Below are 143757 nucleotides of genomic sequence, written 5' to 3'. Positions count from 1 at the left end.
ATAGCTTTTTATAGCCCTAACTTCTCAAAGATTGCTTTGTTCATGATACCGTATTTATTTCAGTGTAGTTTGCTCCAAAGAGTAATTAAATAATAATAATAAAAAAAAATGCCTGAAAATTTAAAAAGCAGGAATACCTGCTCAATTCTTTAACCATGTGCTTACAAACTAGATATGAGGCGTCATCTATCACTGAAAATCTTTAGACTTCTGTTCACCTACCCCACATTTCTTAATAATACAGCAATTCTAAATACAGTACATTTTAACAATAAATTTAGCATTTTTTTCTTTATTCAGTATATTCAACGTAGTTTTGCATTACTGCCCTTATGAAATAGAAAAGTCTGCCTGCCATCCAAAGCAAATCAGGAGCAAAGTACATGTATTTAATAGCTCCGTAAGTAAAAAATGTCATTTTTATAAGATTATAAAGTTTTATCAATAAAAATCTGAATGCATACGTTTTAGGTTAGATGAGCATTTGCATCCTTGTATTATATCTTTCTGCATATTGAAAGATAAGTGAAAAGTAAATTTTATACAGAAGTTTTCTTGGTTGTCTTCAGTGGTTATTCACGGATGCAGTTCAATTTTGGTTTATGGAATAAGTACAGAGTGCATATTCAACGCAGAATTAAAGCCTGCTATTTAAATTGAGCTGCTTTGCCTTCCTGACTTAATTCCCAATTAGAATCAGAGTTCTAAATTGCCTTGATTTACATTTTTTCTGCAGTGTTCTCCATTGAGACGGCTAGCCATAATCAGTGCTGGATTTCGTAGCTCAGACAGCAGTGTGGGGACCACCACCTCCTTCCACACCGGTCCACAGCAAGTATCAGACAGCAATTATTTTTGATCATGTCAAAGTTCAGTTGAATTACGAGCCACGAGCTGAAGATAAAACATTTTGTAGTCTGTTTGTGCTGCCTCAGACTCCCACTCCATCGGCTGTCAATCCTTTCTCTCCAGTGCGCTTTAATGGAACACCTGTGGATAAATTTTAAAGGAGAGTAGTGCAGTAGCAGCAATTTATTGCACTGTCAATACTATACAAGGCTTAGCTGTGGTTGCTGTCTCTAAGATGAGGGTTGGGCTCCTGAGGGTTAGGGGAAGAGTTCCTTGGTGTTTTTTCACCCACATCAGCACTGTGCTTACCCGCCTTTGCCAGCCCCAGTGACAGTCATCAGGTCTTGAAGAAGCAATATGTAAGCACCTGTACTGAAGCCCAGCCAATGAATTAAAGCACTGAGGGAGTTGGGTATGCAGCTGGACAAGGTTGTGATGCCGCCTCAGAAGAACTGGGCTTGGGCAAGCCACCTTACAGAAACCAGGCTTGGCTGTACATGTAGTTCAGGTACAGGACTACCTCTTGTGATGTTTGATCTGGGGTGGGGCATGCATTCGTAAACGTAATGAGAAGAGCGCCAGTACTTAAAAAACAAAGTGTATGGATGTTATCCTCTTGCTAGCAGGATCGGTGGGCAAGAGATGGAAAGACTTGCAGAGGGAGTACTGTCCAGAAGGTATATTGCACTGGTTAGTGGACAGACGACGGCTGTGTTAGACAGTACTGGTACCTGACTGCCTGCGAGCCTAATCTGCCCTGTAGTGCATGACAACGAGCCTATCCGAACAGTCAGCAACAGTTTCCCCAAAATATTGGGATCTCTACCGAAAGACAGGCAAGTCTTACACTCATGTAAATCGCAGAGGAGAGACCAAAATAAAGAGGATCCAAAAGCTGGACTTCCTGAGATACGTCAGCCACCTTTGTCAGGAAAACAGGGGGAGGGCTAGCCTGCACTCTGAATTTTGACCCCATTGTGCTACTACTGTGTCTGTCCCTGAGGCACATACCATACCACAGTGTGGTATGGGGCCTGGTGTATTTGGGATATTTTCACTGCCTGCAAACAAAAAAGCTGTAGAGCTTGGCAGGTTCTGTGCCAGGCATCCAGATGTGGCCACAACCAGTGCATGGGAATATTTGGAAAAACTGGATGCTTCCTTGCAGCCTGGCAGACATGAAAGGCACTGTCACAGGTAAGGCGTAACTTTTTGTCCCCTCTTAATCACCACTGATACTCATTCAAAGATCCTTTCAGCACTGTAATGAGGTTTTCCTGATGCATTAAGACATGCCCATTCATTTGGTCCTGGTGAGGAACTGAGCATGGAGCTGGGCAGTGGGATTTTTATACAGCTTCGACTTCGATTGTACTTCAGGTTTATCCAACTGGAAACCTTACAGAATAAGTGAGGAGTTTGGTTTTGAAGAGTTTAGACCAGGAAACATGGTTTGCCTGCTCTTGCTGCCATTCCTGAAACGTAACAGCTTCACTGTTCATACACTGTTCTTATACCACTGAATATACTCCACCTGAGGGAGGAGAGCAGGAGTCAGCTCTAAGTCCCTGGCTCTTAGGAGGCATCACAGCTTCTTTTTGTCTCCGTGTGCCTATCACTCACCACCATTTGGTTGTCACCAAAATATTCTGGAGGGCCTGGGCTCCCAGCACTGTTGTGTGGGGCTGGGCAATGGGACTGCAAAAAGGAGGTGCCTAAAACCACATTTGTCCTCTCTGTAAATGCAAGCTTGCTGTTCACCAGTGACTGGAAAAAATGGTAAATCAGGAGAAAAGGAAGCTAGAATTTGCTAGGGGGAAGAGATATAAAGATGGTTCCTGCTTGCGTCACCCAGACCAAGTGAAATCAAAAAGCAGGGTAAATATTTTTCTCAGTCCTAGAAATTTGCATTATTTTAAATAAGTGACATACGTATTTATAAGTAACTAAAGATGTATTTTGTTTTAACCATACATTGTACTCTGTAAAGTGACCATAGCATCAAGGATTCCTAAGTTTCTTGCCCTCCTGCAGCTCCCAGATCAAGGATACTCCTCTCCTACAGACTTCTACCTATATTCAAAATGCTCACAGAGCTTGCAGTTTGCCAGGTGCTTTCCTCCTGCCCCATCACCACAGCTATCAGTCAGGGTCTTGTGTCCAGCTGTCCCCTTCTGTGGCTGACATGGGCAAGATGTGCTCCAGACCCTTTTTCCTGCAAAGGTCCAGCAGCCACCAGAGGGCTCAGGCGCTGAAGGAAAGCCCCGCCACCTCTTCCTCAGCCGGCTCCAGCTCAGTGCTGAAGGAGGAGGTGGCAGTCACTGAGTCACCTCTGGCTCCTCGTTGACTAATACAATGCCAAGACCCTTTCCTCCAAGCCCTAAGAAACCCAAAGCCATTTGACTGAGTTGATAACATAAGTAGCTGTAGGGTATTTTTTATTTTCCTCTCCTCTCCTCTCCTCTCCTCTCCTCTCCTCTCCTCTCCTCTCCTCTCCTCTCCTCTCCTCTCCTCTCCTCTCCTCTCCTCTCCTCTCCTCTCCTCTCCTCTCCTCTCCTCTCCTCTCCTCTCCTCTCCTCTCCTCTCCTCTCCTCTCCTCTCCTCTCCTCTCCTCTCCTCTCCTCTCCTCTCCTCTCCTCTCCTCTCCTCTCCGATAGTAAATGATACAAAGCTCAGACTGTGCAGAAAGCAAGGCCTCTGGGACCTGTGACAAAAAAATTGTAGATTTGGGTTGGCTGGATCTGTTCAATACCTTCCAGATGTTCTACGTGGAGATGTATGAGATGGAGGAGTGGTGCTGGCATACCTGTATTTCCTCATACTTGTGGTTTTGAGCTGGGTAAAAAAAGAAGCCTCAGCTGTAATTATCTTTTATGAGAGGAGCCCCTAGTTTGGAAGCAAGACTCAGCACAGAGATCCACATTAGGGTCTTTAGGATGTTCATTTATGAGCATAATTTGCCTTGGCACTGGGGGGCAAAAAAAAAAAAAAAAAGGAAAAAAAGAAGGAAAGCTGGAGAATCAACTAAATGAGGAAGTGAGGGGAAAAAAGAAAAAAAAAAGAAGAAGAAGAAGAAGAAAGAAGGAATGACAGCTATAACTTCATGTGCAACAGCACTTTGAATATAATTTTTCTCCAAACAGATATTGCTAATTGGTAAGTCTAATGTTCAGGTGGGTGTCTGTGGAAAAGATGTTTGGGAAAAAAATGTACAAAATGATGCTATATTTCTTCTAAAATCTTCGGGATGTTTTGCTCCTTTTAAAGGAGCAAATAAAAAATAAATTAACAACAAAATTTAAAAAAAAAATAAACAACAACAACAACCACAAAAGCTTCAACACACACAAAACCAACCATGATAGAATTAATATTTAGAGTATTACTAGAAATACAAGTTTATAATAAATTTCACTGCTGGAGAGGCAGAAGTTTGCTGTGTTTTGCAAGAAGAGTCAGCCAGGCCAGAGATTAAATTGATTGTATTTATTTACTAAAGAAAGAAAGAAAAGAAAAAACTATCTTCTCAGAGGGAGGAGGAAGGGTCAGAATGGATGTCCTTTCATCCTGGGGGAAAACGAAGTACATCTGAAAATTACCCGTGTTTCCAAACTGGGAGCTGGCTCTTCTCCCTAGGGAGACTTTCCTCCATCTGCATTGCTACTCTGAATCAGCAGAGCTTCAGAGAAACTGGAAGAGCTTGTGGCTGGGGAGAGATTAGAGTCAAAAACATGACAGGGACTCAGGGAAGATGCACCCTCCAGTGGCAGACACTGGAAGAGAATGAATTTCCCCGTGAAACAATCCTTGTCACTGGTATTACCACTGTGCGACCAGAAATCATTAACAGCAAGAGCACTGTCCAAAACTAGGTAAATCCAAGATGGTGCTATGTTACTTTTCTTGGGAAAGGAGATGTGTCCAGAGTTACTAAATATCCCTTGCCTCCTGAATCGTGCTATTTTGGCCCTAGGCAACGTCAGAATGGAGGTCTGGTAGCCCTGTTCCTGGCCTGTTACCTTGATTTGTGATTACTTGAGTTTACGTCTGGATTGGCAAATTCACTTTGCTGCACTAGTCACATAAAAAGACATTTTTCTTGCAGTCTAGCATGCTTCCCCTGCAGTATGCAAGTCTGAAATTATTGATCCTATTTCAGCTTGTATGCAAATTCAGTGATCATCCTGTTTCTGACTAATAACTGCTCGTGCTAACTGCTGTGGGCATCAGATTCTGCTCTGTCACTTCAGACAGGTAATACCTGTGTTTGTACGAGCACACAGCACAACTGCATTTAACCTCTAGGCTGAATGGAAACATGTTAATACTGTTAGGTCTGTATAAAGAAGTAGTGTGTTTTAATTCATGGGGCTAGGGTTATTTTAGTCAGATTTTTCTTTTCTTTGAGTTGTGAATCCATTTGCTCTTGAACATAGACGCAGAGTCCTCCAAACATCCTTCAGAGTTGATACTGGCTTACTGCCTCCCATTGTTGGTGTCTATTTGCTTGTTATCTTTGTACTACCATAAAACTCAGAGTATGTTGACTAAACTTGTGCAGGATCCTTTTTAAGTGTTGTGGCAATATATAAATTTAAGCAGAATCAGCTTTTATTAACCAGGTTAATGTGGTTTGTTGGAGTGCAAAGTTTACAGTTTGGCTGGAGGGGCTTAGAGACAAATCAAGAAAATGAAAACACATGAAACGTTCAATGCTATTAGAATGTATGGGGTTTCTAAAACAAAAGAAAAAGGGCTGCAAAATGCCATATTGAACTGATATTACTATTGTAGTATCTTCTTTATCCATTGGTTGTGTGTTACTGCTTGCTGTTGGTGCCACTGAGGCAAATCCTCTCTATGGCTTCTTATGTTTGTCAAATGAGCTGATCCAGCTGTCCTAGAGTAGGTAGGGATAAAATAGTGTCAGAGAAACAGTGACTCACTTATCCTTTGAAAAGCCTTTGTCAACATAATTTTGAGATTTATGAAGTGGAAGCTTCTTTTATATGAGCTACTATAAATGTCCTGGCTGGCCTCACACCAGCAAAAGCCTTGAAGAAAGCTGAGTGTGACTGAGCAAGGGCCCAGTGAGCTCTAGCAAGATGAGATTTGCAGGTGGGATTAGGGTTTTGGTGAAGAGAGAAAAACATCTGGCAGAAAAGCTGTTGAGAGCTGGCAGATCTCAGAGAAGAGGGGAGAAAGGGACCTGTAGGAAGGAGAATCAGGGGCTGGGTTTGGAGGAGGAGAGGAAGTGTGTGGGAGGGGAAGTATGAGTGGGATGGTTGGGTAAGAAAATGAAGTACTCAGGAAATGGAAGAAGACAAAGTCATTTTAAGGCAGAAAAACTGAAACTGGAGTGGCTTGCATAAAAGTAGTGGTCAGGCAACAATGAGGAAGTATATATGTCTTGGTCTGTGTTGGAAAAAGGCATATTTGTGGTTATCAAAGGAAGACCTTTATTTAGGGGAAAGTATGAGAATTGTAGTGGGCTTGGGAGTGCTGATGAGAGAGAGTCTTTTAGGCAATTAAGATAATATAGGGAAAGGAGAAAGAGGCTTACATCTCAGAGAGAAGATGGCTTAGAGCAGCGGGCAGAATGTTAGTGTCACAACAGAGACAGGATCAGTCAGGGAGCAGAACTGGAGCACCAAGGCCAGAAGGGGTAATAAAATGAGGGAGAGGAAAGAAGAAGAGTTCAGAGGAAAAGGAGTTTTCAGGGGACACAACAGGATACACTCCCTCTCAGTAGCACACTATTCTTTTCCACCGCCTTCTTGATACTTGCTTTTCCTATTATCTTCCATGCCTATTCCTACTTGCCATTCCATCCATCCATCCTTGCTCATCGGGAACAAGTTCAGAAGGTACCTTCCCAGTGTCATGATGACCTCAGGTTGAATTTAGCAGATATTTTAGGCAGAGGGTTAGTCAACTTCTGCTAAACTATAGAGGAAGCACTCTGCTTTTCCATTGACCATACTGTATTGCCTGTGGTTTAATTCCAGGGAGAAGTCTCTTTTTGTCTCTTTGCTTGAGACAAGTGTTTCTTTTCCAGACAGTGCTGGATTCTTGGAATCTTTTTGTTAGTGGCTCTTTACAACAGTTGCAAACAGCTGGAAATCCTTCTTTGCTGGGGGAGACTTCATAGGCCACTGGGCAATGCGATAGAGAGACCATTTAAGTACAAAGATCAATAAACCTGAACACAACTGTAGCAAGTGAGAGGAAATGGTGTATAATGAAAGTACAGGGGCTAACTTTAGCCACTGAATGAGAACTACTTCCAATGGAAAATACTACTAATAGATTTTGGTAGAAAAGCCCGTGTGCTTCAAAGTATCACAATTGACCAAAACTAAAGGGGACTACAGTGACATCAAATGAGTTAAAGTTAGAAACTAGTATTGCAGAAATAGGAAGGGATTTTGAGGGTGTATAAAGTTAGCATATGAAGATTCAAGAAGGTCAAGAAGCTGATGATCCCAGAGGGATAAGCACAGAGATATTTGCAGCCAGTTTGCAGATTAGACTGTTACCAATCTTGAAAACATGGATTAGAATTGCTGTGAGCAGTGGGTAAGAGATATGGGACACTAGGTATTCTGGGAAGATGCACAGGTAATTATTTAGCAGCACCTGGCATTGAATCCCTCAAAAAGATTATTATACAAACGGATAAGAATGTATTTGAAGCAGGTGCTGGAAATTTCTAAATCTCTCTCTTTTTTTTTTTTTAACAGAATATTGACAAGAATAGAGCACAGCTGCAGTTGCTTAGGGTTTGACATAACTACTGCTATAGCAGAGCAAAATGAGGCCTTGAAAGAGGATGTGAAAATTTTAACATACAGATTAAGAAACAGATGAAGGTGAAAATCAAAAACTTGAGCAGAAGATCACAGAATTGAAAGCTGATGCACACTGCAGCATCTGATGCCCTGACTGAAAAAGCTGAGAAATACTGTGACACATCAAAGAAGCAGGTGGGTAATTTGGTAGCTACTGGAGAGCATGTGGAAGATGGAAAGTTCATAGAGGCTACTACAAGATAGAAGTGGTAGAATATAAAGGCATTCACCTGGGAAATAAATGTTTGTCAAGAGATATCTCCTTAGGTAGTGAGCCAGAGCTCCTGCCATTATTCTCCTGCTTACTCTGGTAAAATCAGAGAGGGAAAAAAGGTTTTATTTAGAGGAGGAACAGTACTGTCACTGACACAAAGCCACAGAGCGTGTCCTTGTCTGTTTAATAAAGTGCAGAGAAAAGCAGAATTTCTCACTTGGTCAGAGAGCTGGATTACAGATAATCCTGATTTTAAAATAATCTATCAATAGCCTCTCTTGCATTCTCTAATGTAAGAATCAGTCTGAAGCACATCAGAATGGACATCCCTTAGATACCCTGAAATAGTACCAGCTCCTGATAAATGATGGGGAAAACTGTAATATATTTCTCCTCAGCAATGCCAGAAAAGGACCTTGGGATGCTGCTGTGCGATGTGGAGAATGATTGTCAGAGGGGAGGCAACATATGCAATTCTGCCTGATCTCTCTCCAGACACAGTGAGAAACACACACTTTTTAAACCTTGTTCTCAGGTTTTTGTCTCAGGATGTCCTAGTGGGATCAAATACAAAATAAAATGTTTAAAGATGTTCAGAGAATGCAAAGGAAATGTAACTTGTCATCAAAGAAATAAATACCCCAGAAGTCACTCTGCATGGAGGGGGAAAAGAAAAAGCAAGTTCCTGTAATACTTTATTATTTATTAAGCAATTTATTACTTTAATTCTTGGTAACTGGATTGGTAATTATTTATTGATTTATTAAGACAGTTTTGGAAAGTACAAAAATGTTTCTTGGGAGTCTAAAAATGGGATTTTAAAAATTAGAAACCAGTCAATATATTTTACCTGATTAAATCTTTTCAATTTCCACAGGGAAAAAACCTTATTCTCCGCATTCTTTCTTAAAGCAAGAAGTTTTTTTTTTTTCAAGGTGAAGTAGTTCCAGTAATTTCTGGGTCCTCTGAGGAAGAAAATCAGGTAACAGATGGAAAAATACTTGCACGCAACTACATTTAAAGTTAAGATCAGAAAGGAAATAAAATGGCCTCCCCACACCTAGCCTTCACTGCCTAATAAAAAATAAGGAGAATCCATCTGCCACAAACTGCAGGCTGAGCCAGGCTTGGCATAGGTGTTCGCAAGTCAAAAGAAATAGGAAATGAAATTAGTGAATGAAATGTCATTGCAGCGACACAGATGTGTATGAAATGTCTGACCGCCAGCCAGACACAGCAGTTCTGTGGGCTTCAAGCAGGAGAGGTAGGGCTGCTAAGTACCTCCTGGAGTTTCAGCATAATGTGATGGATTATGCAGTTTGTGTCTAGGTCTATCAACATACGTACGCTTGATGCTAGTTGACCAAAGTGTGAGTATTAATGCAGAACGTGCTCGGAAACAGATGATGACAGCTGTTGTATCATGTTTTTAAGGCTCAGTAGATGCATGCAGAAGTAATCACGTTCCCTAGCAGCCCATCCTACTGCAGCTCTTAAGTCCATCCACCAGCTGAGCCAGAGAAGTATTAGACTTTGATCTCCTCTAAATCTGCTCCAGGCATGACAGAACAGCACCCTCCCTCCTCAATACCCTGAAGCAATGGTAACTTAATCTGGAAGTCTTCTTCAGGATGACAAATGTTGACTGAATATAGCAGTGGGATCTGGCAATGGAATAATTTGTAAGTAATTGGGAGCATCAGAACATGTCTAATAATGTGCAGTTTTGCAGATTATGTATAATGTGAAAACCTGACAAACTTCAAGTTGCCATGACAGCTTTGTCACAAAAACTGTGTATACTTTCATATGGAAATGGTGACAGAAGTAATGTGTGATTTTTAAGTAATCGGTAGATGAGATGGTACTGGGGGCAGGGAGGGGCTTTGGCATCCCAGAAGGGAAAATGTTACCAAATGGAGAGAAAGAGAGATTTGGGATGCTGGGGAGAAATGTGAACTTAGGGATGTTGGCCTGGGTCCCCTGCGGGCAAGAGGGAGTGATGGGAGGAGAAGCAGAGAGGAGGACCCAGTAGCAGAGGTTATTGATGGACATTAATAGTTCTCAGCAGGAGGACAGAGAAAAAGACTTAAAAGCTGTTCAGAATGCAAGTGGCAAGACATGCAGTTAAGAAGTATAAAAATAGCACTTCGAGCATTGTGTGCCAAGCCAATACATAACAAACAAGTTCCTGCGTATTACACAGCATCCTACTTGGTACTGAGGTTACAAGCAGGATGTAGAGAAACCCAGGGTGCGGATGGGGAGAGGGAACATACTTGGGTTCATAAAACACAAGATGAGGGAACAAGGGTAAATAATAAATGTGAACTGATGGAGGGGAAAAGGAGTCCTAAGGGGTCCACTCTGCCTGGGAGGAGAGTGGGCTCAAGAGAACAGGACTCCTCACCATGCGTGGGGCAGTGACGGGTTGTCTGCATGTTTGCAGAAACCATCAGGGGTGTTTCCAGTGCTAAGGTGGCTGGTGGGGTCAGGATGAATCCTGGGCTGTAAAGGTTGAAAAAAGTAAGTACTGGCAGCCTCTGGGGTAGACAGCATCCAGTGTGTGGCACAAGCCCACTGACATGACTGGTGGGTGTTTTATTTAGCAATCAAATAAGTAGCACAAGCAGGAGAAACTTGCTCACCAGTCCCAAACACTCAGCTGTTGATCTTTTGCTATTGCAGCTCTGGAAGCTGCAGGTCAGCAGAACTGAGTCCTACTTCCTCTCCAATAAGGCGTGACGAGTTAATGAGCAGGTAGCTAAAGGAGCTGATAGCCTAAGGAGTCCACGTGTCCAAAGACAGACAGATCTGCTAGGAAATTCTGCTTGGTTGGAGTTACCCCATGCATGATCAGAGTACCCGCGGTGCACAGGAATTTAGTGAGCTTTCTCTAATAAAATTAATTTGTAATAGTACTGATCATTTTTGTGTGCAAAGCTAAAGACTTAGAAAGAGACCTGAAGAAATATATAGAAAGCACAGATCTCAAGTCACTGGTAAGGATTTATATGTTCCAAAATACTGAGAATTGTTATGACAGTTTCTTGGGTAGTTTATGAAGAAACATAAATGAATGTTAGCCAAGTTTCAGAAGACTGATGGATATATAGTAGACTATAGGGTAAGGTTGCAGAAAAGGTAGAAAATGCAGGACGGAAAGGGACACTTTGAAAGTCAGCTGAAATTGATGTGAACTAGCAAACAATTTTAGTAATAACAACAACAGAGTGCTAATAGGGAAATTAAATATTAGCACACAGATTTAAAGAAAGTAAATATTGCTAATACAAGAAATGGCTGGGGAGTCCAAGAGGTATTGATTTCATAGGGAAGAGAAAGGTATTGTACTGCTGCTGTCGGCTCAGGCTTGCAGGTTACTTTACATAATCAGCTGAAATGTTACCTGTAACTCACTTACGTTGTGAACTTAATTCCAAAAACTGTCCTTTCCTGCTCTTGAAATAGCAACCTACAGCCTTGCCAAGGCATAGTGTACTTTCTAAGGACAATTTCCTCCTAGTATTTCCTTCAGTTGCAGTTGGCTGTTTCAGTTCCAAAGACCAGTGTGCTGGTATCTGCTTATTATCACTCATCATACTCCTGTCCTGTGTCTGTAATGTCTACCCCTAACTATCCAAAATCTTAGTCCATTATGGAAGTTCTACAGAAAACATAGTTGGGAAAATTTTTGGAGATTAAAAGGAACCCTTTCCCAGGTGAGGTTGGAGAGAAATTTCCTTAGAGAAGCATTATGACCGAGCCTTGGGTCTCATCCATGCTGTCTGTCTTGCATGCTGTTAACCATGTTCCAGCGGAGGCCATGCTTCAGGATAACCTCTTTGCTCCTCTGGGACAAGAAGGAACTGCCAGTCATTTCCTTCATCCACTAATCAATAAAAAATCTGACTGGTGCTCAATAAGGTTCATTTATATACTAGCAGCTTCCAGTGCAGGAACTTGGACAAATGTAACAGACCAGGGTGTCTTTCACCCTGGGAGGATGGATTTATCCGTTCTTCTTTATTTGTTCTATATCTGTCCTGAGAAAGAAATGAAGAGCAGCCTAAATTTTATATATAGTGTTATTTGTGTGAAGACTCTCTCTGGAGTCTTGGAGTGGCTTACCAGATGGAGGCAGGGCAGAGATTCATACTGTGATGCTTATTTATTAATCCAGCTTTTTCTGAGACAGAGGGAAAATATGTTGTTGTAGGAAACCTTTCCCCCTTCCCCGGAATGGAAAAAGGATGACATCTGGACATGTCCTATTCAGCTGTGCTTGGGATGCATATTTTCCCCAGACAAGCATTTCTGAATCTCGTGACATTCTGGTTGCTTAGAAGTAGCTCTGGTAGCCAGTTTCTGTTTCCCACAGAAAGCAGTTTGGACAAAGCAGCGGTTTTGTTGCACGTTGGTGCCCTGTTTGTTTCCTGGTCTCAAGAAACTTCTGTTGTTATGTATCTACCCAGAATACATACAAAAACACAAAAGAGCCAAAATTTACCAGGGGCAAGTTTTGCTTGACGGATAATAACAGGATGTTGTTTGACTCTGTTGTTGACTCTCACTTCAAAGACAGGTTTTGAAGTGTTAGGAGGAAGGTTTAGACAGGCCAAAGATTCAGATTATGATGTTTATTTCTTAATGCCTGTTTTCCTGACAGGAATTAAAAGTGAGCCTTGGCGGAAAAGTCACTATCGACTCTCCCTTCCACTCATCAGTCCCCATAAAAGATATAAAAATGTCCTCTTTGGCTCTTTTCCCCAGGCAGACATCTCTCCTTCTGACTGATATTCTGCATCAGTGAGGTTTAAAATAAACCAGAGGGGCAAAGGCCTGGAGTCAGGGGAGAATGGAAGAGTAGGGGATAGGGAACAAAAGACTCAACAGAGAGGCTGCGCTTATGGGAAAGATTAGATTAATGACAGACCTGGAAAAAAAATGGATATTTTGCTCCCCTTGGGGCCTAATTTACCAGCTTGGTACCCCTGTAGAAAGATCCTGGTAAATGATTAATTGGCAGCAGGGTAACCAGCAGTTCCCACAGAGCACAAACCCTGGACTAAGGAGAGCGCCAGTGGCTTGATGTCTCTGAGCAAAGATAAGCCTAGTTTACCAGCTCCCGCAGCTCCTGGCCTGTGGAAGTGTGTCGTCTTGCCATTTGATGCTAAAAGAACTGTCAGGGCTGGGGGAACACAGAAATGCCCTTTAGTCATGATTTCTTCCCGCTTCCTTGTGCTGTGCCTCCTCTGTTGAGACTATGAGACAGCATGGCCCTGGATCTCATCTAAGCTCTGCAAGAATACAGATCCTGATGCATAAACCCGGTAACAAACTGATGTTGTGTTTGGCAGATCACACGTGATGAGTTAGCGTGTAGCAGCAGAAAGGTCCTGCAGTGCAGGAACCCAGCAGGCTCCATCTCTCTGCAACTTGTAGTTGAGATTAATGAAAATCTTTTTGTGAATGCTAAAAGCTCTGGGGCCAGATCTGGCCAGCTAGTTGTTGGGCAATTCTTTAATTTCTACACACAGTGCAGACTATACCTTGGATTCACGCTGACTTCAAAAGCAATGCTTTTGCCCCAGTTTGATTATTCTTTTCCATTTTATTTTCCCAGGGGAAGGGAAGCAGGGATGGAGGCACAGAAACTACACAATGCATGAAAACCAGCAGCTGCTTCTTCCTGACATATGCAAGGTTTTACAGATGCACTTTTTTTCTCTTGAAGTGCTCAGTAGCTGAGTCTCAGAAGTGGGGAGAAAACATTTGTTGAAAAGCCAATTGTGCAAAGAAGTGCTCATGTATTTCCCTGCCATCAGGTATATTAATGCTATATTTTGAAGTGCGGCTAATTGCTTTGAAATCAGCAATGGTCCTTCCCACATCTCTTGCATTGCCTCCCTTGCCCCTTTTTCTCTCTGCTGCATTTTGGCACTTACTGATCCATCATGCTATGGAGAAGAAGCAGTGTGTTTGGAAGAAAAGATGCCTTTGCTTTCCCAGCCTGGCTTGTCATGCCTGCAGGTCAGTGCCTGCTCTCTGGAAGGAAGGAAAACAGGAAGGATAGTGTTACTGAGACATCCCAGCAAAGGCCAAAATCACTCTTTAATCTCATTGGCACATGGCAACATAGGAAATGACTAAGGAGAGAACACGAAGTCTTTTGATTTCCCTTGCGTGTGTAGGCTATGGTAGACTCCTGACTGCGGAATTGAACAATTGAATTTTCACATTACTGATCATTTGTTTTCTAGGGTTTGTTTTTGAGGGTTACTGAATGGGGTTTGCTATGTTTCTGTGTTAAATGACTGAAACAAGCAAGTCTTCTAAATCCCGTCAAGTAGAGCTTCTTGCTTCTGAGGGTAACCTATATACTCCAGAGACAGCAACACCAACGTGGCTTGTGTCTGGTGTATGGATTACCTCGGGTGCTCCTCCAAAGCAGTGAAAAGGGAGTTAGAAGTGACAGAACAGCTGACATGGTTTTGCAGGGTTTGAGGCTGGATTTAACATAAGATGGTAAAATCAGTCTAACAAATCAAGTCCCTGTTTGTCCTAGTCTTGCACACAAATGTAGGCCTGTTCCCCCATGTCCCACCAATTCAAAACATCATGCTGGATGTCAGGAAGACACATACATGGTCCGTAGACGTCTCTGTGCCTCAGGAGGTGCCAGGCAGAATAGGGCTGATCTCAGTGGCTGTTTCTCTGTGTTCTTCTGTGAGAAAAAGGCCAAGCTGTAAACTCTCAGCTGAGTAGAGCATTATTCGGACAATTTCATTCTCTCAGCTCTCACTTGCAGTTATTCAGGGCTGTGCAGACAAACAACATACCTTAGAGGAAGGAAAGACACACGTCTTTCAGGCAAATCAGGAATGATACAGGATGAAAGAACAGATCTGGTGAGTTCATCTCCAAAAAACATGTAAAGAGATCTCTGTTGAGACCAGGGCTGGTTCAAAGGAAAGTGGGATTGTATGGCCTGGCTCTGCATCAGGTCTCCTGAGGACACTGTGCCACAGCCACGAGTGGGCAGGGAGAACTGGTTGATCCACCAGCCAGAAGAACCACCTGATAGTCCAGAGCAGACCATAAATAAAAATGCCACAGCTCAGGGATGCAGTGAGAAAAAGCCAAGGGCATACTGATTGTTCTTCCTCCTTCTGTGCCATGCAGCATATCATTAAAAGCTGCTTATTCTACAGTAGAGTGTTATTATGCTGTGGATGTGCATCATCCTGAAAACTAAGGACGATGACAAACAGCATCCGTATAGAACTAATTGGCTTTCCAAAGGGGAACAATACCTTTCTTGTGCCTATGTAAAGCAAGGCAGATTTTGACTAAAAGCCTGGCATTCTTTCATGCTTAGCAGGCTGCAATTCTCTTGGAATAATTTTCCCTTCCTTTCTCGGGTATGAATATAAATGACATTTCTTGCTTCAGGGCATTTGGACAGGCTCCATATAGATTCAACATGTAAATTCGTTGTAAACGATATGTCCGCCAAAACTCATGCATGGATGTTGCTCTTGATTGCATCTGGCTTTCCTCTCCCTCATGTTAGGAGAGGTGACAGAGGAGCGTGTGCCCCATGGCAAGCCAAGGAGCACGCTGCAGAACAGGCTGGCAATTCACAGGGTAGCAGTCCTACAAACTTCCAGTGACCTCTAACAGCAACCACAAAAGAAGAGGTTGAACTTGGAGCGTTCCTTATTTTTTTGGTCATATTTTTGGAAATAACTAATGCCTTTAGACCTAAAAGTAGGAAAGCTGTTGGAATTAGAACTTGATTTATGGTGTAATCTGTGATCATTCTTGCCAGGAAAAAAATAAAAAAAAATAAAAAAAATACTAACTCATCATGTCAATATTAGCTGTATAAAATAGGGTACTTTTCTCTTTCAGCTGCTTTGGAAGACAATTATCTTCCTCACTTTCACAATTGCTTTCCCTACCTAAGCTGTCATTTGGATTCTTTGATGTGACAGCAAAATAAAAATATTCTAGTACACTAACTTGTTGTAAAGCATGACTGTATGTATAGGACAGCATGTAATTGAACAGCCTCTGAATGCCCCCTGTCTTCATTTAAAACTTTCTGCTAGTTGGAGATGTCATGATTGGCCTGGTAATTGCCCAGAGTCAAATGCAAGTTGTTCTGCAAGCAGCAGAGCTAACGAAGCCTGGTTTGCTATGTTTTTTGTTTTCTGTACTTGTTTGTCCCCTAATTTCCTTTTCTGCATGGGAATCCCATTGTAAAATGCCTCCTGCAGGAGATACTAAATGTGCTGTGATCTGCAGTCTCCCTTGATCTACCTGTCTCTCCACAAAACTTGTCGGAGTCCAGATAGGTTGGAAACTATTTCTTCTCCTTTTCTAATGTGGTTGAAATGGGTCAGTGGCCTACACAACTACTGGGGATGCCAGGAGCCACTAAACTGGGGCTAATCCCCAGATGAGCACATTCCTCATTTGCTTCATCAAATTAACACTACCGTTGGTGAAAATTGCCAGCCTGGCACCAGCTGAGGTGAAATGCGGTTCAGCAAAGAGCTGGCTATGTTCTGACACATTCACTGATGAGCGGGGAGAGAAGCTTCCTCGGCTCTCCTTGTCGTGGTAGAAGGCTGGGAGAACATGTGGGCCTCGTGAGGGAGGTTGCCACTTAGTTTTACTCTGATTCAATGATTTTGCCAGCACGGCACAGCCTGTGCCGTTTCACATGAAAAGCCACACGAGCCAAGATGTTTTGGTGGATTAGGGTCCCAAGATTGGAAGCAACCACCAGAGGGGGAAAAAGGTCCTGGGGTGCTAAAGCCCCAGTATCATGGTCCTTGGACTTGTCCCAGGGTTGTTGTAACTTTCCTGCTCTTTTGAAAATAACAAAATTGGTCATCTGTGGCCCAAATAGCTATTTAGGTTTTCATTCATAACAGCAAAGATGGCATACTAATTAACTCTTCTTTTTTTTTTTTTTTTTTTCTTTTTTAATACAGAATGAAGACTGTGTGCAGTCTTAAAGAGATTAAAGTTACTCACAATTTTTAGCAGATGTGAAATTTCAGTATTAAGATCAGAGTCTTAAATTAATCTGAAAACATGAGCAATATGTTAATTTAGGAAAAAAATACCAACTGGCTGAAAGTAACAAAAATAAGATGGAAAATAAAACCTAAAATAACAAGTTTTTTTTTTTGTTGTTGTTTGTTTGTTTTTTTAAGGTTGTCTTAGGGAAGACACACCAGAATCTGTTATTGTGGAGAAGTGTAGATGGCTGCCCTCTCATTTCCTTTGGTGTAAATTAACAGGTTACTTGGAGACACAGTGCAGCTATCAGTGCAAAGGCCTGTGATGGGTCTGCTGGGTCCTTTTTGTGGCCTCAGGCTTGAGAAATACCTGCAGGTTTTGGAGCAGGAGAAAGTGTGGTAGTATATTTGTAGTACAGTATTTTATTATTTTATTTCTAGCAAAGGCTTCAGTGAGAAAATGCAGAGGACAGGAAAACTGACAGACAAAGAGGCTGTCATTCAATATCACCACAGTGTAGGGAAATAAATGCAGTTAAGGGTAAAAAAAAAAAAAAAAAAAAAGCACAAAACAGTACAGAACAAGTGATCAGCACACCAAGGTAACAGGAAAATGTTTTCTCATGGGAATGGGGAAGTCCTTCTCCCTGGTATGGCAAGTGCAGCAGTGTTCTTCTTATTCTGGTAATGGGTCTTGGGATCTGGCTGTAAACTAGGTGGCTGAGGTTTAAAATCTCAGCCTGGCACCTGGCTGCAGCAAAGGAGAAAGGAATCTGGCCGCTTTGGATATACACCCCCGATACCAAGTGAGCTCGTTTGGGAATAAATCCTGAGCCCTCCTGGCAGCCAGGAGCCAGCCACACAACCCCGCTGTTGGTGGCCGTGCCTGGCTGTGCTGCTGCTCCTGGGGCAAGGAGGCTGTGGAGGAGGAGATGAAAGCACGGCATGGTGCTGGGGGGAATGGGCAATATAAGATGTTCATACAAGGGAAAACATTGGGTTAAGTCTGGCTTCTGTCAGGCATCAAAGCCCTGCAGTAGGAGAGGTCTTTGTTTAACCTTTCCCTTGGGCAAGTGAGCTCTGAGTCACATATATAACAGATAAACCATGGGATTATGTACTGTGTAAGTCTGCCAGCTAAAATCCTTAGTGCTGCCCTGCAACAGAGAGCTCCAAAGACAGCAATGAAAAAAGAAGCGGTAGATGCAGTAATCAGTACCCTGAAGTGTGTATGGAAGATTTACAGAAATCGATAAAGTATTTAGGGTGTATTGTGTTGGTGAGGGGCTATTATGTTTACAAACAAATGGAAACTTTTGTGTTGTGGAAAGTACTTTTCACCAAGACTTTTTTTTTTTTTTTTTTTTTTTTTTTTTTTTTTTTTTTAATGTGGAGGATCTGAGCTTCTGTTAGCTTGAACAACAGGACACCCAAGCCAAGTATCTCATTTATCAGCTCTTCACACACTAGACTGTTCCCTAAAATCTGTAAAGGTAAGTTTAGGAACACATGGCTAAACTCTGAGAATTCAGCCATTTAGTTCAGCATTTCAAAATATTCATGCTGAAATCCACTTGGCCTGTTGGTGTCCTTGAAGGTAGCTGGGGAAGTAACAGGAATGTACTTTCAGACTTCAAGTTCCCCCCCATTATTTTTTTTTTAATGTATTTATGAACAAGAAAGCCTGAGCACTCTCCTCCTGGAAGTCTGAAGTAATCGTTTCAAATTTGAGTTTCCTCTACACAAAGGAAAAACAATCCTAGGAAAATATATCGCATTTCTTTTGGTGAAAGGCAGCATAAAAACTATGTGTCATCTGCAGAGGCTCTGGTGAAGGACTGAAATCTCCAAATCAAGGAACTTCAGTTCTTTTCTCTTGCATTTACATGGCTCTTATAAGCCACCACAGCGAGGCAAACTGCAGTGCCTTGCAATATCATGTTCTCATCCTGTGGGCTTGTCGCCGAGCATTGCTCACATCGACTTCACTGCAGATGACGTGTTCAGGATGCTTATTGTGCCAGGGCCTTATTTTTGGTCTCACACATATACTACCTAGCTATTGCATTCATCACCATCTTCTCAAATATAACCCACTTTAAAGATTTTATTTTGTCCCCTAAAATAAAAGTGGTGGTGTTAGACTTGGGCTAGACCTGTGCCAGCAAAGTGGGCTCTATGTTGCTTTGGCATTGGCAGCCTATTTGACCACGTGCCTCTGTGCAAACACATTAAATGTGGTGAGACTTAGCCTTAGTAAAGACAGGGAAAACCTTGCTAATGGCAAACAGCATGAGGAAAACGATACAGGATATTTGGCTTATGTCTGATAAGTTGGCAATGATAAATAAACAGTGCTCCTTGCTTGTGGTATTGAGACCTTAGCAGAACTCATAATGCTGCTGCTTTACAATGCAACAACTGAACCATGTTCATAAGTTGAACATATATATTCAAGATATACGTATATCTTAAAAGGTATTGACCCTCCATTCTGCTTTCTTCTCTCTTACCCATTTTCTTTGATTTTCACTCTGTTTTTGTCTCTCAATACTTTGCAGCTACTTTCTTTTTTGTGTGTCGTCTACCATAAACAGCAGAACAGATTTAATCAATGTTCTTCTTCTCTTCCTCTATTTTATATATTATAAATTTCAATCATATTTCACTTAGTATTCCCATTACAGACTTACAATAGAAAGCAGTCAGCTTCTCAAACAACGGGGAAAGCACTGTTCAGAGTCCATGACCATCCTACATGACTGTGCTGGAGATGCGTGCTATGTTCTCTGAAGCTGTTTTATATTCTAACAGTCTTGCGTGGTTGCAGCGTGCTATTTTGAAACAATTCCAGGCTCTTCCATGCAGACACAAGTGCTATAAAACAGCAGCAAAAAATATTTTTCTACCATTTAGATACGACCAAAGATTATATATAAATAATGGTGGGTTTATGTCCCAAAGTATAAATCCAGATCTTAGCCATTCAAATGCTTTGGTTCAGCTCCTTGAAAATAGATTCTAATTATAGTAGCCTGGAATTTAACAAAAAAAGATTTCCTTCTGTGTATGCTTTAATTCAAGCTGTGGACTTAGATGCACTTTTTCATTAATTATGAAAGTTCTGTAAGATTCTTCTCTGCCTTATGCTCTGCTTAGTATAGCACACCTAATTAACAGCCAATCGCAGGGCGAAAGCAAGCTCCCTCGTGCACAAGTTCATCTGGAGGCAGAGTCAGATCTGCTACATTTTTATTCTGTTGACAAGAGAATCACCGCCAGCCAGCTCTGCTCTTGCATCACAGACTGCGTTTGTTATGCTGGCAGCCAAAGGAAACATTTTAGGTGTAAATGGAGATGTTTAACTAAGAAACTGCTAACATAATAAATATGGAACTTTGTGTCACCACTTATGCAATTATTTATCGGAAGATGTTTGTTCCTTATGGTTCCCAAGAGACAACAGTACGTTTTGTCTTAAACAGTCTAGCTAGAAACCCTACAAAAAAAGATCTTCCAGGTATTTGGGACTGATTGATTGGCATCGGTTCTGCAGAAGTCAAAGCTGGTACCAGCAGGGTGGGTGAGCAGAGTCAGGCAGCTGCTGAGACCTTTTAAAAGTTTACCTTGCATCACATTATCTCCAACGACATGGTCAATTACAGTTAAAGACTGTTTTGTATCAGGTGAAGCCTAAACCCGGATCTTTCTATCTTTCTCTTTTTTCTTTTTTTTTCCTGCTAAAATTCCTTAAAAAAAAAAAAAAAAAAAAAAAAAAAAAAAAAAAAAAAAAGAATTGCATTTTCCTTCAGGTGTAAACGCCCAGAATATTTTTTTTCCATAATTTTACCAGGCACTGAAGTGAGACTGACAGACCTGTAATTACCAGGGTCTTCTTTATTGCCCTTCTTGAAAGTTGGAACAAGTTTTGCCAGCTTCCAGTCAGCTGATACCTTTCCAGATTCCCAACTCCTTTGAGAAATAGTTGTCTCATGATGACACCAACCAGCTCTGAGTATCCTGGTTTGAATGCCATCATGCCCCATGTCTTATATGCATCCAGGTAGCATAGCAAATCTTGCACAAGTTTAGGGTTGGCTGGGAGTTTATTACTACTGCAGTCATTGTCCTCCAACTGAAGATCCTACAACCACCCATTGTAACACCCCAGCCGCGGGCCTCTTCCCACCAAGTTTGTCTTATGCCAATGATGTTGCAGCTCTGGGACTGAGGCAAGGCTTCTGGCACCTCTTTTTTTGTTCCTCATGCTGTGTGCATTTGTGTAGAAATATTTCAAATGTGCTTCGTGGTACCCAGCACCTCGTGGAGCAGACTGAAGGATCTCACCAGGGCTCAGTCCCTCAGATATTGGGTGCCATCCCATAGCTTATCACCAGTGGGCCTGATTTTATCCCTTTCCCTGAACTCTTGCTTCCACATGTAATGCCATCAGTGTAGAAACGGATGTTTTACTCCACCTGATTTCACTGAGCAAAACGAGACGATTTCTTTTTTTTTTTTAAAAAGGAAAACATTGCCTAAAAGGTTGAAATGCTTATGATTATCCCACTAGGCATAGTGTAATAATAATATTGCTTACCTGAAATACTTCTCATTTTAACGCAAGCAAAACGCCTGTCAAATCCTTTGTGGTGTCTTACACAAACACTTATGAAAATGTCAATAAAAAGACAGTGTGAAGAGGATAAGGAAATTCACGTGTAGTGTCGGTAGGGCTTGTATTACAAGTGGGGAAGCAGGAAGGATGTGAGGTAAGGTGGTAATGCTAGATACCTGGAGTTGCTGGTATCTACTGGTTAAATGTGGTGAGACTGTGGGTGATGGATGAAGTGCTGTGTGAATAGGTCTGGTGTGCAGAGGTAAGAAACCCCTGCTATGGATGACACTGGAGGAGCTGCTAGTCATGCTTGGACTGGAAGAAAAATGTCTTCACAAGCTAAAGGCATCTCTTCCTCAAGAACAGTGAGTTTTTAGGGGATTGATGTACTCTTTTTACATGCCTGCTAAAGATTTTAATGCAGCAGCTGAAGATTAGTGTCACAAGTAACATTAAACAAGAATTAGTCCCGACAAGCTTACAAAACTGCCTGCTGCTAGCCCGGTGATGGTTTTGAAGGACGATAACATTCAGGTTTGGGCAAAAATGATTGGAGTTGGAAAAAGGAGCTCACCAGTAGGAGGTGGGGAGACAGCCCTGGCTGAACCCCTCCACCCGCAGAAAGCTCCAACACTGGAACATCACTGGCTTTATGAAGACCTCTGCAAGAGACTTTAGGGAAAAAAAGAAAAAAAAGTGGTGGAGGGGGCCAATATAGGTCAGGATATTCTGTGGGATCCAAACATGTTGGACAGGGGAACATTTAAAAGAAAAATGCTGAGCTGTATTTAGTACGGTCACATACTGATGAACTCATTTGTGAATTCCTCAAAACCTAGGTCTGTGGTGTGTGTGCTGCAAAAGCCTGGCAAGGAGCACATAGCAGGGTAAATTGTAAAAGCAGAGCATAATTTCACCTGTGGAATTTACAAAAAGGACCACACTGAATGCAGGCACTCCAAGGACTGATGGCAGCATAAGGAGCTGTGGGTGGAATAAAGTCTCCGTAAATCTCAGCTGAAATGAATCAATACCTTGTTCCTAAATTTATTCACTTGCAAAACTTTTAGGTTGTGGAGAGCTTATGAAACTATGCTCACTTTATGTCTTAGTAGTGAGTACTGGAGCTGGAGCTGAATTTATTTCTAAGAATTAATGTATAAGAAGGATAGTTGCAGGGCGAGCAATTATCGTACAGAATAATCATTGCATTTGCCGTGTATCTACGAATAATGAATTAAATGACTTCCAGAACTGAAGTTTGCTGGCTGGTATTTTATGGCATAGGAGTAAAGAGAAGGGAAAAAAAAATAAAAATCTAGTGGGACGTTTATAAACTAAGAAGGAGGCTCTGCATTCTGCTCCACCTCAGAAAAATGTAAAGAGGGTGTAGATAAAAAAAGAAAATAGGGTTTTTGAAGAAACGTGCTGCTGTCACAGGGAAGAATACGAAATCGTACTGAATGGTGGTTATTGGATATTCTCTCTGACCTGAGTGCATACACATTATAAAACAATCTCTCCTGTAAAAGTAGCTGAAGTAATATCAGTTATGAGTTGCCAGAACAGCTGCTTTTGGAAGAAGGTCTGCAGTATACTTCTGAGGTATTAGTGACACCAGTATGGCAGGAGATATTTAAATTGGCCTCAAGAAGGATGACAAAGTCCTTTGTACAGGCTCTGAGAAGGGTATTATGCAGAAGCGGTAGTGAATCCATCAGTCCCAGACTGCTCCAGCGAGGAGATGCTTATACAGTGCTAAAGGGTAAAGGGTTTGATTTACTGCAAGTAGGCTTAGCAAAGAGCTCAAGGTGAAAATGGCAAATGGGAAAAAAAAAAAGAAAAAAAGAAAGAAAAAAGAGCCCCACGGTGCGGAACTCCCTTGGTTTCTCTGCATAGAGCAGATAGTGAAGATACATGACAGAAAGGGAGGAGAGAGGTAGTTAGTATGAATGGTAGCATAGATACTGGGATGGGCGACACATTTAGCAGCGGAGCAAAGCAGAGATAAGAAAAGTGGTTTAATAATTGCCTGCAGATAAAACCAAAAATTAGTTATAGAATATGCACCCTGACATTAATGAGAAATGGTTACGAGGTTTCATAAGCTGCAAGGGGGAACCGGGAGGTGGTATTGAAAAGTAATAACCATGGAGAGATGAGGAGCCACGTCTGCGATGATCACAGGAGGCAGCAAGCAGGCTCATGTTTATCATGCTCCCCGGTGCAGCTCCACAGATTTCTACGCTCGGAGCAGGCATGCTGGGCTAGCAGAGCTCCAGCTGCCAATAAATTCCCTCTGCCCTGCTAGGGAAGGCCTTGTAACATCTGTGGAAGTGCAGGCAGGTTACAGGCAAGGAGTGTGGACAGGGCCATACAGCCAGCCCATCCGCAGGGCAACGCAGTGCAGGAAGGTGTGTGTCTGGGTCCAGACCGAGGGCTGCTGTCATTCTCCGAAAGCTGCAGCTGTGTTCATAAAATGTGGGTGGAAGGAGAGTCTGTACGTATGTATGGAGCCTACCTTTCACTTTTGTGCAGAATTAGATGAAGATAATGATTACTGGGAATAACGGCCTCAATAAAGAAGCAGCAACAAGCGACAGAGAGCAGGTTCTTCTCCTCTGACCGGGTACCCCACGGTTCTTCTGTAAGGCAAGTCCTTGGGGTTTTGCACACAGAAATGTTTTATTTTATTTTATTTTATTTTATTTTATTTTATTTTATTTTATTTTATTTTATTTTATTTTATTTTATTTTATTTTATTTTATTATTTTTTTCTGAGAGAGGACCATCAGCAAATGCTGTGTTAAGCCCAGGATTGCTTGTTCTGCCTTTGCACTTGGGCAGCAGCCTTTCTGCTAGACGAATGACTTGCAGAGCTACTTTGTGGATTGGATTTGTGAGGATGAGCTGGGTTAAAAAAACAGCTGAGAGGAAAAAAGAAAGTTATTTTTAACCTGGATCAGTTCATTATTCATGCTTAACAGGGCAGCTTTACAGAGTCAGAAAGGCACAAGTGGGAGGCAAGCACATTGCAGGGTAGGGCATGGTCTCAGCTACCTCATGTTGGGGCTGCAGGGTGGGGTTTTGAGCTCAGCTGCTGAAAACCCTGCAGGTCTCACTCTGTGTGGTGTTTTTATTTTTGCAATTTTGGAAGTTTAACTGTTAAAGGCTGCTGCTTTGAGGACTGCCGTATGGAGGGGGTAGCAGAGGAGGCCAGGTTAGGATGAGAAAATGGGGGGCACCTTTGGCCTTCTGCACTCTGACCCTGGGCTTGAGGCTTAGAGAGAAAAAAAAAAAGTAAAAGAAAAACCCTGGCATTTAAATAATTAATAACCCCATCCCTTTGTAATTATTGGTGTCACAGCTGTGCTTGATTAACCCAATATTTCTTTGTAGAGAGGTGCAAGCGAGCACGCATCAGACACAGTACCAGTCTCAGAAGGGAAGAGAAACCCACATGAACGCTAGCACGGATGCAGTAAGTAAGGCAAGCGAGGCTCAGTGGGACAAAGGCTGGCCATCCATCCACTGTGGATGCCTAGCGCAGTAGCTGGGGAACAAGCCCAGATTTCTCAAGCCTCAGCACAGTGCCCGAAGTACATAAATTGCTTTCTCTTCTTCTTTTCTTGTTGTCTTTTATCCCAGGAGGTTACTGAACCGAGAGCCTGCCTTTTCATAATGAGGCCGGAGTACACTGGAATTATCTCCGAGCATCAGTTAATAAATAGCAGGATAAAAGGTGAAGAGCTGGCTGGGCGTGATGCGCAGTGGCTCTTGCCGTCGGATCTGCAGAGAGCAGCAGCCTGCTCCTGTGCGGGGTGCTGGCAGGGGGAGATGAGAGCCAGGGCAGGAGGGTGCACCTCGCCCCAGTTCTGGCAGCTTGGCCATGCGCCTTGTGCAATTAAACTAAATTGCCTGATTCTGTTACCTTTTCCCCCCTCGGAAAGCAAGAATCCAGATCGCTGTCAGGCTATGGCTGCTAATGAGTCCGAGCCACGCGGCGGCATGTTTAGTTTACCCTCTGCTGTGGTGCAGGAGAGTGGAATTAGAGCTGGTGGGCCACATCGGTGGGGGAAACAAAATCTCACAACCTGCTCTAAGAGAAAGCCATCGACTTCACATTAATGGCTGTAGTGAGCAGTTACACAGTTAGCACTGACCATCTCAGCAGGACGTAGGAACAATGGAAACAAAAGTGTTATTTACTTTGTGTTCATGTTATCAGAGAATCACAGAATGGTTAAGGTTGGGAGGGAGCTCTGGAGGTCATCTGGTCCTTCCCCCTGCTCAGGCAGGGCCACCTAGAGCAGGCTGCCCAGGGCCATGTCCAGGAGGCTTTTGAAGATCCTCAAGGAAGGAGACTCCACAGCTTCACTGGGCAACCTGTGGCCGTGCTCTGTCACACACAGCACAGAAATGCTGCCTGGTGTTTAGGCAGAACCTCTTGGGTTGCAGTCAGTGCCCTCTGCCTCTTGTCCTGCGTCACTGAGCACCACGGAGAAGCGCCTGACTCTGTCCTCTCTGCACCCTCCCTTCAGGTATTTGTAGACATTGCTGAGATCCCCCCTCAGCCTCCTCTTCTCCAGGCTGAACTGTCCCAGCCCTCAACTTGTTGTGCTGCCTATCAGCAAGGTTGCCCAACACTGGGAAGCTGTTTTCAACTGCTTGTAGCAATTCTTAACCACTTGGACTGTAATTTTCCACACCAGGTATCTGGCTCAGCCTAAGGAGTTGTGGAAAAATTCCAAGCATTCTGGTTTGAAGGCTTTTACTGAGGTGTTACCTAAAGAATAGGCATTATTTTGTCCATGGTGAAGTTCTAGCATGTTTCTAATACTTTGAAGTGGGGAGGTGGCATTTGCTGTCCCCATGGTGATCCACCAAGATCTGTCAGTACTACAAACCTATAGAAAAATATCAAAAAATCTTCACTGAGCACCATCCTCCTCCTCCCAACTCTAGCACAACTGAATGTCATGCTCCAAAAACTGAGCAAATAATTGTGCTGTTTGTTTGCTGAGTCTGTGGTTCTGTTTTCAGAACGAAGCTTGCAGATTTCTGTGTTTCCACGTGTGTTTGTGTGGTGAAAGTGGGGACAGCTTGTTTGTCTCAACACTTAAAGTAGAAGGAGGTAATTTTTCAAATGAGAACTGCAGGATTTGGCCCTTAATGTAAAACAAACATCTGTCCTTAATTCACAGCTGCATTTATTTTTGATGGCCTTGGGACATGAAGCTAAAAATGGGAAGTACCTTTCTCTCCTTCAGGAAAAGACTGCAATTAGTCAAAGGTAATTGTTTCTATAGAACATCACGTGTCCAGGTATTCTTCCAGTTGCAGTCTTGTGACTTAAGCAATACAGATAAAATCTCATGTTTTCAGCTGTTTGGATCAAGGAACCTAGAAACAGTGACAGTCTGTTTATTTTAATGGTTGCTGAACCTCTATTAAAAGGTATTATGCACGGTGTTTGATTTTTCTGCCTTTACATCTTCGCATCCCCATGGTTACTGTTTGATTAAACTTTGATCAAAGAAAAGACAAATTATGTTGTTTGTCATTTAACCCTGTGTGGAAAGGGCTCTGTGGGTAAGAAAATAAATCCTAATTCATACAGGGACAAAATCTGAAATTCTTTATCAAGTAAAATTCCTACTTAATGAAAAAAAAATAGGAAGCTTATTAGAATATGCAGTATACCTTCCTTTTCTTTTTCTTTTTTTTCCTACTACATCTTCTTCCTGATATAAACTTGTCACTCCTTGTTTTTCATCTATTGACTACAACTGCCTGCTTGAAAAAGAAAGAACACTTTAAAGTTAAAAAACACCCTATATTCAATGTTAGTGACATTGGGCAATCGATGCTTGATTAGAAAATCAATGCCTCTTCCTTTCCATTCTTTGAAAATGTTTGGCTATTTGCATCTGTTCAGGCGGAACATCAGAGATAGATGGGACAGATTGGTTACGTCCTTATTATCCTGACCGACTTCACTGTATTGCTAGAAAGAAGGGACCCCAAAAAATGACAGAGGATGTGGGTAGCCCTGAGCTCTTCACGTTTCTGTTTAAGACAATAAGAGGAATCTCTTATTGGACCAATTCATAAATGCTTAGCTGGATTTAAGCATCAGCAACATATTCTTTCCTGATGCATGCTCAGGTTCAGGGGACACTTCTTGTGAGGCGTGTTTGAGCAGCCATGCTTCTGCCTGGTATTGCCAAGCTTGTGGTCAGGAAGAACTGGCTGGAGAACTTGCCTTCTGACGGGATTTGTTTGGGTGTTTGACCATGACTTTAGCATCATGCCTTATGGTGCAGCAAGCTGGCTCTCCTCTGCAGTGAGACAAGGGGGTCAGGATCATCCCAGCCTGATCCTTGGTGCATTGGACCAGGGAGTGAGAGAGGCATTGCAGTGTAGTTTAACGGGCCAACAACTGAAGCAGACTGTAAGGCAAAGCGTGGGAGTTCTGACAGGTCTGTTTTTAGGAACCTGTGATATTCATCACTGTGCTTGCACTGGCAAGAGCAGAGGAAACTCCTGTGAAAGCAAGGAGTGTGGGACCCCACCGCAGTGAGTGCTGTAAGCTTGGGACTGTGCCAGGTTGGGTGGAAATGAGGGATTTTCATCTGTTTCGCAGTGCTTGAAGTGGTTGGGGGAAAAAAAATAATGTATTTTGTTTAAACCAGGAAGCTGTCCATCAGAAAAAGGAGAGAGATGCAATTCTAATACTGTGACGAAATTAGTCACAACCAGGAGGATTGCTTTAAGTATAAAACAGTCTTGGGATAGGCATCACAAGCACTTAGGGAAAAGTCCTGCAATGCGGAAAATGGGACAGAGAGACAGAAAGTAGAGCTTTGCTTAGACTGAGGCAGCTAACAAACTCTATAGCAAGCTGGCTAGCAAATGAGCACTTGGAGCTGTGAAATGTGCAGGAGTTTTGGATACTGGTGCATAGATTAATCTGATAATACTAAGAGACCGAGAAATTAACTACCGAGTCATCTTCAATGGGTAAAAGTGACTGGGGGGTTTGCATCCATTTAAAAAGTAGGGAATTGCACTTGAACTGTAGACCTGTGTCATGTGAACAAGAAGGTATGATAGCCAAGTAGTTATCTGGACTTCATTATAACTGAAAAACGTGAGATAAGAACGTGTTTGGGAGCCACGCAGTTTGGGGTAAGTTATGATAGCTCCCTCCCTACTTACAGAAGTCAGGAAACAAATGCCTTATTCACTTTTACATAACAAGCCGAGGTTCATTAATCACCCGCTCTGACAATAGCAAGAGACAAAAACATCTTGAAGCTGTCTCAGATGAATTATAATTGAAATTTGCCATGAATTCAAACAGAAGTGCCTAAGACTGTTGTGAAGAAATGCTGAACAGATAGGAAGGTGTCATGATATCCATGTGGATAGATGACCCTCCTCCTTCCTCCTTTGCTCCTCTGCCCTGCTTGGCTGTGGAGTGTCACTCATAGCAATGGAGTGTCACTACATGTTGAAAGACAATATTAACTGCCTGAGGACTAACTTGTGGGGTGACTCAAAATGCTAATCGGGCAGGGATTGAACCTTCCAGCACTTTTAAACTGCAATATTTCTACCAGGTGGGAAACAGCATCCAGTTGTCCAGATACTGAATTCCTCTCTTCATGCACCAAGATGCAGGGTGGTAGGGAGAAGAAAAACACAGCAGTCTTTGAAAGGGGGAAAACTCTGCCAAGCAGCAGTTTTAGGCTAATTCCTGAATACAAATTGAAGCAAATGAAACTTCATAATGCTCTGGTAAGGACAGAAATGTGTCAAACCAGCTCTGTCATTTTTGCATCCACAGAAATAAGCAGAGTTGTGAACTGAAAACCATTAAGAAATGGCCACAGTAGACTTCTTACAAGTCCTAAACACAAAGCATACAACGAGGTGCCATGGTTTGCGGGGACAGGACAAGAAGTAACGGTCACAAGGTAGAGCACAGGAAGTTCCGCACCAACACGCGAAAGAATTTCTTCACGGTGAGGGTGACGGAGCACTGGAATAGGCTGCCCAGGGAGGTTGTGGAGTCTCCTTTTCTGGAGATATTCAAGGCCCGTCTGGATGTGTGATTATGGTTGATATGGAGGATTTGCCGAAGCTCCACGTAAGGCCATTCTCCCTAAATGTGTAAAGCACATTATTTACATCATGCAATTCAAATCATTGGTTATTCTCACCCCAAATCAAATCCCTTTGAGGTACGCATCAAAATTCCCCATCCTTCTGCATTACCCACCAAGTGCACCCAGGTCCTTGAGCAAAAGCAATCCTACAGATGGGTTTGCCTTTGCCTGAGGCAGGAATAACTGGAACAGGCTCTCCAGGGAAATGGTCACAGCACCAGGCCTGAGTCCAAGAACTGTTTGGACAACACTCTCAGATGTATGGTCTGATTTTTGGGTGGTCCTGGGAGGCAGAAGCTGGACAGGAGCCTTGTGTGTTCCTTCCAACTCAAGATATTCTATGATTCTACTCCACAGTGACTTTCCTAACAAGCAAACATTGAGTAATGACTTTGCACAGGGTGTTTTAATTACTAATTTTTCTTTGGTTTTCAACAGAATTTGATTACTGGAAATGTGGTTTTGGTAAATTTATGGTGAAATTTATGTCCAGAGACATGCACAGAGCTTGTTAAACTTCTTTTCCAGGCCAAAACAAAAGTATAAATCAAGCCTCTTTATGCAGCAGAAACTTGAGGGGCTGGGAAAATATAGGCATTAGGCTAAAAGTAGAATAACCTGAAGCTGCTTGAGGCTGAGGATGGGTGGCTGCAGGTGAATGTGTTGGAGCATGAAGCACGAGGAAGGCATGACCTTAAGGGAGAGCATACTCAGTGTTGCTGCAGTGATAATCAGTTACTACTCGGATTACTCTACAGGCAGCAATCTCTTCTACTTATGCTCAGGAAACAGTCTTTGTGTACAGCCCTGTAATAAGATGAGACTATATTGAGAATTCATCTGCTTGGTTTCATGCAGAAACTTCATCCTTCAGGGAACATCCCTGTAAGGCCCTGAATGGCTAACCACATTCAGGTGAAAAGAGACATCAGTGTTTTTTCATGTATACCTAGATAGTAAAACCATCTCTCTTTGATGACTTTGTTTCCTTGTTAGAGATGAATATTTAACAAGCACAGTGAATACTGTGTGTGGACACTGGGACAAACAGGAATTTTCCCTGAGGCGCACTCATGGGGTTTCTGCATCTTTTCCCTTGAATAATTTGTGTCCCTTGCAAAGACAGGACTACTGCAGGAAATGAATGAATTTTGAAGGTTCACCAGAGCACCGAGCATCTTTCTAATTACTTCACTGCATACAGAATAATTACAGAAAAATAAGGATGAAAGCCCTAGCGAGGCAGAGAGGCCCCTGAGAAATGCCACCAGGCCAAACACCACTGCCATCTCCTCCTTTTTTCTTATTGACTCTCCTTTCATCTCAGTGTTAAGTGCCCACTTCCTTTAAAGAGCGTTTTATCCTAACCCACTCTCCTAATTCTCAAAGCTGCTTGGACTTGTTTATTTTTTGTTGACTGCCTGTAACAGAAGGCTTTAATGCTTCGTTCCTTGTAACTGAGAGCGCTTCACTGAATCTGCTTGCATTGCTGCAAGCAGGTAGGCAATGGTCATCCGGCCCCAAAATGCTAACCTGGCTTCTTCAGCCAGAAGCAAAATAGACTCCACGAGTTAGGGGAGTAAGAAAAGGTGAAGGAGGAAATGTAAATAAGACAGGGTCTGCAGGGGAGAGCTCTTATCTTGTAGCAGTAAACACAAGTGGGAAGAATTCTGCTTCATTTCTCTGCAGATTGAGGAAACTTTTTGATATTCTTCCTCCCTGGCAGAAAATGACAGCGCACAAAGCAATCATGTTATTAATTCAGATGAATAGCAGAACACATCCCTGTGTTATATAATTATTTCATTAAAGTGAAGGATCAGTTTAAAACTTCATTAAAATCTAACCAGTAGAATATAATATGATTCCACTGACATTTGATTTAATTAAAATCTGTAAGTTAGGAATATTAAAATGTGTATGAGCTCTTGAAGGTCTTTGAAAACAGCATCACACGGTACCTTGCTCCTGCATGCACCCTGCTTCTCGGACAGCTGCAGGTAGCACACGGGCATGAGGCCTTCTTGGGGTCCCGAGGAAAGCTCAGCGACACCAGCAGTAAAGGTGGCATGCACGCAGTCATTCAAAACATACTTGAATTAGTCAAGCAGGGCTCCGCATTATCAGAATAAGTATTATTTGTTCAATTCAGTCTCGAGAGTCTAAGAACCAAATTGATTCTATGAACTGTGAGAAACAATGGCTGTGAGCCAAAGCCCACTGAAACCAAGAAAAAGATCCCCTGCTGGCTTCAATAGCTTGCTGGATCTCACCCAAAGCGAGTAAATGACATTTTTCTAAAGTGAGTTTCTTTTTTCTGTGGCAGCTTCACACAATATTTTCTATTGTGGCTACCTTCTTTTGTACACTGCTGTTCTTGTACATGCAATTTCAGACTCATATTGTTCCCAATACTTTATAATTTTGCGTTGTCAGGATAGTTTTCTCTGCGGTTTCATAGGGTGAATTGACCTAGTTAAAATTAAAGGTTGCCAGCATAAATTAGATTAGGTTGGTCTAGTGATCTGAAAAAGCACTTTAACATGCCGCGTTTGTCTTTATTTCTATGAGTAAGAATGGGTGGATGAAAAGACAGCTATTAGAGCTACTTGGTTTACACCGTTAAAATTACAGGTCTGATAGTATCCTATTAGGATGCAACAAGACAAAGTGATTGGTTATTTCGATTAGAAACACAATAATTTCACTGTTTTATTTTCAGCTATAATATTTCACATTACATTTGAAATGCATGTGAATCAAGTTAGTAATAAAGGAGTACCATTTACTGACAGCAAGCATATCTCTGCGTTCTTAAGACCATCTACATTGTAAACCATCAAGTCTGAGGTAAAGAGTATCTTATTGCAAAGTTGTTTTTTTGTTGTTGTTGTTTTGTTTGTTTGTTTGTTTGTTTGCTTTTTTCTTTCAGAAGGTGGATCTCTTTCTCTCCAAATGTCAGCACGGGTTCTCTCATTCATTAAGTGTGAGTACCGCTGACTGGGACGGACTACGCATGTTACCAGCCTCACCTACCAAACAAATATCTCAAGTTTTACTCTTTGTACCCACAGTGTTAATACGTTGAGGATGAGCTGCAATGATGTCTGGCTCAGTGTTTTTATCCTTCCCCTCAAACCTGTTTTTTTTTTTTTTGTGTTTGTTTGTTTGTTTTTTACAGTAAAAAGTTAGACTACCATCTCCTTTATGAAGGATATTTTCTCCTGTCAGTCCTATTGTTCATGTAAATACCACTCACCACCACTAAAAAGGGACAAGAGGATAATGGATATTCATCCTGAATGGAGTCCAGAAGCACTTCACCTTGGGAAATGCATCACTCTTTGCAAGCAGAATCCCAGCAAGCATCAAAGGGAACTCTATTAATAGTAATAAATAGATAATAATTAGTAAATAATTGATGCTGACATTGCCACTTACTGCTGTGTATAGCTCTGGTGTGTGCAGAGCAAACTGAATGGTAAGCTTCACTGGGAAAAGCTGCAGTGCTTTTTGGCTTCTTGATACCTGGCTGTCTGTCACTCCACTGTCTAATGCGTGGATGTCTGATGGAGCTGTAGGATACCAACACGTCTATATGTAGAAGCAATTCTCTGCAACACTGTCTGTATCAGAGCATAACTCTCCCTTCTCAAGCAGATTTTTAACACAGCTGCATTGCAAAGTGGCTCTCCTTTGGATCTATTGTTCAGTGTCCGCCATCCCCAGAAAACATTCTTGTTTTAAATCTGTTTTTGGTTCTTTTGTATGCCTTGCTGTTTGCTGCTAAGAATTCAGTCTGTCTGCTAAAAAAATACACCTGGGAATGCTTCTTGGATCAACTGCACGATAGTTTTATTATTTTGGAGGGGCTATGGCTGCAACTATATGTTCTTAAAGATATTGGGACACTTCAAATCTGCTGTTTTCTTCCTTCCTTGTGCATAGTCAGTTGCTGTTTTGGAACGAGAGGAGGTAGAAAGAGATGGGATGATTGAGGCTGGAGAGACTTGCGGTGATGAACAGGGAAATATTTTTCTTGTTTCTTTTCTCTTGAAGGATCTGATGTTTATACCATTCCTGAGTGGCTTTCAGTTTCTCCTCCTCCATGGGCTCTGCACCTTCTTAGGTTTCTACCTCAAATGCTCCACCACTTTATGCTTCTGGGAGGTCTGAGTGCCATGCAGCCCCTGCTATCAGACAGAAGCACTGATGAGATACCTGCCCATGGTAGCACAGACCATTGGTTAACAGTGGTTGCTACAGAGGGCCATGATAGCTTACCAACTCTTTGGTGGGACTGGTTTATTTCCATCCTGGTGTCCCAGCAGCGTTATCCTCCTCTGCCACATCCTGGCCCCTGTGTCCAAAAACCAGCTTTATGTCTGAAGCTGGGCACACATTGCCTGTTCTGCATCAGCAACTCTAGAAAATCCATGTCTTCTTTCCTATAATTCAAGGATGCCCTGGAGCGTGTTCATAGCTGGTTTCTCAAGGCTGGGCCAGCTGGAGCAGAGAGCATTACAAGAAATGGGCATGGGAATACAAACACAGATTTTAATGATAGGACTTGAAACTGACTGAGGGCAAGGCAAATACACGCTAACATAAGACAAGTTGCACTGATAAAATCTATTCTAGCTGAAAACAGAGCTGCCTGAAAGGTATTTAACAACTGCACACTGCAGTAGTTTTAGGAGGGCTGGCAAGGAGCATCTTGGATAATAATACCTGTAGTGCAGTTTAGGTAGGTGTGAGATGTTGGCCATGCTGAACAGTATTAGCGCTTCTTAAGGCCAAGTGAATAATAAATCACTGACTTCAACAGACTTTACTGTTTACCAAGTCCTCACATTTATATTTACACAATGAACTGTACTGACAGAATGCATCTTGAGTTAGTAGAGCAAACTCCTCTGCTGAAGGAGTTATCTTGATTTTCATGACAAGCAGTATGCACACTTAAAGAAAATCAAGATAGTTTGCTCATGCAGGGCCCTACATGCTTCGGTGCTTGCATATATACTTGCCTGAGTGCTAGTGCCAGGGAGAAATTCTTAGCTCTGGTCTTCAGATTTCCTGAAGAAGGTAGGCCTGACGGTTACAGATATTCCTTTTAAGGGAAAACAAAGCAAACCAAAACAAAGCAAATAAAAACAAACAAACAAACCACTATTTGAGCAAACCTAAAATTTTCTTGTCCACAGCCTCTCAGGATTCACTTAGGTAGCAAAAGTGCCGTGTTACATTGTCCTCGAGTGTTGTTTTCATGCTATAAAACTCTGAGACAAGTGTTTGGAAACCCTGCCCAATGGACAAAACCCACATCCTACATGCTGTATTCTCCATTGACCTTCCTTGACTCATCATCTCTCTTGAAAACTTCCTTACCTATATGACTATACCTCACACAAGCATATGGTAGACCCAACTGTCCAGGGTTTAAACACCAAATCATGACTCTGTTACACTTTGTGCTGTCCATGCCAACCAGCTTTGCAGATATACCTGCCCTGTATTTTTACCAAAGCTGTGTATCCGGACAACCTTGGCTGGTAGGTAGATATTTTATTACTTGTAGAGCGTCACACATGTGAGAAGGAATGGTTAATCATCTATCGCCATTAACCTTCTGCTCCCTGTTGTAGCCCCCACTGGATTTTCAGGAAGCCAGGAGAGATGCTTGACCCCTTCTTTTGGCTTTGCATGCAACACAGGAGTAGTAGTGGGAAAACATAGGAGGACAGGTGGATAGAGATGCTACTGGGGGTACCACTGAGGCAAATATTCCCTGACTAACAGGGTTGTGTGTGTGAACATATGCAGAGACAGCACATCTCAAAGAAGGTTGATTAAAGGTTAAATAATTTTCCTTTTCATAACGGACCCCATGAGACGCTCAACAGGCCAAGTGAAGAGCATCATTGCTGTTCTTTTTGCAGCCCTACATATTTTCCATTATTAAAACTGTTTTGTTTTACAGATCAGATGCCCCATTAGTATTGTGATGATTTCTTGTCATTCTGACAGCAGTTGCATTTTATCCCTTGTGATTTCTAGAATACATCTAGTGCTGATTTCATTTTTTCAGTCCAGCAACATCATAATTTTCTTTCTATCTGATAGTAATATGAGAAAATTGAGATTGCTGGGGGGATATTAGTTAATAAACACATTGTCTGTAGTTCCCAGACAATTTATACAGTTTTCCATCTGTATGTAATGGGATGTTATTTCTCACATTGAAATAACCAGGCTATCAGGGTAAAGGAGTTCTCAGTGTGCTACAGATAGATTCGCACTGGGGATAAAAACAAAAACAAAACAAAACAAAAACAAACAAACAAAAAAACACAGGAAATTACTACTATTTTAAATGGAGAAGGAAACCCCCTATTAGTCAACTTGATCTTTTTCTTTGACTTAAAGCTGAGATCTAAAACCTGATTCTCCACTTGCACGGGTTTTATATTTATCCCATAGACTTCAGTGGAATTAATCCTAATTTACATTGGTATGAGAGGAATCAAACAAGCAGAGCCTCGTTATTCCCAGCTGTAACCAATGACCTGATAGAGCTTTTTATTCTTTGTCTATGAGGATGCTGTAAGAGTTTAAAGGCTGTGGCACGGACAAAAAGACAAGATAAAGCAAAAATTACATGCTCCAGACTTCTTCACTCCAAGGGGCTTGTCCTCCCCAGCCACAGGGGATAGCTTTGCATTTCCACCCTGCCACTGGGTGCTTGGAATTATTTCCCCCAGGCATCTTCTCTAGTGTGTAGAGAGCTCCCTGAGCGTGTCTGGATATCCAACATGCTCCACACAATGATCAGTTCTAGTTTTCAGTCTTTGTCATCATCCCTTTCTTTGTCCCTGTTTTTTTAACACAGAGGGTGAATAATTATGTTTTTAAATCATGAAGTTGCTCTGCAGAAGAACTTAGTGGTGGGCAAAACAGAGAGCAAGTAGGCACTGACAGTGTCCTTTCTCCATTTGCAGTTTACTGTACTGCTTAATAAAGACTCTGGAACAAAACGTGGTTTGTAATATTACATATTTATATTTAAATTACAGCTGGGTTACTAAACAAAAAAGTGATGGCAGGCAGCAGCAGTTGGTTCAATACTTGGCTGTAAGGGGAAAAGGGCTCCACCTCTCCTCCTACCTTGCCTCCGTATCACGGGCTTTCACTGTCCCATGGGATAACAAAAAATGCGTTTATCTGCCCCATGTCACTACCACTCCACAGCTTGCAGGCCACTAGCAGTATGTGGGTAGACCTCTAAGTACCCATGGAAATTAACAGCAGGAACATGGAGCCTAAATGTTTCACTGGCTGAGTTTTGTTCCTGTAACAATGCTCTGAGTGAACTTATCCTTCCTTACTCCTTCCACAGAGCAAACATTTGACCTTTTACCATGGACCATAAACAAAGAGTTTGCATTTATAAATGATCCATCTTTCAAGAAAAATATATTCCCCTTGAGATCCTGAGTTCCCTAACACAGAGCATTAGTATTTTTGCTGAGAGGATAAACTTCATTCTTGATTGAGAAAACTGAAGAAAAAAGCATTTGATTTGATTGATACCACTCTTCTGGTTGCATTTTATAGTATATTTAATCAATAAACCTCATCCTCCTGAATATTAATGCTTATCTTATACTTGGTGCTCCTCAAGATACTGCTTGTTATAGAACTATTTGCTTAATACGATGGACAAATACCCGACTCCACCAAGAGTCTGAAAATCACAGAACGTGAGCGGTAGGACTGCTTTTCTGGAGCCTAGGCATCAAGTTTGTACACCATCAGTCCACTCTTCATTTCTTAGCAAGTCAGTTAAATATGTTATGTTTTATTGGAAATGGTGTCTGAAGTGGCCACAGACTTCTGGTGCAGGGGTATTCAGTAAACAGGACTGCTATGGACTCTCATTTGACAGTCTCAGAACACAGAATCACAGAATCATCTAGGTTGGAAGAGGCCTCCAAGATCACCCAGTCCAACCTCTGACCTAACACTAACAAGTCCTCCACTAAACCATATTGCTAAATTCAACATCTAAACGTCTTTTAAAGACCTCCAGGGATGGTGACTCCACCACTTCCCTGGGCAGCCTGTTCCAATGCCTAACAGCCCTTTCAGTAAATAAGTTCTTCCTAATACCCAACCCAAAACACCCCTGGTGCAACTTTAGCCTATTCCCCCTCGTCCTGTCACCAGGCACGTGGGAGAATAGACCAACCCCCACCTCACTACAGCCTCCTTTAAGGTACCTGTAGAGAGCAATAAGCTCGCCCCGAGCCTCCTCTTCTCCAGGCTGAACAAGCCCAGCTCCCTCAGCCGCTCCTCGCAGGACTTGTTCTCCAGGCCCCTCACCAGCTTCATCGCCCTTCTCTGGACCCGCTCAAGCACCTCGATGTCCTTCTTGTAGCGAGGGGCCCAAAACTGAACACAGTACTCGAGGTGCGGCCTCACCAGAGCCGAGTACAGGGGGACGATCACCTCCCTAGCCCTGCTGGTCACACTGTTTCTGATACAAGCCAGGATGCCGTTGGCCTTCTTGGCCACCTGAGCACACTGCTGGCTCATATTCAGCTGACTATCAACCATCACTCCCAGGTCCTTCTCTGCCTGGCAGCTCTCCAACCACTCATCTCCCAGCCTGTAGCTCTGCTTGGGGTTATTGTGCCCCAGGTGCAGGACCCGGCACTTGGCCTTGTTGAACTTCATGCAGTTGACCTCAGCCCATCGGTGCAGCCTATCCAGATCCTCCTGCAGAGCCTTCCTACCCTCGAGCAGATCGACACACGCACCTAACTTGGTGTCATCTGCAAACTTACTGAAGGTGCACTTGATCCCCTCATCCAGATCATCGAAGAAGATATTAAAGAGGACTGGCTCCAGTACTGAACCCTGGTGAATGCCACTAGTGACCGGCCTCCAACTGGACTTGACTCCATTTACCATGACTCTTTGGGCCTGGCTATCCAGCCAGTTTCTAACCTAACGAAGCGTGCGCCAGTCCAAGCCAAGAGCAGCCAGTTTCATGAGGAGAATGCTGTGGGAGACGGTGTCAAAAGCCTTACTGAAATCAAGGTAGACCACATCCACAGCCTTTCCCTCATCCACCCAGCGTGTCACATTGTCACAGGAGATCAGGTTCGTCAAGCAGGATCTGCTTGATGAATGCAGTCCAGTAGGAAGTCATTTTCTTTCAGTTTATCATTTTTATTTAATTTCACTAGTTATGGAAAATTGTAGGAATTCTGACCTTTCATGTGTTTTGCAGATGTGAATGACATTGCTGACTTTGAATTAAAAAATATACATATTATCTGTGTGTATTGGAACAATAAGATACAAATCAGGTATCTTTTTGTCTGGTGCTGATCAGCTCAGTAATATCTCTCCATATTAAAACTAAGTTGTAGGACGTATAAATATTTGCATTTCCATTTCAAGAAAGGCAAGAATGTCTCCAAAACTCCATGGACTCTTCCTAAAGATGTAAGTATTGAAGATGCAGGCACTGAGGATAACATGTTACCGAATTTGGAGCAGGTTGTTAAAACTTAAACAAGTCCCTGAGTCAGATTTCCTTTTGAGTTTCATTTAAAGTCAATCATGATGGGCACTCACTGGTGAAAGTAATTTAAAAAAAAAAAAGTCTTTATTCTGGGAAGTTGGATTATAATTTAACTAATATTTTGCCAAGAGACTACACCTTTGTGTGAGCTTCTCCCTCTGCTAGACAGTTAGAAAGGCACTTCTTTTTTTCTTTTTTTTTCAGAAAATGTCTCACGTCTTATAAGATGCATAGGATATTAAAAAAAATACATAGGTAAACAAAGTGCTTTGAACAAGATATAGAAGCTGCAGAAATATGACATGTTTGTCTTGGCGAGTTATTGCTGTATTCATGAATACAATATTTTTTTTCTATCTGTTTTCAAATGAATAACACTAATGCAGTTTCTCAAAAGGAATAAGCGACAATTTAGGAAGGCTGAGACATTTACTGAATATTTTATGTAATTTAAAAGGGCTTTCTTTTACTGAAAAGATAAAGGCTATTTCCATTTAGATAATTATAAAAGAGAATCTCAAAATATATATGAGGTTTTTCTACACTTAAGTCACAGAGTTTGGAAAACAGACAATAATTTGACTAATTTTAATAGCACATGTGGAGCAGATAATATCAATAATGGTAATGGTAATAATTTCAAAATCATAGATGTAAATAATTATTTACAGTTCATGGAAAGAATGAGAATACTGAATTTCTTTATAATAAAATTGTTACCTGCTTCACACACAGCCCTCGTGGAATCAAATATTTCTCAATAGTATTAGGAACAACTGTCCCAACATGAATGAGAAAATGCTCAATAAAGAACAGTTTATAAGCACCATGTGCTTTAATAATATTCAGTAGTGTTGTTTCAGAAGAAATAAGGTCTAGAAAATACACTCATGCATATGTATTGCAAGTCCACCCTAGTAATTTCTGTACCTGCTATTTTATTTGAAAAAAAAAATGGGAGAGGAGTGGCAATCTTAAATATATCATATTCTTTCAAGTTTCAGGAAATACAGACGGCTGAGTAAAAAAAATATGTTAATATCGGTACCTCCACTGAAAGAAGGATAGCAATATTATTAAGGAACACCTAGGAATCCATTCCTAGGAAGAAAAGGATGTTGTGAATATTCCAGCTGCAGCACAAGCCTCGATCAGATAAAATAAAGCCTCATTAAAGCATCTGCTCATGGAACTAGATTTTATTTTTATTTTTAAATATTTGTTTCTATGCATAGTTCCTGGGCGCTCAGGAATATTAAGCTGTTTGAACACTGTACCTGAAAAAAGACTGGAAGCAGAATGGGAAATAAGGGGCTGTTTTTCACCCAGGGACCTTGCCTCCAACAAAAGACTTATCTCATTTTCCTGTTCTGTCAAACTGGCACAGCGCACACACCCTGCCTGCCTTGCTGACGAGCTGTAGCGTGGTGGATAGAAAGTGTTCATTAGAGCCCAGACAAGCTCTAAGGGGCTCTGCTGCAACTTGCACTTTTGCTGAGAAAATGCCACATGCTGGGCTAAGTTCATTTGTACTCTAACTCCATTAAAGCTAATGGGCTTTCCCCAGGGATGAAGATGGTTCCTTGAATCTAGGCGGAAATGAAAGAAGACATCACTTAAGGGAGCCAAGATATGACCGAAATGAAATCTGAAACCATTTATGCCTGGGTCAGGAGCTGCTCTTCTTTTTTTTTGGTTTATCTCTTGGCCTGGAAAGAATTTTATAGCTTATGATATTCATACCCTTATCTAGGATGGATAATATATGCACAGGGAAGCATATGCTTCCAGACTATGAGGCTTCTTCTTCCTCCAGCCTGCTGCCTCTATCTTACTCTTGCTAATCTTCTCATTGGAAAAAAAAAAAAAAAAAGAAGAAAGAAAAAAAAAAAAACAACTACAGTGTTAATCTTTTTATTTTCTTTCTTGCCCCAGCTGAAACCTTGTTTTTTCTAGAAAAAAAAAAAAAAAAAAAAGAATCTCAAGGTTTCTTGGTTATATGTGTTCATAATTAACTGACATGTACCTGATAGCTGGCTCTTCCCTAGGCATACTTGGTACAGGGCCATCAGCTGAAAGTGCAGGCAGAGCTGGCCTCTTAAGGCCATGGTGTCTTAGGGGGCAAAATTCCAGATTCCTCTCCTACCTTTTCTTCATGCCTTTGTGTTTCCAGGGTCTTGCTAGAATTTTTGCCAGCAGCAGCAGCATAGGCTCTGTGCACAGCCCCATGTTCAGATTCATTTGGTGCCCCTAACTGGGGCAGACTGGTTTCCACATGAAGAGTTGTCCCAAATTGGTGGGTCTCTAGAAGACTTGCCTTACGGGTCATGCAACACAGAATTTAGGGCTGGGAAGGGAGTTTAGCATTAAAGTCTATGCCAGGATAGGGCTCTGAAAACAAGCAATGAACTGTTAGATCTCAGACAGCTGTGTATGTCCTTTTCAAACTTCATACACTGAAACCTTTCTGAAGTGATTCCGGACTTTGTATTTTTATGTTGAGGCAACACGAGCTGACTTACCCTAGATGATACCTAAAACACATTTTTTCTTTTTCTATACCCCAGGTTAAATAAAGTGGGACTTTTAAACTCAGACTTTTATAGTGATTTGTGTGTATAGCTCAGAAGTTACCTCATCCAGCCTTTATTGTTGGACAAAGTGACGGCTGTCACATCTCCTTAGGCGTCTTCTAGCAAATTCAGTTAGAGATGTGTGTGTTCATCTGAAAAATACCTTGCAGCTTTGGACTGGTTGGCATCAAATAGAGACAAATAAACATCTCAACGGAGATGTGAAAATCAGTGGTCATTCAGGTAAAACTTGTACAGGCTACCTCTGAGTACATAATGTCATACAGTGTGTGGGAATCCCTTACTGTATATCAGATACCTGTCATACAGACCGTATGACCTGGGCCATGAGAGGACGTATGATTAACAGTGCCAGCTGGAAGCCTCGGTGAAGAAGCCTTCCCCCAGAGTTCACTGTATGGAAATAATAACCACCTGATGACATTTCACTGAGCAACTCGGCATCGGGAGGCAGCAAGTTTCCTCCTTGAAGGCTGTGACAATGGGGAAGCGCAGAAGGAGATGTGCGTTGCAAGGATGTGCTAATCATTTTTAATGCGCTAGCCCACAACAGGATCGTGGGAGTGTACACCTCCTTCAGAAATGCTGCTGAGAAAGGTCTGCTATTCAGATGGCAGCAGGAGAAGGTGAAGAGTTCCTCCTTCATACCCAGTTTGATATTCTCCCCAGGGATTGAGCTAGCTCTCATGTAATGAAGAACACCTCGGTAAACTCCAGTCCCACCTAAATCTGAAGGACAGCTGTCTCTCCCTGAAGCAGCACCAGGTCTAGCTGTGTAAGGGTGCAGAAGGGCTAGGAAAAGGAGGCTCCGAGCACCATGACAAGGTGGCGGTGAAGGAAACATCCAGGACATAATCACCCCGGCCATCTGTCACAGGGTCTGCTGGGGGTGTCAGGGTGCGCCTCAGCTCAAGGCAAGTCCTGAGACCTTTCAGACAAGGTGGCCGGGGGCTGTTGATAATTAATACAGCGTGTGAATGACCACGACGGGTGCACAGCCCCAAGGCACACCCGCAGGGGCGAAGCCCACCCTCGCAGCTCCGGCTCCCCACCCGCAGGGCAGCGCTGCCCCTTCCTCCTCCCCTTCCTCAGGGACTCTGCCTCAGGGGCTCGGGCTGCTCGCCGGGGGCTGCCCCGCGGGGCGGGGGGCGCCGCCATTTCGCGCTCCGGTCGCCGCCACCCTTCACCGGGGAGGCAGGGGCGAGGGCGGCCACCGCCTCCTCCCGGCCGGGCAGCGGAGCGGAGCGGGGCGGTCCCGGGGCGGGCACCGCCTCTCCCCGCCTCTCTCAGCCCTCAGCCGCCGTGGTGGTGGCGGTGGTGGCGGTGCGGGGCTCCTTTGTGCCGCCCGCCCCTTCCCCGGGCGCCGGGCATGGCGCTGCCCGGGCGTTTGTGAGGCGGCGGGGGCGCGGCGGGGACGGGGCGCCATGAGGCGCCTGCAGCCGGGGGTCGCGCTGCTGCTGTCGCTGCTGTGGGAGGTGAGGCCGGGCAGGGGGCGGCCGCGATGGGCTCCGCGACCCCCGTGGTCCGGGGGGGGAGGCGAGGAGCTTCGCCGGGTGTCGCCGCCGGCAGCGACCTGCCTCCTTCCCGCTGTCGTCTGTGTTTTTTTGGGGTCACCGCGGGGTGGTTCGCCGAGAGCTGGGCTCGGGCAGGGAGCTGCAGGCAGGGGGACGGGGCGGGTGGGTGCTGGCAGTGGTGATCGGGGGCTGGCCCTGCGAGCTGGTGTGTTTCAGGAGGGGTGAGAGTGGAAGGTGGCTTTTTCTTTCTTTCCCTTTTTTATTTCATTTTTTATTTTTTGGAGTGTCATTTTGTGGGCAGAATGTAGGTGGGAAGGCAGGCACGCAGCGGCGTCGCCTCGGCGTGAGGAGCAGCGTGCGAAACTTCTGGGAGAGCCTTGGCAGCGCGGCTTCGGCGCTTACGGCGGGGAAAACAGCAGCTCACGTTGATCCGAGAGGGGATTTGTGCCACCTAGTTATGTCACAGGGCTGGAAAACTCTTCCCTTTTTTAGCAGGGAGATCCACGGCTGCCCGCTGGCCGGGCGGGGAGCTGGCTCTCCTCCTGCCTTCGAAGCTCAGGCACGCTGCCGAGGGCACCGCTGCCCACCCTCGGTCCCCACGGTGGGTTTGCCATCCTGCTCCTGCTGCTGGTCCCTGGCTCCTCCACTTGTTGAGATGGCTGTGGTGATGCCCGTGGGCTCATCCGAGACATGCTCGCAGCTTTATAAAGCCCTCAGTGCTCGCAGGCTGGCCGGCTGCAGGTCTGGGAGGTGTGACGAGCCGTGTTGCCTCTATGGGGTTTAGGCACAAAATGAATTAATACTTAAAAAAAAAATCTGAACAAACCCATACATAGAAGCTGGAGTGCTGGCTTGTATAATTACTGTTTTCGGTAATGAATATAATTCTTGAATACGGTGTTTACTATATGTTTATGCCACCTACACAGATGAACGATTCCTGGTATGTTGCCCACTATGTCATCCATTATCATCGCATTAAAACGCTCTGATCAGAATTGCCATTTAATGTAAACACACGCAACTCTTTTGAAGTTAATTGGGCTGCATCTCATTACCCCGGCTGTAAACCTGGCCCAGGGCCTGGCCTGCGATCGCTCCTTGACTCTGCCAGAGCTCTTCAGAAAGTACAAATGGCAAAATGTCGATTAATGAAATGGGCGATGGAGTCCCCCAGGGGGGATTATTCATCTCTGCGTGGCCAGGATCAGCGTGATCAGGTGTCTCCGCTCGGTGATGTGTGTTCTGTTGAAAAAGATCCTGCCTGCCTGAAAAAGTAATTTGCATAAATCTTCTTTGGATGTAGCTCATGGTGCTGTTATTTAAGCTTTTATACTGATTTTAATGGTGGATTGTTGGTGTTGTGTTTTGTTTTTTCCCTTTTGATCTAGAATGTTTGTTTTGCCATCTGGCTCTGTGGATTATTTTTTTTTTGGAAGTACTTAAGATACCTTTTTAAATGAGATGTAAATAAGAAGTAATACAAATTGTTTTAAGTTGTGCTCTACGGGGGGGGGGAAAAAGCCCAGAAACAGAACACTGAGAGTTTAAATAACTAATCAGAGACATCTGGCTCTTTAGAAGGATTCTGGTATTTGAAACTTTTGCTGTGCTCTGTGCTAACTTCTGTACGGGCGATTATCTGAGATTGCACTGTTACTTTTTTTTTTTTTTAAATCTGTTTGCACCTTCCACATGATCTTAATTAATATTTTAGTGTGAGTATATTTTCTGTTCGGCATTTTACAAATGGCTTTCACTATTATCTGAATAATGGGGGGAAAAAGCCACTGAGCCCTTCAGAGCCGCTTGCAGTAGTTTGCTGATGTTAAAAGTTCGCCTTGCTTAAAATACGCAAAATACTCATAAGATGTGCATGTATTTTCTGTCCAAATGGGTGCTAAAGGCTGCTGTTTTTGCTGTTGAGAGGATTGAGCTCCTTCAGCAGAAGGTGTGCATCCAATTCAGGGCGTGTGGAGCGCTTCTTTGTGACTCGCAGGTTGGACTCCAGCCACGGCGCCGCGCTCCCCTGGGAGGTCACGTTTTGTTTGCTGCTCCTAATTTAAGGGAGAAGACGAGAAAGGGGGGTTGAGGGGAAGGTGCTGGCACACGCTGGTGGCTGATCGCACCAAGGCAACTGAAGGCATCGTTATCAGAGCAGGATTTACGTGTAAGGAACTGCTGGCGCTTGATGCTAGGACACTCGTCCTTCCTCTAGACGAGCTTGAAATACAGTAATTGCAGAAACACCCGGACTGCTGTGTCGGCAGGAAAGAGGAATTAATCCAGAGTTTTCTTGTTTTACAACTGTTTTCTGCTATAACTACAAAGCCTTTTACAATGCTATTCCTATTTCTCCCACACCCTCTACAATGGGAGAAACATCCCCAACTCCAGGACCCAGATAACTATGCTCTGAGAAGACGATGCTGTGAGGAGGGAAACCAAAGATGCCATAAGTTCTGCTCACAACTTTGTCATCGTTGTCTGGTTGAATGTGTAAGCTAAAACGAGGAACTCTTGAGATGGATGACTAGATAGGTAATTTCGGTTCTTGCAGGAAGAAATGAATGCTGTTAAATATTCATCCATCTTTCTTCTTCAAATTAATTCAGCTACCTGGAGGTAGCGGTGCGTTATTAACCACAGTTGCCTGAAACTCCGTGTTTCACCAAGAGGCTGGATTTCTGGCAGACCCATAGTGCGTTCAGCATCTGGTAGGACTCTTGCTCAGCCAGCAGTCCTGCTAACTAGTGCAGCATGTAGTTCTTCCTCAGTCAGGACTGTATTTTGTCTCAACTTTGTGTGGGTAGATGGCTCTCAATTTAATGGAGTGACTTGAGGAGTGCTTTTATGACGTCTGTTTGGTAGGCTGGGGGGTATATCAAGATTTTCTGATTTTATTTCTTCAGACATCCCAAGGCTTGCTCGCATTTGGCTTTAATGAGTGGCTTTGTCTTTGGGATGAGAAAAAAATAAAACTAAACCAGCCTCTTCCCTCCCTGTATGATTAAACGAGCTTGCTTTCAGCCTGAATGTGGGCACCACGCTATTTCCTGGTGGGTTGCTTCTCAGAACGAGTGCTTTTTGTTCCCCTCCTGCAGCTGCAGGTGTGCCAGGCTGAGCTGGGAGGCTGACACTGAGCTCGTGGATGGGAAGCTGAACTGAGCCTTTGAAGCCCAGCGGACGATGCTGCTGGTGGTAGTCCAGGAGGAGTTGTTGAGTGACTTGTGCTGAGGGCAGCTTGGTTTGTAGCTTGCTGGGTAGCCTTGCTCTTGAGAACTGTCAAATAATTTTAGCCGCCTAAGCTTCTGGTTGGCCTCTGTGGTGTGTCCAAAGCAACCCTGGAACTAGTTTCTGCACGCTCAGCTTCTCATTACTAGAAATTATAACGTGTATGCTGATAGAAATATTGATAATTGGATGGTTGGAAAAAAATGGCGAGCGTAATTATTATCTTGTTAATTTGTCAGATGGGAGATACTACAAATGAGTCAAGCGCCTTTTTTCCTTAAAGAGCAGAAGAACAGACATGTAATGTGAACAGCAAAATGTTTTAACTTTAAATAACATTCAAGCGCTTGTGACAGTCTGTCGTGTAAGATTTATCCAAGTAAAAAGCAAAGTTGGCCAGCTTCTTCCCAGTTGGGTAACTGCTGTGTGAAGCTTTTTATTATTTTTGTAAGTGGATTTCAACAGGAGAGGTTCTACTGTGTAAGATAAGCCTAAAGTCTTTGGCTCTTCTGAAGCTTTTTGCCCACCAAGTTTGGATGATGGTAGGCACAGCCAGAGCTCTGGAAGTTGTGGGCATCTTCCCAATAATCCTAGCAGGTTCTGATATATACATATAGGTGTTATTTTTTTTTTAACATTAACTGTCAGGGCTTCCTTTATGTATGTGCTCCAGGAATGTGTGCACCCCTGCACACCGAGGTTCTCTCTCTGGTGTCCCTCTCCGTGAAAGCCCACTGACGCCATCCTGCTGATGGAGTGCAGAAGGTTTTAACTTCTATGGGCTTTGCATAAGCAGAAGTGGTGAGAAGCACGATCCTTTCCTCAACCTGTGATGGGAAGAGGCTGCACTAGAGTTTCTGGGAGGGAGTTGTTAGCGTGGATGTGCCCACGTACTCTCTGCTGCTTGCTTGTTTTATTACACAGGGGCTTAGCAGCTTAGGCAATCTTTTAGTTTTCCGACTGTCTTGCTGCTGGATGGGAAGTAGCTATTGCTTTGCTGAGTGAAGGCAGGAAAGAATTTAGGATTAATCGTTTCGTGATCCAACTGGTGCTGGCAAGTCTCCCCTGCCTCCTGACAGCAGCGAGATGGGCTGTGGCTTCCAGGCAGGAGGACTGAGCTCTTGGCCCTTTCTCACTTTGCTCCTGCTGCTGAGGAGAAGGATTCGTGTTAGCTGCGGGAAGGGAAGTGAAGAGCAAGGTGTCCCACTGCTATCTGCAAGGGAAGGCGTGAATAGTTGTGCAGGGGGTTTTTTGGTGTTTTCCTCTCCCCATCAGAAGAAGCATCTATAAAACCTATTTACTTTTTTTTTTTTTTTTTTAAAAAAGCAGTCAGAAATGCTTAGCACCTTCTGTCGTGCTTTCTCTATAAAAAGAAAGTCCTCTGACGCTCTTGACCGTGGTACTTCCCGCCCAGCTAACGCAGGTGTCTGGACGGATGTGTTAAACTTGACCCAAGTATGCCTTCAGGCTTCAGTTGCTCTTTTAAAACAGTCTTAGCTAAAATCAGTGGAGGGGAGAAAAAAAAAAAAAAAAAGCTTCAAGGAAAAACTCTTGGTTTAATGCAAATTTATTTTGGTTTACTGCAATAGGACTGGGTTAGGAAGAACTGGAGTAAGTGTGCCCAAATGCAAGTTTGCCCTTCTCATCTGTGTAGGCTGAATGTACAGACAGGAGCAGAGTGATGCTTGAGCTGATGGTACTGAATTAAAAAAATAAATAAATCTGATTTCTGGGTCAGCCAAGGTAGCTGCCTGTGTACTCCTAATCTGTTGTGATATCAAGTAAAATCCATCTAAGTCAGACACACTTCAGAAAGCAGTGGCCAGCCTCGTTTTTGAAGGTGCCCCATGGGTTTGTGTCCTCAGCAGCGTACCTGTATCCACAGCGTGTGCCTTTTGCTGACGGCTTTGTTGAAATCCCATTAGTATTTGTTATGGCAAATAAAAACTCTGTTCTGACTAGCAAGTGGTAAGAATAAAAAACCTATCTAAAAGGATCATTTTTTTCTTTCCTTGAGTAGTGTCTTTTGGGCAACAAATCTCTGTCTGGAGACTGGGGTCACAACCTGGAGATGTAGGTGTGAAAGAGCACATGCAAGACAAGAGAAAGATAAGGTCTTAAACAGTGGATATTGTCGCTTCCCTGCCATTTGTGAAGGACTACAAAAGGCGTAGAAGTGTGTATTTTAATGAGAATGATGTGCCTTGACAGGCTTCTTGCATATTAAGTGGAAAAGTTTGCACTGGGAAGTTAAAAATGTCTTTCTTCTCAAGTGTGCCTTCAGCTTTGTGCTAAATAGGCGCTAACTAAACCCGCCTTTTAAATAACTCCGAAAAAATCTCTTCCTCTTTCTCTCTGACTCAGCTTTCAGTCTGGCAGAGCTGTCGGGGAGGAATTAGCAAGAAGTGGTTTCTGATCTGTACCTGATGCAGGCTGCGTGTGGCGAGGGCGCTTCCCAACCCCGCCGCCAGCTGCCTGCTCCTGCAGGGCTGCTTATCAGGCGGGGGAATCGGATCAGGAGCTGCAGTCACCAAAAAGAGGATGAGGAAAAATGGAGGTAGTTTTCCTTTGGGCCGGCAGAGCTTTGTGCGGTGGTAGCCATCGCTTGCCAAGTGTTCATTGGAGCTGAAGTGCTCGACCTGGAGCTGACGACCTCCCTGCCCTTTCTGTTCAGCTAAGGGGTTGTGGCTCTAGAGCGTGGCCACGGAAGGTCCCTTGGTCCCTTCTGCTGCAGCAGAAGCTGTGGTTCGGGAGCCCAGCTGGTGAGCGATGGCCAACCTGCTGTTCCTATGGGTCTCTCTCATTTGGAGGATCAATTAAAAGCAGGTCTGAAGGAGAAAACCTCGGCTGCGTCCGTTTTACTGATGATGGAGTGATCTGGCCTTAGGATCAAAGTTTAATGACCGTGGAGAAGAGCTGTCCTCTGAGCGTGGTGAAGCATGGCACCAGGCATGTACCCTGCCCAGGGCCAGGCTGGCTCCAGCCCTGGTTGCTCTCTTGCCCTCTGTAAGCAGTTTTGTTGTTTGTTTTTCCTGCTCATGTAGGAAAGCAGCTCTGTTTACGAATTTTTGCACACCGCCACTTGTCTGATTTGACAGCCTGTGTGTCCTTGGGAACAATCCCATTTGTTACCTTTCCTGATTGAATCTTTTCCTACTCCCGTGCTGTGGGTAAGAACGAGACAAAAACAAACAAACAACCCCCAGAGGTCTCCTGCCTCTGATGTTGATGGTGTCGCGCAACTTAATAGCTGGCAAGAGTTTTGAGGGTGAATCCGTCCTTCTCAGGTCTCGTGCTGGTGGCATTAGAGGTTAGGACCATACACATCCATACGTGCAGCCCATGCCTGCGCGAGTCTGGCCTTGAGGTACGTCAGGTTAAGGCGAGCACATTTAGCATCATTCGATGCCTCTCTAGTTAGGCGTATTCCTGAAGGAGATGCAAACAGACAGAGAAGGAAGAACTAGATGGTCTTTAAGGTCCCTTCCAACCCAAGCCATTGTGTGAACCCTGAAAAGAAAATACTGAGAGGAACATAAGTGTGTGGAAGGGTGGCAGGGGTCTCAGGGTGCTGGCTTTGTCTGAGTGTGTGTATTGGGTGGGAAGACAATGAGACAAAGGCGTGTTTAAGTTGCTTCTAACTTGTGTATTATTTTTTTTCCTGGCATTATTGTTTTAGGCAGGCCAACAAAATTTTCTTGTGTATCCTGACCTGAGCCTGTATTTCTCCCTTCCTTGATAGGAGAGACTTCTCACCTGAACAGAGGAGTGTAGCAGTTCGTGCCACGCTGCGTGGCATGCAGTCCGCTCAGTGTGAGCACAGCAGCTTGCAGTTACGGTGCTTGTACTGCACGGCGACTCCTCGCGGGGAATGACAGTGCAATAGAGCACGCGGTATAATGGTCTCCACCAGAGGAATTGTCCAGGTGGAACTGTTTTTTATTTAATTTGCGATATTTCAGTAAATGAGGAAAGTCAGCGCAGGCGCTCCTCGCGGGTGGCTCTAAGCACGCTGCTCTCTGTCGATGTGAGAACCGGGTAAGGATGAGTCAGGCAAGTGTTTTCTTTCCTTTGTGCTCCTCGAGGGGGAAAATGTATTGCTCATCGCTAAAGATAATTATCTCAGGGCTGGTGCAAGTGAGATCCAGAAATTCACTGTTGGCTGCCTTACAATCCGAGCTCCCAGCTCGGGGCTGCGCTTCCCCGCTATGTTTGGAGCCGTAGGTTCAAACCAGCACAGGGAAGGTCTAAAATTCCACCTTAATCTGTTCAGTGCCACTTAAGTTTGGGGAGATTTCAGTCCAAGGCAGGGGAAGAAACATTCCACTCTGAAAATCATGCTTTCAAGTGGTCAGACAGCTGTCTAGCCTGAAGAGGGGGAGGAAAAGTGGGAGAACAGAGGTGTGAGGAGTCTTAAATCTGCTTCTGTAGGGCTTGCTTTTCTTTTTGAAGCTGACGTGAGCTGTTCCCGTCTTGAGTGCTGTCTTGTCTATCCCAGGCAAATGTCATATCCCTAACAAGAGCCATGATTTTCAGAGGTTTGAGAAGTGAAGCAGCAGTGCCGAGGACAGCGGCTTGTCCGGAGGTAGCAGCAGCACTGACACGGCAGGCAAGCACATGTCAGCACCGCCTTGTGTGAGGGACCCGGAGTTTCCCCTGCTCTGCTTTTTGACTACAACAATTCACATCTCCCATCTGTAACACAGAAGGAATAATAGCATCTGGGATTGAGTTAACCCTCAGAACTGGGTCACCCCTGATTTCGAGGTGGTGTAGGATGACATGAAGCTGCTCCGTTCATTGTCGTAACTCAAACAATGGCGCTCTCTATTCCCAAGCTCGTGCCCGTGACCCTGCCTAAACCAGCAGCGTGTGCCAGGCTGGGGCCAGGGGGTTGCCTACGTGTTGTTTGGGATGGTCTGCGTTTTTGCTAGGGAAACCAGAGAGCAGAGGAGGCAGTTAAGTGCTAAATAATGGCCAAATACCGCTACTTTCCTAACCCTGAGAAAATGCCAAGGCAGAGACCTTTGGATTTGAGCGTCACTCGAAGGAGGTTAGCTGAGATCAAAGCCTTGATTCTGTTCTGTCTTCTGTTTTCTGTCCCTTTGGTGCTTAGAGAAAGAGGACTTTGTTTTTAGCAGTGTATATACCCTGTTGTCCTGGGGGTTCACAGTTCTGTTTCTGCCCCCAGTGGCAGCAGTCCACAGCTGTAACTAAACTCTGACCAATGCTCAGCGCTATGTGCAGTAATGGAAAAATATCCTAGGACTTGTAGATGTGAGATTTGGAGATTGCAACTCGTATTCCATGAAACACCCCATGTTTTCAGCGTGCAGGGCTTAAATGGGCGTCTCACTGAAGGTAATGCTTCTGGTGCTGGTTCCTTGAAGCACTGGGCAAACATTAGTGTATTGGGTCGTGTTGTACCCTACACATGACGGTCTGTGTGGATGTCCAGTGTTAGCTAGAAGGCACTGGAGTACTGAAAATGCACTGGGAGATGCACTGGAGCATGCCCCAAAGCTTTGGGGAGGTGAAGCTGCCCCCAGTGCCCGCCGTGACGCGCGCTGTGAGCTCTGTGTGGCAGCAGCCAGCCCGGGTTTTCCTGCCGGCACGGCCGTGGTATAAATCCAAGGGCATTTGGATTAAGTTTATTTTAATTCTGTGGTAATCTTGACCTCCTATTTTTACTAAAGGCCTAATCCTGGGCCCCATCCAAAGCCCATTAAAAGTCAGCGGAGCCGCCCTGCCTGATGGCAGCGAGCACTCAGCGCCGTGCCACGTCCCCTTGGCCCCGGCATCCTGACGGGCCTGGGATGCAGGTGGGCCCTGCTTCAAGTGTTTTTGCAATCAGTGCGAGCTTGGTGGGTGATACTTGTGCCTTCCCCAGGCTGAGGGCAGGCGTTTGTCTCTGAGAAGCTGTGTCGACTCGAGTCGGCCCCCACCGTCGGGGCTCTGCCAGCCAGCTGCCTGCTCCTGCTCCCCGCGCCCGGCTCGCGTTGCGTAAGTGCAGTGCCTGGTACCGATTATATAAAAGAGATTATGTAACCCGGTGGCTCCACAATCGCTTCTCCGGTGAGCCTAAGAATAGCTGGCGAAGGAGCCTGCCTTCCCTTGCTACCCAGCCGCTGGCCAGAGGAGCCCCAGGTGGGCTCCTTGTCGGTGGGAGCAGGCACAGCGAGGCCGCCTTGGCGTGCAGGCTCCCCAGCTTAGCACTGTCCCGTGCTTCCCAGGCTGTATTTTTTTTTTCGTGTTGGTGTCCCCCATGAGGTATCTGGCATGCCGAGGCCTGGCCCGTGCCCAGCTCCCGGTGAGGAGCGAGAAGCCTCCTGGGCTGCTTTGAGGCGACTGAGAGAGCTGCGTGCGCTCCTGCCTGCCTCCCCTGTGCAGGGGGAGGTGACTCACGAAAAAATGAGATGCAGCCAAGGCTTGGAGAGAGCTCACGTACAGCTAACTGAAATCTTAAGGGGGGGGACACACAGCTCTTGGGGAGGGAAAGGATGCCGCTCCTTAAAAATCTCTCAGCCCTGAGAAAAGCGCGCGGGGGTAAGCCAAGGATAGCTCAGGAGAAGGCGGCAGGGGGGCGAGAGACTCTGGTGGGGAGAGGAAACGAGCAAAAGGAGTTTTCTTAGCACCAGTGATTCATCTCAGAGCACGGATCCCAGCCCTTAAGATGTTGCCGCAGCTCTTAGCTCGACTGCTGGAGTCTGGGTGGCTGCCCATTTTATTTCTGGCTTCCCCTACTCTTGGTTTTCTGTGTGTGATTTATTTTTTTTCCCCTGTTCCTCCAGTACACTCTCCTGGTGGCATCGTTGTCACCTTTCCTTGTTGCTCCAGCCACATCATCTCTACCTTGAGTTGCTTTATGGGTGCTGTGTCTCCAGCTTGAGCTTCAGGCAGCAGTTTGTCTTCACACTGCCACGTAAACCTATCTCCACCTGCAGTTCTGACCCCATTTCTTCCTCCTTCCAGGCTTGCTCTGGATATCTGTTCCACTCCTCTTGGCTTTGGGTGGCTTCCTTCTCTCCTTCTGCATTACTGATTTCATGATTCTGATGCTGTCAGCAAGCGCTTCTACTTTCTTGGCTGCTGAGTCCCTGTTTCCTTTTTAAAATTTATCCCTTAGATGTTTTCTCTGCTTTCCCCCTCTTTCTTTTCTAGGATTTCTTCTGTCCCAGCTATGATTCAGCCCTGGCACAACCATGTCCCGCGTGGACTTTGCTTCTCCCACCATTTCTTCACATTCCTCTGCCTGCAGAGGCCTTCTCCCAAGGATGTCCATCTGCACTTAAGTGCCCCATAAATCCATTTTCAGTGTGCTGCAATTAGGCATTGGATACAGATAGGAGAAAATACTCCTTTTTGCTTGAAAGGAATGTGTATTTCCATCCAGCCTGCTTTGCCTGAATATCTGTTTCTGTGCTTTTTTTTTATATGTTAGTGTCAAGATTTCAGGGTTCAGCGTGATTTCTATCCCTATAATTTTCCTCACAGCACTGGTGACCTCATTACAGAGGGTTGCCCCGTGTGCAGACCCTTTTTTCTTCCTATTTATGCCTCCTCTCTTCAGGAGGGTGTCAGCCTTGCAATATACTGCTGTTGCTGCCATGGCAAAAGAGCATTAGGGGAACGTTGTTAATAAGCATCTGGCTGTTGCATAACGAAGATGGTAACGAGGATGAGGAGATGGCACGTGCTGCTTGTAAGCTTTCTGTGAACCCCTGCAAAGAACATGACAGACCTGCAGGATTTTTTTGCCATGGGTAATAGAAAATTACATGTGTCAATTCCCAGAATATTTATCTTCTCTTATCTCAAACTACACCTCTAGGAAAAGATGGGAGTTGGAGAGGTTTTGTGCAAGCGCACGTGAAGGTGTGGGAGAGCTGTTGGAGGAGCTCCTTAAGATGAGAGCTGGTTAACGTGCAGCTGTGCCAACACAGTAAGAACAATCCTAATGGGCTGATAGGCAAATGAGGGGTGGTGAAAAGAGGAGGAAGACCAAATTTGCCCACTGGATTAATTCTTTAACACCAGTGAAGCTCTGAAGTTGATGGAAATTGCACAATATTTATGAGGTACGTCTGTAAAACTCCTGCCTAGGATCAAAGAAAAATGTTATATCCTAGTTACAGTTGAATACAAGGGCTAAAAATACATAAATGCAGCGCGTGCAGGTAGGAAGTGCAGCATTTGGATCTGGAGTGATAGCCGTGCACAAGCTTTTCTTGCCAAACTGTCTGCGCTGCCCATGTCAGATCCAGCGTGTATAATGTGATTAATTTTAGTCTGAGCATATGTTCCCCTGTATTCTGGGATTCCAGATGCAGCTCTGATAACGCAGGTCGCTGGTCCTCAGCGGAAAACCTGGAAATGAGCTGGAATGTACCAACCTCAGTGAATCTGGTGGCAGCGCTCTGTGGTGGGGGGAGGATTATTAGTTACTTGGTTTTGGGGATTTCAGCTCTGGACCTAAACTGCAATGTGTAAACTTCCAAGAAAATCAGCTGGAAAGACATTAAACATCTGAAGGAGGGTCGGTTAAATAGATTGAGTTAACGTTCAGTTAAATAGATTTCCAAAAGCAGGTCCTGCGAAGATGAAAATTAGTAGTGTCTGCAAATATCCCGCTGTCTGGAAGTGCCTGATGGAGCCAAATTAATAACTTGTAAAGAGCTTCCTTTTGAAATGCTCCTGCAGCAAGCTTTTAATAGAATCTAGAGAGGCAGGGAAACAGGGATCCTTTGTAAAAAAAAAAAAAAAAAAAAAAGGCTTTCCTTCAAGCAGGAACACTTACAACCTTGCTTCTCCATCCTTAAAGGGACAATTAATGCTGGGTTTTCTGATGCTGCTTAGGGAGAGCTCCGCAGCCTTGTTCACAGCAGTAGGAAGGGCACTTGTCATTTCATTGTCAGCGTGTGCAAATGTTATTCTAGCAGCAGTAATGAGTCCCTGGACATCTCCACGAAGGTGACTGCCTGCCTCATAAGGACTGAAAACATGTGGGTCTTGAGGAAGGATTGAGACCTCACTGTGAGGCCATCCATATGAACAGCCGTGTTTGGGACTGCGTTTGGATCAGCTTGGCACAAAGTGCCTGTGGATCTGTCATGATGCTCGCAGCTGGTGAGGTGAGGCTGGTGTCCTGCTGGTGTGCAGCTGTGGGGACAGAGGTGGTGCTCCAGCCCCAATGCCTGTTCCTAGGACACAAACTGAAGGTAGCAAAACTGAACCTGTAGCAATCTATCTGATTTTAATAACTGGTTATTTAACTGCAAAAAAAACCACCACGCTCACACACAAACACCAAACCAACATTCCTGTCTCTCTCAGCGCTGTACATTGTTCTGCAGGAGTTATTCTTCATGATTTGGTAGGCTTTTCTATCAGCTGTATTCATGGTAACTGCTTCTCCAAATACCCATCTTGCAAATGAGATTAAACCTATTTGTAATTTAGGGTATTTCTTCATGCTCTATTCAAATACAAATAATCAAATTAAGAATAAATCGGGCTGTTACGCTTCAGAGGTCTCTGACAGCTAGCATTTAGATTCTGGTTTCCCATAAAAACCTCGCAACTACTTGTAATGACAATAAGTGTGCTTCTTAGGCACCTCTCAGAGGAGGACCCTGTGGCACTCCAGAAATGTGAAATGTGCCGTGTCCTGCCCCAGTCACATCCAGCCAGGTGCGTAGCTGTTGAGCAGGTGGGTGAGTGGGCTGCAAGCAGTGAAAGTGTCACGTGCAGTGTTAGTGACACAATTAGTAACTTCATATTTTTGACTGCTGGTTTCTGAGCCCAGTGCAGCGTGCAGGAACTTCTTTCACTTAACAGTAAACGCTTGATTTGGGCTGGGTATAAGCACAGGCTTTGCAGTGCAGAAGGACAGTTTAGCACTTCCTTTTCATGGTCACTTAAACACGGGCAGTTCTGCAAGTCCCCTGCTAGACAGCCTATAGATGGGATGAATCCTTCCAGGCACTTGAATGGTCTGGAGGAAAACTTCTTGGAATGGGGCTCCTCGCTTTGTGCGAATGCTGGATTGTCACCGTGATGCTTGTTCAGTGCGTCCTGCTGGTACTGAATCTAAGATCAGTAAATGCATCCAAGTTCTTATCCCATGCATTTTAACCTAGTGTTTTGATTCCAGGATGCCCCATCCCTGGGCATTAGATGGAATTAGATGATCTCTGAGGTTCCTCCCAACCCAAACCACTCTATAACCCTCTGATTTATGTGTCTGGATATTTACCACTGAACTGTACTTGTCTTGTGGTTGTACCTGCACATGACTTAATGATTTTCTGTTGATACAATCTAGTCTAGACTAGACTATTTGGGTAGAATAAGAACTGGCAAAAAGTCTTCACCTGCATTCCACTTCTTTGGATCTGTGACTAAATGTAGTGAACTTGTCTTTGTAGTGCTGCGTTCATACACGCTGAAATACTGCAAGAGCTGATGCTTGGGTTTGAGGATTTTTGTTCTTGTGGATTTTTGCTTTTTGTTTTTCATTGCTCTCTGAAAAATGCAGTCCCAGGACAAGGCTTTGCAAAATGGGTCAGTGCAGCTGAGAAGTTTCAGTCAAAGTGGAAACAACAGCTCATTGAAACAGTTTCAGCTCTTAAAAGGTCAGAATTTGTTTATGTACTTCCGAAAGCTAAGGAATTGAAAGTGTAGGTTTACAGAATGTGGCCAGAGGAGAGTGGAACCCTTTTTCTGAGAAACCTGGCATTTACCCAGCCTGTGGGAGGCCACTTGTATTTCCTTTATGTCCTCAGGATGATCTGAATGTTTTTCACTCATCTCCTGGAAGAGCTCCTGGCCTGCAGGAGATGGGGTATACTGGAATTAAACTCCTGCTGTTATCCCTCTTCTCCATGGTATAAAATACAAAGGAAGTGCACGTTAAGGCAGGTGGAAAGGTGCTCAGAGGTTTGGATGTCCCCTCAAAGAGGGAGAGCTGTGTTTGCAGTGCTTGCTCCAATTGCACCATTTCAGAAGTGGGGGCACGTGCAAGTTAAAGGCGGCCACCCAGGGACAGATGTTCATGGTCATTGTTAGGTCTTTTGGTTGTTGTTAAACAGCTCTGACTTGAGAAGTGCCTCAGTGGGAGACTTGCAGCTACTGTTTGGGTCCGTCAGGGCAGGAGGTAATTCTGTCCTTGCTCGTTTTTCTGTGGGACATCCCACATTTTTTGCTGCTCTGTACTGGTGGAGATTGGATGCTGGTGCAGATGGGCACGTGGTGCTGTATTTAGGGATTTCATGCAAGCATAAATACTGCCAGCAGAAAAATCAGAGATTTCTCCGCAGTTTTCCTGTAACCCGATGGCTCATTCACTTCAAGGAAAGAGAAAGAAGCTCAGGTCTCTCTGGGTGCACGTGTGACCTGAGCACAGATTTGTCTCATCCTGGCAGAGCGTGCTGACCTCCTCAGGCACTACCTCCTCCTTTCTCTTACCTTTGTGTTCTGCAGATGCATCCTTTGGGATACTTAACAGATGCCAAAACCCCAAAGTTTTCTTTAGAGTAAATAACTAAATTAGGAATGCAAGAAATAATTAGTTTGAGAACCAAAAAATGCAATCATGTGCCCAGCTCCCTAGTACGGGTGGGTTCCTCAGAAGATTCTGTGAAGGTTTCAGATCAAGCTGGCACCATCTGGAGTTTACCTGTCACTACATAATAACTAATTCATATGCTGATATGAAATATTTATATTTAATTAATAGCTCATAAAAAAAATCTCTCTCCCCTCCTCTTTTTAAGCCAAGAGTGTCTCGCGGTAGAGTTATGGATGTTGCTGTGCATTCAGGCAGTACTGGAGAGACGGGGAACGTGGTTCAGCAGAGAAGCACGTGGACAGCAGAGAAGGCAGCACCCAGGTTGCCTTACCCATCCCTAAAGACCACTCTGAAATGGATCCGTGTAACACCGGGGCGTAGTGTGCTGGTTGGTGGCTTTTCAGCGTGCCAGGTTGCTGCTGGGCTGTTGCGTTGCTGACCTTGCTGTGCTCAGTTCCTTCCTGAGGCAGGGACTTTGTGCTGAGAATGGGTTTTGGGCTGTCCTTTCCAAATCAGGATTGATTTAGCACTGACAGCCCGTTGTCAACAGAGGATTAAAGGATTCTCTGTGATGAAATTAATAGCGCCAAAAAAAAAAAAGAAATAATTTTCAGATGAAACCATGTGCATTAGCAGCATCAAACCAAGCTGAGAAGTTCCTTGTACCAACGCGTAGAATTGGCTTTGCGGGCTTCTTGTTGCACACTGCATTTAGGCTCAGAGGAGCCCCTGCATTTTTATTATCCGTAGCCTCCCAGCTTCATGCACATAAATAGCGCTGGGTTGTACAGCATCCGTAAAGGCTCCTCTGCTCCACCATCAAGCAGGCGCAGCACAGGGAGTGTTGAAGCAAGCTTCCTACACATTTGCCTTATGTGTGTGCCTCAAACCTGACCTGGATTGAACAAATCCCGAGTGCAAATGCAGCCCATGCTTCTCACCTCCCCAGCGTCCTGTCCCTCGCTTGAAGCTGTTGGCAAAGCCCATAATGAGTCCTGGTGGTGGTGGTCGCTTCTTCTGTTGCATGCAGAAGAGCCCAGTACAGAGATATTTTCCTCTTTTGTTGTATTACAGAACTTCAATGCATCGTTTTGCAAGAAAAGAAGTGAGATTCTCCCATTTAAATCCATGCAGTTCTGATTTGTGATTTTTTTTCAAGGAATTTCACTGATATTTTTTTCAAATGAACTCTTACTCAAAGCAAAGTTGAGTGTGATCTCAAAGTCATGAGTTCCCTGTGGTTTTCCAGGTGCTTTCCAAGCTTGTCAGAAAATATTTTAAGTGGAAAAGGCCTCCCAGAGGTTTTGATCTATTTTAAAGCCTGAAATCCTTTTTGTGACTTTATCATGATGCTTTCATGAAAAGCACCCTCAAACTTCCACTTGGGCTCATCCGTGTGCTCCTCGGGGTGTGCTGCTGTTTGGGACGTGTTGGTTAAAATTAGGGACCTCTGTGAAACTTCATCTAGCCAGATGAAGTTCACATTAAGTTCTGTGGAGCTCTTGCATGGGAGGGAAGAGCTGCTCCTCCTCGAAGAGCTGTTGTGCTGAATCCTGTGGTCCACATCTTGCAGGCACGAGCTCAGCCTGGACTGTTCATGGATTTTAAATCCTCACGATCACGCGTTATGGGTTCTTCCACCGCAACCATGTAGGGAAAATATAAATGTTTAATGGGGCCGTGTATGAACCTGCCAAAGATGTTTTTGATAGATGAGTTGGTTTGTGCCTCAAACTCTCCATAGGGTCGGACAGCGTGCATCTGAAATGCTTTGCCTTGTGTGGGTTTTGGGTAATTAATGCTTTATGCTTGCCCCTGAGATATGTGGTTAAAGCTCAATAAAACGGTGATTACGCAGTGATTATACTGAATAGTGAATGTTGCATTTATTTTGTTTGAAATAGGAAATAAAAGGTTACTGCCACGCTGGTTTTATTTTAAAAGACTTTGTCAAGACTGGCACATTCAAAATCTTTCCTGTCTTTTAGACTTAATCTATTGGAAGAATCCCAGTATTTCTTTGAGCCTTTTTTTTGAGGTGGGCGAGATGTGTGCCTGGCCGTGGTGCTTTGACTTCCTCAAGTGTTGGAGGTGCAGGAAGAGCTGCCGGGGGGAGATTTCTCACAAGCGTCTGCTGAAAAGTTGGGATTGCCCTGCGGCTCAAAGCGATGGTTAAAATAAAGCTAATTTTAACCTCCAAGCTTGTGAGGAACTGTAACCAAATAATTGGCCTGAGTCGGGTTCCAGTAGCGCTTCTGAGTGTTGGTTGTGACTTTCTCTGCATGTGGTTATTAGCGGCGTAAAGGGCTTTTCAGCACAGAGCTGAAGACCATGAAACCTTCCTTGCAAAGGCTGTGTTGACTCATGCCTCATAAAGCTTCACTGCTTTTGATAGGCCCGGACAGGAGGTAAAACAGTTCGTGTTCACCGCAGAGACTGTGAAGGAGAGGAGCCAGCCTAGCGTCGCTTCCCAAACTCAATGCTCAGCAACCTGCTCGGGTGTGCCTGCAGGGAGAGACAGCCAGGTTTTAGCCTGAAGGACTGGGGATGAGCTCAGCTGCCAGGAGGCATCCACACACGCTTCTCCAGCAGATGCTCGGCTCGCTTCTGTGGGGTGAGCACCAGAGGGAAGGCTGCTCGTCAGCAGCTGACTCAGAAGAACTGCACCATGTAAATGTGTGCTTCATGGCAAAGCCACCCGTACCAAGGCGTTGTCTACCTCGTTGTACAGCACCTCTAAACTGTGCTCTGCTTGCATGAAGGCATCTGAAGATGTCCTTGAAGTCACAGGCGAATTTGACTCCTTGGTGCTTTTGAGCCTTAATTTGGTGAGCCGAATACAAGCTGCTAGAGAGAGAACCGAGTTAAGTAGCTGGAATATGTTTTCATCTGTGTTACACCAAACAGTCAGACTCCATAGCTTTGCTGTTCTTAACAACCAATGCTTCTGTTACTGTATCTTACATTGAATATTATGAAATCAAAATTTCTCTGCTGAGGAGCCCACATGATGAGTTTTTTTTCTAGATGAGCTCTAGGTGTGGGCCTGTAGTAAGTTAGTTCATCAGTATAGAGTTTTTCATAAAAATGCCCAAGATTTAATGTTCCTTGTGGAAAAGCACATGAAGTTGTGTGTTGCTTGCTCAGAGGGATGCTGCTTCCCCTGTTTGCCCCTTCTTGTTAACACCAGATATAGGCAGTCTGTTTCGCAAAGCCTTTTGAGATTTGATTTCCGTGATTTCTGTCACATAAATTAAAAGGTGATTTATTACTGTAGTTTAGACCTGAGATGGTTGATTGGAAGACGGGAAATGCAAGCATAGAAATCGTGGTTTGAATTTTAGGTCAAATTCTTCTGAGGGTTTGGGTCACAGATATACTTTACTACTTTTCTTTGCATTGAATTGAGAAATTCTACTATAGCAGCAATCCTCTACTTAGTTTCAACTTCTTTTAAAAATTTGTTCAGTAAATTCAAGAACATCATTTCTTAAGGGTTTTAAAAAAATGAAAGAGAGAAGAGATTAATTGACAGCCTAGTGCCAAAATAAAGCCTTGTCTGATGACATTGGGCCAGAAAATCAGGTAGCAAACTTGTCGGCACAGATGGGATTGCAAAATCACTCTTTCTGGAAGAACACTGTTGGTGAGGACGTGGTGAGATCTACATCCCAAATAAAAATATTTGTGGGCTTGGTAGGCTGATGTGCTCGCTGTGGGCACTTGGTGTTTGACGCTGTGCTTCGAGGCAGACTTGCAGAAGCAGAGGGGTGTGAACGGTAGCGTTAAGCCTGGATTTAGTGCCAGAAAATAACGTGGTGGCTCATTCCATATTGCTCCCTGATGTTTGCTCCTTGACATTGTTACAAGACCTTCCTACTTTGCTGCTGCTTGGGTGAAAACATAAACAGGGGCATTGGAGTGAGACTTTTTGGGTATAGGCCCTGTGCTGCTGTTCTGGTCCTTGATCTTCCTAGTCCAATCTAATCTTCAAATAAACGTGTGAAGTCCTCAGTAAGCCTCCTTCGTGTTGCCTTTTACCCTTACCATTGGGAAAGGCTCTCAGGAAGCACTCACAATCTCCTCCTTGTGCAGGTCCTGCCGTGGGCTCTGTGACATGAACGCAGAACTCGACAGCTGTTGAGCGGATGTCTGGAGACCATTCACTGCCACGACAAAGGCATATTGCTTCAGTGGCTGCTTTTACGCTTTCTTTCATCTTGCTTTCTGGTCCTTTTTTTGTTTGTGTTATACTCGGGTAGTCCCTGCTCCAGTTTTGTGTAGCGATTGTGCAACAGAGTCCTGGTTCCTGGTTAGGGCTTCTAGATGCAACAGACGATAAATATGGAATAGTAATTATCCTGCCATACTTCTGGTGAATTTATTTCCACTTTATTTCCTTCTGCAGTGCTAAGCACAGTGAGCAGCTGCCTCTACCAGCAGAAACTCCGGAGAACTGACTTCCCCCTGTTCATTTTCCCTTCAGCCCATATGGATTTCTCCTTAGACCTAGGGACAGATGTACTGTACCTGTATAGTTGTGTAACGAGCTGTTGCTTGCTTTTCTACCCTGAATGAATAATGAAATATCCTAAATGATTATAAAAGCTTTAGCACCAGCTTCATTTCATTTTAATAGAGCAATAAAAGCAACCGGTGTGCGTGCTGCTGGCTCCAGTACTCCTGCATAAACCATTAGCAAAACAACATTACTGGCTCTGGACAAAGAAAAACAGCGGTGACAAAAACAAGAATTGGCTCCAAAAAGAAGTCAGCTTAGTGCCAGCGAATCCAGGGACCCACTCTTATGCGTGCTGGCTGCTGTGAACTCTTTGTTTGAGGTTGAGAAGTCAGTGCTTTCTCATAATTTGCTTTAGATTCTGGCTTTTTCCTTTGTCTTCTGTAAATATCCTTTGCAATGTTTCCAGCAATGCTGGCAGCTTCCCAGGAGCCCGAGGAGCTTTTCCAGTTAACTTGCGTGCATGGAGACCTGACAGGTTTCGCATTTTATGCATGAGACCAGCCGATCTGGCCTCTTCTGCTCTGTCCCGCAGTGCTAGCAGCACATCAGGCACAGCGGGCTGGCTTTGGAGGTCGTGAGTCTCCCCACAAGGCCCAAAGGAGACCCAGGCTTTCCCAAAGCCTGTGGTTACCTGTGCCCGTGTTGTGACACCCAGCACTTGAAGCCTTCCGTACTGGGGAACGACAAACACAATCCTGGGAGAACGCTGTTTACCTAAGGTCTGGTAAGTGTGACGATACAATTGCTATATTGTGTATTCCAAAGCGTACAGAAACTGTAAAGCTACCAATTAACCCTCATCAGGTACAAACTAATGCCATCTGCTTACGTATTACCCTCTGCTGTTTTGCTGTGTTTAAGAAACAAAAGCAGGGCTCAGGCTTTGGTACCCGCATAGTCAGATGCAGGCTGCCTGCCGGCGTGGCTGCACCCCAGGTACTCTCCTGTGAAGAGTTATATCCTCTTGAATTCAGCAAGTATAATTAAAAGATGTGATCGCTCTTCCCAGGAAAAGCTTTCGGCGTTTCAAGCTGCCCTAAGACATGCACAGAGTATGAGCATTCCCAGAAATGGCTGGTCAGCTGGAGCACTTCAAAAATGCAGCATCAGCTCGGACAGGACAGATGCTGGAAGAGAGATGCAGATGACCTCAGGGAGACCGTGGGGTAGGAGAGAGGATGAAATTATCTCCAAAGAGAGACTTAATAATAATAATAATAAATTTGCCTCTATCATGTGGTATGTTTTAATTTAGTTGGTTGTGTGTTAGGCGTACATGAGGGAATTCAGATTTCTACCTGTCTGTATAACCTGGAAAAGCATTCAGTGCATTAGTGTAGGGTCTTCTCTTTTGTCTCTTCACTTTCACAGAACTGTGTGAGTAGCACGTGTATCATCACCTTGCCTTCTGGTCCAGGTCTTGTTTCTCTGTTGTTTTGCTGTCCATATGGAACATCTGCTAATCATCTAGTTGGCCGTGGTTGCACATATTCTTAAATTCACATTATTCTCTGTTTTACGTATCTTCAGCAGTAGCTCTTGTTTGGCAGCAGTCTAAGAGTTCAGGATCTGACATCCTGGTTCTTTGTGCTTCCTTTCCTTACATCTTTTGGCTTACCTTTGTAGTTGTGATCCTTTGAAGAATGCTCGTTCTTTTGTTTCCTATCTCCTGATGTGTGCTGGCTTTAAAGGAGATGTTTCTAGCATATTAAGAATGCCATTACTGCGTTAGCGTGATTTTTGAAGTGGCAGAGTTGTGTGTTTGTTGTTTTTTTTGTAGCACTGTTCGGAAATAAGACAGGAATTTCCAAATGATCATCCTTAGACTTCTGGTGCATTGTGGAATTATTATTTTCAGTAATCTTTGCCATTTAGCTGTCAGTCTCATGCCAGCTGATCTCCCTGCCAAGATGAGCTGCTGGAGTCAAGGGCTTCTGATCACTTCCATGAACGAGCAGGGACCTTTGTAGCCTTAGCTTACAAGCAAAATATTCCTTGAAGAGAATTATTAAAAAGTCAACACAAAAACACACCGTGTAAAGCATTCCAGCAGTGTCCTGCTGCAAAATCCTACTAATGTCAGTAAGTATTTGGGTTCAGAACTGGAGAATTTCTCCTAATGATGTTTCCTTTCTTTTAATTTAAATGAATGTATGCATCGTGTGTTACTGTGGTGATTTTTTTTTTTCCAAAATACTCTGAGCATGGAGCCATGGTAAAATAGCTGTATGGTGTGGTAGTTTGTGTCTTCTTTTTTGTCTTCCCACTCAGAAAAGGAAAATGTAGTTAGCCCTTTAGTTGCAATAGCTGGTGTAATGCTATAGTTGCAAGCCCTGCTGGGCTGGGATTGAGGTGTGAAGGAAGTATTCCTGAATCAGGGCTGCCCAAGTGTGCTGAGTCCCACTGATGGCACGTGGGCTGGTTCAGACGGGTGCAGAGGCTGCCTGCTCGTGCTTGTGCAGGATCTGTTCACATCTGTGTAATGCCGGGTAAGTTCTCATGCTGAAAGCTGTAGCAAGTGGGTCATTGGAGCCTGGTGATGGCCAGGTGTACATCTGGTGTGAGATTCTCTATTCGTGGAGTTGTTTTCTATTTTCCCTGTCTTGTTTTACCTATTTATGCAGCTGATTGGAGGTGCAGGAGGGTGCATACATTAATCACATCTCTAGTATGAAACACAAAAGCTGAAAAAAAATTTATTTTTGTGGTGTAGTCTCCTTCTTTGGCGAAATGTGGAGGTATCTCATATCTTCTCAGGCAGGGATGCACCAAGTGGATCCTGTCTGAGTGCAGAGCAGCAGCCCTGGATGGTCAAACCATGGATGCCCGGCCTCTTATCATGGGGGGCTGCAGCCCCAGTGGGTGTGTTACTTGTTATACGTATTGCCCATGATGGGACCAAACGTGCACCAGCCGTGCCTGGAGCCATTCTTTATGACTTTTTCAGTCCAAACTGCATCTCCTTTGCCACCGTAATTATGCCTTGTGCAGTGATGTGTTTGGCGTTGCAGAGAGCTCCAAAGCAGCCTCTCCGCTGCGTGCAGTGAGTGGCAGAGCCCTCGCTCACAGAGCGACAGCACCGCTTGCCTCGGCTGGTCGGGGGGAGTCTCATCAGAGGGATGCTTGTGGAGTTGGGTTGCTTTTCTTTCCCATCAAAGATCAGAGCTGTCTGAGTGCTGTGGAGAGCCTTGACAATGCTGTCAACTTTGACTTTTATTGTATTTTTTTCTCCCTGCTTTAAAGCTGTTCCTTAGTTGTCATGCTCTAAGTGTTGCTGTAGCAGTGGGCCCTTAACAAGAGGAGATTTTTCCACTAAATGTTACCTGCTGAATGCTGTGGCTGTATGATCTCTCACTGCGCCTCTGTGCATCTGAACGAGGCCAATGAAGCCCAACAGAAGTATGTCTATATTTCCAATCAAGTATCCCAATTTCCTTGTTGTTTCTGAGCCTTTAAATTTTACTCCTGTACCTAAGTTCAGTTTTTCTTCTGTATTTCATTGCTATTGTTGGGTGTCGTGTGTGAATTTATAAGCATTGTCTGCCTGTGAACTCCGTGGGGTCTCATTTGTAAGTGGGTAAGTGTGAGAAAATGCTTAGCAACTGCAGATAGAAGTGCAAGAGATGCAACTAAACAAGCATTTCTTCAGTGTTTCAAAAGTGGTTTTAGTATTTAGATGTGGTTTTAGTTTTTACATGACCTTTGCAAAGCTTAAGAGGCGTGGTTTCTTTCATTTTGGCTCCCTAGAAATACCCAGCACTTTATTACTTTGTTCTGTACTAAACTAGGAAATCCATTATTCCTAACTCTAGGCAAGTTGGTTAAAGACTCTGAGGGAGAAAAGCGAGCAAAGCCTCCCTGTGTAATGCATTTCACATTAGAAACACTCGGTACTTAAAATAGAAAGAAAAAATTAGCTCTTCAGCTGTAAAAATGTTTTCCACATTGTGAATTTTTATTGAGCACATTTTTTTTCCAGCTATACATATTAGTGAGCCTGTGAACCTGATCTTATCAACTGCTGAGTTGACGAATGGCTTGAAATGAAAAAGAGAAGGCAGGAAGAAGCATTTTCTGTGCACGTCCAGTGGTCCTCCTGCCCTTTCTCTGGGTGCTGTAAGAGTTTACTTGCCTTTGGCGTTCACACTAACTAAAATATCTGCCTCCTGTTCGTACAGCGTTGTGCCAGGACTGAAACTGGAGCATATTGTTTCATCATTAAATGGGCAATGTTGAATACTTTGGAAATTAACAACAGCTGCAAGTTCTTCAGCTATTTTTATTTGTACTGTGGCTATAATTTTTCTAGTGTGTTTGTGCTGAAGTTAGAAGAGGAAAGGAAAATAGATCCCCCAAGAGGCTGACTTTTTGTTTTTAATTAAAAAAAGGGCCTGCCTAACAAAAGCATCCATAAAACAAACAGCACAGAGGGCAGCATAGCAATTTATCCAGCATTGCATGGGCCCTGTAGTTTGCTCGGTGGCATGAATGACTTTGGAGAGGTTGCAGAGCAGCCTGGCATCTTGGCATGTGGTTTGGTACCCAGCATCGTCTGCAGCCAGCCTGCTTCTGGAAAAGGTCTGCTGCTAGGAGCATCTGCCCTAGCCCTTCATGATGATTTACAGCAGCAAGCAATTTTTTATTTCTTTTATACTCCTAGCCATAAAGATAAGCCCAAATCCGCGGCAGCCACACCACTCAACGATCTTTGCGTGAGGCCCTAAAATCAAGCAAAGAAAGCTTAAGAGCATGATGGTAAAACAGGATTTCTCAAATATCCCTTTTGCAGTCCAGCTACTCGGACCTTTTCCCAGAAGTTGTGTGCTCATGCATCAGGAATGACGATGTGGAGACCGTGCTCTCAAAGGAAAGGTCAGCGTGAATCCATGAAATACTTGCTTCTTCTTGCCCCGGGGGGTTCACATCCCTCCTCTGCTCCTTCCCCTCCGGCACCAGGCAGCTCTCAGAGGGGTATCGGGGAGATGATGTGGGGAGAATGAAGTATCGGAGTTCACTGTTGGTGCTTTTTGGAGCACCTGAGGTGAATGTTTTTTGCAAGGAGCGAAGATGTTGTCTGGAAGTTTGGGATGTAGCAAGAAACACAGCTGTAAGGTTCACCAAAGAGAAAAGCGAGGTTTTTGCTCAATCTGTGGGCTTTTTAATATTCTGACTGAAGACTTAACAAATGCTGGCTGAACGGGAGGAAGCCCATGCTGAAACATTTACCTTTTCTGCAGATACAAACAGATGCTTCTTAGAAGCCTTGCTGCTGATCACCAACAGGAACGAGCCATAGGTGCGCTGCTGGTTTATGTACAAAGCAAATTAGCAAGAAGCAATCTCCTTTAGCTGAGGAGAGTGGGTAGTCCAGTTCTTCTGCCTTTCTCTGTGACCTAACTTACGTTAACGCATCCATTTCTCAAGCTGGACATAGTTTTCAGGAGAATGCACGACTCTGGGAATTTGTAGCTATTATCTTAGACATATTGAAAATGCATTGTTACAGTGGAAATGGATGAAGGAGGCAGTTTGTTCTTCCTCACTTTCTTAACAGTGTAGCTGAAACTGCTGCTCAGCACAGAGAGCTGTGGCTGATGGGCAGCACCAGGCGTCTGCTGTGGGACAAAGACCAAGTCGGTGGGATCTGCTGCTTCTCACCAATCCCTTGCCCAAGTTGGCATCGCTTCTGTGTATTGGCCCCGCTGCTGCTACATCTCATTTGGAGACTGCCCTTGTGATGTCTCTGGCTGCCGTCCTGCTGGGTTCTGGCCTCTGGTGGGAGTAGCCTCTTTGGAGAAGTGAAGCCCCAAATTTTATAGGTAGTTCTTTCCTTACCATTTCTTCCTGTTCCCCTAATGGAGGAAAGGAATGAAAGGCTATCTGTTTCACTGGGAGACTGCCATCATTGAAAATACCTGCTAGAAATGAGAACTTGCTCCTTTCTCAAATGCCGTTCCAGCCTTTGGTTGTCCTTTCCCTTTCCTTCCCCTATCTGCCTTTTCTTCTGCTTATTCACAGGCCTTATTTCCACTTCTCATCTTGCCTGCTGTTGCTGACACTTCTCTTGTTCACTTCTCTGCCCTGCCGCTCCTGTTCCACTTCTTCCTCCCATCTGTGAGTTTACATTTATGGCTATGGTGTAAAGGGTTATTTGCCTGCACAAAGCTGTCCTGAAAAAATGCTTAAGAGCTGTGATGCTGCTTCATTTTGTGATGCTGTTTCTCGTCTGAAATAACGCTGTAGCGCTTGGAGGAGCAAAGTGCTCTGTGTCAGCTGGCAGACCTGAAGAGAGGAGCAGCAAGCCAAGATGCATCCCGTGGAAACAGAAGCAATGCCCTTAATACCTCTGGAGTTGCCCAGTGCTTTCTTAGGGGTTGAACTTGCTCCAAAAGTTGAGTTTACACATTGTTGTGACTGCTGGCTAAAGGTGTGAGTGCATCTATTTTGTTCTGACCATTTCCATCTGCTGATGTGGGCAGGCACTACTAAAGTCCTCAACACTTTCAGTCTGGCTGAATAATTTTTGAGCTGCTAGGTTTATAAATTAAACATTTGTGACCATATCTCATGCTATTATCCATCCGTAGTGATACCTCCAGGCAGGAGTGCTGGACTTTTTTGGAGTGTAGACTCCATGTTGATGGAGAGCTGATGTTTCATTTATACATCATCTCAGTCTTGCCGTGATCATTTGCAGAATGTCCCTAAGGAAACTTCAAAGACTCTTTGTGAGGAAAATAATCTTAGGGAAGAGATTTGTGCTATCTGTGTAGTCTGTGTGAAAGAGGAGGGAGCTGACTGCAGCATCCCGACGTTTCTGTATGTCTCGTCAAGCATCTTCCCCACACACGGATGTGTGCCATCAAATGCAAGCAGGAGAGCTTAACATCAGGTGAAACACAGACCACCAGAGTGGTAGCTAGAGGTTTGCTGATGATGGGTAGGGAACTTGCCTCGTAACTGTTGGTAGAGAAAGCTGAAAGCTTGAAGAGGTCCCAAGGAAAATCCCAAGGTGTATGGGGGACAGATGCGTGGGCAAGGAGCACACAGTGATTGAATGAGAGAAGAGGCATGCCAAAAGTTATCACCATCCAGCATGTGCTTCGTCGAGTTGTGGCGTGGGTGGAGTGTGAGTTACAAAGCAGGATGAGCCAAGGCACGGTTGCTATACAAAGAGTATTTGCAATTTTCTGCTTGCGTGTATCCAGTACCTATGTGAAGCCAGTCGTTTTTGGAACCTGCAGTAAATCCCCCCGACACACACACACACTCCTGTTTCTCCCCCATCTCTTTCTTCCAGGGAGTGGAATGTGGAAAACTTCGGGTGATCACTAACACTGACAAAACAATGCTTTTTTTTTTAAAAAAAAAAAAAAAAAAACACTGGTGTGCTTTTGATTTAAATGAAGAAATTTGTCAATGCTTCTAGTGGATTGTGTTGAAATTTGACAAGCTGGGACATTGGGGATCATTTTTTAATGTAAATCCAGGTTCCTAATAGAAGAAAAATAAATATTATGGTCTTATGTAGGAAGTTACTTCATTTTGAAAAATGTCTTGCCATCAGTAGGCATTGTTACTTGCCAGAAAGAGCTGAGTAGTCTTTCCATGGGAAGCACTCCAAGGACGAACACACTGCATTTCTTCTGCTCAAATAAGGAGCGAGGTAGAGCTGCTGGGCTGTGTTTGCCCTGGAATCTAATCATCATATACCATCACTATGACAGTATATTGGTCTGTCTAAGTAGCAGTCAGTCTAGAGTCTTAGTTTAATTTAAAAGGCATCGATGTCTCAGTCCACTTGGTGAGTGTGTACCCAAAAGCTGTAATAAAGCATCTCCCTGAAAGCTTGAATTGACTTGTTAAACAAACACAAATTATACCAGGTCAAGCTCTTCTGCTGGTTTTGTTTGAGGAAAGTTTTGCCCAGAGAAAGAGACGTTTGCTGCCAGTCAGTAGGAAATTTAATGGACTGTGTATGAGCAAAGGGAGACTTGATTATTGGTCTTGATGAACCCAAACCCATAAATTCCTTCCAGTGCTCTGGAAGCTGAGTGCCAAAGCAAAAAGCTTTCTGGACTGCAACACGGAGATGACTATTTCAGCATTTTAATAATCAGGCTGACGTAGCCCTGCTCTCTGAGATAGCCTTGCGGACCACACCAACTGCACCTTTGTGTTACGATGTGAGGTGTGTTTTTTTTTTTTTTGGGTTGTTTTTTTGGTTTGTTTGTTTACCTCGAGGTAGCTAGTTTAATGGAGCTGACCCTAAATGAACTAGAGTTTCCTTTAGACTTATGTCTCCCATTCCATTTTGGTTGTTGTGGTCTTCACATGGCTTTAGTGTAGACTGGAGCTGCTCCATAAATCACAGATCTGTGCTTTCACCTCGAGAGATCAGGACACCTTGTGAGGATGTGAACGATGCCATCACGATGGCTAATGGAGCCGTCTGTAGCACCTGGCTGCAGGGCTTACAATTCACCATTAAGCAGATGAGATTTGTCTAGGAACGAAGCTCCCAAGCAGAGCATTGAAGTAGGTTATTTCTGCTCAAAGAAGAAATGAAAAAAGAAGAAACCTGGGTTCTCACATGCCGAGGTTCCTCAAAAACTGCTTTTCAGATACCAGAATGTTTCCAAGGTAACCTCTTTCATCTCCACTGTATTCAGATGCTCACTTGTTTAATACACACATGGCATATGTAATCTGATTTAAAATGAACAGATGCTCTTAACAATAATATGGCATTAAGCATGATGAGTTTCTGGAATAAGCTCTCAAAAGTGAGAACTCGCCTTGGCCTTGTGTACCTTACAGGGGAACAGCACTCACACATTATTTCATTGCGGCCAATTTCTTCTGTTCCCTGCACTGGGTGTACAATTGGTCATGGACTCTGTATCTTGTTTCTTGAGTCTGAGGTGTTGCCTTCAGTGGTACATATGTTTTTTTAGGATTTTAAAGCACAAAGGATTTTGATCCGGTGTCTGCAGTTTTGAAATAAATATCTCAGAATTGCAAAGGAAAGTCTTAGCTGAATAAACAAATGCTTTTTTTGTTTCCAGTGGCTGCGCATAAGAAGGATCTGAGGAAGGTGTGCATTGCTGGATTAAATGTCAGGAATGAAAAATAGGGGTACAAGGAAGGGGAGCAAGACTGGCTGTCATTATGCAGCTGTGCTCCGTCCTGTCACTCGCTCCCTGCGGGACAAATGAGTGCGTGGGGGATGCATAACACGAGCAGAACAAAGCCTGGGAACTCCCAAATCAACTGCCCTGAGTCGTGGCGTTGCAACCACCAAAGAAATGTACTCTCCTGTAGCCTTTGATGGGCTTTGATGGGCTGTCATAGTGTAACTAACCAGCGTCTGCAGCTCCGTGCTGTTACTGCCTCAACCTTGTCCGCTCCGCAACTGACGGAGAAAATTGAGTTCTGAATCCATCTTGCCTGACTCGGTCTTTCTTTCCTTTGGTTTTACTATTATGGGAGATGAAAGGTGCCCCCTGAGGATTGAAGTATGAGGTAATTTAAAGGCTGTTTTCATTCTTGGGACGGTAAATTGTAAGAATGAAATGTGCATGGGAAACAGGCCACTGTGCTGGTTCGGCATGAACCAAAGGGGCTGAATGGTGGCACGGCTTTAGATTTATTTTATTTTTATTTTTAAAAAGGAGAAGGGGTGAGGGGCAGAAGCTGAATCTAAACTTTGTTCTGATTGAGCTAAATATTCTAAACCGTAGCAGTTCTTGAGAGCAGTGAGTGCCTGCGGTTAGGGCTGGAGATGAATCAAGTGTCCAGTTCTTCATTGAAGGAAACCAAGTTAGATACAGGTGTCTCGACAGTGACTCTTGAAGCGTTACCTACATTCATCAGAGGCTTTGAAGCAAAATCATTGTATGATTAAATCTTTTTGACTGTAAAAACCAGTATCTGGTTTGTTCTGGTTTTAAAGAGATTGAGGGTGGAAATTGTAAATACCCTCACTCTTGGCATGGTTTTATTCCAATTCCTGACAAACGATCCCTCTCCCCACATCCTCCTTTATGGGTTGTTTTATAAGGTGACTTATGACTTATTCTGTAGCTCAAGAATGCAAATAATAACCTTGCCTTTACTTCTCCTGCACATATAAAAGGAAACATAATAACTGCAGAAGCTAAATTCAATTTTGGAGCTGTGGAACCTGCCCAGTACCATTTGGAATAGATCAACTGCTTCTAGCCGAGCTGGGAAAATGTTACGTCCTTTTCCTTCCAGTTGGAACAGAGAAGGTTACCACTACCCCCTTGAAGCTGCGAGACTCTGCTGGAATGTTGATTCTTTTTTTTTTTTTTTTGCTTTTTTTTTTGCTTTTCTTAGGTGAAAATGCTTTCAATATGTGGCACGCCTCATGCTTTTTTACACATCCGCCCTTAGACCTCCCTTTGTGCCGCCGGTCCCACCAGTGGGGTTTAGCCCCCAGCCCATTTTTCACGCGTGTGTGAGCCCTGCTGCGTCCACGCAGGTAGAAATAGGAACACAAGTCCTAATCTTCTCTGGTGCTGAGGGTCTCCTGGCACTTTTCCTTGGCATCCCAATGTAGACCAGGTGGGATATTTCCCACTGAGCGTCCCAACGATGACGGCAAGGGCAGAGGAGTGCTGGGCGCTGTCCGAGGTACTGAGGCCTCTTGGCAGGCTCTAAGACATGAGGTTTGCTTTCCCCTTTGCTTTCTCTCTATTTATTTATTTATTTATTTCTATTTCCCCCTAGGAGACTGATGAAAGGATTATATTCAATTGAAATTGTAGCATTCTAGGACTGGAGTGCATTTGCAATTTGCTGCATAACGGTGGGAGGGAGGAGAGGGGGGAAAAAAAAAGAAGTCAGGCTCCTGAAATGAAATTACATGCGAGGGATATTTGTATTTCTTTTATGGGAAAGGTTAATAGATCTAAATGTAAAGTAAAGCTTTTTGATGAGAGGCTATCTAATGCGGAACCCACATTAATCTTTTTTTTTTTTTTTTAACTCAAAATTAATGCATGTGCTCAGAGCACCAGAAGAACTAACAAGAGTTCAATGCTTGTGCTGAAATTTTACTGTAAAGAGCAGAGTGTTTAATTCAAGAAGCAGAGAAGTTGCTTCTATTAAGAACCCTGCGTGAGAACTATTCCCTTCTTTCTAAGGGAACAGAAACAAATCCCTCTGAAAAATACAAAAGTTAATTCTTTGTACTGTGTGTTACATGACTTTGTAAACTTGAGGTTTTGTTGCAACAACTGGGTGTCTGGAATAATATCTGTTCTGTTTAGCATTACGCAGGAGGGAAAGCTTGGTGTGAGATAGAGCCAGCATCCTATTATAACAAGCTTTTCTGCTGTTTCCTCATTAGCTTAGTAAATAATACCTTAATGCAATCCTGGTTTTTAGTAAGAGTTGCTTTTGCAATACAAAATACAGAAGTATTTGCTGCAGTCAGTGGTGGACTGCCTTGCGAGCTCAGTCTCTTAGAGTAGTTTGGAGATGGGCTACTTTTACCCTCATCTGTTAGCGTCACCAGAGAAAGAAGTAGGGATGAATTTTGATGGATTCAGGCAAGGCTAAAGCAAAATGTATTTTCTATAGTAAATTGTTTTCACCCTTAGGCTGCACTTTCCCGTTTCAGTATATACCGTCTCTTACTCTAATGGATGATGTTTTGCCCTTTTCTTGGCTATGGAGGAGCAGCATGCTCATCTTGTCTCTGCAAATCCAATCTTTCAAACTCAGCATGCAGAAGTCCCTCTGATTTCAGTGCACCATATCTAATGAGCAGCTTGTACCTCATAATGCTTTCAGCTCTTGTCTAGGCACCGAAATGGATAGCGTTCTGAAAACTGAGACAATTTTAAAGGTCAAATCCCATAAAGCATTGTGATTCCTAGCCAATAATGTCCCTTCTGCAACCGATTATTCAGTCTAGGGTTGTGCTGTAGACTGCCCCATCTTTTTGTCTGGGCTCCATCAAGAAGCTGCCAGGTACAGGGACTAGGAAGACTGCAGATCATTAGTGCAGGTGGCTGTTGTGACAGAGCCTGGGTGACAGAGGTAAAGCCAGTTGGCTATCAGATGGTGTGGAGGCAAAGGTCTCGCCCTTCCCACTTCCTCGTGGACTGGTTTTGGTCTGGCTGTGTGGAAGGCAGTTCTGGTTGTACGCCAGCGTGGGAAATCCTTTTCCAACGTCGCACATTGTGTGATGCTCAGAAATAATGAGGTCTTATGCCACGTCTTACAGGCTTTTAATTCTTTTTCCCTGTTCCTCTGTGGATGAATTAATTATAACAGAGCTTCAGAGGCTGTAGCCACAAGAAAGAGGTTTGGATCAACTGACTCTCTACTAGTAGCACTAGTCGGCACTCTGCTGCCGAGCACTAGTAGGACAGAAGGTCGCAGCCACTAGTGGGGCCATCCCAGAAAACCAGGAGCCATTTCTGTCCTGTCAGGATGGCAGGGTCACTCCGTTAAATTCCTGCTTTTTGTCATCTGAATTCACCTATTTGGGCTCTTGTAATTGTAATCCGTAAGGGCAGTTGTGTGTAGCATCTAGCTTTTTGTCTGGTTAAAAAGAAAGAGCTGCACCCTCAGTTACTGATGGCCGGTACGGTTTCATTGGCTTTGTGATTGATAGCAGACCCGTGCCTCTTGCAGAATCTGGCTTTGAGCAGATGTCACAAACTCAGCCTGACTGCTCCTTCCGAATACAGATAGCAATCTTCCTACCCCCGCCCTCCCCAGCCATGTCCATCAGCAGCAGGCTGGTTTTTTCATTGCTACCCATAACAACAATTGATTCTACCTATATTGGAAAGTATTTACCATCTGCAGAGGGTGCTGGAATTGTGTTTTTTTTATATATAATTATTTTTTAAATCTCCAGTAAAAGCACTGGGTGTAAATCCACTGCTCCCTTGATTGCAAAGAGTAATTAATTGATCAGATCTGTTCTCTTTTTATTGTCCTGCGAATGGAAAGATAATGATGTGCAGTGTGGAGGATATTCCTGCTAGATATTTCTGCAAACCCTGCAAAGCATAACTAATGATCTGTATCATACCTTCCGACATTCACTGAGCAGCCTGCCTGCTCTGTCTTCCCCCACACCGTGTGCATCCGTATGTACTCCATTTTATGGTGTGATCAGAACCAGTCTTTGGTTAATGTTTCAGTAACTTCTCTTTCTCATTGTTCATACCATTTGCAATTTCAATCTGTGGCAGGAAACATGTTTCCTTTCTTAGAGGAAATCTGAATGAATTTAGAGGCCACAGAAAAGCATGGCTTGCCGTTCACGTTGCTGTAGTCTGTCAGAGAAAACAGGCTACAATAGAGATCCTGATTTATTTAAAAAGAAAGAAGTTATGTGGTTTTTCTCTCCAAATATTCAATCTCAAGGAACGTATTCAAGCATCTGGCTAATTCACATACCATTAATTCTCTAAAGATTACATATGCACACCCAATTAGACCTGCATCATTTATTTAAAAAACGAACATGCTCTTGTATTTATATTTTATAGCTGCGCCAAATTGTTAAAGGACATAGAAGGAGGAATTTTATAAGCGAAATGTGCAGAGCTGTTCTCCTAGAAAAGTTGAAAGCCTCCACAGGGTCATAAGTAAGTTTAGTTTAACAACCATAAGCGCACTCTCTTGTTGTTAGTGAATAGGTTCGTGGCTTTTTAAGGCATGAACAAACACTTCTAGAAACTCTGAGATGGTCTGGCTTCATACAGGAGCTCTCAAAGTGGGCACCAGCTTTGATGTCTGAGGTCCTATCTCACTAATGTGAGCAATCTCCCCTTTGTTTCTGTTTGCGGACTGGAATTAGTTGCTGCCAGCTGAGGTTTCTTAGCTACCTCGGGGGTTTGTCTCAAACAACTGCAAGGATATAATCCTCAAAAGACGGTGAGCATCAGACCCAGTGCTGGTGGCAGACATCCCCTTGTGAGCTCTCCACTGGCTCATGTCCCACCAGAGCATCTCAATGCCTTGTGCCCCACCAGAAGGACCTGAATGCCTCACCTGCAACTCGAAGCACTTCACCATGTCTTTTGCCACAGGAAAGACCTTGATGTCTCCTGTTCCACAGGAAGGACCTCAACATTGTGCCTTCTACTAGCAACACCACCTCTGATGTTTCAGCAGTAGGACCTCGAGCTCTCGAGTGCCACCAACCAGCCTCGATGCAGGCTGGATTTTCAGGGCACTTATGGCCAGCTGCCTCTTGTGAGGCTGTAGGGTGACAGTGACTCTGTGGTGACATCAGAAGGCTCTTGGGGGGCCCCTGATGGCATCTCTTGGGGAATTAACATGGCTGTTGTGAGAAAATGCTGACATGAAATGGCTGCTCATCTAGTCCAATACCCCTGCCTAGCAGGATCACTTAGAGCACATTAAGCAGGATGGCATCTGGGCGGGTTTTGACTCCAGAGAATGAGACTCCACAGCTTCTCTGGGCAGCCTGTGCCAATGCTCTGCCACCTTCACAGTAAAGAAGTTGCCCTCTCATATTCAGCCAGAGCCTCCTGTGCTTCAGTTTATGCCCATTGCCTGTCATCCTGTTGCTGGGCACAACTGAAATGAGACCGGCTCCGTCCTCTTGACACCCTCCCCTCAGATACTTATTTACATTTTGGGGACAAGACACTGGAGAGCAGCCCTGTAGAGAGGGATCTGGGGGTTGTGGTTGTCAGCAAGCTGAATATGAGCCGGCAGTGTGCCCTGGCAGCCAGGAGGGCCAACCGTGTCCTGGGGTGCATCAAGCACGGCATCGCTAGTCTGTTGAGGGAGGTGATTGTCTCGCTCTGCTCTGCCGTGGTGCGGCCTCACCTCAAATACTGTGTGCAGCTCTGGGCACCACAGTACAAAAAGGACATTAAACTGTTGGGGAGTGTCCAGAGGAGGGCTACAATGATGGTGAAGGGCCTTGAGGGGAAGATGTATGAGAAGTGGCTGAGGGCACTGGGCCTGTTCAGCCTGGAGAAGAGGAGGCCGAGGGGAGGCCTCATCGTGGCCCTCAGCGCTCCCTCATGAGGGGCAGTGAAGGGGCGGGCGCCAATCTGTTCTCTCTGGTGACAGCGATAGGGCCTGAGGGAATGCAGTCAAGCTGCAATAGGGGAGGTTCAGGCTGGATATTTAAAAAAAATCAGAATTAGGATCGTTCTAGGACCCAGAACAAAAATAAAGTCCGTGCACCAAAGAATTTTTAGTGTATGTGTCTAAGCCCTGTAAGCTGGAGGGAATAGTTATGTACAAAACTTTCCTAGGCTAGAGCCTTTTTTGGATAGCAGTAAGCATATTGGCTGTCTGAAGCAGAAAAGTCAAAATAAATCGAGGCAGAAACAGGATTTTTACAGCTTGGAAGATGTGGGAAGGGAGGAATCTTCCCAGTTCATTTCAGAACTTGCAAAGTGGATTGAAGTGTGGGGAGGAGGGTGGCAGAACGAGCACTGAATATAAATGCCTCCTTTACGCTTGTAAAGGGTTTGCAGGCTCCACGGGCTCAGAAATGTTGCTGGGAAAACATCAATTAAAATGCTTGAGACTGATGAAGGCTTTAAGGATGTTGAGGTAAACAGTGAATCATATTGGTTCAGGAAGAAAAACATGTAGGAGCGTACGCTGCAAGCTGGACTCTGAAATGAGACTTCCTAAGGGAAGATGACCTGCAGGTACTGGGGTTTTAGCCAGGGCTTGCTGATTTGCAGAGGAAAAGAGCCAAAGTATTTTGCCCTGTATCTGATACCAAGAGAAACTTGCCATACTTCACATTTTAGAGTACGAGGAAACAGCAGGCTGATGACAGGATTCAGAAGAAAGGTTTCAGAAGTTGGAAGGTTTTGGGGAGGAAGGGGAATAGGGCAAAAGTGGAGATAGCTCTCTGAACACCACTTGTTCCAGCAGCTGCTGTGGAGCCCTCCTGCATGCATTGCTGTAGTAGCAGCATGGATTTGAGAAGGGAATGAATGAGGAATCTGTTTGTCTTGTTTTGTTTTTCCCCAAAGGAAGAAGCTCCAGTCCGTTCAACAGAACCTAAAGCTTGTGTATCTTGAGGGCTGGTGTGAGCCCATCTTACGATTAGTGGACAGGCCTGATCACATGTTTCAAAAATCTCCTTCTTCCCCCATCCCCATATTGGTCTCAGCAATTTAATCCATAGCAGTTTGTCTTCATGGGCTGTAATTGATCTGTCTGTGATTTAGCTCATCAGATGCTCGTTAAAGAGCTTGCAGCCTTTCTTATTCATGAGGAGTGAGAGTCAGAGATGTAAAAACGCTTTGTCTTTGTCTTAGCTGGATTCATTTAGTATTCTGGGATTCAGGGAGGCTAATAAACTTATACGAGCTATTATTTAAAGGTGAGCTGCCAAGTGAACATGAAGGATGATCCAAGTACTGCTGATGTGCGAGTGCTCCCTGACCTTGGGTGTCAGGTGTGAGCAGCAGAGAGCTGCTGTTCAGATCCCCCGAGGTAACGCATGCTGCTCTGTGGAGGGTGTCCCGGAACACCCAGTCCGTGTGCAACCAGATCATACAGCCTGTGGTGGAGCTTCTGCAGCCACATCTGCAAGGGAGACGGCATTTTATGCTAGCGGTGTCAGCAGGATACGCAGGAATGTTCTGTGCCTTGGCTATGTAGTTTGGGCTTGACATCTGGTTTTGTTTTTTAAGCGCCGCTATTGTTCTTCGCTGCTGTCTGTACTTGAGCCGTGCCCGTAATGATGTGCGTTTCCCACACACGCCACGAGAATGCCTGTCACCATCCTTTAACAAGGATACGCTGACAGTCTGCAAGAGAGAACAATGCCCCCGGACTGCAGAAAGCAGTTTCCTTTCCCAGATGCCGTAATGAACGCTTGAAACATTTCCAAGGTGTAGGAAGACGAGCTGGGATCCTAGCATGGGCTCTCTGTTCTGTGCCTTTCCAAGCCTGGCTCCACACGCAGAGAATTCCACGAAGATGAGTAATTCCCTGCAATTAATGAATCCGCTCTGCACTCATACGCCTCGTGTCGTCAAACCCGGCATGCCTTGGAGGTCTCTTAAGTGACTACAGCCCTGATGGGCTCTTAAGTTCTCCAGATCCTGTTAAGACATGAGTTTTGCCGTGCAATTGGATCCCATATCAGAATCTATTAACTACGGTCATGAACTGTGGTAACCTTTGGGGCCCTGAAGACAAAGCCTGGTGTGAAGGCTCTGAATCCTAACAGGGCACATTGCAGTTCCAATTAACTGAGTTCCCAGTTCTTGTGTGTGTTAGGATTGTGAAGTCTTTGAGAAAAGACACCTTTTCTAATTGCTCAAAGTTAGGGTATTTATAAGCACTCAGTGGTTGCGTTTAGAATTGCACGTTGTCCGATGGAAATATTAATAATATTTCTTTCTTTCTTTGCAGTGTACAGAGGCCAAAAAGCATTGCTGGTATTTTGAAGGATTATATCCTACATATTATATGTAAGTAGTCATTACTTTGCTGTTTGTGTTCTCTAGTGAGCAAGAGATAAGTTTTCAGCTCTTAAAATGTTATTCTTTCATTAATGATATTTCTTCCATAATTTCTTTGAGACCTTTTTTGTGTCTAATTTAAAAAGCGATGATGTAAGAAACTTTCTTTCCTCACATTCCCTATGTATTGTCATGTGTTTTCCCTTCCCCCTGTTAAAATAAAAGTAGAGACTTGTTTCCCCAGCCGACCTTTCCAGTTGAAAACAAAGTATTGGATCTTAAACAGGTCTTATTTCAGGATGCTGAAAGGAAATGTAAGTAGAGCTGTGCGAGGACAGTTCTCCCTTTGTTTTGAACAAGGGCAGGTAAGCAGGCAGAATACCAAGAATGCTTTGAAAATAACTTTGTCCCTGTGGTAATACTGTTGTTTAATTTAGGGACTTGAGAAGATTTGTTATCCGTGGCATAACTGTCCTTTTGATGAGTGGCATCTACATTCACATCAGGCTTGGATGTGAACCAAATGTCAATGAACTGTAGGTGCATGATTGAAGATCTTTCTGAATCGCAGTTTTCTGTTTTAAATTGCCCACAGCGACAATAAAAAGGTGGAGGAAATGTGTGGGTGGGAGGTATTGTTCCTGTGGATTTGGGGGTAGGAAGGAGATAAATGCACCAGGCTTTGCCTCTGGGCTATATAACTTTACAAATGCAAACACCTTTTAAACCTAAGTTGAAAAAAAAAAGGGGGGGGGGGGGAGGTGGTGGTGGAGGATTAGGTAGCAGCAACAGGTCATTGCTCCCTGAGCAAACTTTTCCTTGCTTCAGGGTAGGAAATTACTGTAATCCTGATGCTCTGCAGGAACCTTCCTCACTTTTCCTCTCCTCTTTGTCTGCCAGAAGCAGGAGAGAAATGCTAGAGACAAAAAGCAGCCAGGAAGTCAGGCAAGAAACAAAGCTCACTGAAAGAATGAAACGCCGTGAGGTTTAATCATCTGTGATCTCAAATATTAACTGGTTAGGAAGTGTTTGGGCCGAGAATTTATTGTCTTCTTTTTTCAGGTGACTGAAATGTTGAGAATTACTCATAAATGGTTGGCCAGAACAGATGGGTGAATTTTAATGAGTTAATTTTCTTTGCTGTACTAATAACAGCAGGACGTTGGTTCCACCTACATTTTATTTTGTTGCAACGTGGGAAAGAAGCTGGGGTGTTATGAACCCCCCCCGCCCATACCTTGACATTCAGGAGTGTGTTATTCATCATCACCTTGGCGTTCTGTTTACGTTTCTGCCCGCGTTTTTGCAGGCAGTGTTTGTCTTCCTTGTTAATGCAAAGGGGTAGCTGCTTGGGTGCTGGGTGTCAGCTCAGACTCTTCATGCCACAGGTGCACACAGACCGAGCCCTGAGAAGAAGGGAGTACAAAGGGGATAATCGCTATCTGCAATAGATCTAATGCACACAAGGCTGCTTTTTAATTGGTTTTCATTTGGTAACTCGTTTACTGTTTTCTTTGTGTGCTGAAATGGATTCTCTTGCAGAAAAGCGGCATGTTTATTTTCCAGTTCATCAAAGAGGTTAATTGGAATCGCACACGGCTTTGCACATTGGAAGGAAGAAAGTTGTGAATAAAACTGAGAACTGGGAGAGGGGCTGTGGTGTTGGAGGGGGGTGGTTGTTACAAAGAATTGCTTCCTTTAGAGATTTTTATTTGGTTTGATTTATAATGTGGAGGGAAATCTGTCGGCTGTGTCAGGTCAATCAGAACACGGCTCCTCATAATTGTGTTTGTTGTGGTAGTTGCTACAGCACCCTATTATCTGAGACATTGCATAAATGCGTGGTAATTGCCAGTCTGCTGGACAATGCAAATAAATGGAAGAAGGAAGAGGAAAGGGGTGGGATGCGTAAGCTCAGAGATTATTGTGATGGTGATGAGCATCATATTGATGCCTTTGTTACTATTGTGATTATGGTTTAAGTGGGGAAGAAGAAACACTAAAGAAAAGCAATAACGATTTGGAGATGATAAAGCTCAGAGGGAAGATGAGGTTGACAAGTGAAGAAGTATGAAAGGGAGGGGAGAGTCTGTGTGACTGTAGAGGAGCTCTGAAGTTTTAAAAGGGGGAAGAGGCATGCTCCAAAACTGTAAGAAAGTCATTAATCTCTGCAATGCCTGGAGTTTCCTGCTTTGTTACGTTTGCAATTTCACATCCTACTGGATAGGATCGCTCACTGCTTCCTAGCTGTGCTGCTTTTCAACACCTGCATGGCAAAGGAGATGCACTACAGCAGTCTTGGTATTTTAGGGCGAAATCCCATTGCTTTGGCATTTCTTTGACTGTTCATAGAGTTAATTCAATTCGTTAGTGCCCCAGAAAGTACTTTGTTTTAGCAGATTAAAGTCAGTGTTGAATCAGCTTGGTACAGTTTCTGGCGAATGCTGGTGAAATGGGAGGGAAGGTGGGAGCATTATGCATTTTGTGGGGGAGGACGCATGAAAAGGATCTCCTCCATTAGCATATGGTGGTTAGATGTTAAATCATCTGAAGCTGGTGCATCTAATGTGTAACTGCATCTTGAGTGTTTCCTCTGTGCAAATCTAGATCTGCAATGTGCTGTAGGGAAGTGGGTTTTATTTTATCTTACGGGCTGCTGCTCCAGAAAATGATAAGAAGCAGATCTATTTAGTCACCCAGGTTCATAATAGATTCCATTCCATTTTATCTCTAGTTTTGTAACAGAAGTTTTTTCCACCCAGTTAACATATGTAGTCTGTCCTTTGGTCTCGGGACTATCTTGGGAGACTTATGACACCCAGCAGTGCAGTCCTTAATGATTTCCCTGTGGTTTCAGGCCCGTGCTGACAGTATGTCATGTCTCTCTTGGAGACACTTTGTATTCAGACGAATAGATTAGCTTGTCAGCTCAGAAATAGGAAGTCCTGTGTGGGTTCAGAGATCTCCTGTGGTAGACTTGGAGCAAGGCCTCCCCGGACTGGCATGTCAGTGTGCCGTATCTCTTCTGGGGAGGCATTTCTTCCTAGAAGGCGCCTCTTTTCTTAAAATTGCGCAAAGTAACAGAAATCCGAGGTGGCCTCTCATACGAAATGGTTGTGAACTTTTGATAAAAGTTAAGTGGCAGAATAGCTGAGATAATCTTCCCTGTAAAGCCTCCACTTCAGCTATCCAAAGCGAGAGATAAGGTTGTGTCTGCTAAGCAAAAGGAGCGTGATAAGAAATCAGAGTGCTAAAATAAGTGTCCTGGACAGACAGCTAGATTGGGGACAAAATTTGCAGTGACACAACTGTCTTTTCTGTAACTGGAGTGTTTGGTTTCTATTTTTTGTGTGTGTGTGTTTTTTTAATTTAGCATGTCTTCTACTGTAATTATTTTGAAAAGAAAACGCTGTTGCAAGTGTTGCTCAAAACCTTGAAATGTGTTGATTATATTTTCTGTACTAAAAGCTGAGGCAGAGGTGGAAGTCTCTATTATAGAAGTGATCATACATCTCTCTGTCTAAGTAGCTAATGATATTGATACTCTTTTAATATTTTTCCAGTGGCCATAATTGTTGGAGCCTTCATAAATGAGTGATAAGCTATAGTTTAATGTGTTTGTTTTTTATTTTTCCAGATAGATTTTTATTTCTTCAGGCAATTATGGGGAATTATGAGGATAATTTTCCCAAGTTTTCTAATGCTGTTGTGTGAATCTGTTAACTTAAGGTATAGCTTATTTCAGGCTGGAAGACTTCATGAAAGCGTGCAAGGATTTTTAGAGACACACTGCAGCTTGGCTGTTGATACAGAGAATTTCCAAGAGAACTCTTAATTTACTTCTTTAACCTAACCAACTAGTTGCCTGAGTCATGAGATACTGTCAGTTGGTTACTTCTCTCTTGCTTCAGCAAAATATTTATTTCTGTGGTCAGGGAAAATAAGTAAACACATATTAAACTGGGCAAGGAATTAGTCACTGAATTCTAATTTTTGTCCGTTGGAAAAGAAGACAGTCAAATTATCCATGACTGTGCTGAAAGAATGAGATCCTACTTCTTGTTCGGATGCACAAGAAGCAGTTCAGAATTGAAGCTGCCGGAACAGGCTTGTCTCTGATTCTCGACAAAGATCATCGTCCTACCCGCACTTAAACTAGCTCAGTCTTGTTCTAGATGTAGTTGAAGTGCTGGCAGTTGGCAGAGGAGACAGTCGAGATACTTCTCCAACTTGACACAGCAAATAATGACACAGAACGCAGCACAGCGAGTGCATGACATTGCCAGACCTCCTCCTCTGGATACAGATGCCAGCAGCATTGGAGATACATTCACTGATGAGGAGTAGTTTGATTAGAATAATTACGAATGTGTATCTTACTGCAGGGTGAAGTGTGCTCCAGGTATGACTGACCAATCCCTCAGGGCTTTTCTGTTTATTTTTCCTCCTGTTGTTAGCTACCATCACATCTAATGAAGTGATAAAATCCAGATGCTGGAACCTGCATGTTTCTAATCCTTTCCTTTCCAGACGCTGTGGCATATTTATAAAGCAGCACAAATGTTTCTGAGTGTGAGTGGTAAGCACATGTTCAGGGGAATGGAAATACAGCGGGTTAGTGAAGTAGTCCCCACAGTCAGGGGGATTGGCTGACTTAAAGGGAGAACAGGATTGTGATGTTATCCAGCACTGAGTTAGCATTATTTCAGATCATCCCGGTGAATTATTGTGTGCTGACGTTTTTAACGAGGTGATACTGTAAGAGAAGTAGTGAGGAAAGGAGAATAACTCTGCCCAAGAGATTTGGAGAGTAATTCAGATGGGAAGGGCTCTCAGGGGATCTCCAGTCCCACCTCAGAAACAGTGTCAGCCATGGGGCCAGACTAGGTTGCCCTGGGCTTCACCCAGTTGGGGCTTGGGAAAACCTCCAAGGAAAGCGAGAGCACAGCCTCTCTGGGCAGTACACTCTGTTGCCTGCCTGTCCTCATGGTGAATAAGTGTGTTTTTTTTGTGTGTGTTTCCCACATATTAAGTCAGACCCTCCTTTGTGTACATTCATCCTCTGCTGTTGTCCCACCCTTCACCGCCAGGACGGGCCTGACGCCATCTTCTCTTATGGCTGCTGTGGCACACTGCTGGCTTGTGTTTAGCTTGCTAGGTGCCATGATCCCCTCGGGCCTTTCCAGTAGATCTGCCCCACAACCTTCAGGATGTCCATCCTTCCCACGGGCAAGGCTTTTGTGTTTGTCTTTGCTCATTTTCATGAGGTTCCTGTCAAGTCGTTCCTCCAGTCAGTCCAAGTCTTGGAGTGGCAGCCCTGCCCTTGAGCTCACTGACTGATCCTCCCCAAGTTTGGTGTCATCTTGTGGGCTTGGTGAGAGCACCAAATCGCCAATTACAGCGACACACTTGTCAACAGAACAAGTCCGGCCCTCTGTGGTTACAGCCATCAGGGGTTACTGCATCTTCTCCAGGGGGAGTGGGGCCCATAGGCCACTGTTCTCTGAAGTGTGGGAGGCCTTTCTAAGGTCAAAGTAAGAGACATCTGCTCTCTGGCTTGTCTACAGATACCATTGTTTTACCCTAGAAGGCCTTTAGGCTTGTCAGGTGTGATTTACCCTTGGTAAATTTACCTATGATGACTGTTTTCAGTCACTTTATTCTCCTTCCTATGCCCAAAAACATGTATCAGGAGGACTCAGTTCTTTTTTTTTTTTTTTTTTTTTTTTTTTTTAATGTGTTTTTTGCCAGCAGATGGAATGAGTCTGGCTGCTTTATGGTCCTCCAGATCATACTTTTGACCTGTTTTTTTCCTTCCACTGCTAGTGTAGGAATAGGAGTTCTTCTTGCTGTTCTTGGTGTCCCTTGCAAGTATCAGTTTTAGGTGAGGCTTGGCTTTCCAAATATTATCTCAGCTTGTGTATGTGATGTTTCCTAAACTCCTTTGGAGCCTGCACCTGGTTCCACCTCTTGAATACTGACTTTTTGCGTTGGATGAGCTCCGCCATGTGCTTGCTGTGTAAGTATGTTTTGGCTGGTTGTTGGTGTGCTGTTACATGAAAGACCTCCAGAAAAGAACATGGAAATTTTCTTTGGATGAAAACACTACCACTGCTGCTGACAAAAGAAAAAAAAAAAAAAAAAAGTGAAGAACAGAAGGGGAGTGTCATCTTGTAACCTAATTCCTGTTATCCGATGCAGGACCTGAATTCATGTTAAAAGCCTGTGCAGACAGAAATACAGTATTTTTAGACTAGTATGTTGCTGCCATGGCAGGTAGTTCACTGCATATAGCTTACAGCTTCACATGTACACAATTATGTTAACTATCTATTTAATTTTTCATTTGGAATTATTTAAGAATTTATAAATCTAAAAAATGAATGCATTGAACATAAATAATCCTTGCAAGCGTATGTTCTGCAGTGTATAGGAACAGTCCATTCTTTTTTGTATTTTAGAGAAGAAAGCTGATTGTATTTTTTTCCCTGTGGCTTTTGAAATAAATTTCTTGTGTATTTCCACGTAATTCTCTTCCTCTGCTGATTAAATTTTGTTGTATTTATCACACAGTTGTATTCATCTGTGTTTTGAATGTAAGCCCTTAGTCACTTGGTAGCCAGTCTGTAACAATAGTTCTGTATTACTGAGAGCCTGGAAAATGTTCCAGGTGGAAACAATAGACAAGTTCTCTCTCACCCTTACTCGGAGAGCTCAGGAAGCAATTCCTCTGTCAAAGTGTGTACAGGAGGATGGGGAAAAAAACACCATCCAGACAGGGGCTGTGTTGCTTTATGGGCGTTACTTTCTGTGCTCCGCATCCTGTTGTGTTTACTGCTTTTAATTAAGTTGGCTTTCCTGATGATATGCTTAGCTTTCCAATTGCAATTACAGCTGCACGAAATGTCAGCAGGTGTGTGCTTAGGGCAGTAATCTAGCTGTTGATTTATTCTTCCATTTGATTGGGAAGCAGCATGGGAGGGAGAGGGGACGCAGCGTAGCAGTTTTTTGCACGATTCCAGGCATCTCGAATGGCTGGCACAGTACAGAAACAGAGACCTGGATTTGGGCCAGGGCTACCAATTTAGCAGCTACAGGAAGGGCCTGTTTGTATACGTAGTTCAACTCAGGAATGAAAGTGTGTGGATTGTCTGAAGCAGGGCAGCAGGAACTATCAGGCCATCTACTTGTATATAAAGGCAACAGACCCCCACCACCATTGCTCAGCCCTGTGTGGTCCTAAACAGTAATGATACAAAACATCACTGCTAGCTTCAGTTGTCCATGTCCTTACACTTCTCACTTCAAATAAGGCGCTGGATTCCCTTGATGTTGACAAATCTGTGGATGTTACAATCCTGAGCACCGTAATCACCCACCTACTGGATAGAAGCCTTGGATTTTCTTTGATGGATCAGTTGTCCTGTGCACAACCTGGGGTGAGTCAGGCTACCAGATTTCCCAAAAGGTTAGCTTGTAAGAGTGGCTCCTGCTGAGGGGTGAGGAATTTAATATCGCTGCCTTCACAGGCAGTCAAGCAGGTGACTGACCAAATTTGAGATGTGAAGGTCTCGTCTCATCTCACTCAGAGCTGGAGGTTTACCAGGTGTAGGCAGCTTATTTTGAGGGGAAAGAAAAAAAAAAAAAAAAGAGAGGAAGGAGGGAAAGGAGGCAGTCTGTCTCTTTGTGAATACTCCTCTGGGAGAGGTGAGGCCTGAAATCCGTCTGCCTTAGGTGGAGCAGGAAATGCAGTCCTACTCCCTTGTACTTCCACAGTTGTGACGTATCCTGGGCGAGCCTCTGTTTCCAGCTGGAGCTGTTTGGCTTGAAATGTTCCTCAGAGCACTCACTCTTCTGTGTCCCAGGAGGAACCCTAATGCATGGTGGAGAGGCAATTTCTCCTGGCTTCCCTGTGCCAAGGAGCACTGGGCCCTAAAGTCATCGCGATGTTTCTAACCCTTTCTGGACAGGGAGAGCTTGGATGAAAAGTTTGAAAGACTGGATAGCACCTAACTGCTGGCCATTAGTACCTACGTCCTTCCCAGTGTTAGATCCTGTGGTGGCATGTCAAAGCAGAAAGGCTGGCTCTGCCCTTCATGGAGTTTAACACCAATACAAATTCCTGGACACCCGTCACCCCCCGCCAGGAGATTGCTTGTAATCTCCTGAAGCAGATAAGGGATTAGGTGCAATAAGGACTGCTGGCCTACTGGGAGAAGTTGGAGATTTGAAGAACTAATGGTGTGCTTAATATGGGGCCTGATGATTAACTGTGAGCCCTTCTGGTTCCTGCTGGTATGAGAAATTTACACGTCCAGATTCAGAAAATTAAAACCTGTCATGGTACAGTTTATCTGTGTCTTCCTTTGGCTAGAACCTTAAATTAGGCTGTTTCTCTGCATTGTTCTGCTGCAGAAGGGCCTGCAGCCTTGTTAAAACTCGGGTGCTTGAGGTGCTGCATGCTGCCACTGATGGATAAAGCCCAGAGCCACAGTAGGAGCAGAGAAAATGGCTAGATGTGTGTGTGCGGGCCAGAAAGCCAGGAGACTTGCAACCTTTACAGACAACAAAGAGTCCCTCTGCAGGGTGGCTTTCCTCTTGGGGTCTAAGAGGAGAGAGCTGAGGATATGCCAAGCCATTGGGTAGCAGAAGGTTGGTGGCGTGGCTGGTTTGGTAGGAGCAGCTGAGCAAATACTTCTCAGCTCATAGGAAGTAGGGAAGGTTTTACTGTATTCTGCTTGAGTTCTTGCACAGAGATAGCATTTTATAAGCTCTTCACCTAAAGAAGTGAGAAATAATTCATTTTTCATCTGCTGCCTGCTCTTGTTTTTCATGTTTGTGTGAAAGACAGGGGTCAAGTATCTTGTCTTATTGTGGGAGATTTTAATTGTGCCAAAGCAGACAGAAATCTAATCTGAGCAAATATCAGTTCTGTCTCTGTTATTTCTACCCAGTAGAAAAAGATTACCTGAAAGCCCATTTCCTTCTTTTTGCCTTAACATTTTAACTAGTTAAGAGCTGGGTGATTTCAGTTACCTGGTTACTCTATCTCGAGTGCCCCCTGGTTACCAGCAGCAGTTTTTTACTTCAAGTGCAGATGTTCCCCTGAGGCCCCCACTGCATTTCATCTATGAAGCAGTTACATTCCTTATAATGATATTAGCCAAAATCAGACTGACATATTAAAATATGCTGTTCTTACATGCACTGAGAGATCACCTTTGCTATGTGTAAGAATCACAGAATCACAGAATCTCTAGGTTGGAAGAGACCTCAAGATCATCGAGTCCAACCTCTGACCTAACACTAACAGTCCCCACTAAACCATATCCCTAAGTTCTACATCTAAACGTCTTTTGAAGACTTCCAGGGATGGTGACTCCACCACCTCCCTGGGCAGCCCGTTCCAGTGCCTAACAACCCTTTCAGTAAAGAAATTCTTCCTAACATCTAACCTAAAACTCCCCTGGCGTAAGTTTAGCCCATTCCCCCTCGTCCTGTCACCAGGCACATGGGAGAACAGGCCAACCCCCACCTCACTACAGCCTCCTTTAATGTACTTATACAGAGCAATAAGGTCACCCCTGAGCCTCCTCTTCTCTAGGCTGAACAAGCCCAGCTCCTTCAGCCGCTCCTCGTAGGACTTGCTCTCCAGGCCCCTCACCAGCTTCGTCGCCCTTCTTTGGACCCGCTCAAGCACCTCGATGTCCTTCTTGTAGCGAGGGGCCCAAAACTGAACACAGTACTCGAGGTGCGGCCTCACCAGAGCCGAGTACAGGGGGACGATCACCTCCCTAGCCCTGCTGGTCACACTGTTTCTGATACAAGCCAGGATGCCGTTGGCCTTCTTGGCCACCTGAGCACACTGCTGGCTCATATTCAGCCGACTGTCCACCATCACTCCCAGGTCCTTCTCTGCCTGGCAGCTCTCCAACCATTCCTCTCCCAGCCTGTAGCTCTGCTTGGGGTTATTGCGCCCCAGGTGCAGGACCCGGCACTTGGCCTTGTTGAACTTCATACAGTTGACCTCAGCCCATCGGTGCAGCCTATCCAGATCAAAAGATCTGGATAGAAGAGAAACAGAAGAGTGATTTACCCAAGCAAAGCCAATGGCTGACAGAAAGGTAACCAGATTGTTGCACTTAGCTACTGAACCAGTGATTTTCAATCTGTTTCAATTTCTTAGGCCCTAAATCTTATCAGGAGGGGTGCATGCCTTTGCATAGCAAATGTAGGTGTGGTTGCGGTAGGCTTGCTTCTGCGGTTTACTGTGATCCCTCTGAAAGTTTTGGTTCTCCTCAACATTAGGTGGTAAGATAAAGACCTTTTTAATAGATCACTCCTAGTCAAAGGTATCTTATTTGCAGCGTGAGTGTAAGCACGCTCAACATGGATGGTTTTGGGTGCTGAGAGCCTGTGACTACAGGTAACTATGACGAGGTTGTCTCCTTCCTCAAAATTAGCCAAATTAAAATTATGCCAGGGAGACAACCAGCTCTAAGACTGAGGCTGGAAAGCAGATGTTGTCCATCACTTCGCTCTACCAGCCAAAGACTTTGCACTTGCTGCTGTTCCTCAAGCATTTTGGTGGATGACAATGGAGGGATATGGCATTCACATTGTGGCATCTTTCTGGAAAGAGATTAAACCACTTTGGGACTTGCTTCGAAAAGTTACTTGGGTGAGACACCTGAATTGGACTGTGTATTTTCAGGAGCGTACGCAACAGTTTACATGCTCAGTGGGGGCTGCTATAGCAAAAATGGATTCCTTGAGATAACCTCTCCACCATATGTGTAATGCTAAGCTCCTTCACTTGTCTGTTCTTTAGTCAATAACCTGGGTTTTCATTTCCGTAGTTGTACAGGCAGTGGCTTTGTATTGAAAACAAAAAAACAAAAAAACAACAAAAAAAAACACTTCTTTTCCTGTTGTTGAACAAATAAATACGTATGCATACTTCAGCTGTCTGCCTTCATCTATTTAACAGTAGCAGACCTGGTTTGAAGGCCCAGCATTGGGTCTGCATGGAGGTGACCCAGTCTCAGTAGTTTATCCCTTCCAGTTCTTATGAACACTTGTGGATCTCCTTCTGGTGTTTTGCCTATGCCAGTATTAGGACCACAGCTGGGACTTTCTTAGTTTCATCTGATGCTACTAGACATGTCCCACAAATCTTTCTCTTATGTTCTTAATTTCAGTCTCTTGCTATGCCCTCTGTTACTTATATTTAACTCTTGGTTCTAGCAAGGAGTCATAAATGATGCAGCAATCATTTAACTTATCACTGGCATGCAGCCTTTTTTGGAATCACAGTCAGGCTTGTCTACAGGATGCAAGTTAGAAATCATGCAGTTTACTGTATTTAAAGGACTTAATGGTTGTGGGTTTTTCGTGGTTTTCTTTCACCCTTCCTTCCTCTCTCCCTGTGTCTAGAGCAGGCTTTCTGCCACCACATGTGGATTAACAATTTATATTTTGTTATATGCTTCCAAAAGATATTGCTAGTCAAACATCTTTAATGTTAAATCAGATTTTGGCACAATATGATGCAAATAGTTTAGAGAGGAAAACTAGGAACGTTACAGCTTGCATTTTAAAGGGATAGTGTTGATGGGGAATAAGTTAGACCACTATGACCATACGGTGTATTAAAGACTGTAATCCGTGTTTACCTCTTTAATTTATCCAGTTTTCATCAAGTGCTGTTCAGGGAATTGCTTTTAGATGTAGTTCTTTCCTTCAGCAGCTCTGCTAAGAAGGGACTTGTTTGGTTATGTAGATGCACGTATAAATGAAAAAATAGCTTCTGGATTGTTAAATCAAGCAGTTGTTATCTGCAGAACACGTGCAAGTACAGGATTTAGTTTTGGGGCTTGGGTCATACCCTATGCCCTTCACGTGAAATTTCATGCTTTGCTTGTCCGTTAAGGAATGAAGTTTGGCTTCATGATTTAAGTGAAAACACATGTAAAAAGGTTGTTGCTGTGATCTTACAGAGTGTAACTTTGATCCCTGACACAGCAGTTCCTCAGTGTGCTAGTAATGCACGTAGTTAGACATGGAGATGCATTCATTTCACTCCACTGAATTATGAATGAAAAGATGTACCTTCTAAATCATAAATCACGGTGCGGGCAGTTTCTAAAAAAGAGAACATATGCTTGGTGAAGTTGCAGATTAGCAAAGCAACTAGTGGATCATGTCTTATCCTACATAATGGATTAAATTTTGATCTACGATGCAGGCATCGCCCTGGGGAAATGCAGATCTTGGATCATTGTTTATGTGTGAAAGAGGGAAATTGACTTTAAAGTAGTCTTCTGTAGGGGATGAACTCAGTCCAGTTTAGATTGATTGTATAGCTCATTCCTCAAGAATGCAATTCTGTCATAACCGATGTGTCCAATTTAAGGAAGACAGAGCCAAACGTGACAAATATTCTTTTAATTCCAAGCAACTCTTCTGTTTGTTTTTTTTTGTTTTCGAGTAAAATTTCCCCAAAGCAAAATTTTAATCCAGCATGAAAGGTAGACAGACGTTCCAGGGGGCTGTAACTGTTGGGATTGCTGTGTGGAAGGTATACCAGCACTAGGCACAACCAGTCCTTCACTGCTAAGCAGAGCCAAAGCACAAGGGTAATTTAAAGGACATGCATATCAATTCAATAAATATACGTGTGTGTGCTTCATTGTTTTTTTCCGAGCCAAAGTCTTAATTCAGCTGGGATTTGCTGTCAGGCAGTAAGAGATAGTACATCAAAGATTGATTATGCTTAAGCTTGTTTGTTGCTCCATTAATAAGCTGATTTTGTTGTCTTCTTTTGTCTGCAAATAATAATGGCTTTTATAAGTAAGTTAATTTTGTTGTAATTAGGATCAATGTTGGCAGAAGTTGTGTTGTTTTTTCGTAGCGCATTGAACGAAGAACAAAAGGCGAGCAGAGCTTTCGAACGGTGCCCGAGCAGTGGTAGCAGCAAATGGCCGCTTGTTCTGCCAGTCTGTTTGAGCAGCTGCTACCAACTGGTGGAAAATACAGCCAGCCAGCACATTGTGATCGTGGTACCATCGATTGCAGACTCCTACATACCCATGTTCATACTCACAGACACAAAACATCAAGCACTTGCTTGCCGTTATAGGTAAAAAGTGAGTGTTACTTCTGTCAGATCTCAAAGAGATTTCCCTTGAGTCATGACACTGATTTAGCTTCACAGATCAACCCAGGAAACACAATGCTTAGCCTTGGATGAGTTGCCTTGGAAAGTGTATTGGCTATTACAAAATGGGCTTACTCTAAACACAGCCATAGGGAGAGACTCCTCTATCTTTTGCATCTCATTTTCAACCATTTGAAAATGCAGTCATCTGTGTAGGAGACAAAATTCCTTTTTGATGGCCTGTTTGTTTGCCATTCAGTGGTCTCCAGAGCTTCATAAACATTCAGCAGTTGAGCCTTTCTGTCTTCCAGCTGGTACCTCCCTCTTCTTTTGCAGGAAGAAAATTGAAGACATTGACACTTTAAAAATGGTGCTGACTTATAGCCTAGATAATTTAGAGATTAAGAGTGAAAAGTCAGTTCAGGTACTACACTCATCATTCTATTTTTAATATTCATTGTTGGAACAACCATAATTACAGATTTTTAAAATAGCCTTTTCCCATCCCTTCTTGCTCTAGAGAAAACAGATGCAAAATAAGCAAAATAGGGGGAGGGAAGGAGTATGTATCGTCTCCCAGACTCTGGATTTTAGTTGAAGTCTAATAAAAGCAAAGCTCTTGGGGCTTGGCTTGATCTGGAAAATTATTTTTGGGGCTTTCAAGTTAGACAGAAGAGCATCTGCTCCCTGTCCCTTGAGGTGCTGTGGTGAGGTGCGTGTGTGGAGGCTGAGGTGCAGAGAGCCCACATGCCCTAAACCCTTCAATTTTGGGGCCTCAGTTGCCTGAAGAAGGGCTACAAGAGGGCAGTCACCTGGTGATTCTGGGAGCTCATTCCCTGTCTTTCACAGATCAGAAGAGCATGGCTCACTCTTCTGAAATGCGGAGCGGCAGGAATCGGTGAGAAGTGTTTTTAGATACCAGCTCAGCTGCCCCACACAGTAGACCTCCAGCTCCATCCTTCTGGCAGGATTTACAGGCCGTTTCCCCTGCTATTCTGGCCCAAAGCGCCTTGAAAGTCCTTGCTCTGCAGCATCAGCAAAAGGGCAAGTGCTCAGCGGTGTGGATTAACAGCTGTGTTAAGATGTGTTGATGTGGTTAAGAGTGTCAGAGTTACTGTCACTGCTGTTTTAGCAGGAGGCAGGGGCTGCCCCGCCATTTTGTAAGGCCCGATCCTGTCAGCGCACTGAGGGCTTGGCTTCACAGCTCCCGCTGGGTCGATCCATGTGGGGAGCATGGGGGAAGGCTTCATTTCTGGGCTCAATTCAGGCTCAAAGTCAATGTTGCCTTGCAAAGTCTTGTTGGTAGTTTTCTGATATCTGGTAGTTTTCATATGAGCAGTTGTTAGGGTCCTGGCGAGCTTTAAAGAAGAAATGTCAGCGATTGGGACGCTTTTGGTTCAGGGACAGCAAAGTGGGTGTTTTCTCCTCTGGTGTTAGCAGCTTACTGTGCTCAAATGCCAAACTGGGTGTCTGAGCGGAAGAGTGGACCTCGCCGTGCTGACCAAAGTATCAGATCCTCAGGCTTACTGGAAGAAATCCTGCCTGCCTGGCATCGGAAGGGTGGATGCGGTTTTCGCTCGCAGATTATGTGGCCATAGATCCTCCTCCTCTGCCCCAATTACAGGCTGAAGCCTGTGAGAATTGATGAATTTTCTGAGTGGAGGTGTGTTAATTGAGCATGTAACTGTGTAAATGTCTGTACGATTACCCAACTGTTTTTTTAGCTTTGCGTATGAGTATGGGAGCACAGTTATCTAGTTGGGCAAATTTTCCCAAGCCTGGATGCTTAATGAAATGTGTTCATTGAACATACAGACGTAAGCACCCTTAAAAAGATCGATCCAGTTGTGATACCCATCTCTTTTCCTTTGGTGTGTGGATAATCTGAATATTTTCATCCAAGTCTGTTGCATCCCATGGTTTCTGTGTTATCTCTGTCCCTTATCCTGCTAAACATGTAGCACGTTTCCTTGGTTTGGAAATGGCAATTACCATAGAAATGGTTCAGAGGTGGCTGCTGTTAACCTATGTGCTGGTTCTGGTGTGAGTGAAGCTGTGCCTTGTGCTTGCAGTGGCTGGTGCTATAGTATTTTTTAAAGCTGTTCCATTCCATATGAAATATTAATTTGCAATGCCTTGTTGGAGGAAAGCCTACTGAAATAATGGGAGTTGTTGGCAGCTGCAGTCTGCTGCAACTTCTGGAAAGCAAAAAATGCCTTTAAAATGGCTAATAATGGTACACTTGAAGTTTTTTGTTTTTTTTTCTGCACTTGGTGTTTTCTGTGTTTGAACGCTGCCAATGTGCGAAGAATGAGTGATCTGGCACTTTTTGACTTTGTAATTCTCGTCTGTTACAGTGAATAAAACCCCAAATGGTTCATGTTTGATGTATGCAGCATTCATTTACTGTGAAACAAAACACAGTAATAACACTTCTCTTTGTAGCATGCCCTGTTATATAGAATTAAATGCTAAAATCAGGCTTTTGGAGGCAGCTTTGAAAGAAATGTATAGGAAGGCAGTTTCAATAACACGTACAAAGCCTCTGGGTTGTGGTAGCACTGTGCCATGGATATGTACACATGAGTGGCAACCTTATCCAGCCGTGTGTAGTTTGCTGTTAGCAGTTCAGCTGGACTTCTCTCCTGGTGGTAGCCCTGGGATCCTACACGGGGTGGTAGTCCCAGCGAGCATGTCTACGTGGCAGTTGAGAAGTGAGGACCGTGGTACAAGTTTAGTGCACAGTGATGGTTCAATCTGATTCTTTCTTATTCCTACAACCTCCTGGACCAGGAGCAACTCCAGGAAAATGGACGGGGTGCAAGAGCAGATCAGGCAGGAGTTACTGGCTGAGATGTTAGCTCCTTCACAGCCCTAAATAAGCAGTGGTGCCTGTCCTTAGCAAGAGCCCCAGCTGTGCTTTATGCCAGCAGGGCAGCAGTTGCAGGTTTTGCCTCCCAGGCTCGCGGTGATGTAAATAAAGCTTCTGGCAGGGGGGCTAGCAGCATCTGAGTCAGGGACTCCTCTCTGCTTGTGTTTAAGCTCCGTAGAGTTAATTTAAAACAACTGAATTTGCTGGAAGTTTTATGTTGAGTTTATATTCCCTTCCCCTGTCTGATCTGGTGCTGTTTGTTTTGCTCTGAGTGACAGCCACTCCCCTAACATCCTTTTCTCTTTTTTCCTGTGCAGATGTCGCTCCTATGAGGATTGCTGTGGTTCAAGATGCTGTGTAAGAGCTCTCTCTATCCAGCGACTATGGTATTTTTGGTAGGTCACAGCTAAATTTTGATTTTAATGTTCTGGTTCTTCTCCTGTTGTGTTTGTAGGACATGAATCAGGGTATTGCCAGCCCTAGTATTTTAAAATAGTTACAAGTGCGTGGTAATGTATATGTGTGTGCATAAATGCAAGGACTTTATTTTTTTGCTTATACAGTCCTCTTGATGCCCCCAATAATAATAAAGAAGTGTTTAGCTGATAAGCAGTGATCAAATACTGGAAAAGGAAGCTACTTGCTTCAGGTTGGCCTTTCCTGTTTCTGCATCCTCTTGGGCTGTCCAGGCAGGGGTCTCACATTTGTCCTTATACCCATCCCAGCTCCTTCCAAATGGCAGCATTTGTCCAGTTTTGTTGGGCACTGAATTTTAAAAGGGAATTGCATAAGGAGAGTTGTGTGCTTATGCAGGGTTTAAGAAAGTCTTGCCTGATGAATTGAGGCTTCAATTAAAAGGAAAGAGTAGTACATTTATGGCTGTGAGGATTTTACTGGAGATGACAGCAAGGGAGAAGAAGGCAGAAAGATTTGAGCTTGTGAAATCAGCAGCTCAGTAATCTGGATAAAGCTTAAACTAATCACTTTTATATGCATAACGAAAAAATAAGGTAAATTCTTTGTAGAGAGGAATTTAAGAAAACACCTGAATAAAACCTTCTCATTACAGTAGAGAGAAAGCACAAGCTCTCTGAGAAAACCTGGCTTTAGGAATTTTTATGTAGAATTTGAAGACTGCCTAAAAAAAAGCCTTCAAAATTGAAATGAATAACCACTGAAAAACAGAAGCCTGATATAATACAGAGATTTCCCAAAGCAGACTGTGGGATTTCAGTGTGCAATCCTTAGTGATATAACTGAGGAGTTCTGCATCTGAATCCCTAGAGTGACGTCGTAAATCTCTGCTTTTCTGTTCAGAGCAAATCCTTTGCAGGAACACAGCCAAAAAGGAATGCATTAATTTTGGCTCAGGGAAACAGGACCTCATTCTGCTCTTGTGTCCACTGTAGAAACAAGAACAGAATTTGACCCTCTGTATAAAATATCTCCCACTGTCACGCAGTGTCACAGTTCCTCTCAGGCCTCTGGGAGTGCTCCAGATGAGATAAGTGTGGCGTGTAGGCTTGCCTCTGGCCAACTTAGGCAGAAAAAATAAATACAAAAATGCTCTTCTTGCCTCCAACCTTTCCAAAAGAGCGCAGCTTTATTGTCTTCCAGAAAAGGGCCCTGAGAATAAAGGAAATGCAGTGGCAATTAAAGTCGAAGACCCATTTAGGTTTACTGGAACTTGCCTCAGTCACTACCGCATCTGATAACTAATCAAAGAAAGACAGGGAAAGTCACTGTTTGAATTAAAGTACTCTTAAGAACAAAATCTCCTGATGTGCCCTTGCTACATACGCCTGTTTTCACAGCATCAGGGCAGGAGAATGATGAGGAAGCCATGGTCAGGTTGGAAAAGGAGCTGAGGAGAAGAGAAGCAAAATAATGTCCTTTTCTTTAGCAATGTATACGTTGTATAGGAAGCACAAAAGAAAACCTGTGGTTTTCACTGCTTGATGCTTTGGTCTTCTTGCTTGAATGTAAATGTCAGTTACCCTCTTTCCCATGGGAGACAAAATTACAGCGTTACTCGTTTAAGAATCTTCTTCTTAAGAACCTACTGGCCAGCCTGGGTGCTGTGAGAGTTCAGAGGTGGGTCCAAGATGCGCAGTTTGTGTCTGTACAGACGTGGAATTTCACTTCAACCATCCAGTAACAAAGGCCAGATATGAACCTGAACATCCCAAAAGGTCAAGGGCGTTTCAGGTTCAGATTTGTGTTTTTTATGCCAGCAAATGTTAAACAGTAATATAAAGTGCAAGAAATATCCGCGGTATGTCCACAAGTACCCCAAGATGTGGCGATCTCAAATGCCATAGGTCTGCTCCTTAGAGCCAAGCTGTGCAACCTAAATGATTCTGTGATTAAAGAAACCCCGATATAAGCCAGAGGTTGATGGCTGACAGGCGGCACGCTGCTTTGTTCGGTGAACAAACTCTGTTTGAATGCAGGTGGGTTTTGACCTCCTTCCTCTCTTTGCCTAGGTTCCTTTTGATGATGGGAGTTTTGTTCTGTTGTGGAGCTGGTTTCTTTATCCGAAGGCGGATGTACCCTCCTCCACTAGTAGAAGAACCTACTTTTAATGTGTCTTACACCAGACAACCAGTCAACACTGCATCAGGTCAGAGACTGCTTGCTTAACAAATTCCATTAATATCTCACATTTGCCAAGGCATTAGAAATAGCGTGGATTGGTTTTTGTTCATTTGTTTGTTTGTTTTCCTCTGGGAGTGGGTGGGTGGGTTTGCTTTTTGAAAACTGGGGGATTTGGGCAAGGAATTGCCCTGCACTAAACCACTCGGCCACCTCCTCTGATGATTGAAGTCCTGCCTTCCAAATGGCATCGTGCAGCAGCAGTGTGCAACAGTATTTTGAAGCCCGGGATAACGGGACTTTCAGTTCCCTCCCGTTATGGTTCCTAGCATCTTTACAGCAGCATACCCATGAATGGGGTGGTAAGTGCTCGCTTTGCAGCGTAGACAAGATGACAGGTAGCCAAAATCAGCAGTGACATTTTCTTCATGCGAGGAATATGAAAAAAGAGTTTTAAATATAGTTAGTAACATTTGGCAGGGGTGAAGGAAAGCCCAATGTTATTCTTCTGTGGTCTGGCAGTATTGCAAGCCTTCTCTTTTTGATTTGCCTTCCATGTTCAGTGCGAGGTTTTTTGTGGCAATGTTCTGCCTTTGCCAGTGTGATTGCTCGCTGGTCAGTCGTGGCTGTGAGCAGCAGGAGGACCTGCACAGTGCTGGCTTCTCTGGCAGGACTTTTTCTAAGCTTCTTAGGTCTTACCCTCTGGCTGTTAGGGAGCCCTGCTTGGCAGAATCCGGCAGAGTTAAGACCCAGCTGTAAGCAGAAGATGTCTGTACCTGGTGGGAGCATTTTAATCCAGCTGCCTCCAGCTGGAAGATGCACAGTGCTGAGGTTACGCCTGAATGCACCTTCAGGTGCTTGCCTTTTCCTAGTCTCAGCAAGGCCAAGCCAAGACATCTTTAACCACTCTCCTGATGGCAAAAGACAGTGCTCACACTTGCCTGTGAAAGCACACATATGCAGGCTTGCTCCATACAATGGCACTTTTCCTCCCGGGCTGTCATTTTGTCACAAGAGATATTAGAGCGAGCTGAAGCCAGAGGATAACAACCTTTTCTGACAAGTTTTTGGGAACTGGCAGTTTGTTTTTGTTTCACACTGCCTTGGAAGTGGAAATACAAGTGAGTATTTTGCATTGAGGAGAGGGTATCTCTGAAAATTTGCTGCCTCAAACTTCTTTGTTAAAAATCATTTTCTGATCCATTCCATCTCTGTGCCACACTAGACAACCTCCTTAGAAAAGTGTCATAAAAAACATTTTAGCGAGCTGTGACTATGACCATTGTACAGAGGTGGAGCATTCAGGCTCTCCCCTCCATCGTGCGTGCTGTTGGACACCCGCACACATTGTACAGATTTTTGAAATGCTCTTCCTTGCATTCCTAAGTGTGTGCGCATAGACATGCACCTTTCCCTCTCTGTCACAGGTCTAAATGGGTAAAGAGATGTTACAGACACAAACTATCACTCTCTTCATTTTTTACTTTTTTTTAATCCTAAGTCTTTGTTTTGTTTTGTTTTTGGAAAGCATCCATTCAGCATCTGTTTTTCTGCTTTCCACGCGTTTCCCCAGAGAGTATTTATTTTTCAGCAGTGGAGGTTTGGAGGCGGGGAACGAAACTAACTAAGGGATATTTTTAAGCCTGAAAAATAACTCCAAGATTATGTAAACAAGGAGCGTCTTTGGCTGGATTGGTGAATGCCAGATTTAATTTTAGAACATGTTTTTGGTTTTTCATGACACCTCATGGAATACAAATTGTGGGCAAACATAAAATAAGCACCAGACCTTTGGTAGCTTGCTTGTGCCACCTACTTCCAGATTGCTGATGCCATTTCTAAAAGCTTTGGGATCTGAGCTAAGCCCACCAAAACTTTTTTTTGTACTTGTTTTGCTGAACTTGGAGTCAGCCTCTCAGCAATCCCAAGTGCTTTCCCTGCTCCTCGCTTTCTGTCCTGCCTTTCCTGAATTCCTGCACCACCTTGCTGTCTCTGCTGTGATCCGGTGCTGCGTGTGCCCTAGTTCATGGCTTCCTCTTTGGGTTTGTGTGCTCTGAGGGACAGCTGGTGGTACAGAAATGCAATGAAAATGCTGGGTTTGAAAACACCATTTTTTCTAAAAAAAAAAAAACAAAAACACACACACAAAAAAAAAAAAAACCACAGAAAAAACAAACCAGAGTGCAGCGAGCTAGCTACCTTACCTCTTTTCTCCCTGTGCACCTGGAAACTGCAGCACTGAGCAGGATTTCAGTTTTAAACAAAAAAGCTTAAGAAAAAGTGCTCTGTGCTAAGAGGGTGCGCAGACTCTGGAGAAGGAGGACGTGGGTCCTTTTCCCAGCCTGGCTCTCCTGCAGCTGCGTGCCAACGCCGGGTGGAAGCAGGACAGGGGTTTTTCATCTCCACGGCAAAGGAAGAGAGGCTGTGGAGCAGCCTTTTTCGCTCACATAGGCAAAATGAAAAAAATCCTGCTTGTTAAGAAGGAAATAACTGCATTCATGATCTGCTTTCTGTCCTCTTTGCTGATAAGCATCCAAAAAAAAACACTCCTGAGCCAGACTCCAGGCTCTGGGATTAGCTGCATCCGTGGGCATTATGGCTGGGCCAATCTGATCTTAACATTGTACGGGTGCATTTTTGGATGCAGTACGTAAGTCCTTCCTGAATGCTTAAAGTACTGAAGGATGCCTAAAGCTTCGAGATGCTGTGCTCCTTCTGTGGCAATACCAAGTCCTAGAGTCAGCAAGTCATGAAGATGAAGGATTGAGTTGAAAATCCCTTAGAGGCTGTTTCATTATAGGAAAGACAGACTACTACCAAAAGAAGAAAGTGCATTGCTCAGTCATAATATATAGATACACACTTCCAGTCCAGCCTTATTTAAAGAGACAGAGAGGAAGAAAGGGAAACCAATTAGCATATTGAGATAGAGGTGCTCTGTGACTTTAATTGCCAAAATTACATTCGGTAGTCGTCCGCTGGACAGCGTGATGTCTGACGAGGGTTACGTGCCATTTCCATCACTCCTCACGGCAGCGCCCTCTGTTACTCCTCATGTGTCACGATGAAGGAATTTAGTGTTTGATTGTAAGTTTCCGCTCCTTGTCCCTGCAGGCTCCACTGTCGTTTCCTAAATTTAATCTGTGCTGAACAACATTGTCCCATTTTGTTAGCCAGCCATAATTGGCTTCAGCTCAGACTGCTGCTTTGTACGTGTCTGCTCCTTAGCCACATCCTGCCTTAGGGGGAAATGGGCCAGTTTGAGATGTGCTCTGACGTACAGGAGAACCCAGGATGTTAGAAAATTATCTCTGAAGACCTCTTTGTCTCAGAAAACTTTCCACCTGAGTCAGGAGGTGCAACGGGAGCCCCCTTTTGGTCCATCTGAGAGTCCTTTCTGTAGGCATGAACCTACAGAACCTACAGTTTCTCTCTGGAGAACCAAGCCGGGGTCCCTTTCAAATGGTGTTTCGCTGGGGCAGCGGTGCCCTTCGCTTCACTGAGTTCTTTCCAGGGCTTGCAAAATTGAACCTTTTTGGTGAAATCTCGAGAAGTGAATGTAGTCCTGCCAGTCTGGGTCCTCCCTGGAATGGGTGAAGCATGGCCCCGTGTCCTTGGTCTGGTGAACACTTGGAGAAGGCTTCTCTGAGCGTGCAGAGCACAGCTGCATGGTCTCTCCTGTGTCTCTCCTGCCCCTAGAGGACCATGACTGCTGCCTGATGTTGCTGCTGCTGCTGACACCTTTTCTCTCCCTTTCTTTCTTCCAGGGTCACAACAGCCTGGAGTGCCGTACTACACAGATCCAGGTGGACCTGTGATGAATCCCATGGCTATGGCTTTCCACGTCCAGCCCAACTCCCCACAGGGAAACCCGGTTTACCCACCTCCACCTTCCTACTGCAACACGCCGCCTCCCCCCTACGAGCAGGTGGTGAAATCCTCCACGTGAGGACTCTGTGGCGCTCTGACCTGACTGTGTGAGAAGAAGGTGCCACTGCAGAATGACCGAGATGGTGGGCATCTGCCCTTTTGAACACTTGCTAGTTCTCCGCATCCTCTCTCCCTCCCTCCCCTGCACCTTCCCTCATTAAAGTTACTTGCAAAGGGGTGATTTTTAATTATTTTTTTTTTCAGTAGAAGTGAATTTTTTCTTTGTCTTCAAAATGAGAGAAGTTGTCTTTGTAATGCTTTTAATGGAAACCTATATTTAAAACCTGTATGTCTTTCTCTTTTATTTATTGTTTGTTTCAACCACGTGTATAAGTGCATCGTGGCGGGCTACCGGTCGCAGCTCTTTATGCAACCTCAGAGCGATGTGCACTCTCCCAACACAGCAGAAATGCCCTCACCGAAGGGAAACTACAGAGAAAGCAGGTAGACAGAGAAAAATCAGGGCAATGCTTTTACCAGAAATGTGACCACCGTCTTTTTGGTTCGTGGTTTTCTTGTCAAACTTGGTTCTGATGCACAGCAGAGAGGCGCTGGGGCACCACGGTTGGCCGAGTCACGGCAGCAGCTTTGCCAAGTGCCCTAGGGAAGCGACCTTCACTACTTGAAATGGGGCATCCGAAAACAAAGGACCAGGAGCCGCCTGGTTCTTGGCCGCCACCTGGACTCTGCCTGCGTGAGCTGCGTCCTGGCTGCCCTTGTTTTGCTAAAGGTGAGACTGTGTGAGACGGCTGGTGGCCTAAACGGGGGTGGTGAGGGGAGTGTGAGAACCTCTGAACTGCTGCTGCCTCTAGACTAAATGGTTAGAAGTAATGAAATGCATACAAAGATTTTCATCCATAATTTGGAGAACAATTACAGTAAGAGGGAACGGAAGCACATTTCCCTTTGAAATTGATGGGAATTTTGTCACTGAGAAGTAATACTTTTTATCATGGTCTGGCTGCTGCCACAAAGAGTACAAAGAAGAGCTGTCACGTCCGGGTGACGGATTTGTAAAATGCTCTCCTCTCTAGGATAAATAAATAACTTTTTGGGACTAAGAGCAGTTCCTTAACCTGATGCACAAATGGTTTGATTTTGCGTTAGCTCTTTGTGTGCTTTGCTTTGTTTCCCAATTTGTCATCTTGTGCTTGTGGCCGACTATCTGAGTGACCACAAGTCGACACTTTCAAAGAAACAGATTCCCTTTTCCTCTGAGGGCTTTGAGACCCATCTCCAGCCAGGGCACAGAGGTCACCGAGGTAATTTGGAGTCATTCAAAGACCTGTGTTGCTCAGGGAGCAAGGGTTTTACTGCGCTGCTAGGGCTTGCCGGTGGCTTGTATTTGTTCGTAGGCAGAAAGGTAGGTTTGTGGAACTGACTTTCGTTATAAACGTGAATATCTAACAGAAAAACACTATGGGACACTGTGCTTCTGGGTGTTGGTGGTGCTGGTAGCGGCCCTCTGGAGCAGAGCGAACCTCTGAGAAGCTCGTTCCAGCAGGACTTGGGTGAAATTGTCACTGAAGTCAGTGTGTGACAGGGGAGGGAAAGCAAGTAGTTTGCAACCTGCTCTACTAAATGCATAAGGATGGGTGATTCTCGGGTGGCCTCAGGGATCTTCAAAGCTTTGCTGAGCTGATTCCTCACCACGAGGGACTCCAGGGAAATCAGAGCCAATGCGAGGGGTAGATCCGTGCTCTGAGCTTGCCCTTCTTGTGTTACAGTTCATGCAAGGTTCACCTGGACCATATCCTACTAGGTTTGCTTAAGTTCAGCATATGTTTAAAAAAATCTGAATAATTTTACCCTAGGCTGCAAAATACCCCTGTGTGTGGTGAGACAGTGCGCTTTCTGTTGTGCTAGCGGGATTCCTGTGCTCTGTTCCAGAAAGAAGTTTGCCCGGTCTCTTGCTTATTGTTACAGAGAGTGCTTTATGGATTACAGTTCAGCCATCCACTTTCTAAGACTATTTCATTGTTCTCTTTCACTGCACTTCCAAATGAAGAAATGCAGGCAAGCTGGGTGAGCCTTCTGACTGGAAAGTTATTAACAGGGAACCTGGGAAGGACAAAAATCTGAGTTTCCCAGAGCTGATGGGAGCAAATGGTGCACCTAGAGCCAAATATTGGATAACCTTTCTGTCATTGCAGGTGTTTCGATAGGCAGAGCTGTTTTCAAGTCACTTGGCTCTCTCATTTGAAGTTGTGAAACAGGGAAATGGTTTCTCGGGTCAAATGCCAGTTTTTCATGTAAACACCTGGAGACAGCTGCCTGATAAGTGAACGCTTTGATTTTCCTAGCTAATATCAGGGATTTCTGCACAAACTTCATCGTGCATGGGAGGACGAGAAGGAACAGGCAGAGCTGTGAATTCCCCTCTCCTATTGCAGTGCTGTTGAGAGAGCTCTTGGGCTCACCTCGCCTCATCCCTGCTATATTGCAGGCTGCAGAACCTCCTCTGCTCACCCTTGCGTTGAACCCGAGGCAGTGCAGAAACACTTTTCAGATATGTTTTGATAGTAAAATGCTTTCCCTTTCTGCATCATAAGGGATGAAGCTTTTGCTTCTGCATCTGCAGTGTAGGCTCAGTGGACACTTAAGGTAGGAAAAGGTACATTTTGTACATAAGGTCCATCACATGGTTGTGCATGCCATAATTATATACATAGTTATAAATTTTTCTTCAAAATGTAAAGCTCTGTATGTCACTAGGGTTGTATAGACTCTCTATATTTTAAATCCAACATTTCATTTTCTGTCAGTAGAATGACAACAGACTTGTGATGTTAGCAGATACTGAGTTGTTTTATATTATTAAATGTACCTCTGAGAATAGATGTCTTCTTGGTAACGTGGAGTAGAAACCTTTTATAGCGATTTCTGATGCTGTACATTGAAGTTCCACTCCTGGTGAAGTTTTCCTGAAGCCTGGTTGCTCTATTTGTGAGCGCTGGTGGATGACACTACCTGTTAGAAGATACACACTCCTCTTCCAGCAGAACTGCTTGGTCTTCTCTTGAAAGCCAGGACCAGTGTGGGCATCCCTGTGAATTACTTGCAGGCTGTTCACATGCCTTTCCTCTCGCTGCTTTGCCTTTGGAAGTGTTTAGGTTTCCTCTTATCCTCCTTTCCCTTACCTTTTATTTATGTTAGATGGAAAAAATGGTGAAAGAGAAAGAAGGGAGAAGCCCTGTAACTTTTTGCAGGCTCATATCAACAATGTGAAGTGGCTCAGGGACGTGTATTGCATGCTTAGCAAAAAAAGCTGGGTTGGCGGGCTGCAGCAGAGCTTGGCCTTTCGACAGTCCAGGCTTCTACTGCTCTGAAAACTTGTGCAGGTTTTCTTTTGAAATGGTTTTGTTTGTTTGTTTGCTTTTTCCAAGTAAGTTTAGATGTTGCAATACCTCTAACCATTTTCGCTGCTCTTTGCTGAGGTGTACTTTTAAGGCTCTTTATATTAATGAGCAGATTAAAAGCATCGTCTCTCATGTAGCAAGCAGGAGAGGAGGCAGGGCTAATTCTTCACGAATGCGACCTCGATGCTGTGATCACTGAGTGCAGCTCGTGCCCCCAGGTACAGTCACCACGTTTCTCTTGGCACCATTTCTTAGGCTCCGAGCAGGGAGGAGCCGTCTCCTCACCCACCCAGCAAAGCTCCCTGACCTTGGGAGTTTCAAAACAAAAAACCCGTGTCCCTCATCAGTTGGCTTGGTTGGAAAAATGGGCTTTGAGGTGCATGTGTGTGTACAGGGGGTCTGCTCCCCTGGGATGAGCTCCTTTCTTGAGCATCTTTCAGGTCATTGCTTTGGGCCAGGTTTGGCTACAGACACCTGGGGTTTTGTTTTGGATTAAGTTTAATGGATGAGCTGCCTGATGACTGCTAAGGGTAGCACTTGGGGCAGCCTCCTCCCCGCTCTAGAAATGTGCTCTTTGGCAGAAGAGACCTTCTTAGGCTGTGGTTTAGGGGGCGAGCTGGAGGGCGAGGAGGGTCTGTAGGCACCCTGTGCCTCCCCTCCCCTCTGTCGTGATGGATGCAGGCAGCACCAGGGAGCTGGCAGTGCGCTGCCTGCCCATGCACTGCAGGCCCAGCGCTCACTGCTCAGTTTGGGCAGAAAAACAACCCCAATTCTGTCCTCTAGAGGACAGGGTTTTCTTCAGGATATTTTCCCCTTTTGTTTGTGCTGCACATCTCCACAGCAGGAGGCTGATGCCTCGCTCATTCCTCCCATCAGAAGAAAACCAGCCCCGAGTGCTGCTTTCAGCAGACAGGCTGAAGCTCCCCCTTCAGCCTCTGTCGACACTGGACAAACTTCTTCAGGCACACGCCGAAGGTAAGAGCTGGCTGTGGCCAGAGCACCTCAGGGCTGATGAGGAGCAAGGCAAGGCTTAACATTTATGCTGCTGCTCTCAGGCAGCACTTCCCTTTCCACTCAGCTCACATCCTCCTCCCACATCCCCCAAAAAGCTTAGTAACAATTAAGCTGCTGGATAATAACCTCCACCCTTCAGGCACAATGTCTGCTATTCTTCTGATTTATACCAGCACAAGCAAGTGGCAAAAAAACACAGCCACTCATATATGAGAGCAGTTGTTATGCTTTCTGGTCACTGTCTGGAGACAAAATAAGGAATCGCTGGTGAAGTGCAGCAGGTGAAATGCAGTGAGTGCTGTGCAGACCTGGCTCACTGCTTTAGGGAGTCACTCACTCCTCATCACCAGCAGTCAGCGCAGCAGCTGAGTGGCCACTGAAGCTCCTTGACCTGTGGGATTATTTGTGCGTGCATTCGTGCCTCTCCTCTCAGCCTCCTCCTTTCTGGTGTGACCGAGCACCTCGTCGCTGGCAGAAGGGCAAACTTCACCTACAGCACAATGCAGCCGCTTCCTTCTGGCCCAATAATTAGCAAGCTGACTAATCAGTTGTGCTGCAAATAGGACCCGGTTTGACAAGGATGGCACCAACCCTGCCCTTTCTGTTTGGGCTCCCACCAGCCCCTGCCTTGCAGCTGTTCCTGCCTCATTATCACATCAGGAAAACGATAACGTGACAAGGTTTTTTGTTTTGGGGGTGGTGTTTTGCTCTTTTCTTTCTTTTAAGCCCTATGACAGTTTACGCTGCTGTGAAAACAAACAGCTGGGACTACATCTTTTTCCAACAAAGTCTCCAGCCTGTGTGGTACACAAAGGAGCAAAGAATGTATTGCTCTTTCTTCCCTGCGTACAGCAAGTAAACAGATGGCTCAGCTTTACATGCATACACACAAGAAGCCACATTTTGGCAGACACCTTGCCAGATAGTGGATTATCTAACAGTTCTGTTTTATCTATCTGAAACACATCGCTGCTAATCCGATGGGTAAGAGAACTGGCCAGGATCTTCGCCAGCCCTGTGGCTGTGGGAGCCCTCCCCCTGATGCCCTGTAGGGGATCCTACAATCTGTATGTGATGAGAGGGAAGCTACTAGAGACAGCATGCAAGGGAAGAGCCAGCACAAGGCAATTACTCTAAAGCAATTAGTAAATAATAATGCTATTATTTACTAATAAAACTAGGAGATGTGCAACTGGCAGCCACTGTCCCAAGCTGCTGGGTGCAGCAAGGGAAAAGGGATGTGTCTGGAGACAGCAGAGGCACAGGCACAAGCAGCCCTCAGCCCCTTGGCTGCACCTGTGTGTTGTTTTGGCTCTGTGCAGCGCAGAAAGTCACAGGGATAAGGGTGTTTTTCTACCTCCTGCTGCCTAGCCCTCGCTCATCTCATGGCTTACAGGTGGGCTTACAGCTGTGGAGGAGCAGCAGCGGCTGAGCTCCGGTCACTGACGCTCCCTGCGTGCAAACTGTGGTCGCTCTGCTGTGCGGGCTGGGCTCCTGCGTCTGTAGATCAGTGAAACAAATGAAAGCAAATGGGCAGAAAGTGAACGATTTGGCCAGGAAAAGCAGACTGCTGTGTCAAACCACCCTGACACAACGTGGCTCAGGCAGCACACCGCTGCTTAGCTAGTACTTGAGGCACGGCAGAAAGGTTTCCTCCCAACTCTCCTACCTTACACTTCACTGTCTGAAAACAGCACTTTGGTGGTTAAAAACTACTACATGCATGCATGGAGGGCTTCTCTAATATTTCAAGGTACAGCTTCCTCAAGAGGAAGGAAAATAAATTTGTACAGATCAGGCCTCTACCTACTGATCAGAAATAATGCTATTAAATAGAAAACAAAAGAAAAAGCAGTCGCTCTCAGTGGGAAGGAGGGCTATAAAGTGGCTTTCTGAAACAGAAATACTGTTGTACATATACTGCAGTGCACTTCAAGTTTAATTCTGTTAAATCCTACCTAGAGGAAAACCTCAACCTGTCTTAAAGCTGGAAAGCAGATGTTAGTCAGCTGAACAGAGAGATTTCATGTATGTGCTCTTAAAATCAGTCCCAAGTAAAGCTGCAGCTGCAAACTGTTCAACAGGACCTGTCTGACCAGGGGGGAAAGCAAACGTTGCACGCAGGTACTACGCAATCCAGACTAAAATCACCCACGAGAAATGACAGCAAAGAGGCCTTCAGCAGTAATAAAAAGTGAAGGTTGAAAAAGATTTGCCCATATTCTGGCGTCTCCATTCCATCCTGCAGGACTATGAAACCAGGAGGCAACTCAGCAATCCCAGCAGGGGAACAACTCTCAAACACCACAGCGCGGGAGGGAAGGAAGGTGCACAGCACCAAAAAAATAACTGCACACAGATTACCACCACACAACTTGATCTTTACTAATAAAGCCAAAGAACGAAACATCAGCATTTTTCTTCTTTTTCTGCCTAAAGAGCATCTCCGTTTTTAACATTACTGCTTTTTTGCACCAGATGGACTACTACACACGGACAAAGCAAACCAGGGAATATTAAGACAGTTTCCACATTTTAGTTTGATGTGATTTCTGAAAACAGTGTCTTGGTGAAATGCATTTTTTCACTCATTCACACAATATTTTAATGGGCCACCTGTGTATCACAAAGCTGTAACAAACAGAGAGGAGGAGCCACGGGGAAAGTCCTGTCAGGAAGACAAGGCAGACGCAGTCGTAAGCTTCCTGATGTGAGACATTTCCAGGCTTACTCAATTCCAGGGTGATTCTGCGGAGAAGGACGGTGCTGGGCCTCACCCCTGCCGAAGGCTGGCTATGGTACAGAAAGAGCTAGCGCTGGATTTGCTCATTACATCCACTGGTGCACTCAAGCACCTCCAGGATCTGCTCAGCATTAAGCAGTTTTAAGGGTGCATGTACCTATACATATATTTTTTTAAAAGACAGACTAAAATTTAATTCTCCTTGGGTTCCAGCTAGCCAAAATTACCTCCTGCAAGTGTCAGTCCAAGCTCTACCAGGATGGCTGGTGGCTTCTGTGTTTGCAGGAGGGTCTTGCAGACCTGCCAAAGGGATGCACCCTTCCTTCTTAACCCACCTTGCATGTTCTGCATTTGCAGAGAGGAAGGAAAAAGGAGTGGGGATGCAGAACAGAAATTCAGGGCTGCCTTCTACCTCCATGCCTGCTTTTCTTAGGATTTATGAGATGTTACCCTGGGCCAGGTTCCTCCATGGACACGAGGAAACAGCTACCAGGAGGAGCAGTAAGCCACAGGATGAAGAAAGAAATACAGCGTTAGACCTCAGCACGCTTGCCAGGGCAGAATACCTCATTTGAGCTGGCCTCTGCTGGCATGCTCTGTGCATTACCTCCCGTAACCAATCCCTCCTGTTCCGCTCTGATCCCACCACTTTCTGCCTCTCTGCTCAGGTGCATTTCACCACAGCTGCTCGCCGTGCAGCTCCCTTCCTTTCCACTGCCTTTCAGCAATTTCCCTCCTGCTTGGCTGCACAGATGCAGCTGGGTTCAGTGCCCCCCACCAACTCCTACCCTTTGCCAGAGGGGTGGAAAAATCCCGCCCCTGCTCCATTTTTTGTTTGACAAATCAGCAGAGGAGCTACACTGTGACTTTTACGCTCTCCCAGCACTGGAACTGTTGCTACTGCAACAGCAGAACCAAATCCTGAAAATATTATTAGCATCCCAATGGCTTTGGCAACAGATACGACGAAGCTCAAGGATGTCAGCTGCTACCTGCCAGAGTTTTATGCAGGTGCAACAAAGCATGTCCAAGCCTGACCACAAGCACTGGCACTCAGCATGTGTCCCTCAGGTCACGTACGTGCACCTGAAAGGTCGAAGTCTCAGTCACCTGTCACATCTGCACCTGATGTAAGTCCCAATTAAAATAAGCAGCTGGACTGACACAACACAGGAGGGTCTGGGGGGGAAGGCAAGAGGGTGCAGAGGGAGAGCGACAACAGAGCTTGAGCGAGTGAGAGAGTGCTCTGCTTACTTACCTTTCTCAAACAGCACATGTACTTACTACCTGGAAAGCATGAAGATGCTGTAAGTGCACTTACAGCATGCTCCATTCCTCCTCCTGGACTGATACAAGCAGGTGGAAGCAGAACTGAGCACCGCCTTGCTGGCAGAGAGAGGGGACCCACTGCTTCACAACGCCAGCACAAGGCGGGGGGAAGCAAAGCACTATCAGCACAGTCAAAAACGAAGGGCAAAGGGCATTTTCTGTCTTGCTTTTAAGTTGAAATAACTTCAATTACAGCTTCTAGCAATGGCTTACATATTGCTCATTAATCTTCTGCAGCCTCCACAAGCAGCTGGTATTTATTGCTCCTGTCATATTACATGGGCTAAATGCAATGGGGCCGGGAAACAAACGGGAGGGACCAGAACAAATCGCCTCCTTGGTTCAGGAACAAGTTACCGTCCTGAGCTATCCGCATGAGAAACAGCCCTGACTTCCCACTCTCCTTCTACACTGTGTGCTGCTGGAGAGAGGTATATTACAAACCCATGCACATGAGTGGGGAAGCACAGATAACTCTGCCTGCAGTTTGTTCAGCTCACACCATGCAGAGCATCTCCTTGTACTATGGGCCCACCACACTAATCAGGTGCAGGCAGCTGCTCTTTCAGGTTTTCAACAACAACAAAAAAAAGCAACAAAAATCCCTCCCAAATCAGTGGCAGAAGAAAATTCAGGCCCTCTCCAACCTGATGCGCTCCTGAAAATCATCACACCACTTCACCAGGTAAAGCTGATCTCCATCGCCTCAGCTTCTAGGGACCATGGAGAAAAACACAGAAAACTATGAACACAAAATTTCTTCATCGTTTTGAAGCTGCCAGCTCACCAGTGAAGCTGGGCTCTGTCTTACAGTGAACTCTCTGGCGTGAAGTGGAGCTCGCTGGCTAGCCACACTGCAGAAAGCAACACTGCTGTTAGGGGTCAGAGACGGTGCTGTTGTGTTGCATGCACGAAGGTACAGGACAGAGCTTCACACAAAGAACAGCTCTCTGCTAACAACAAAAGACTCGAATCAACAGACAACACCAATAAACATGCAGAGCATGTCGGAGACCCGGAGAAGACAAATACAACGAAAGAGAGAAAGTTCAAAATTTGACTTCTCTTGTCCTACGTGTGAAGGTGTCACTAACAGAACTTAGAGGTGGCTTCTCTCATTCATGCGCTAATGACTTCGCGGTCCCTTGGGGCAGGGGAAGTGAGAAACGGGGTTTTTATCCATCCGTCAGCTAGGGTCGAGTTGGTTCAGTATCAGAGGCACTAAACAGTCTTGTCTCTTTTGGCATCAAGTTTACTTGTAAAAGAATCTTTTAGCTGTCCTGCTCCACTTTGTTTTCTCTCCTTTGAGGACCAAGTTCGAACGCTGGAAACCTGGAAGTCTCCGGTACTGCAATATCTGAGAGGAAGTGAATAGCTCCAGCCATTCCTAAAATATAATGAGAAAGAGATTTTTGTGCATTCTGGACATGAAAATAGTGTAGTTGACAACAAAGGCAATCACATCTGTTTGAACTTAGCACCTTGCGAGGTCTTTTTTGTACTGGTGAACTTAGGGCCTCTAGAAAGGGATGCTCACCTGTACTTTGCCTAGGAAATCAAGTTTCATTTTAAAAAGATGGAAGCAATAGCAGAGTTCTCTCTGCTACTGTCATTTCAGAGGCACAACTTCAAGACTACTTCAATTAGGAAAAGTAAATGCCAATTTGGACTGTCTTATAATTTCAGCAGCTCTCACTGGTCATTTCACTGGTTAAAAAAAAACAAAGGCACAATTTATGACTGCTGTGATGTACTGATTCATTTGTTCATTATTCATAAAGAGGGCATCCAGGCTCTGCAGCATGAACATCAGCCACATCTCATAAAACTCAGAGGGTGACAAACTACTAGGGTGAGCTACCTTACAGAAAGACAGCATGCAAATGGAAGCTCACTTTTATGATCACACTAAGATCCTCCTGCATCAGCAGCTGAGCATGTACAAAGAAAGGAGCTTTCCTTAAATACAGGCATCTGATAGAAACGAAGTGATTATGACAGTTCCATAAGAACCATGTGCAACTTCCCATGGAAATGTGCACGTATGCACACGTGCTGAAATGGACAACTTCACACACACTTTTGGCAAACAAAATTCAGATTTTTTTTGTTTTAGATTTGAGGCTTCTAGATCTTTCGAAAAAAATCACTGACATGAAAAACTAAAATAAAATCTGTGTCAGCATTAATGCACATATCACCCTGCCTATTGTTGGCATTAGTACACCTCAACAAGTTTCAAAGCTCTTGTACTACAGACTGTGTGTCTGTTTTTTTTCTTCTATAAATGCATAGAAGGGATATCTTACAAAGAATAAGAATATTTGTACTTTTTCATTCTCATAAACATTAGCACAGTAACTCGGTATTTGGATTTTTTTCTTTGCATATAACTACTTATAACTACTGCTGTCTCGCATTTATGCCTCGGGTTGGTTTACTTGTAAAATAATCCTACTTAGTCTGCTGTAAATTCACGTATTTGTGATAGATGGCGCACTAGGCTCCTGCTCTCAGAGTAGCAGCACTATTTGAAATCCTGCTTGTTCTATGTACCATTCCTTGCTACTGTGTTTCTAAAACATCAGGATGAGACAGGACATAGAAAATAAACTACAAATGAAAATATACAAAGCTCAAGGAAAGGATTTAGGAACACCGTTAAACTTACAGAAAGGCCTGTAAGAACTCTGCGTTTCTCTTTTTGTTCTGGTGATCTTGGCTCACATTATAAAATAGCTTTTTCTTGCGTTACTATTGCAGCAGCAAAGGTCCAGTTCCTTCAGGCCAGCAATTGCTCTGAGACCCCCTGCCTATGGCTGCTCCTCTATCCTGTCCCTCTTGGACAACACCCCCAACACAGAAGTGTTGCCTGGACTTTCATTTGGTTTAAACTGAAAGGCCATCAGCACAGCAGAATTTTATTTAAGAATGACAATGCTACTGGCTTTACACTGAAAAGTGGTGAAATGCAACCAGAAGGGAAAGTTTTGACATGAGATAGAGGGATGCTTTTTTTTTTTTTTTTTATCCTTTGGAGGAGGGAGGTGCTGGCATTTTTTTGGTTTTCTTTTTGTAATAGTAAAGGAACTACCCAAGATTTTTGAACTCCCAAGCATGTACCAAAACTGCAAGGTATCCTTTCTATCCTATACAACACAACACCATCTGCAATACCATCACCTTACCTTCAAAGAGAGAATAAGGTCTGTCAGGAATACGACATCCGTGTGCACCATATTCCAAACACCATTCGGCAAACTGTGGAAGACATAAAATACTTGCTCATTTATTTTAAACTTAAGACTGCTAAACACAAGCTTAAATATCTGCATGGGGAGGCACTTTTAATAGCTACTAAATGTAAAATAGTGTAAGCAGAGAAACAATGCAGGAATCACCATCCAAGATTAATTTGTCTCACTTCAACCGTGACATGGCTGCAATTATTTTTTAGGATATGTATTTCCACAGCAGGAGTTTCAGCTCCACAACAACATAATTAGTTGGGTTGTACTTAATTCTGATTTTTAAAAAAAACAAAAAACAAAAAAAAAACAATCCCACTACACATCAATGAAGAGCTCTGCAAGAACAGTTTCAAGGGCAGAAATTTTCTAATACCGTAACATTAGTTCCTATCTGTGTTGGCACTTAATTTATCCACCTCCTAAGGACTTGAGAGTTGTTAACTGCATTTGTTTTCTTCCACTTCCATGCACTGATTTAGAGTATTAAATCTCCAGCTGCCATTACTTAGCTTTATCTATTTTCTCTCCCTAAGCCTCACAAAAAATCGTTATAAATACAGTTAGACAATTATGGTGGTCAATATTTTGTTGCAGAGGATGGAATACCTTTTAAAAACAAGTTAACAGTGTCTTTCTCGTGTTTGATCAGCGCTGCTGCAGTAGCCACTAGACATACCTTACTTACAAACCCCGTCTGGATCAATTTAAGAGCAACAATCCATTTCTCCTTTATGGCTCCCCAGAGCAGACACAGGGCCCACACGTTCCCCTGGCATTTCTGTGCCTGGAAGCAAACCGCTGCTTATGCAAAACACGGTGCTAAAAGCACAAGAGTCCTGCAGAGCAAAGAACCAAGAGAACTCTCCCTGCTTCCCCTGTGATTTTGGGAGCCTGCTACAGAACACAGCTCATCGTACTCACTAGAGGGTGCTCAGGCTCCACGGTTGGAGCTATGTGATATATGAATAGGCTCCCAGAACCATCAGCTGTTGAACAGGAGGATAAAGAGTGGTATCTTGCCCCACTCCCTCTGTTCTCTTTAAGTATTTACTAGGGAATGGATTTCATCACTTGGGACGTGAGTGTGTGTGTGTCCATGTGAGAATGTCTTGAGGAAACCCAGCAATGAACTCACAAACACAAACATTGTGGTCCACGGTTATTGAGCAATGATGAAGTATTTTGGGCCCCCCTACAGATCTTCAAACCAAACTTGTAGCCTTCTCTTTTACGTGAGGACAGAATGTGTCTATGGCACGTTTCTGAACTACAATCAATTCTTGCAACATCCACATCTGATTGCATAATAGCCTTTATAATTATTATTGCCAGTCTGGGAACTTCAACAGAAATTTACAAAAATGCATCCCCAGGCTACTAAACGAATCATTGCTTATAAATCCTTAGCTTTGGTAAACCTTGTAGATCCAATAAACCATATTAATGTCTTTGTTAAACCAAGGAAAAAGAAATCTCTTCTAGTACAAAGACATCTGCCATTATTTGTCACACAGGCTGAACAAGCTTGCCATCAAGAAACAGCCTTTCAGACCTCTGAACATTTGTCTTGAAATAAGGGAAAAAAAAATTAAAAAAATAAAAATGAGGGGCTTGGATGCTCTCTGGAGCCCAGGATGCCAGCAGCACATTTATTTCCCTGGATGCTCTGTCTCAAGCATGGTTGTTTCCCTGCATGCTCTGTCTCAGAAAGAAAAGATTTCAAGAATGCCAAAGATTAACAAACTCCTTTGCCCATTTCAAGATTTTCCCTGCAAGAGCTTCGGGGGCCTGACTGAACACTGCAGGTGCTAAAATGCAGAATGGCAACAAGTGTGCTGCCAGACCCGACTGTGCTCAGCACTTCCAGCAAACAGCCTTTGGCTCACTGCCACATGTTCCTCCTCAAAGGAATTTCAGGTATCTAACTGAGTGTCCTCCTTCTTTGGCTCTGATCTGGGTATGCTTGCTTTCCTCTAGCTTTGGACAGAGCTACAGGGTTCCCCCGGGCAAGAAATGCAGTGTGAGCAGGAGTTGCTAATGCTGCACAGAGCCCCAGGAAATGTATGGAAGTGGAGGATGACAGGGAGAGCCCAACTGTTGTGCTGAAAGCAATGCGTGCTTGGTAGCGTGGCTCACACATCAGCAGAGGATCAGTTCACACACAACAAGGTCACACATTTGCCGTGGCAGTACTAGGGGCTTATCGCATTCTCTAGGACGCGTGTATGCATACATGTGTCCCCACAGATTGACGCACATGTAAACATAAGGTGACAGGAACAGCCACTTTGTAAAGCTCTGCTGATGGTGGACAGGCTAACAGTAGAGGTGAATGCAATAGCTTTACATGTGACTCATCTGAAAACACCTTGAAAGCAACTCATCAAATTTCCCACTGCTCTACCTTTAGATAGACCTCAGTTGAGTAGCTATGTATGCAGCATGAAACCCACTATCAATGAATTAAGTAGAAAACAAAACAAAAACCAGGAAACAGAGGCAGAAAAAGCCTTCTCTTTTGTCAATTGCTAGCACAGTGAGAGCTGATAGCAGAACCTGGATGCTCCCAATGGAAAAATTTTGACTGCGTCTTTCTCTGCAATTTGTATTAATGAAAAAAACCTAAGTGAGCAATTTAATAACTGCAATTCAGAGCTCTGAAAGCCCCAAACAGACACTAGTCTGAAAACAAATAATTACAAAGGACTACTAACAGTATCGCTGGAGGAGCTGAGGATGACAGTGGATCTCTCAATGGAATAATTAGCACCATGTAACATTCATCTCTTGTTGTTCAGGCTGGCTGATTCTCCGACTCTATTTACAGCACAGCGAAGTGCGTTTGTGTGGTTTTTCAACCACTCTTTGTACTAAGATGCAAGTGCCCACATACACAGCTGAAGTCGTCTACCCAAAGGTGTGAGTTGGAAGTGCATGAAACACATGAAAGGGACGAGTGACTTTGCTGGGATGCTGCAGAGCTCACCTTGCAAGCTCGGTAGAGGTACTTTTTGTCCTGAGTTAGGTTATAGAGAGACAAGAAGGAGTAGCCATTGCCAGCAGTACCATGGCAGATCCCGTAGCCTTTTCTCAGTAAACCTCTCTGCCAGATGACGTCGCTACACTCCATGGCATCTTTCAAGTACTTATCCTCTTTAAAAGTCTGCGGAACAAAAACAGAAAATAAACATATAAATTGAAGTATTAATGATTACAAAGTGATCCTGGACCTGGAAGCTGTTTTGCTATGGAGGTGGAGTTTTTCATATATAGTTTATTTTGGATTTTAAGACTCCAACCATCATAGACTTGCTTTTCTTCCAAGTTGTTTCTCATTTCTCTGTGTGGAAAAAGAAAGAACTCAAGTTTTTCTTTCTGAAATTAGTAAAAACAAAAAAACCCTTAAGTTCGAGGTCCTTGGTTCCACAGCCTGTAATCTATTTGCAGGGTACATGATCCTTTTTCGCTTCTCCCCTCTATTTCCCAACCACTACATAATTTGATTTGAAATACAGAAAAGTAATTCTTGCCTCCAAGAAATGTAACAGAATAGTGGCCATCAAATCTGGTCCTGAAGGGCCAGTTCCTGATCTTTCTGATTAATTCCTGCTGGTTACTCACTATCTGCCTTCAATTCCATGTCGAAAAATGCACGAGAATCCTTCTTTCAGGGCTCTTTCCTCTATCCCAAGTACAAGTAGGAACAATCCATTACCTCGACTAGTATTTATATTGGAAATACTCATGAGGTACTGGCCAGCTGGACAAAGGACCAATTTTACAAAATACATTGCAACTGAAGTGCATTTTAGATGCACAGAGAGTCCATTGAGGCAGCAGAAAAAAAACAAAAACACCAAAGTGAACAGCACCACTGACTTGTAAGACTGCTCTGTGCTCCCCTTTGCCTAGGTCACACCACAGATCAACAAGACAAAGAAAGTAACTGATGCACTGCTATAGACACAGTCCTTTGGAGATGGTCTCCTCTTCACAGATGCGACTTAATGAAGTAACAGAAGCAATTAACGTGCAGGACTCTTAAATCCACAAGCTTGATAAAGAAAGTCCCTCTCTATGAATAGGGTTTGCCAGCTACTCAGTTGTAAAGCTTCAAATGAAGGCCTGGCAACAGCATTTGATTTCCAGGACAAACGCTGCTGTCTGCTATCACAAGTCCCTGTGCTTGGTGTGAAAGCACAGCCAGAAAAACCTGCTCCAATTTTTCTTGTAACTTTCTCAAAAAGCAGATTAAGGAGAAAAAGAAAAGCGTCATACGTCCCATCACCTTAAACATAAAAAGAGGACAGAAAGGAGGCTGCCAAGCAGAACTTGGTCCTCTCCCTCTTATCTCTTGGAAAAGATTTTCTGCTGGGGAAAGCACTGCACTGGGAAAGAAGTGAAAAAAAGGACTGCAGTATTAAGTCAGCCTCCTACCACAGTACCAAGGAAAAGCAATTGCGATTGTTGCTGCATTCAGCAGCACTCTAAGAGATTTATAGTTCACTTTTCAGGTAGCTGCACAAGTAATTATTCCATAAACCAAACCTGTTTTTCATCAGCCCACCCTGAGGCCGACCAGGGAATCTGCCAAGGAGGGCTGTCAAGAGAAGGAATTAATTTGCATAAATGTAATTAAATGGCACGCTTTCAAATGTTATGCAAATCAAAAGTGCACAACTCCAGAGAGATAGCAAACCTATTTAAGGATGGAGAGGAGCAAACAGTAGCTCACGGTAGCTCGGAGGTTATATTTATGCCCTGTAAGGGGCCTGTAGTCTTTGTTCTGACAAAGTTCTCCAGTACTTTATCTTAATAATGGAGTAATTTATGGAAGACATTCTTTAGCAAGACACATGAACCTTCATTTTTTAAAACCAACATAATTCTTAGAGCACCTAGGATAAAGTTTCAAAGAATTTAGGTCAATGTTCTCAGAACCAGGACTCTGATATCAAGTCGTTTAAATGCATGGCCCTTTTCCAAGAAAACCTGAAGTCTAGTAACTACTTACACCCTGAGAAGCAATTTTACCCACTAATTTTACAAACTTCCTTATGCAAGTATTTTGAGATGTTTAGGTGCCTAGCCTAGGGTTCTTGTTTGAAAGCACGGATCTAGAAAGACTTAAAATGCAAGCCTTACAATCTAACAGGCCTGCATAGAGGTGTCTGTAAAAATACAGGTCTGTATAAACACGGAATGATTCACCTTATAAGCTTGCATGAGCATGTGGATGACTCCGGGGGCACCGTGGCACCAGTGAACCAATCTGTCGGTCTCATTGCTCAATGAGGATGGGTAGTTCCCAGATCGGAATTTTTTATGACGAACATAGTCAATGCTCGGCTTCACCAGCTCTGTCAGGGTCTCCTGATCCACGTTTGCAATCGGCTGAAGACGACACAGAAAGAAGAAACAAAACCACAGGAGTAGTAACAAATCACGTACCAACACTTCATTACGTGTCCTATTTTCAAGTACCCTACATGTGTGCTCTATATCCCAAATACTTTCTGTCACTTCACACAGATTTAATTAATGTCTGCTCGCAATACCCTTATGAAGAGTGTGTTACAGCAGCTGTAGAGACAAAGAAACTGGGGCACCAAGTTGCTGCCCGCCTTACTTGAGGTGACACAGAAAGACTTGGGAAGAACTGAGAACAGAACGCAGACCCCAAGGCTCCCAGGCCTCCACCTTCATATAGAGAAAGCACTTCAGGAGAAAGGCAGCTTTATAAATTAGCTGCTTATAATACATTCTTAAAACACACCTGGTTAAATGTTTTAAAAATAGCTAATGTAGACAAACCTGTCCTATTTCCCAATAAATGAAGAAGAGTGTAGGTAGTGGCATACCTAGCGAAGTTTGATAATGTTTTCCATCGTAAACAAAACTCCCTGAAGCTACGGACTATAAATCAGCATTTCTAATGTCAAAAGCAACAGCTTCTTCGCAAAGTAACTAAATGTCTTTGCTCTACACACTTATGCTTAGATTGCTCTTCTCAGTTTTTCTCTTCCATTTCTTCTATTTAGCTTATGTCCTTTCCAAGAGGCAAATACATCCATCAAACTGTGCACTCCCTGCAATTAAAAGTTCAGAATCTGTGTATCTGTTGGGTTCTTAGTTGATATTCCTTCCTCTACCAGCCTATTTCACAGTATTTTCATAACAAAGCTCTCTATTTTTACACAGCCTACAGGATTTATGGAATTCCAGCACGCCGTGGGAACAACTGCAGAAACTGGAGACTACAGAAACTAATAACTGAGCTTTTTAGCATTTTTTTTTTTTATAACTTTGCTAATTATGTCTTACAATTTTACTGTTTCCTACCAGCTCCAGCACATTTGCATTCAATGGGTGAGCATGCTGCTACCATTCACAGTCCTACAGCTAAATGAAGGAATATTTTCAATAGCTGCGTTTTTTGTAACCTGAAACAGCCAAAAGCCTCTACTTTACCTCAGCTTGGAAATCTCTGCTGAGCTCCTACCCACCGGCTCCCTAGAGCAAACTCCACCTCTGCACTCTTCTGAGCGGAACAGTCACCTTCATGCTGCTAACTGCAAGTAGATCTGAATATAGATCAGCTTTTCATGAAGAACATCTTGATCAGCCCTCACACAGACACTGACCTTCGCATTATGAAAAGGTCCCTGTTTCAGGAGTCTCATTTCACAGGGGAAACCTGCAGCAGAAAGCAAAGGCAGGCACCAGCAATAACTGCTATTCAGTCTTGAGCTGTGCAAGGCAAGCGTAGCCCAGGGCTTCACTGAGCTTGTGCTCGTCCTTGGGAGGTAAATCCAAGAAGAGCAGAGATCTTTACACACCTTCCTTCTCTACTTGTGCTTCCACGAAGACCTCAGCACAAGTGTATCCCTTCTCCTAAACTGCTGAGGTTTTCAGCACTGAACTGTCAACAGCAATCAGATAACCTCGTGGTATGCGTCCTGACTATCTGGCCAAGAGCAATGATAGACAGACATCTTTGTCTCGGTGTTAGTGAAAGAGGCTAGGACTAGAGACTCCCTTTCTAGAGTATCAGAATATCCCCCTCTGCATCCTGGAGGAATAATTTAACACTGTTGAGCTCTTATTCTTCCAGCAGTCTTCTGCAAGCAGATTCTGCAATACGTGTCCCCTCATAAAGGTGTTAAATAGAAATGATCGGTGGCTTTCACATCTCTGCTGCTATGCTGGACGCCTTCTTTGTTATCAAACAACCACCCAACAAACCATCTCATGAATTCTTTGCTGAAAATACAGAGTAATGGTGTAGGAGGGGTGGGGGGAAGGATGGACTCCAGTGTGCCATCTTCTGCAGCAGATGACTCAACCCTGTATGACTCACAATGTTTAATGTACAGTGAAAAGACAGTAATCTAATGCTGCATAAACAATGGCTTTGTGGTAATTCGGAAAAGCAGCAATTATATGTAAAGGAAAAGATATTTACGATTTTCCCATGTAGACAGAGTAGCTTCTGCTTAAACCAAAAAGCACTGCACAACTATTTCTGGTTTCAACCTCGAATAGCAAATGAAGGATGGAGCATTTAGAGACTTCTTTAAAGGAACAGAAGTTCCTCAGAAAAATCTAGTGAGGAAAAAAGGAAGGCAGAGAAGATGAGGTAACTGGAAGGGTGTGGACCACCCTGTCAAAGGCATCAGAAAGTGAAGATAAGGACATAGTAAATTAGAGCATCCTGAGACCCCAGACAGATGGCCACTGCAGAAAACAGCTGTAGTGATGTTAAGACATGGACCCCAGGCAGCAGAGCAGTAGCTACTTCCACAGCAAAGTCAGCTGCTTTAGCCTGAGCTACTGGTGGAAGTGGTGTGAGCTAATCTGAAACAGATGGGGAAAAGTCACCACATCTTTTGCAAATGAGGAATGGCTGACAGAAGTGACAACAGCTAATACCATCTCAGTCACTTCTGCAATGAACATTTGTACACACCTCTAGGCTGTGAGGAGAGGATGTACTTTCTTTCCATTTGCCTGAAGGAAAGTAATTTCTGCATGAGCTGGTAAGAAAATTACCGTTTACAAAGGTACACAGACTGGCGGCACCTTTCAAAACCAAAGAAAGGTATGATACAGATTTTGCAGCTCTGTGGCCATCTTCTGTAATGAAACATAAGGCTCTGTTTTCAGATTGTACAGCATTAGAAAACATACAGCTCTGTTTTGAAAAACATCATAATCTGATTTGAGAATCTCAGAGCAGGGAGGGAATGGATATAAATGTTGGAAATAGGAGGCATACAAAAGAGAAGAGTCTCAGAACAGGAAGAGGAGAGCAGGTGTCATAAACACAATCAGGATCATTAGATTTTTTGAGCAGAGAAGGGGAAAAGAAGGAATACGAGAGTATAAAAGTAAGAAAAGCATATTGAAGATGAATGCGTGATTAAGGACAGTTTTTCCAGGAACTTCAAAATAATGAGGGGGAAAAAAAATCACAGGGGAAAAGATGAAGAACATGGAAGGCAGAAGGATAAAAGGCATCAGTGATGCACTCATTGAAAAACAGAAAATAAATGAAAATAGGACTAATGGGTGGTGAGTAAATTAATATTTAGCTAGCCCGACTGTAGGCATCAGATTACTTCTGATGGGTATGAAGATGAGGATGAGGGAAGACACCTGACTTTCTTGAGGACAGGAAACTTCAGCTTCTAGACCTCTGGGGCTCTGAAATGCAACTCACTCATATTCACAAGCAGATGGTATAAAATACTGTGGGACAAGGATGTACATCTTCATCGTGCAAACAGAACGCCCTGCTGACAGACTGGAGTAACCTGCAGATAGCTGAGCCCTCAGCTGGAGGCCTGGCAGCAACGTTAGAGGAGTCACAGTGCTGAACACTAGGATATGTGAGTTGTCCTCTGCTCCTGGGGCCTTGGCTAGCATCTCTGCACAGTTCTGGGCTGCAGTCTGACCCCCAGCTGCAAGCCTCTGACCTACCACAACCTTGCACTGCTTGTGCATGAAAGCTGAAGAGATCTTCTGATGCAAAACAAGGCGTGACTGGAGTTTTGTCCCAGCCCGCAGAAGACACTCTTACCTGCATAAGCATGTAGTAGATCCCAGCCACCCCATGGGCCGCTCCAACGTATTGCTTCCTGTGCCACTGATACAAGAGAGGGCAACGTTCTGTTTTACGCTCCTCCTTCGAGAAGTTCTTCCCCGACTCAATAATGGCATCTATTACCTAAGAAGGAAAACACACTTCTTCCATCTCACTTGCTTTGATTCAGAGAGTTTTGTTTTGTCATGGCTAAAATCACACAGCAAATAACAATTGGACTGTGATATTCAATTCCTTTGAATATGAGTATTGAGGTAGAAAGGGAGTTTCTCCTGAATGACAGAATCACCTGTATTTTTAGGAAAAGAAATTGAATATTAGATTCTACTTATCACTCTTTTCCAGGCCTATTTTCTCTGGTTCTGGATCTGCAGAACAGTCATGCACCTTCCCCACACTAAGTTCTCCTCTTTTCACTTAAAACACTTCCACACTTCTGTGTTAAGGTTTTCCATAACAATTTCTCACCCTCAAGTGCTCCACCACTTTCATGTTAGATGTATTTAAATGGCCAGCTGTGGACCCACCTGCATTGGCCTCTGTTTCAGTCCAACTGGGCAAGAGGAAAGGGGTAACAGAGTGGAAGGAAGGATGAGACTGAGCCTGCAGTTGTAGGTTCCTCTCCTCTGCAGCCTCCCCCTCTTAATCCCTTGAATTACATGAAGGTGTGATTCCAGTTCAACTGCACTGATGCTGTGGCACTGGAGAGAGAAGTGTCCTACCTCTTTGATAACAGACTGTGGGACAGTGTCCGGACCAATTTCAGTATTCAGGTACAGCAAGGCATACAGGTATCCTGCTCTGCCATAAAGCAGCTCATCTGGAAGCTCAGCATCTGTGCTTGTGACTGTCCTTTGGAGCTGCAACAACCTGCATCAGACAAAAATGGTAGAAGAGATAAATAGAGCATGTTCTCTAGAGACTGTACCGGACTATGCACTGCATAAGCCATCAAACCAGAAGCAGTAGGAGTGCCGAAGCCCCGTAACTTCCCTTCTGTCATCCCCAGCCAAACTGGCTGCCAGCTTTACATATAGAAGGATCTGAATTAATCAAAAGTGCCGCTTAAACTATAAAAGTAGCTACACGTTAATGGGAAGAATGATGAAAGCTTCCTGCAGCCTGGTATTTCACCTCAACAAGGACCCTTAATTTGAGCTGTTTGAGAGAGAAAAACACTCAGCATTCCCCTCTTTAGATACACATAGTTCCACATGCTTAAAAGATAGATTTAGAAAGGGCATTGCTATTATGCAGAAGTGTTTTGCTTGCATTTAGTAGTGGTGGTGGGGGGAAAACACACTTGAGCTGGCCACTGCAACTCTCGTTTGTTCCAAAGAGACTCCCTGCTATTACTCTACCAGTCTACATTAGAATTGAGGAGGAGCAGAGAAATTATTTTCCTGCCCATTCCCTGGACCTGTCTCTTCCTATCTTTTCTGATGAAACTGGAAATTAGATGAAACCACAGAGATGGCCAGAATTTAAATTTGGGGAGGGAGGAAGACAATCTGGATTAAGAGAAAATTCAATTCCCATATTCCCCCCAGGAGCTATTACTTGACAGAAATGTTAGCATCATGATGGAACAAAACCACTGACGCCATTGTCCTGTTTAGACCATCACTACTTAACATCAGGGAAAAGGCATTCACAAAAAGAGAGCTTTGTATTATCACTCCTTTTTTGGAACTACTCTTTGGACTCAGAATTAAATTACTTTCCTTTAAAATGTCCTCTGTTAAGTTTTATTATTCAAATTTTATTATTCAAATCATCCTACAACCAGACAGCTACAAAGTAAAAAGTTAGAAATGCAACCATATACTATACTGATATCCATAATGTACCCCTCAGATCATGTTCTGAATGCATTCGTAAACAACAACAAAAAAAGGGAAGAATAAAAAGGAGCAAATAATCAAACTAACCTCCTTTTTCAGTCCTCCTCCTGGAAATGACTTTCCAAGCAGAGGTGATTCTAGAAGATTTATTGCTAATCTTATTCTGCTGTACTCATGCTTCATGCCTTACAGCAACACTGCTTCCCTAGCTGCATCCAAAGGGTCATGCCCAAGATAATGCCAGTTCTAAAAGCAAAAAACAAACCTTCTACCCCTTTCAAGACTGAAATACTTGCTCAGGAGCAGCAACTGATATTAATCAGACTAGGACTCTAGACCAGAAAGAGATCAATTATCTACCCAAATGGAGATATTGACATGAAGCTAGCCTGCAAATTCTGGCTGTGCAAGGTATGCTGGTAGACTGTTACCAGGTGCATTGCTGGTGTTGAATGCAAACCCCAGAGGGCTTCAGTGATACCAGTCCTCGACTGGAATCTCTGTCATCTCCACATCAGCAAAAGGACATCCAGTTCTCTAAGGAAGCTCTACCTCCAAATGGGATTTCTCAAGACATTTGTTACATTTAGACTACTTTGAGAAGGAGATGGAGTTTTTTCAGGCTACCCTTCATATGATCTGACCTCATTAGAGTCCTTGCCTATGACAGTTTAGCAAATACCTCTTTTTTTTTTTTTGATTAAATCTTTGGTACATATCAAATATCCTATGTTTCTGCCTGGGTGTTTCCCTGCAGTGTACATGTTTTGTTGTGTGTCTGTAATTAAGTCCTGTGCTGTCCAGGAAGCATCACATATTGTACAAGCTGCTGCTGACAAGTGTATGACTTTTGTTAAATGTCACTTTACTATGACAAAGTCAGAATGTGCATGCACTACAGATATGCCCATGCCATCCTGTTCTTATAGCAACAGAAGACTCGCTAACCTGCTAATCACCAATCAAGTGTAAGTCAGCTTTCATAGTAATAGAGCCTATTCTGTATTCTGCTGAAGATACATCAGGGGAAAAAGTGCCTCCACTTTTTAAACCTGTCTTCCACAACTTCACTGGCTAATTTTACTGAATTAATGCACTCTATAAAAGAAGGGCATGGCTTTTTCCACGACCACCCACTCACCTGGTAACACATTCTTTAGATTCACTGTCATTTTTCAGCTTGTGATAAACCACTGCACCCACTGCCAGTGGCCCTGCATCACCACAGAGAAAAGTAACTCTTCTGCCATTCAGATTGCGAAGGATTCTCTTCACGTAATCAAGAGATCGCTGCAAATGGCTCTGGTTTTTTGTGACACGGTACAGTTGGAGATATAAGAGGGCAATGCCTGGGAAAAAAAATTAAAAAAAACAAAAACAAAAACACATGAATAAGAGAGACTCATTTACTTTTCCTTCTGAGTACGCCACGCCCCCATCTTTAGTGCCTCTGAACTAGTAATTCAAATATGAAGAGGTATTTGGTCAATTAAAGGATGTCAGCTTAGATCCTAACTTACGCAAAAGGAAGGCATCAGTCTATCTTAATTACATTTCTGTTTCAATTGTGACAACCATATAAATGTATTAGACTGAAGCCCAATGGTAGACTCTCACTTTGCAGAGAATGAAGAACACTCATGAGACGAGCACTAAAGTTTGGTGAAGAAATCACCATGGATGAAGAATTTTAGGCTAACAAGCATGCATACAACCAAGTACACTTGGTTTAAAATACTCATCTATCACACACTAGAAATGACTTATTTCCCATTTGATTTTTAAAAGGGTCTTTTGATGAGTTCTTGGCTTCAACTTGCCAAGTTCTTTATAACCATTCTAAGTGTTTTGCAATAAGATTATGAGCTTCTACAATTTAAGCTAGCCTGTAAAAACCATAAGGCAAACACATGCTAGGAGAATGCTGAAGGTTAAATCAAGCTTCACTCCATTATGCTCATTATACAGTTTTCCTTGAAAACAAAACAAAACCCAACCCTACAAATAGCAATGATGTAGATTTAAGAAAGTGAAACAAATGCATCTAAGAAGCTGTTTGTTGGCCAACTGCACATACACGAGCAAAAAAAAAAATTACTTCTTGACCACAAATTCCTCTTTCTTCTGAGCAGGCAGAGCATTCTTCTGTGCCATAGCTAAAGTGGGGAGCAAGCCAGAACCACTTAGCTCCACAGAAAGACTTTCTGAGGAATATGAGAAGAATGGCACCACAAGAGTGGTGGAGCACCCTAAAATGTTCTCCAGATCAGCCTTGAACAGGCTTTTACAGATGGCTCCAAGAGGTCTGCTGCTGAGCTTGGTTAGGTTGATTCAGTGGCACAGAAGCTTGTGGTCTACTTATCATTCCTGCCAAAGCAGCAACAAGAAAATGTTGCCTCTGAGGCTGCTGGCCTGTCTGGGATTTCCACAACTCTTTTTTATCTTGCAACAGCTGTGCGGATACTTGGGTTTGATCGAGGGGTGGTCAGAAGGTAGCCCTAAGGCCCAGCTCATCCAACCCTTTCTGGTGCAAAACCCTCAAACCAGCTCCTCCAAGACTTCTGGCATGTACAAACAGTACTTGCATAAGCAAGATGGACTCTAACATGGGCTTTAACAACACACACTTCAAGATTTTAAAGATGCTTCATAAGATACAAGCCAATGCTCAGGACTGTCCACTGCCAGCCAGGTTCGTCTAGACTTGGTACGTAACAAGCAGGACTGTTCCTTTCAGCACTGCTTTTACTTTCTGATTTGCACACTAAAGTAAAACGCTGCAAGAAGTTTGAGAGACAGTATTTAAAAATCTAGATCATTTAAGTATTTTTATTCAGTTAACTCCAGAGAAGCCTTGAAAGGAGTTTACAGCTTGGAGTAGATGTTGGTTATCCTTCTGCAGGATGGAAAAACACCACTCTCATTAGGCTGCGTTGCTTGTTCATCTATCTTCTCGTTTCAGCTAATGATGGCTGTGTTACTTTTAGCTTATGACTCATTTTCAGCACGCTCTGCTTCATCGGCTGCGACTTGTGTTGTCAGTCACGGTGTCAGAGCGCTGCTCCCCGGGAGCCGATTTGCAGTGTTGCTGCCAGGATGCCCACCCCTTCAGCTCCTCTGCACCCGCTCGCTTTTAGACCTTGAAACGCATCTATCGCTTCAATCTGAGTTGTCCAAAACTTCCCCACCCACCCGCCCACCGCACCATCTGCGCTGAAATATCAAGAAGAAAGAAAGCGAAGACATTTTACACTTCCACTGCCAGAATTGAGGCTAAGCACGGGCAAAGCCTGGGGATTTTTTTTGAGGCTGCTCCCCCCCTCCCTGACACAAGGATAACAGACCAGATCTGCTCGTGGCACTTTTCAAATACGCTGTGCTAAAAGCAGGAGTATGTCTGAAGCGTGAGCTAGACAGAGCAGGAATAGAATATGCCATTGTAAGGAGCAGAGTGGCACTTAGGAGGCCAAGATGGAAAAGCGTTTTGGCAGCTTGAAGAGCAGTGTCTGTGTCAGGCTTGACAACTGCATGCTCTGCCTAAAGGATCAGAGGGCTCATTCACACTTGGACAGCATCTGTAATGCTGATGCAAAGCTCCAGGAATCACGGTGCCTTGTGATAACCAGCACATGCCTGTTTATCTTCATATACATCACAAATCTTGCAACTCTACCTCCATACTCCTCCTCCTTGCACACTCATTTTACCTTTTTTGTACAGACAGAACAAGCAGAACTACCCATACTGCAGGTTTTAAGGCATCTGGGCACAGAGCACCCTCTCCTCAATGATTAGAGGATTATCATTAGAGAACTGCTAACTAAGTCAGTTGAACAAAAAAAATAATAAATTTTAAGAAATCCTTAAAAAAAAAAAAAAAAGAGGTAACCCAAAAGAAATAGCCTTAAAAATCCACTCCTTTTGCAGGACACAGATCTCAATATACAAAAGCATATTATCTCTCTGTAATGAGATCTGTTATCCACTGCAGTCAGTGAAAGTCATTCCCAGACAACAGTGACCAAGGTTCCAGAGTTAAAACAACTCATATAAATGACTGTATCATAGTACTTCTGCTGCTCCCTTATCTGAAGTTCCTTGAATGAAAACACAACATTTATGAAACATTCATGTTCCAGCTTTCTCACCAGTCCAGCCAGTGTAGGCAGAGCAGTCATGTGGATCTGCTGTCTTCAGCCCTTCTTCCATTTGCTGCAGCAGGTCCTTGATTTTGGTCTGGATCCGTTTTGTGAACTGAGCGCTGACCTGAAAGAAGGAAAGGAGAAAAGGGAGTGAGCCAGGAAAGGAATGAATCCAAGAAGCCAGCTGCTCCACTTCTTTGTTTGGGAAAAAAAAAAATACTATCTGCAGCAATCAGCAGTGTCAAGGAAACAGATAAAGAAAAATAGATGCTCATATTTCAGACAGCCAAGGCAAGATCAAACCATCATCTTAAATGATGTGCTTAATCACATCATCCATGATGTATTCACATTTTCTTTTTAAATCCAAGGCTCTGCTTGATTTCCCAGTCTGCGACCACCAGGCAAGTCATCTAAGAGCCATAAAATGCCCTTCCTCTCGCTCCTTGATCTCTCCTCTCACCAAAACGCTATTAGGATTGGCATACTTTATCATGAGAGGAGGTTGTTAAAAGCAGCAAACTATTTAAGAATGACTACCTAAAAGAATAAGCTAGACACAAAGAAGATGGATAAAAGCAGCTTGGCAGCTTCAGCTCATCTATTTTGCCTTCGGCATGAAGCTGAGGAAACAAACCTTTGATCTTATTCATTGCTTGCTTTTACTTTTGAGCAAGAAAAGTTTACAGATACTATGTATGAAATATTACACAGGAGACTATATCACTGCCACCATTTCCTCTCTTATTAAACCTAAGATGCTTTACTGACTATTCCCTTAAGACTGCGGGACATGGAAATAGTCAATTAACTAGAATTTATTGCCCTAATAACTACTACAGGAAAGCGTGTTCAAGAAGTTCCTTCAGAGGACGAGGTTACATTTGCAGTGGGAACATCTAGGAAAACACTCAAGAATGTATTATCATGAACATATGTTATAAATTGTATGACCTACTGATAAACTTTTCCTATTAACTCAAATATAGAGTTTTTAATAAGTAGAGCCTGAAAAAAAAAGGAAAAATAAAAACACTCCTTCCCTTCATGGGCTGTAAGAAAAGCTTTATCATTATTGGTTATTTGCATCATTCTGATGATGTACAAAAACTTCATGACACCAAGAAATATTTCCTCAATTTGCTTTCTCTACCCTCTACAGAAACACCTAAGCATACAACAGTTGGCATTCATGTCTTAGTTATGCAGGCAGAAACAGGTAGAAGGAAACTTGCTAGCAACATGAGAGCCCACAGAACTGTCCCACCTCCCAAATTGAGTCCCAACACAATGGTCTCAGCATCCAGAAAAACGGCACGATGCAGTTTGGCTGCTTGTCAGCTCGCGTTGAGCACCCACTACTGCTTTCTGAACAGCGCTCCACCTCCATCCACCACTTGCTGCCTTGGTCTGTTCCCAACCATCAGCTAGAACGAGTCGGATTTGCGAAGGCTTGGTTTAGCATTCAGCCCATCTTCAGCAGGAGAAGCTAGCTCGTTAGCAAGGCAAGCTCTTGTTTGATTACAGCATGTTCCAACAGGGAAGGGTTCAGTCAAAAGGCAGATCCCAAATGCTGCTCTGCAACCAATTACTCAAAGCACTCTTGTTCGGAGTGCAACTTCAAATAGCAAGCAGTGAATTCAAACATCCACTTGATAGATTTGGAAATAGGAAAGATAGCAGGGATCGTACAGGTCCTCTGAAACACTCAGAAATCTCTAGGGCCCAAATCTATGTTATGATGGCAAGATAGGGAGGGAGAGGGAAGTTGTGCCATTATAACTCATGTCACACACTTACCCTTCTCACCTGCCTTAGGGATGAGCAAGAGCTCCCTTGACCTTCCTGGTAACTCCAAAAGCAGGAAACAAACACGGTGAGCACCTGGCATGTGCTCTTTGGCCTTACTGTGGCATTAAGCACCTTTTTGCTAGGAAACCATACTGCGCACACACAGCGTCATCCCCTCAAGCCTCTTAGCCAGTTCAGCGAAGTCTCAGCACAGAGCAAAACCTCTCCCGAGCACAGGGCATCTCTCCTCCCCCAGACAGCCGTGCCACGGCATATGGCAAAGCAGCGTGAGGAAATCAGCACAAATGCACCCAGGCTCACTACTCAGTGTATCCGACAAGAGTGAACAAAGACGGGGTTTGTGTATCTACTGCACATCTCGTGCAGGCTTTTTGTTCTGACAAGACACCTGCTGCTACTCAATCAGGTTATTTTTTTTTTTTAATCCAACTACTTAGAGGCAGAAGGAGAGGACTAGGATATAGGGACACCTGGGTCCTGCTTTGTTTGAAACCTCAGTCCCACAGAAGTTGTACAGCTCAGGCTGGCACCTCCCTCTCTAAAAAGGGATCTGCGACTTACCTATCTTGATTCAGCACTTGGAAAGGGAAAGATGAAAGGATTTTTTTTTATTACAATTATAATCGTTTATCAGCCCAAACAAAGCTACTCCCAAGCTCGTGCCAGTGTGAATAGATCACACGTGGCAGCAAAGTTTTCCCCAGCTACCTACGCCTCCACCACTGCTTGCATTTTTTATCTTTTCTTTTTGCTCTGAAGCTCTAACAACAGAGCGCTGTCGCTGTTCATCTGGTAGGATCCCACTGTAAGCTTTTAACAGATGCTTACGTGTCACAGAACAAATTAATTACACAAAGAACTGAACGTTGAAAGGTGGGTTTTTAAGATTTATAAACCTCCTTCAAGGAATCTTATGGCAGCATTACAGCTGAGCACGAAGCGCGCTAGCTCGTGTTGAGCACAGATTGATTTTCACGAGGAGCATATTCGTTTCAGGAGGATGATTCCAGCTGGCATTCAGCCTTTTCTGCCGGTGACTCTTGTTTGGAAAAACAAAAACCAGGATAGCTGGCCTCTGATATCCTGTACGACACTTACTCCTGGTTCACAACAGACTGGGTGATAACAGGGGCAGAAGAGTTGCTTTAACAAGTAGAAAAATCTCCCTCCAGGAATTCAACGTTATTCCCCTGCTGCTGAAGGAAGAACAAGCACTACCACCCCAACCACTGCTCAATTTTTAGATCAACAAAAACACAAAACATGAGCACTAATCCCCAGTAATACCCATCACAACCCTGAGCCACATTGCTTATGGTAACAAGAAAGGCTCGTTATCAGCATGAAACAAAAGCACTGCAGAAAAATACAAACATGTTGTTGTCGCAAATTAATTGTTTTGTGATTTATTTGAACCACATCATTGTTTCCATTGCAACAAGGCAGCATGCCAACCTACATCCCAATGCAAAGCCTTCTGAAGCCAACAAAGAACGTAAGGAATGTAGGTATATAAAACCCCACTCAGCTTTGGCACTAATGACAGTGTCCAAATTTTGCTGTCCTTGTCAGCATGATTACCTCCATCCCCTGTTTGCTTTCTTCCATTTGCAAAGTTCCTAAAAAGAACTTAAGTGATCTTTTTTTTAAACCCATCTCAAAAATTACACACACACACCAGAATGTGCATAAAAATCCCCTAAAAAATGTCACTTGCAGTTGACATCAGAATAATGTACTGATTCTTACTGAACCACCTCCCCATTACGATCACATCCAGCTTTGCAGCTGCGATTTTCCAAGCAAGCAGCACCAAGAGCAGATGAGGCAACACGCGGCTGCAATGTATGCAGCTTGTACTACAATTTCAGGAAGGGAAGAGGAGCCTGGAACTTAAAAGTCTTGCAAGTTTTGAAAGCATGCACATTTGGACTAGATATCACACTGCTTACGTTAAGTCTGACACTGCAACTGTGAGAGCTCATGGCACTCCTTTTGTGCACAGAAATAAGTAATACTCTGACAGATGCAGGGTGAGTTATTTCGTTTGCTTTTTTCAAAGACACTTTTAGATGCTGATGTATTTTTCAAAAACACCTCTCAGTATTTATTTGCATCGTGCCACATCTATGCCAAGTAACTTGTGCAGACGCGTAGCAAGACACAGAACTGAGCTCAGCTTCCTAACGAGTTGCCAATACATGTTTTTCTTGCCATCAGTGGCTCCCAAAACCATTGCCTTTCTACTAACATATATATATATTTTTATCATTAGCTGTTTCATTTTGCTCAGTTACCTTTTGTAGGACCGATGCTACGTGCGAGAGTAGACTGAAGAAGGAGGTGACTTGATAACACAGGAGACGCGAGATGGTCTCAGGAGAAGAAGAGATGGTCTACGGGCAGGGTGCTACCTCCTGAACAAGCAAAACACTCCTGGCTAACCTGATCCGAATGGAGATGAAACAGAAGAGGCATTTCAGAGAGAAGTGACGTTAATGGTGATGTGTAGAACAGGAGACAAAATGGTGCTGGGCTGCCTTTCAGGCAAGGAGCATTTCACAAGGAAGAAAATAGAGCTCCAGCAAGGATTCACTCAAAAACCAAACTGATACAGAAGACTACACAAGGGGCACAACAGTCACTGATAAGGGAGAGTGGGGAAAAAAAAAAAAAAAGTCAGAGCAGTACTGAAATGTGAAATCCTGGCATTGCTGAAATCAACGGGAACTTTGCCACTGCCTGTAAGGGAGCCAGGTTTTGCACGCTGTGTGCACAGGTTTCTTGACGTGGGATGAAATCTCACACTCACCTCCACAGGGCTCCTGCAAGAGCAGCCCCGAAGGAATGCCAGCAGGATCCCATGTTCCGCTGGGGAGTGGCCTGCCTTTCTGCACAGAAAACCAAGTTTCGCTTTCTTTTTAACCTTAAACAAGCAACTCCTACAGCTCCGAGAGCAACTCTCCTGCTCTGAAAATACCAGATACCAAGAATTCTCCTCATCCAATCCCTGAAACAGTTCAGCACAGGTCCCTGCTGTTTCTCAATTAGGTTCTTCCAGAAATAAATGCCAGTTCTGCAAAACCACATGCTGAAAAATCACTTGAAATGCTGCTGTCTGTAGAACACATTGCTCTGTTTTTTCAGTGATCTGGCATCTAGTTCCATAAATATGATAGTAAGGAAAAAAAAAAGGAAAAATAGGGGATGGAGAAAAAGAAAAACAATAGCTGTAGGCAAACAACAGCCTTGCCTTCTTGATAGACATGCCTTCTTGAAAGGCACAGAGATCAAAAACTGTTGTGTGTAATAAATCCTGCAAGTAGGATTTATATTTACTCACTACACAGATGTCTTCACCCTCACTGGGACATTTTTAGGTGGTCCACAAGCTGGAAAAAAGCTAAAACCTCTCCCAATACTGCCTAAATTATTTTGATACATAGACAGCAGGTATATTCCACATAATGAACCTGACAGTACATTGATGTTGTGTGGTCAGACCCAAATACTGTATATATTAAAGTTTCATTTATCTTCACACACACACACAAAAGGGTGTATTACACTTGCTTGTGCAATTAGCCAGAGTAACAACTCGTTAACAAACAGGTCTGCGAGATAAAACTAGAAACTGGTGAAGACTGGATATATGTGAGACAACTTAATCAGATGTTTTTGAGGTAGTAATGCACAATGAAGTGCAATAAAAGGGATTCTCACGCTGAATTTTGACCAAGAGTCCCAAGAAGAAAAGCAAACTTTCCTTAAACAGGAATGTGATTATTACATGATTAATGTATATATTAATATATATATTTGTAGTCTCTATTAAAATAGCACACACTTGACATGGGATGCCAGAAAATGGTGAAAAGAGTGGCAATCTCAGAAAATGCAGATCCCGCAACAAGAAGGTGGGAAGAAACATTTATTGGCTCTAGAGGTTTGATTTTGCCTGTGTTGCAACAAATGTTATGATTCCCATTAGTGTAAGTGGTTGCAGAGTCAGTCCCACAACAGAGAGAGCTTGGTGCTCTCAGCGTGACAACTGAAAGGCCCAGCGAGGCCTTCCAACAAATGCCGCGTGCTGTGGTGTAGGATTTTGTTTTTATTGGAAATTTTACAAGAGGATGGAGACTGAAAAGCCAGAGAAATGAATTATCAGAACAGGTTATTGAGAAAACACCAGGAAACTGAGCACCACTCAGTCACCCAAAAGATAACCTAAGGAAATATTCCCTATCCCCATTAAGCAATAGCTTTTCCCAGAAAGCAACGTGAGCTTTAAAACAGGCTCCCTGCAAAACCTCATTGTATAGGTTTGTCAAAACACACAACCTTTTACTAATATTCTTAAACCTTACGACAAGTGAGAAAAAAAAGGTTATTAAGAAGGAATTGGCCTAAAAAGGAATTACTGTTTGGGCTTCCTAGTGACCTAGCATGAAGTCTGAATGAAATTTAAATGCTGTCCAAGACCACCCCTGTGATTCCAGAACAAATCCAGGCAATTCTCAATTGAGGACAAGGGTGTGATAAAGTCTTGATGTCAGGGGTGCTCTTCTTGCACTTACATGGCACCTGTACCAGGTTGCCTGGGCACTGGTTTGCTTCCACCTTCCCCTGGGTGACCAGGTAAGACAGCCTGCAGGCAGACTGGAGGTGGCTCCTAAATTCCCTCTGACCAGGCTAGGGATGTAGGCAGAGAGCTGTGCTGGCTCAGAGGACGGTGCCTAATCTGAGGCTGCTGCTGGTGGGCCACCCAACGAGCCAGGACAGACCTGTCCTCAAACAAACCCCTCACCAGTGAGCCTTCCCCACCGTTCCCCTTCCCAGGAAACCCACAACAGCTTTGAAGCCCTCTGCTACAAAAAAAAGTTTTGATAAATGGCTTCTGAGTCAGGACAACTGGCCACCAACCCTGCTTTGCACAAACCTGTGCAGCCTTACCCACCCGCAGTCCCCAGCCCGCAGCTAAAGGGCGACACAACACCCACAAGGCTTGACATTAACTGAAGGTGAAGGTTGCTTCTGCTCCAGTTCAGCTGGAAAGGGAAAGCAAAGCACAACGCTGCTCACAAGAATTACTCTTTGGGTCCCAGACTGCAGGGACCCATACCCTACTGTTGTAGTATTATAATACCTTGTAATTAAGAACGGGTGGGTTTATAACTAGACTTACCTAGGATGCAGGGAAAATATCAGAACATCTGCTTTTCAAATATTAATACCTTCCCCAATAAGCACTTACAACACATTAAAAATTAAATGAACCTTAAAAGACAAACTGATTTTCCCCAGGAAGTAGGGAATATGCTTTGTTCTGAGTTTATGGCTATTTATTTCTCTACCCGCCCCCGACTCTCTACATTATTTTTTAAACTTTAGGACCACTCTGACATCTATAGGTACTTTTCCAGGCTAAAGTATCTCTACGGGGTCCGTATCAAAATAAAAAGAGTTACAGGATATATGTGTATTTAATTGAAAGAGTCATTATTACTGCAACTACTCTCACGATTGCACATCAGCAGGCCAAAGCCTTGGTTGCTCTTCTGCTGTTCCCATGCACCCCGGCTTCCTGCACCATACCTCATGCATCCGAGCAGCATGCACACACCTCCACATGCAGCACCCTGTCCCAATTGTCTCACATTTCAGACAACAATCTGAAGAGCTTCTCGTCCTTTTATTTTATTTAGAAATTTTCGATGGCAACCGTGGCAGCTTATGAAATCAAATGGAGGGATTAATAATGCATCGCCTTCCATGACAACAGCAGAACCCCGCATCCTTCTGGCTGTCATTACGTGAGTCACTCAATTCTCACCATCACACAGAGCAGCAGATGGGAGGGAAAAAAAAAAAAAAAGACGCAATGCACTGAGGGCTTCTGAAAGCCACTTTAATTTTTAAGAAACCTGTGCTACTGTGTAGAGCAGTTTACAGAACACACTCCCTACCCTGCGTAAAGTCCTTTTACCTTCACAGGGCCTTTAGGCAGGCTAAGATGTTTCTCTGACAGCACTGAAGCCTGTTAAATGCAAAAAGCAAAGCAAAACAAAACAAAAAAGAGCACCTTAAAATACTCATCAAGAAGTCTCAAAAAAGTCAGGATGGCATTAGGACTGACAATATGCAAACACTACCAACAGTACAACTACACATGAATAGTGACATACTGATAGCCATGATCTAACTGTAATACGTAGGACAATTCCTCAGATTCTGCAGATGCAGAAAGAAAAGAAAACGTAGGCACAGACCTGCCTTCTCCAGTGAAACGTACAGTTGCAAAAAATCAGAGTAAGCCTACTGAAAGTTGCTGTAGTTACACTGCTTTAATGCAGTATAGAAGATGGGTTGTTGTTTTGTTGTTGTTGTTGTTTTTTTTTCCACAGGAGCTTCACGCCTTTGTACACAGCAAAGCCCCCCCCTCCCCCTTCACACTTCAATTCATCATCATACGTGCTTGTTTGTTTTTTTTTATATATACTAACCCAGATACAAATAAATAAATAAACCATAATTATCTTTTGGGGAAAAAAAAAAAAAAAGAAAGTTTTAAATCAACACTGAGCATGCTACCTGGGATTTCTGTAAAAACAATTCAGATTTTACTTCCACATCTACCCTTGCTTTTTAAACCTCTTCCAGTGCCAAGTTCTACTTCTGACAGCTGCGGTGAGGTCTAGCAGACCCCCAAAGCGACCCTTTTTGTGCACCTGGCTTAGCCACACACAACTTTATGAACTTCAGCCCCTGCTCCTACTTCAGAGACCTGTAACTGCTTCACCCTGACCCCGAGCGAGGAGTCCTGCTCATTTTTGTGATGATCATCACTACGCTGCTTCATGAGCCTACTCTGACAGCCGTGCATCACCACGGATCCCCAAGCTGCAAGTGAGTCGAGGTGAAGTTGTTTTCGCTGCCTGCCCATGTGCACGCCCAGCAGTGTCACCATGCGGTGCTTCCCCTGGCAGGAGGATGATGCAGCACGGAGCGGCTGCTCGGGGCTCTGCAGGCAGCGAGGAGCTCCGCGCTGTGGCTCTCTCCTTGCCCGCTGTGGCTCCAGCCCCGCCGCCTCACCTTGCCGTCGGTGCCGAAGGGCAGGGGCTCGTCCCCCGGCGCCGCCTTGTCCCGCGGGGCGCCCTCCGCCGCCGGCGGCTGGTAGTCGGCGTAGGGGTTGGTGAAAGCCCGCTCCTCCATCTCCGCCTCGCCGCCCAGCTGCAGCTTCAGCCGCTTGGACATGCTCTCTCCCATCTCAGCCCGCCCGGGCTCCTCATCGTCCCCCGCCGGGGGCTGTGGCTGTGGCTGTGGCAGCGGAGCGGGGCTCCCTGCGGCTCCGGCCGGCCGGCCCCCGGCCGCGGCTCATGTCAGAGCAGCAGCAGGACGAGGGGGAAGGCCGGCCCCAGCAGCAGGCAGCACGCCAGCACCGCCCTCGCCCGCCTCATCCGCAGCTTCCGAGCCCCGGCCCCGGCCCCGGCCCCGGCCGGAGGAGGAGGAAGAGGAGGAGGAGGAGGAGGAGGAGGAAGGGGCCGTCTCCTTCCCTCGTCCCTCCCTCGGCTCGCCACGTCCCTGTCGCCGTGGTGACCGCGCACAGCGCCCTGCCTGCAGCAGGCTCCTCCCCGAGGCCAGGCCGGGCTCAAAACAAAACAAAACAAAGCCAAGCCAGGCCGTGTTCAAAACAAAGCACCAAATAAATAATAAAATAAAATGAAAACGCCCGAGGGGGCCCGCTCCGCTGCTCGGTGTGCCCCCAGCCCCGGCGGTGCTCCACAGGCCTCCCCAGGAGAGCTGGCTGTCCCATTAAATATTTACTCTGAGCCGTGCCATCGCTTTTGTGCACTTGTAGCTCAGCCAGACAGTAAACTATTAATTCAAGACCTGGACACTGCAGATTTATTGATCTTCAGTGTTATGTACTGAGTAATTCTATTGCTATCAAACTACGTATTCAGCGTGTAAGATTAAATGTAGGTGAAGCCTGTCCCGGCATTGGCTTCAATGTAGAGTTGTTTGTAGAGCTATACATGTGAATAGAAGGCACATGTCCATTGTCTTGTGGCAAGATACACGTTTTAAAAATTACTTTATTCATTTATTTTTAGCAATTGAACTGATGACAAAGCAAAAATTCTAAATAGCTTGTAAGTGAAAGTAACCATCAACTCAAAAATTACACAGTCATCTATAAAATAGCCTGTTCTGTAACCATTTAAAAGAACACAAAACAAAACAAACAAAAAAAAAAAAAACAAAAAACAAAAAACAAAAAGAACACTCTTTTTATGTTTTCCTCTCTAAGATCTTTTGTGCTGTGTTGCTGAGCCTGAAAGCGTAAACACAAAACCGTTAAAAAATAAAATGAAATCTTGGTAGATATTTTGCTAGGCAAAGAGCTTGTTTTCATCTTAAATGGTGTCCTGCTCTCAGCGAAGACCAGCTGTGTCAGTACAAGCTAGTATGTTCCTGTGACTGAGATTAAAATTGAGCCTTTAGTACACATGTGTGTGGTTTCTACTTTCTTACACATTCCACAAAAGATGGGAATGTAAAGGCCAAATCATGCCAGCTGGTATCTGCTCAGTGCCTGCAGATGAGAAGGGAAGTGAAGGATGCTCCACAGCACTGTACAAGAGCAGGTTCGCTTCTCCAACACCCTGTTGTGCCTGTGGACCTGAGATTTCTGAGGAACTTCTCTATCTAAGCTCACCATTATTCGCACCATTATTTGAATTTGTTGTAACAATGTTTTTTGTTTAGTCTTAAATATACAAGACCTTCTTTTGTTCTTAGCAGGTGGGGTATAGTTCAAAAGACTTGATATTTTTTCTTTTCAATTGGTGATTTTTTTTTTTTTTATTATTATTTTTTTTAGCCTTGAAGCTAAAATAATAGAGAGCTCCACCGCCTCAGTAGGAATCATGGATAAAGGCAGAAGAAAAAGGTTCGACATATTTTAAGCAAGAATACATTCATGTCTCTCAACTGTAACAGTAAAGAGCAAGAGGTCTTGCCTACTGAAATCATGATTTCATGGTTACTTCCATCCAGAACACATCTCAGTGCTACTGGAAGCAATGAACCCTCATCCTTTCTTCCTACTCGTGCTATGCACTCCTGTAATCTGCCGTCTGCAGCCTTGGCAAACATGCAGCCCTGCAGCAAGCTGTTCTAGCCAAACACTGGCTTTTTCCTTTCAGTCATGTAGGTAAAATTGCAATGGATGTTTTACTAAGACCTGATACCTGCTTCAAGATCAATTTCTTCATGTAAATCATTAGAAGTTTTACTTAATGGATAATTGGGCCAATTGTCCTTTACACAGGAGGAATTCACAAGCCCCTCTTTGCTCTCCTGTAACCCCCCTTGCATTCTTGAATGTCTGATACTGTGCTCTTGATGGGACCAGTGCCAGTTTTTGAAACAGTAAGATAAAGTATCTATTTCTTTTTGGGCCAGGACTAAACAATCGTAATCTGCTCATAAGCCATTAATGATGCTGTGGTTTCCCACATATTTTGCTGTTTGATTCCCAGTGTACTTAGTAAATTATCGTAACTAACAAGGGGGGAAAGAGCATTGTATATCACAGAGTCAACCCTCCCAGAGCCAGCACACAGCTGCCCTTCACACTGTGCCCCATGGGAGCTACAGAATCTGCAGCTTACACAATCAGCATGAACAGCCATAAGGAATCTCTGAAGCACTGGCTGTGACACGTTTAATGGTCCCTTCAGCAGCTGGCTTCATTCTTATTACACTCTAACAGCTATCATTTATTCTTGTGTGCAATGCCTCCAGATACGTGCAAGCAGCAGCCCTGTCTGTATTTTGTTCGGTGGAGATAGGGTGATGAGCATTGTGACTTCAGCACCCATTGTAAACTACCTTGTAAATTCTGGGAAACCAATGTACCGGCTGGCATTAATCTCATTTTATTTCTAAATATAGATCTATGAGATTCAGCTGAAATTATCTGAAAGAAGTAAGATCTTCGAGAATGAACAAACACTGCTAAAGTGCTGCATGAATAATAGAGGGCCAGGCTGGGTGCTGCTTTCTTCATTAGGTAACTGTGGAAAACAAGGCAGGGCCTCTTCTCATCTTGCCAGCACGTCAGTTGGGATGGGACAGTTTACACCTGCTGCAAATCATGGATCATACATTTATTTCTCATGAAAACTGTAGTCTTTCATACTGACCTTAGCTTCCTCTCTACTCTTCAGACCGCACTTTGTCCATGCTGCAGCCATTGTGTTCTGCAGAAACCCTTTTTCTCCTCTGGCACTACAACAGGCCTATAATAGCATACAAGGACTTCCTATTTGCCTCTTCACCATTCCTATCCCATCCCTTAGCTGTATATCCTCATTTATTTATTTATTTATTTCTCTTTTTGTTTTATTCTCCACAGCTGTCTAGTACCATATTCTGCAATTAAATTATTTGAAACTGGTAGGCCTAATAAACTATGATGGACTGCTTTTTGTAATTAACACAATGTTATGAAATAAAATCTGCAGGATCAGGCTTTGCATTTTGCTTGCAAAAGACTCTCAGACTTTGGACCAAATTCAGCCCTGTATTTCAGATTCAGGTGGAGTATGACAGTTCACGAGAACAAATGGTTTTGTGTGATATGCTATATCATTCTACTTTCTGGTAGCAACAAATTTCTGTGGCTGCTCTAAATAACTGATCTCTCTTGCAGCATAATTTTGCTATTTAAGATCTCAAAGATTTCTGTGAATCTGTTAAGACACTGTGCTACTTAACTACCAAATAAATATTTTAATAATAAATCCATCTTATATAATTTTTTATTATTATTATTTTCTGTTCTTATCTTTGGTCTTGTAGCAGAAAAAGCACTGTCAGCAAGTCTGTTGCACTTCTGTTTTGGTGAGAGCACACTGATCAATGGTAAGCCTGAGCAGCAATTGTTGCTCTTCAGCCTGTTTTTAAAGAATGGATTTTGTCATAATCAAACATTTCAGTTCCTTATCCCCTTAATCCTAGTGGTTCTCATTTTTTCACATCCTGAGGAATAGAACTAATAATGAAATTATGCAAAGATGCCTATGAATGTTCTCATATGTCTTTGCTAACTGTCTATGATGAAAATTGACACTCACTATTATTTAAACTTATCCTTTATAATCTTTGGCAGAGCATTAATTTTTCAGAGGAGCTAATTCTAAGCCTAACGAGGTTTGTAAACCCAGGGAAAGAACAGTCCAGTTATTAAAAAGCAACTGCAACTCTCCCAAGTGCAAGAAGCATAACAAACAGAGGTGAAATATGTTTTCCGTTAGGCTACCTGTGGCTGGCCGATATCTATACATAAAGCAACAATACAAGTGCTGGATGAGAGGATTCCTGTTGTCTAAGGAAACTGTTTCAAGTTGGATTCTAAAATATCTGACTTTATCTCTGTTACATCTATTTTCTTTTTTCTTCTGGTATTCTTTGAATGACACGATCATAATGTGGCTTAAAAAGCAGGCCTAGTCACTACCTATAAGGATAGGTGAAAGAATCAGGCCCAGAGGTTCAGCAGAATTAATGGGCTTGGTGCTGTGATTCACTGAATAATCTTAGTCCTGTTCATGCAGAGGGGGATTAGAGAGGTTTATGTTCTTCAAAATGGGCTTCACAGCTTTAGGTTCTATCTTCAGTGGTTTTCACCACACCAGGACAGAGAGGAATAATATAGTTTTTTAGGGGACCAAACATGCAAAACACAAGCACCTTCAAGCAAAGTAGCTTTATAACTTCTATAAGATGAGAAAGAACTGCAACAGTACAAGAAGGGAGAAGACAAATAAGGGGAGGCAAAGGAATGTGTGGTTGACAAGACAGAGAAAGAAAAAACATCAAGGTCCAGTGAAGTGCCATGCTGCTCCTACTAAAGGAAATGGGGGAAGATTTTATCTCTACCCTGACACTGAAAGTACAATTGTAGTTCAGCTAAGTATTGGTCAAGATAATACAACCTGGATAACAGTAGTAGTGAAACTACAAGAAATTCTCCAACCACCACTGGCTGCTGTGGGTAGGCATCAGCCTTCAGACCCATCAAAACAAGGCTGAGAGGGAGGACAAGCAAACTTCTTATCCACCTTCTGGCTGCAAGAGGTCTGTGCTGACATATTTGTTTGTCCAGATGTTAAAAATCACCACAAGAAGAGTTGAGCACTGCAGGCATTCATCTCTGCTGTTATTCCCATGAGCTGATTACTCCCTGTGTCTAACTCCTTTGCTGCAGTTTCAAGCCAGTGCTGTTCATCTTACTCTCAGGGATGTAGAGAAGAGTTTACACCATAATTCATTCCTCTCTGCAGCCTT

At 44.0% G+C, this 143757-nt stretch overlaps 2 protein-coding genes across 2 annotated transcripts; one reads left to right on the top strand and one right to left on the bottom strand.

The window, feature by feature from the left end:
* The first annotated feature begins 43207 nt into the window (after positions 1-43207).
* VOPP1 (VOPP1 WW domain binding protein) lies at positions 43208-103089 on the top strand. The gene is made up of 5 exons (XM_068674865.1): positions 43208-43409; positions 80195-80253; positions 96593-96670; positions 98762-98898; positions 102638-103089. Exons 1-5 carry the CDS (start codon positions 43359-43361, stop codon positions 102817-102819), a joined length of 507 nt encoding a protein of 168 aa, XP_068530966.1. The 5' UTR covers positions 43208-43358; the 3' UTR covers positions 102820-103089.
* Positions 103090-109533: 6444 nt separating this feature from the next.
* Positions 109534-138918, bottom strand: LANCL2 (LanC like glutathione S-transferase 2). Its single transcript, XM_068674842.1, has 9 exons — positions 138493-138918; positions 129595-129712; positions 126588-126795; positions 124325-124472; positions 123579-123725; positions 119708-119890; positions 117483-117659; positions 114434-114506; positions 109534-112632 (listed from the first exon to the last, which is right to left on the bottom strand). The coding sequence occupies exons 1-9, from the start codon at positions 138664-138666 to the stop codon at positions 112517-112519; spliced, it is 1344 nt and encodes a 447-aa protein (XP_068530943.1). The 5' UTR covers positions 138667-138918; the 3' UTR covers positions 109534-112516.
* Positions 138919-143757: the final 4839 nt, after the last annotated feature.

Source organism: Anas acuta, chromosome 2 (assembly GCF_963932015.1).
Source record: "Anas acuta chromosome 2, bAnaAcu1.1, whole genome shotgun sequence".
NCBI classification, from domain to species: Eukaryota; Metazoa; Chordata; class Aves; order Anseriformes; family Anatidae; genus Anas; species Anas acuta.
This window is presented reverse-complemented; position numbering and strand designations above follow the sequence as displayed.

What these genes read in the sequence shown, in the direction of transcription:
- VOPP1 (XM_068674865.1), top strand. Translation starts at nt 43,359, where the DNA reads ATGAGGCGCCTGCAGCCGGGGGTCGCGCTGCTGCTGTCGCTGCTGTGG. An exon ending in TTATATCCTACATATTATAT is followed by an intron (nt 80,254 to 96,592) that starts GTAAGTAGTCAT and finishes TTTCCTGTGCAG; the next exon opens with ATGTCGCTCCTATGAGGATT. An exon ending in ACCAGTCAACACTGCATCAG is followed by an intron (nt 98,899 to 102,637) that starts GTCAGAGACTGC and finishes TCTTTCTTCCAG; the next exon opens with GGTCACAACAGCCTGGAGTG.
- LANCL2 (XM_068674842.1), bottom strand. Translation starts at nt 138,666, where the DNA reads ATGGGAGAGAGCATGTCCAAGCGGCTGAAGCTGCAGCTGGGCGGCGAG. An exon ending in TCTACTACATGCTTATGCAG is followed by an intron (nt 119,891 to 123,578) that starts GTAAGAGTGTCT and finishes TGTCGTCTTCAG; the next exon opens with CCGATTGCAAACGTGGATCA. An exon ending in ACCTTATTCTCTCTTTGAAG is followed by an intron (nt 112,633 to 114,433) that starts GTAAGGTGATGG and finishes ATTATATTTTAG; the next exon opens with GAATGGCTGGAGCTATTCAC.